At 38.6% G+C, this 116,722-nt stretch overlaps 3 protein-coding genes, 1 non-coding gene and 1 pseudogene across 5 annotated transcripts; 4 read left to right on the forward strand and 1 right to left on the reverse strand.

The window, feature by feature from the left end:
- The first annotated feature begins 355 nt into the window (after positions 1-355).
- Positions 356-79,204, forward strand: ARP9 (actin-related protein 9). The gene is made up of 20 exons (XM_088960235.1): positions 356-505; positions 612-684; positions 1,167-1,285; positions 1,408-1,467; positions 1,560-1,625; positions 11,471-11,573; positions 21,130-21,350; positions 38,141-38,261; positions 55,837-55,901; positions 59,683-59,772; positions 60,093-60,143; positions 67,767-67,898; positions 68,182-68,271; positions 69,842-69,912; positions 70,000-70,199; positions 70,316-70,359; positions 70,436-70,485; positions 75,540-75,585; positions 75,732-75,782; positions 78,605-79,204. Exons 1-20 carry the CDS (start codon positions 503-505, stop codon positions 78,746-78,748), a joined length of 1,800 nt encoding a protein of 599 aa, XP_088816361.1. The 5' UTR covers positions 356-502; the 3' UTR covers positions 78,749-79,204.
- A 6,197-nt stretch (positions 79,205-85,401) lies between these two features.
- Positions 85,402-88,035, forward strand: LOC148878864 (basic helix loop helix DNA-binding superfamily protein). Its single transcript, XM_088960236.1, has one exon. The coding sequence runs from the start codon at positions 86,031-86,033 to the stop codon at positions 87,699-87,701; it is 1,671 nt and encodes a 556-aa protein (XP_088816362.1). The 5' UTR covers positions 85,402-86,030; the 3' UTR covers positions 87,702-88,035.
- LOC148878865 (U11 spliceosomal RNA) lies at positions 85,863-85,989 on the forward strand. The gene has a single exon (XR_016105980.1). It is a non-coding gene; the product is annotated as a U11 spliceosomal RNA (small nuclear RNA).
- A 759-nt stretch (positions 88,036-88,794) lies between the features above and the next one.
- Positions 88,795-90,502, reverse strand: LOC148878866 (peptidyl-prolyl cis-trans isomerase CYP19-3). The gene is made up of 2 exons (XM_088960237.1): positions 90,367-90,502; positions 88,795-89,582 (listed from the first exon to the last, which is right to left on the reverse strand). The coding sequence occupies exon 2, from the start codon at positions 89,556-89,558 to the stop codon at positions 89,034-89,036; it is 525 nt and encodes a 174-aa protein (XP_088816363.1). The 5' UTR covers positions 89,559-89,582; positions 90,367-90,502; the 3' UTR covers positions 88,795-89,033.
- Positions 90,503-96,201: 5,699 nt separating this feature from the next.
- Positions 96,202-103,387, forward strand: LOC148878867 (DNA repair protein RAD5B-like; annotated as a pseudogene). Its single transcript, XR_016108124.1, has 13 exons — positions 96,202-97,576; positions 97,651-97,754; positions 97,991-98,237; positions 98,379-98,518; positions 98,625-98,777; positions 98,896-98,963; positions 101,067-101,189; positions 101,279-101,376; positions 101,583-101,695; positions 101,779-102,355; positions 102,536-102,607; positions 102,741-102,839; positions 103,017-103,387. The product of XR_016108124.1 is annotated as a DNA repair protein RAD5B-like (transcript).
- The last annotated feature ends 13,335 nt before the right edge of the window (positions 103,388-116,722 follow it).

Here is a 116,722-nt window from a genome sequence, read left to right on the forward strand (position 1 = left end):
CTGGTCTATCGAGTTCTTCAACAGATCCTCTTTAAAGGGACGTGCAAATGTAAAATAAATTAAAAAATTGATAGTTTGGGTATTTAAAAACTTTAAGGTTATGTTTGGTTTGAAGGAAAATAAAAGGAAAGACAGGGAAATCTTTATAAAGTTTGTAAGATTTTCTTATCTTTTCCTTCTTTTCCTTACATTTTCTTTCAAACTAAACATAACCTAACGAATATGCAGGGAGGGAGACTTTATCGAACTTTAAGGCTATATCATGGAACGCTTTATCCAACGGCCAAAGTTTAGGGGATATTGTCGCAAAAAATAATAAGCAGGGGTCTTTGTCACTGACCCATAGAAGGGGGGGGGGGGTGTCTGTGTAATTTACTTCTCATATACAATTATCAAAGCGAAGAAAATATCCGGTTCACATCCACGATATAAGAAAGTACACGATAATACGACTGACTTCATTCGAACTTCGAAGTCTCGAATCGCGCGGTTCTCTCCCGCCATGGTATGCTTGAGTGTTTCTCTTTGTTCTCCTGCAATCAGCAAAAGCCAAGCGAAATTTCGCATTAAGTTCTCAAAATTTACGTTGTTTATCTTTCTCCCTTTTGCAGGATTATTTGAAATCTGTGGTCCCTTCTCAACTCATTGCTGAAAGAGGCGCCAATCTAGTCGTGATCAATCCAGGTTTCGAAACCCTAACCTAGTAACCTTAGTTTTTGATTTTGTTCTTTTTTCGTGGAGAGCCATTATTAGGGTTGCCTAGAGTCTCAACAAATTTAATAGAATTACCAGTCTCCGTTGCGGAAGAACTTAATTACGAAATGAAGGTTGTTCTTTGCGTATTTAGAAAATTAGATGAATTGTGCTAAGTTCTCTCTCACCCTTCTTATATATCTTATAATCTGCTGCAGTGTTTTTTCCGCTTACTTTTTAGCCAACTATTTCCACTTTCCACTTTCCACACACGAAATGTATAACTGGTTAAGCAAACATATAAGTGAAAATAACACTGTTTTTCATGTTATCCAATTACCATTATTTGATTATTCTCGTCCAAATCTTCGGATCTTCTATTTGTTTTTTTCCCTTTTTTTGTTATTTTGGACCTTGGGGGGGGGGTTGCGGTGGGCAATTCTGTGACAGTTCGCTTGTTAACTGTCGGTCAGGTTCTGCAAGCATTCGAATTGGTCTGGCTCAACAACAGTTCCCCTATAACATTCCTCATTGTATTGCTCGATATACAAACAGTGCGAACCGAGAGCCGAAGAGAAATGTGCAAGATCAGGTGAAGGAAGTTTCTTGAACTCCTTGAATCCAATTTGAATTTATCTATAGTGTTCTTTCCAATTTTGTTTTTAATTTAATTTGATTTTATGAGTTTCGATTTTTGGTGGTTTGACTTCTCAGATGCTTAATTCTGAAATTTTGCCTGCTCAGCACTTGGAGCGTGAGAAGGCATATGACATGGTGATCACTTGTTGCTCGGTTTTCTCCTTGAAATCCTGTATAATAGAAATTAGTTACCTTCATTTTACTTCATTTTATTAATCTCCCCCCAGATTGCATCTTTGCTGAAGATTCCCTTTTTGGACGAAGAAGTTGCGAATAACTCTTTCCCCCGCAAGGTAAATAAATCCATTAAAATGCTTCTTCTTAATTCTAATTCCTTGTTCTTATGATCTGGTGATATTTTTAGAAGCAGTCATCTCTTGTATGCAAATTGTCGGCATCATCTGGAAGCAAATTCTCTGGTTGTATATGATTACACTCTCAATTGTTGAGTTGCATTCAAGCATGTCCTTCTCCATGGAGTTGGTTGTGACAATTAGTTCACAGAAAATTTGCTACTTCTTCCCAGTTCCCAAATGGTATCATCCTTGGAAACTTATATTGATATTCCTGCAGTGTGATGGATTTAAGAAAAACAGCTTCTTTTTTATTTGAATAGTTTTCACAATTGTTGATAAAATTGGTTAGAACCACTTCAATTTGTTGAATGAATAGGTGACTTGGAATGATCCTGAATAGGATATGGTAAGTGCTGCACTTTACAGTAGATAAAACTTTAAGACAGTGAATAGAAAATAGGAGAGGAAAGGATTTGATATCTATGGTTGAGAATTTGGTGTTGGACTGGATTCTAGAGCATCCAGTATTTCATCAGACTAGTAGATCAGAATTTGGGGAGAACTTCTGGAATATTGTTGAGTTACAGGCTTGTAATTTTGATCAGCTTCTTGCCCCTTAAAATGCCTCATGTATTCCTTTTTCTTTAATGAAATTTTATTTTGACTCTTAAAAAAAAAGGATTTGGTTATTCAATATCCTGATTGTAGTTTGGTTGCACAAAGAAAGTTAAAGAATATAGAAAATAAATTAAAGAATCTTCTCTTTGTTTGCACAGAGAATCACATACAAACAAAGAGGATACAACATGTGAAAGCCTAACCTGCCTTATAAATGGGTCTTAAAATATTCCCAATTTGACATCAATTCCTGACCAAGCATAACCTGTTAAAGCTTAACCTACCTCATAAGGAGTGATAGATATATTCTTTTTTATTTTTTGATTTTAGCAGTAAATTTCATTTATGAGGGGAAACTGATCACCCTAATGGGGCCTCATACATCAAAGAAAAAATTGAAAGCAAACATTCAACCCTTACAGATTACAGCCCAACCCTGGGCAACCCCATTCTAAAACATCTCTGCCAAGACATTAGCACTTGTACTCCTAGGCACTCAATTGAACAAGTCATTCAAGAGGAGCCACCTAGGGCCAATCTCACCAGATGTCTGAACTTCCAAGGACTTTGGTCTTGTGATTTCGTCCAACAAATAATGGTTTGACAATCCTCTTCCACTTTCACATTTGTCAATCCCTGCAGCTTTAACAGCTTTAGGCCTTGAATTAGAGCTAATAAGTAATAACTCAGCCCTTAAGGAATTGCCTTGACTGATCGGTCCTGAGTACCTGAAAATTATGATGCCATTTACATCCCTAACCACACCCCTTACTCCAGAATTCCCTGGATTCCTCAAACAGCACCCGTCAAAATTAAGTTTAACAGCCCCCATACTTCCATAGAAGGAGGAGACCACTCTATCATCCTTTGCTGCCTGGTAAGCTAGTTACAATTTGCCATCCCCTCAACATAGCATTTAGGGAAACTCCCCTGAATTCATCACACATCACAGCCCAATGAACCACCCTATTCTTTGAGATCTCAAGCAAATTTTCCACTTCTTTAAACTTTTCTTCAAATATTCTTGAGTTTCTTTCACTCCACGACCCCCAACGAACAGCCCCCACACATTACCATACAATTTTTTCCTCCGAGTGCCACCACTAAAGAAATCAGGTTTGGATAGGTCTCCCACCTCATTTGGGGCAACCCAATCTCTTCCCAACAACAAGAACAACTTCCATAATTTGGTTGCATAGGAGCAATGTACAAACAAATGGTTAGTGTTTTCCCCGCCCTTCAAGCAAAGGGCATGCACATGAGGGGAGAGAGCCCAATTTTCCCACCTTTTTTGGGGCCTCTCACAAAATAATGTCACAAGTGAATATTAACAATAGCAAGGTGCCAACCAGCGGGTTGGTAAGGTCTCCTGCTGGTTGTAGTGGAGACTTGGGATCAAATCCTGCCTGTACCTGGGTTGGGGGATGGGCTACCCCTCGTTGTGTAGCTCTTCAAAAGAAAAAAAAAGTGAATATTAATAATAAAAAATGGCACAGGTGAATATTAAGTTTTGATTAAAATAAAGTATGCTTCATGCACCGAGGATTTAAAATTATAAAAGGAATATCTAATAGCTCCTTCAACAAATTGTGAATCAATGTAAAAGGCATCATGATCATGAAGATCTATCACCACTTGGCTGAGTTTTGTTCCCAAAAATGCTTAGCTGGTTCCTAGAATCTTAGCCATCTAAACATGCATAGAGACCTGTGTTCTGCACCGCATGAATCCCAATGCATATTTTATATGGTTTACAGGGCAGAGATTGGCAAAAAATGGTGGTCCTCAGAACAGGCTTAGCATCTCTCTCTCTCTCTCTCCCTCTCTCCCTCTCTCCCTCTCTCCCTCTCTCTCTCCCCTGCCAAGACATAGCATTTATCTTTTTTTTTTCTTCCTTGCTGGAGGGGATGGCTAATGCCACATTTATCTCCTTAATTCCGAAGGAGAATGGTGTCATGGAGTTGAGGGATTTCAGGCCAATAAACTTAATCAGCAGCCTGTATAAATTGTTAGCATAGGTTTTATCAAAAATACGTAGAAAAGTGTTGCATGAAGTGGTGGGAGAGTCCCAGATGGCTTTTGTGGAAGCCCAAAGGTAGACTGATTTTGGATGAAGTTTAGTGGCAAGTGAGTGTATTGACTCAAGATTGAGGAGTGGAAGAGCGGGGTTGGTTTTGAAGATTGGTATTGAGAAAGCTTATGACCATGTGGAATGGGGATTTCTAGAAGAGATTCAAAGGTTAATGGGATGTTGAAGTGGAAAGAAGTGGAGAAGCTGGATGTACGTGTGTCTACAGTCTCATTTTCAATCCTTATAAATGGTGTATCCTCAGATTGTTTCCAGGCATCAAGGGGATCCAATTTCTCCTATGCTCTTTGTGTTGGTCATGGAGGTATTGATTAAGTTGTTGGAGAGGAGCGTGCACTTGGGTTTGATTGAAGGTTTCAAGGTGGGAAGAGAGATGGACCATGTATTTCTCATTTGCAGAATGTAAATGATACTTTTTTTCTTGGATACATCGGTGGAACAAGTCTTGAATATGAGAGCAAGTTTGGCAAACTTTGAACTGTTAACAGGTTTGAAAATCAATCTCTCCAAAGTTATGTTGTTAGGAGTTGGGGATGTTAGAAGGAAAGTGCTATTGGAGTGTGCTGAGGCTTTTGAATTTAGAGTTGGGGAGTTCCCTTTCACTTATCTGGGTGTGCTGATTTGGGGAAATTCAGCTTCAGGTGCTTTATGGAAACCAATAGTTGAAAGAATTGAAAGAAGGTTGGAAGAAAAGTATCTTTCCTTGTGGGGGGATAACTTTATTTAAGAGTGTTTTATCAAGCTTACCAACATATTATCGTTCCTTACTGAGGGTGCTATCACAAGTTGCAGAGAGAGTGGAGAAGATTCAGAGGGACTTCTTATGGGAGGGGGAGGAGGGGGAAGAATTTCATTCGGTCAATTGGGAAAAGGTGTGTGGGCCAAAGGACAAGGGAGGGTTGGGTTTTGAAGGATGAAAATTTGCAATAAGGCATTGTTAGGGAAGTGGTGGAGAGAGGAAAATTCATTATTGAAGAAGAGTGGTGGTAGGGAAATATGGGGTGGTGAGATTTGCGTGGGAGTCAAGAGAGATGAGTTCATCCTATGGGGTAAGTGTTTGGAAAGGGATGATGAAGTTTAATTAGGATTTCAAAAGTTTAACCAGATTTTTAGTAGGGGACAGAGCAAAAATAAGGTTCTAGGAAGATGATTGGTGTGGGGTTGGAAAGCTATGTGAGTTGTGTTATGAGAGAAGGGGGGATAAATTGGTCTGGTATCCAAGATTTAGAAGGCCTTTGTTGGATAGATAATTTGAAGATGCATTGCATTCTTGGAGAAGTTGGAAGGGATGAAAGTTTCAGCTCAGTTAAGGGATGAACTATGGTGGAAGGACCGAAGGAGTGCTCGAATGGAAAAATCTCTGTCACCTTCCGGGAATCGAATTCCTAGATTTAGAAAAACTGCAATTTTCAAGGATCTTTCTTGCACCGAAACCGAATCATATTTGAAACCAAAAGGAAGGGAGAAGTATACCTGATATGGAATCCACAGATGTAGCTCTCAAAGTGGTAGTTCACGCCCAAACTAAATTCCAAAACCAGCTCCCACTGAAGATGGCATAGCTTTGAATGAAGCCAATTCAGCAACATAGTTTTTAGCAAAACTGCAATCCAACTGGATGGATCGAGCAAGGGAGGTGAGCACGAAATTTCTCTGATTTTTCTTGCAAAAATCAGAGGTAGAATTGATCAAGATCAGTCCAAGAAATTGGAGGTCGAACTAGGGTTTCTGGGCGGCAAGAGCAGAGAGAGAACTAAGAGCAGAAGTTGTAATCTGGAGCAGTTCGCCCTCTCCCTTTTATAAGCCTTAAATAAGACTTATCCTCTTATGGGTGCTCCATACCAATATCCAAACCCATATTCGCCCAAGTCACATGACCCTTATCCTCTTAAGCAGTCATGTGATAGCTTGATTATTCTTATTAATCATGGGCTGTAGGCCCATTAAGCAAGTGGCTCATGTCCCAAGATAGTTGCTGGCCCATTTAGGTTCAATTTGTATGGCGTGGGACCCCAACAATGACCTTACATAATTCCATATGGGTTCGGCCTAGCATCTGTGAAAAGGCTTGGCCGAATTCACTATCAAGTACAGTGAACCCTTGAGTCCATCCGTATTGTCTCTTAATGGGCCAAACTTTTACAATTAAATGGTCCTTGAGTCTAGCCATCCTATGAAGGCCCAAGGATAATGGACTTAAGTAAGATATAGCCCATCATGTGAACAACCCTAATGGTCTCTTACACTTAACCTCTCAGTCCACAATGATCAAACACTGCCCGATAGGGAATGACCTCTCCCCTGGCTGTAAGGTGCACTGTTGCACTCTCTACTCGGATGGTCCCGAGAATTAAAAACCTTTTTGCAAACATTTTTCTATATATATATATATATATACACACACACACACAGTTAAAATCGACTGCCGACAATTTTGGTTTCCATTAGAGAGAGTGCAGTTCTGATCATTCACTTTGTCTGACAAAGGGGCTGATCCTATCACTATGATCACCTACTAAAGTGAGTTCTCAGACTCCCCCAACATATTTAGGTTTTGACCCCCAAAGGATCTCACTGATTAGCACATCAAAGATAGCCTGATCTGACACTAAGTGCAGTACCATAATCAAGTCTAGGGGTTATGTTTAACTTTCCAGTTTTTCCCATTAGTCTCCAAGGTCCAGGGCATAACTGGAAATTGGTCCAGGTTCAATGCTTCAAACAAGCATACACTACATGTGCTTCATATCTAAACCTAGTAGTCGAGACAGGCTGTCCCAACCTCTTTGGCAGCACATTAGTGTCAGCCATGGCAGGATATACTCCCCAAGTCTATCCAACGGCTGAGAACATTTTAAACTAACACGAGTCTCATAAATGTCCAGTTTAAGGGGTAATTACACAGAAATACACCAATGAAAACATGAAACAATTATGTACTTTTATTCATTTACAATAAATGTATTCGTACATCAATCTGATTGGAGCTAAGGGCATACACTGTCTAACAAATTGGGAAAAGGTGTGTGGGCCGAAGGATAGGGGAGGGTTGGGTTTTGAAGGGTGAAAATTTTCAATAAGGCATTGTTAGGGAAGTGGTTGTGGAGAGAGGAAGATTCATTATTGAAGAAGAGTGGTGGTGGGGAAATATGGGGTGGTGAGATTTGGGTGGGGATCAAGAGAGGTGAGTTCATCCTATGGGGTAAGTGTTTGGAAAGGGATGATGAAATTTAATCAGGAATTCAAAAGTTTAACCAGATTTTTAGTAGGGGACAGAGCAAAAATAAGGTTCTAGGAAGATGATTGGTGTGGGGTTGGAAAGCTATGTGAGTTGTGTTATGAGAGAAGGGGGGATAAATTGGTCTGGTATCCAAGATTTAGAAGGTCTTTGTTGGATAGATAATTTGAAGAGTGCATTGCATTCTTGGAGAAGTTGGAAGGGATGAAAGTTTCAGCTCAGTTAAGGGATGAACTATGGTGGAAGGACTGAAGGAGTGCTCGAATGGAAAAATCTCTGTCGAGTCCTGCTACTTATCTCTTTGTAGGGACTGTTTAAGTTCAAATCAAGCTGAAGGTGTGTGGGGAAATCTGATATCCCCAAGGGTTGAACCCTTTGTATGGCTTGTGGCTCTGGATATCATCTTGACTATGGATCATTTGAAATCTAGGGGTCTCAATATGGCTAATTTGTGCTTCCTATGCAAAGAACAGGAGGAAACTGTTTGCAATCTGTTTATTTCTTGCAAAATATCTGGTTTCATTTGGAACTTATTCTCAGCTTTGTTCAGGGTAAGAGACTTTCAGCCAAGGATCCATGCTGAGATTTTTTCTTCATGGCCAAAGATAAGAGGAAGTAAGAAATCAAGACTGATTTGGAGTTACATTCCATTTGTAATATGCTAGAACATCTGGAAGGAAAGAATCAAAGAATTTTTGAAGACAAAACTTGGAATTTGGATAGGATGGTGGTGGCTGTTAGCAAATGCTGCAAATCTATTGCAGATCGGGCCATGCTTTTACCAGAATTTAGACAAGTCACCACAGAGTGGTGAAGTTCTGGGGTGTCAAAGTTGTAATCTGGAAAGTTTATTTTGATGTGTAATTGGGATGATTTTGTCATGTTAGTTTGCATGCGTTGCCTTAACACCCAGATTATATGTAGAAATGAAGGCTTACTCTTTCAACATGATGACTGACAACCAGGAAGAGTTATATTGATTGTCCCAAGAATCTCTCTTTATGTGCATGGAAAAAGGCATAGGCGTTGGATCCCTATTTTATGCCATAAATATTGTTTTCATGATCTCAACAAGAGAGAGTAAGAGATTTGGTGTAAATTTGCATTGTCCTTTCCTTTTGTTTTACTCCTCTCAGTTTCTGTATTTTTTAGAAAGAGCAAAAAATGGTGTGAAAGAGAAAACTTTGGCTCTTATTTTTTTGACTTTCTTTTCCATCTGAACTCCAGGTAACCAGATCATAATAGGCTTTTTTCCCTTTTTATAATTTCTTTGTCAGGCAAACTAGATTATGGATTTTTTTCATTAATTTTGTAAAGAGAGGGTATTTCACTATCTACAGAAATAACTAGGTTCCTCTTTATGCCAAGAAATCTTAACTTGTAGTCAAGGTTCAAAGTAACATATCTTATCTTTTGGTTGCTGAAATGTCAAATATTAAGAGTTTTAATGCTTTATCTTTTTTTGAGAAAATTTAACCAGAATTCATTAAATAAGAGGAGGTACATGAGAAGATGTACAAAGCAGGGGAAGAACCCCTACAAATTACAAAGGAGGAATCTTGTCACTATACAAATGCTCCAAGTACACACCACATTTGGCTAAACCATCCGCAGTATGATTGTGTTCCCTAGGAATCCAAACTAATTTTACATTTAAACAGTCCAAAGAATCCCTAGCCTCTGCCAAAGAATTCCTAGGGAAAGAGGCTGCAAGGGTAGTTTCCCCCCACCAAAGGTCTTTCCAGAATTTTATTTTAGAGCCATTTCCCACTTTGTATCTTATAAAAGGAAAGAAAGAAGTATGGGTGGAGATGATACCTTTCGAAGGATTTGTGGACTTTATCCTGTTCAAATGGAGATTACTATCCCGCCCATTTGCATTTGATCCGTATTTGCTTGAGATGACAGCTGTTTTATCTTTTTAACATTGAAATGTTTGATTAGACAGGTCTCCTGTCTAATTGTCAGAACAAAATATTAAAAAAAAGTATAAATTTTGATAAGCTAAGCTCTCGATATGCAATTTTTTTTTTTTTTTTTGCATGTTGAAAGTATCAATATTTTGATCCTTGCTTGTAGTTGTACCTTAAGACATCAAACAAAGAGAGGAAAATACAAACTATATAAGGAATCTTTGTTACCTGCCATCCTTATTGTTCTATCTAAAGTCTTAAACTCTGTTACCTGGGTATTTCAAAATAGGTTTCTTATATATTGGATGCTTCAACTATCAGTGTTTATGCTACCAGGACACCTTAAAACTAAAGGATCTGCCTATGCCAACACATGGGCATTGTGCTGATGCTTGATAGAGCACTTACTGTAGAATCTCAATAATGCCATATGATGAAGTCAGCAAAACCTTGACACTTTTCAATTTTCATTTGCAGGCAAGGTATCCCAAGAAAGAGAGATCCAATGAGGTGTCAAGTGACTCTATTTATGGATTCAATATGAGGGCTTGGGTCTCCTTTTTATAGACTCCAACATCAACTAGGGAACTGTCCCAGAACAACTTTTAATTACTTCAAAACTAAGGCAAATATATAGGTAACACACATGAACACTAAAAAACATGGACTCTATATCCTAAAATGACTTCAATAGCACTCTATTAATCCTAAACAAAACAATTCCCAGAGACCAAGAAAATAGGAAGACTTAAATCCCTTCACAGGTTGGCACCTTATCAGTAAAACAGCCGTAACTCTCTCGAAACACATCAAAATTACAAGATATTGATCTCATTGGATAGATAAGTCAATGGCCTATCCAATGATGCCAAAATCATGTAAAATGACTAAGCTTTGACCCCTGAAAACTAGATTAAAAGAAAACCATCTCTTGTACTCCACATGGTGCTGGTAGTGTTCATTGGGGATATGTTGATTCCGGTAAAATTTCGTGTCACTACCCATGGAAATGGAAATATGTTGTGGAAATATTAGGGAAGTTAGGGACATTTTAAACCATGATTTTATGCATTGTCTTCTTTTGAGACACTTTGGCTTGATTGAGGTGTTTCTCAACATTATTTCCTCTTGTAATTCTCTTCCTTTTTTATTAATGGTCTATTTTATTTATCTAAGAGATCATAAACAGAAGATTTTTGGAGGTTGTCTTGTTGGACACTTGTGGATACCTGATTAGTTGGCATCCTTGCCCCTTATCAAGGTGAGTCTAATTGATGCAAAATCTGTATCAACACCATATCCTTTGGATCTTCTTACCACAAGACATTGCTGGCCACTTTCACCCAGCCACACATTGGGAACTTCTCTTGTACTTTATATCACTGATATTCCCAATATGTGGCTGGGTGAATGTGGCCAGCAATGTGTTGTGGTCAGCAATGTGTTGTGCCTGGGACGTAGCTGTAAAGTTGGCCCTGCTTGAATGGGTCCTATTGTTTTATTAATAGTCTTATGGAGACTCCTTGGGAAAGAATGTGATGCTCATTGGGGTTGGTATGCCAACAACATAATAAATGTTATCCCAGCATCATTATTAGGTGTCTTACGCCCTTGCAAAATATCTACTTTATGTATTTCTCAATGATTTGGTGATGATTTTCTCTTCGTTATATTTAAGGAAGACTTGAAAGTTCAGCAAGTTCTGAGTTCTGACTGCCATTACTTCAAACATTTTTCTTTATTTCAAGTAGAATAACTAAACAAGTGGATGACAATCTTTGGATCAGTTAAACAAATGAATGATATTGCTGTGGCTATTACTGGTTTTCATTTTTCATTTTGTCTAGCTCATTATCAAAGTGAATTCATCAATAACTATAAAGATTAAGTTCTGGGAACCATATAAGTGCAGCTAATAAGTTGGTCAAAATGGTAATTATTGATCCACATGCATGCATATAAAATCAAACATCTTTTTATGCAGACAGTACGTGTTGATGGGTATAACCCACAAAGTAGCAGGAAGGACTCGACCTTCAGTTGGACAAATGTGATGGAGAAGATTCCCAGTTCATCAATGGCAGTAGGTAACTGTAGATCATCTTTTTTGGTGTTTGAGCTGTTTGATATAACTATTCTTTCCTTGTTTGACTATATGTGTGCATGCTAGTATGCATTTATTTGTACTTTCTTAGTTGTGAAAGACATGAATTAAATGCTGAGTACCATACTCTTTGTGTTGATGTATGCTAACTTTTAACTCCTCTATATATACTAGTATTTGTGTACGTGTTTTGCACGTTACAAATTTTGTGATGATGATAGCATATAATATATTTCCATTTTTTTTGCAATTTTTATATTTCTAATGTCTATAAAAGTTATTCTTATTTATCACATTTATTATGGTTCATTAATATAGAGATATGTTGAAATAAAAATCTTGCAAAGGTAATGAGAATTAATAAAATTCTTATTATTCTTATTTATTATGGTTCATTAATAAAATTAATAATTTTTATCAGTTATCTTCATCAGAATTTATTTGAATTCTTGTTACCTTTGCAAGGATTAACTTTTATATGATAAATCCAACTTCAGCTCCTTCAACTGTTGAAAACCTTACAATGAATTGCTATAAAAAATATCACTTGCTCTTGAAGATATCTTGACATCCAATAATGTAGGATTTAAGTTAATGGAAATTAAGAATTAACCCACCATATGGTGGGAATAAAGAAGAGAAAACCATCTGCTACTTTAATCATCAAGAACTGAACCAATGAAAATAGGTTAAAAATATTTAAAAAAAACAAGAAATTAGTTTGAAGAATAAATTGCTCATCCATTTGTAAGTAGGGCTGTTCACGAGTCGGGTTGGGTCGGTTTACTGCAGTTTTTCCAACCGACCCGACCTGGTTGGGTTACCTGACATAGAAACCGAAACTGACCCAGTGTTAAGCAAAACTGACCTGGTCGGTTTGAGTCGGGTTGGGTCGGTTTCGGTTCTAAGTTCATCCCTGTGATAAAATCTTGCTAATTTTAAAAACAGTCATAAATTGAACATCATTTCAGCCATCTCCTATGATAAAATTTAAATGAAAAGTTAATCACAAAAGTTGTTCATTAATCACTATTCACTAATCCAAAGTTTCTTGCAACCATTCAAAAACTAGGTGGCTTAATGGGCTTTGGAACTTCATGTTTGAACTAGGAACTAAGTCGATTCAGTTCGGGTCGGTTTCAGTTTTCTTTTGTGAAAACCGAAATTGACTTGAATCATTGGTTTAAGAATTTGCACAACCCGAAACCGACCCGTGCTGATGAAAACCCGGCCGACTCGGGTTGGGTCGGTCCGGGTTGGTTGGTTTGGTCGGGTTGGGCCTTCTTATGAACAGCCCTATTTGCAAGTTGGAAATCTCTTCATGGTGGTTAATGTGGCCCAATATTGGTTATTGGGAACATAAGATGTACTTTTCGTTTTTTTAATTTAAATAAATGAAAGGGTAAATTGCTAAAACCTCCTGTAAAATTTTTGATCATTACTGAAACCTCCCCTAAATTTTGGTAAATGCAATCACCATCCATGAACTTTTTGACATAGTTGCAAGCAGATCCTCTGTTAGAATCTTCTAACAAAAAGCACAAAAATGTCAAAATACCCATGTAGGTACTTTTGACCAAAATGTTTATTTTCCAAATTTTTCTTCATATCAATCACTACCCTAATCCCTTCTCATCTCTTTCGGAATTGATGTATTTTCAAAATTTGCCATTCATATCAGTTGCTTAAAGGTAAATCGCAACTTTAAACTCTCCTTTTTTGTTGCTCATAACATTTATATTGTTTTTTATGTACAAACCATCCTCAGTAATAATTACATGGGTATTTTGGACATTTTCATCCCTCTTGTTAGAGGATTTTACAAAGGGGGTCTACTTGTAACTGTGTCAAGAAGTTTAGGGGGGTGATTGCAATTACCAAACTTCAGGGGAGGTTTGGGCAATGGTCAAAAACTTCAAGGGCGGTTTCAGCAATTACCATGGTTTGTTTTCCAATTATTGAACCAAAAGAGGGTTTTTGTGTATTTTCCCTAATAAGCATTAAATGGGAATGCAAAATAACATTTTTTCCATTGACTTGTTTTACAATTATGAACAAAAAGAATGGAGTTTTGTGTCTTTTTTGTAATAAGCATTAAATGAGAAAGAAGAGTCATTTCCTAATAAGCATTAAATGAGAAAACAAAATTACATTTTTACAATTGCTCCTTCGATTCAAACTTTAGAGATGGGGTATTTTAGTCTAGTGAAAATTCCATAAGCCAACCACTTTTATTTGTACTTTTATACATAGTATAGATTTTATCAACACCAAAACATCGTATTGATCATTAATTAAAGAATGATGTATATAAGTACAACAATGTGTCAAGTACTCTTCATATGGATAGCATTTGCTACCCCTTTCTTTTGATGGTAATTGGAAAGTTTATTAAAAGAAGAAATAGAGTAAGTACACAAGCTGGATGGGGTGACAAGGTAACATCATAATCCCAATTCTTACATGACAAAAGAGAGTAACATAAAAGAATCACAAATTGTCAAATAAAATCCTCTTACGACATCTCCAAAGTACTCCAAAATGATGAACCAAAGCCAGCTCTTTGAACATTTGCAAATTCTGGATTCCATCTATAATCCGATTTCAAGTTTATGAACACATTCTTTCACTCTTCTGTGTTCCTCCAAACATCCTTCTATATCTCTCATTCTGGTTCTGGATGCTCCAACATACTGCAAATGGAACATAGCTCCAGAATATCTTAGTCTTCTTACTTCCTTGAAACTTCAGTCATAAAGAGGAGATCTTATTTGTCTTGGCTGCCATATTTGCCGTCTAATAAGAGAGAAGAAAAAGCCCCAATAAATTTGATGAAACAGCATTAGATAAAGAGATGTCTCACTTCTTCTTCATCATGGAAGAACATATAACAAATGCTAATTAACTGAACTCCTCTTTTTTTCAAGTGATAACATAAACACAATGTCCACAGCCACCACCACCAATCACAGAAAGGCTTATACTTTGGGTGGGAAGTGGGATAGGATCTACTAACCATCCATAAATGCTGTTTGTGGTTTTTTTATTTACAAGCTCTCCCCTTGGGAAATTGTCCCTTCAACAATAAAATTGATTTTTAACCCTTGATCCTTGTCTCTTTTTGATAGTAGCATAAAATTTATAATGGTAAAAAGAAGGAACAAGAACCCTTGACCCTTGTCTTGCCAACATATCATTCATATTGTTGGCTGATCTATGTCTTTTTAAAGGTCATTCCCTGTTCCCCCACCCATCTTTTCATGTCCCTTATTGCATAAATATAACCCCAGAACCTTTTCTATTTTGCTTGAGCCAGCCCACTACTACCCTTGAATTTCCTTCAACCTCTATGTTATTTTAGTTTAGAGTTTTCCCAAGTCTTAAACCATGAAGTCCAACCATGAATTTTTGTTTGATTTGCAGAGAAGAATTTTATTAATTAAGAACAAGATACAGATTTACAGAGAAACAGTATAACATCAAAGGACTGCCAATGCCCTTCAGAATATTACAATAAAGCCCAAAATAATCGCTGCCTGTAAACTCTTTGTTTGGCTAATGAGTAAGCCATCCCATTTGCAGTCCTCCTAATACAAGCAAGAGAAGCATTGAGCTCCCTTGTTAGGCTTTCAATTTCCCATGTGTAATGCCTGTAAATCCAGGGAACATTATCTCTGTTGGTAGCCCAAGAATTCACCAGCTTAGAATCCCCCTTTTTTTGAAGATAAATAAAAAATAATTTTATTAAGGAAAAGATTAAAGAGGATACATCAGGGTGATAAGACATCACCTATCAAACAACAAACCCACACTTACATCTACTCCCCTTAGGCATAAGGTGATCAACCCTTCAAGCAAACATGGCATCCTGGAAAATTCCATTCCAATTACCACTACCAAAATCCAAATCAAATATCGCAAAAATCCCTACCACATAACACAAAATCAAACAAAAACGCAAATCCATTCAACCCTACCTTAATACAATGAAAAGCACCCCGATCCCAAAAACCATTTCCGATGAGAGGCGAATCTCCTGCTTTGTCCATTTTCTGAGTACATCCGTTGTCTAAGACAGTGCTCTCACTTCTTATCTGAGAGACTTTCTTTAACTTCTTCCCCTTATTCTTTAGCTCCATCCCAAATACTCCCAACTTTAATCTGGCAAAAACTTGAAACTTGTACTGTTTGGAGTTTAGAATCCCCTTCAATCTCCAAGGATTTTAAATCTGCCTCCTTAGCAAGTTTTAGCCCTTCTAGTAATGCTAACATGCTCAACCTTTAAGGAGTCACCTACCCCTAATGGTCCTTAATACACTGCCACCACTTTGCTTGAGGAATCTCTAAACACACCACCAATGCTTACCAAACCTGGATTTCCCATAGAGCTCCCATCAAAGTTCAGCTTGATTTTATTATTAACTGGGGGCTTCTGTTCCACTACCTTTATTTCTTTCTTCCTAGAGGAGTGTGCAACTTCATTCCATGCCCTTATCATGTCAATCATTGAGAAGCTTTGGAAGAGTTGAAGTATTTTTGCCCCAATGGAATCTTCATATTCAATAGGTCTGAAGAATAAGGCCAAAATATGATCATTATGATCCTAAAAACACTTCCATAAGAGTTTCCATGATTATCCAAGTCATAGTCAACAAGGTTCAAAGTATTGGGCATATTCTATCATATCTAAGGTCACTGAATCACTAAATTTTGAAATCTGACGGATTTTATTTGTTTTAGATGATATAACATGAAACGACAATTCTACTGACAAGAGATCAGACAAAAAAAAGGAGTTTTGGTTGAACAAAACTCTCAATACACAAATTTTGTCTATCAAGTGTATCAATACTATGAAAGTTGGTAGCCAAGTGAGGTCCCTGCAATAAAGAAAGCAACTTGCCCCTGGTTGCACAACTATAACCTGCCAAATTTAAGTGTATGTACAGTATCTGTCTTCCAAAGCTTCTAGAAGTTCACCCTTACCCTGCAAAAACATACACAAAAAACCCGAATGTCTTGGATTATTGAAGGGGCACTCATCAAGAAGGCAAATAAGTATGAAAAACAGTGGCCTAGGTGCATCGGTGAGATGCATTTCAAGGCCTATGCCTCGCTTAGGCCCAAGCACAAAGGCACATGCCCAGTGCACCTTGTGCCTCAGCTTAGGCGTGCACCTCGCTTTTCTCACTTGTTGATACTCCAAGAACACCCTTTTTGCATATGTTGTTAATTCATCCTTCTTATTTCTTAATACATGCCTTTTTTTTTTAAATGTTAAGGAACATTAAAATATTGATTGGAACCCACTTGAGCTTGTCTCAAGGGGCTTGGTACAAAGGCGGCTTGTAGAATTAGGAATGCAAGATGTTTAACATCGCATTATCTATTCGAAGTAATGCAATTGAAGGCCTGTTCGTTTGCTTTGAAGTTTGACATCTGAAAGTGCAATAATTATATTAAGAGGTATATTGGTAATGGTGGACTTTTCTTTCCTCTGAACTCTGAATGCAAAGAATGTTGTTCTGAATTCTGAATTTTGAAAATTATCAAATATCCATTTTGACCCCATATATGAGAATTTTTGTTTCTTTTTTTGGGGTATCATTAGAAAACAAAAAGTTGTATGATTGCACTTTAAGAGATAAGAGATAAGAGGAAACAAACAACCATTTTTCTCTTAAAGTTAAAAGATTCCTTTTAAGAGATAAGAGTTAAGAGGAAATGAACATGCCCTGAGAAAGAAAAAAAGAGATGAAAGTTTCATATGCTTGAATTGTTGAGTGCTTGAATATGTTTTTCATGTTATGTTTGATTTATTATGGCATTTTCACTTTGAATATATTTTATACGTGCTTATGTATTTTATGTATTTTAATTTGAGCTAATAGGATTTTTAAAACATTTAGTTTAAAATTTAAGTTTGCATTTTTATATATTTTTTGATTTATTTTGAATTTTTTCATTTCTTTTCATTTTTTAAAAAATATAAAAATTTTGTGCCTTGCTTCAAAAAGCACGCACCTTGCCTTGTTTCTTGTGCTTTGGGCTCAAAAGGCCCCTTGCGCTTTTAAAACACTATGAAAAAGAAGTTTGATGTGTGGGATACAGCTCCATAGAGCTTTTTTACATGTCAAGCACTTACATGGGACACATGTAGGCACGATGTTGGACACAAAGAGTAGCATTAGAGTGTGCATAAGGGCACTTTAACTTCTTTGTACTTTGAGTTCAGTTTCACTCCTTCACATTCCTTCTGAGCACTCCATTGTTGAACACTTAATCAAGTTGACTATCAGCTTGACAAAGATTTCAAACCTTAAATACAATGCTGGGTTATGTGTACATTGGTGGGGTATTTACGTCCTTCATGGAAGGTGCAAAGGTAAACTCCTTTATGTTAATACTATACCAGTTACCTCTCAGGAATAAATAATTAAAAACTCATTCAGGAGTCAAGACCATTCTTGGTTTCAATTGCATGTTTTGATTACTAAAATGCATGCATTGACACTTCTAGATTTTTGCTCTTTGGTTTTGCAAAAGCTTTGTTAGCTGACCCTATATAGTTCAGACAAGGCTTAGATGATGATGATGATGATGATGATTTTACAAAATCTTTGCAATTTTGGAGAGGTAATTTTTAATTTGTTTTTTTATTTGCAAAAAATACATGATTATTGACCTATAACTCAAATTGTTACAAAAGATAATTATTTACAATAGGGAAAAGACATAGCAATACTACTCGGTGTTTTAAAAGGCGTGGGAGGCGTACGCTTTGAGGTGCCTCCAGGTGAGGCGCTCCCAAAACGCCCTGAGGCGTATGTTAGAGGCGTTGATACCTCTGAGGCATACGCCTCAAGTGCAAGAGGCATACACCTCTAGCGCTTTTTTCATGAGGCGTTCTAGAGGCGTGCGCCTCTTGCGCCTTGTGCACACCTGATATGAAAATTCAGGAAAAAAAAGAAAAAAAGGAAAGGAAAGGAAAGGAAAAGAAAAGGAAAGGGAAGGGAAGAAAAGATAAGGGGAAAGAAAATGGTTTGCCCCCTGTCCCTTCGGCTGGGGGGCCCTTCGCTTCGACAAAACCCTCCCTTTGAACTACTGTTATGCATCTTTATTCTTCTTAATATACAAGTTTTTTATTAAAAATAAAGAAAAAATGAGATCCCCCCTTCCTCTTCATCCTCCTCCTAACCCCCCTCCTCATAAGAAGGCTTATGCCTCCTTGTGTTCTGAATTATGCCTCATGCCTCTAGGTAGTGGAACGCCTTGCGTCACGCCTCCCCGTTTTAAAACATTGATACTACTTGCCATTTGGTGATGTATGATACTTGACAATCAGAGTATGCTCATAACACTTATAGTGATATATATATATATATATATATATATATATATATATATATATAGGTGAAGGGGTGTAATCCAACAAATTTAGGAGCTCTCCAAGTTGCTGGAGGGCTGCAAATTTCCTGTTTTTGTGATAAGATAAACATTAAGAGTAACAACACAGTGGAAAGGATCACTGGGCTTTTATTTATTTATTTATATAAATACAATCCTGGACCTTTTAACAATCAAAAGAAAAACCAGTCTCAGGACATTTTTGGAGTTATCGATTTTTTGGCTTTATGATTACAAGTTACAGCTAGATTGCTAAAAAGTGATAAAACACCATGTTGCAAGGTTCTAGGTGCTCTAGTCATGGGAGTAAAGTTTTGTTTATGTTCTGGACTGATGTTTCCTTAGGAGTTGGCCCTCCATCCTGAATAATGCCTGATCTGCCATGGGTCAAGTTAGTTTATATACATATATACATATTGCGGACTATAATCTGAGTAGGCAGTCTCAGCTAATTACCATTTGGATTGCCAATTACAAGCTCCTCTTGGGAGACTATCGATCCCACAACATTTGGTCTCTTGTTTCCTCCTGTTGCTAGCTCATCAGATAGGATATTAGCAGATTGACGTTTCCACCTAATACTTGCTCCCAACTCCTTTAATTCTTTTACCTCTCTAAGTGCATTTCTATACTTCCAAGAATCCCCCTAATTGCTTCTGAACCACCCTGTGACCATCCATTAGTCCCCTTTAACTATGAAATTTCTGTACTTGAGTGATTTTGCCTCTCTTAGCCCTAGTAATATAGTGGTCATCTCTGCCCTGGTCGAGTCCCCCACTCCAATGGGTCCTGAGTACATGGCAAGTAGGTTCCTATCACAATTTCAGATCCCACCTCCTGCACCCGAAGTCCCTGGGTTACCTAGGCTGCACCCATCAAACTTTGGTTTGGTGCATGGAGAGTACCTTGATAATGATGTTATTTATGATTTCCTCAATATCCCTTTCTTTGTCCATGAATGACATGGCATTCCTTTCAGCTGAAACACACAAGACTGCAACTTTTATACATCTCCACATGATTTTACCTTTTTTCCTTGTAGGCAAGGAAAAAAAGAGGCTTCAAACAGGTTACCCAAGTTGCTTTAAGGTGACTACCTGCAACCAAACAAAGACAAGAATTACTTCCAAATGACAGGCACAAAAGTAAAGGAGTTTAGTAGGTGGAAAGTATTTTCACCATTTGCTTTGCACAGGAGTCAAATATGGAGTGAGAGATGCCAAAAGGCTCTTAGCCTCACAAGTGTTAATTTTATTGTGAAAGACCTCCTAACTGAAAGCTCTAATCTTGAGTGGTAATGGTCCTTGCCAAATGGCCTTAGCATGGCAAGCTATGGCATGATGGGAGTCAGAGGAAATGCCATAAAAAAGGAAGCACAAGAGAAAGTAATTGAAGAGTCAAGGATCCAAACTCTAGAGTTTGGTTTGGTAGGGCCAATGAAAATGCCCTCCAGAAACCAAGTTGAGAGAGAGCACAAGGATGGGAACTTATCTTTAAGAGGTAAATTCCTCCACCAAAGGTCTAGCCAGAATTTTATATTACTGTTGGAGAGAACATAATGACTTCCATGGAGAAGGCAATGCTTCTCTTACATGCAAACTTGCACCCCAGCCATTTGTATTCTCACCATGAATGCTTTTAATGATCGTGTGCCACAATTTATCTGGTTTTATAGAAATCCTCCAGAGTCATTTGTTTTCTCACCATGGGTCAAGTTAGTTTTTGTTCTTGGGTTAAGTTGACCTTAGTATTCTGATCTCAATTTTATAGAATCCTGTATGTAGGAATGGGTATCTACAACTTGCTCTTCAATGGTCTTGGGGTTTTGCTTTCCACTGGTTCTTTACATAGGATCTTAGTTGTTGTTGTTTGTTTGTTTTTTATTTATTTATTTTTTTCCTGTCTTGAAATGTCTAGAGTAGTTTAATCAGAGAGTTGTTATTCTTGAGGTTACCTGTTCTACTGCATTGATCATGCAACCTGATTTAAGTTTTAGTCTGTAGAGTTTGGAAGTTGTACACAAAAGAATGGTCAGTTAATATGACTTGCAATGATGCTTTCTTATTTTGAGTTGTTTCAATTTTTATTTCATGATTCTGTTGGAAATTTTAATTAACAATTTTCTGCTGAAGGTTCAGAGAATGAGGGTGTCAAAGATCAACCCTTGGACCAGGCTGAAGGTAACCAGCCTGAAAGTGATGATGGTAAAGAACCTAGTTTGAGCCAATATAAGTTTAGAGAGTTTATTTGTGGTGAAGAAGCTCTGAAGATTTCTCCAACTGAGCCATATTGCTTACACCGCCCAATTCGAAGAGGGCACTTCAATGTTTCTCAACATTATCCCATGCAGCAGGTACTCGTTTCTCTTCCTGGCCTTTGCTAGTTATAATGTGCAAAATGAAGTTTAGATTTTACTTGTACTCATGTAACATTATACTTATTACACACCTTACAATTTACGATATGATTCACAATTTGATTTTATTAAAATTTCTCTATGATTTATCATACAATTACAATTTTCAGAACATTGGTGCTTTTCCCTGCATATTTGCTTTTTATGTTTTTCAGGTGGCGAGACCTCTTACCACTTATTAATCTCTTGTTCCTTTTCTAGTAGTGTTTGGGAATGGTTTTTCTCACTTCTTGGTTGTAGGTCAAATCCTCCTGTAGGTTACTGACAAGGTTGCTGCACTTGATTTTCCTTATTTTGGGGAAAAATATTGTGGTGGTACACCGCCGGGGAAATGGTAGTGTGGACCCTATTGGAATAAAGGAAACAAAGGCCAGCCCAGTGCACAGGGCTCCTGCCAGTGGTGGGTCTGGGAGGGACAAATGTACACAGATTTACCTCTGCAGATACATAGAGAGGCTGTCTCCAAGATTTGAACCGTGGTCACCTAGGTTGCAATGGAGCAACCTAACCATTGCACCAAGGCGCACCACCCTCTACCCTTTTAGTATTGGAAGAAAGGAATGCCAAAATATTCCATGGAATGAAATGTAGCAAGGAAGTAATTATTAAAATCATCAATATTAAAGTAGTTCATTGGGTGAAGACGTTGAACATGTTTGCTGATTTCGCTATGAATGATATATCTAGAGCATGGAGTTCGATGGTAGCCTATTCCGCAACAAGGGATGCAATTATAGTTCAATGGATACCTTTAAGCCCCAACCCCAAATGCTTAAAGCTGAATTTTGATGGGTGTAACATTGGAAACCCAAGACCCTTAGGCATAGGTGGAGTGATGAGGAATGTTGAAATAATGTATTTTGTTGCTAGTAGTCAACTACTAGCAGTATACTATTCCTAGTGTCAAATCTAGAAGTTTGACACTGTTTCATGCCAAACTTCTTTACCACTTCACTAAATCTACCAAACCACACACAAGGGAACTGTTTAAGTCTACAAATGGCCTTCTTTAGTCTTCACACCTTACCATCCTCCCCCTGAGCAATAAACCCTAGTGGTTGCTCCATATAAACCTCCTCAAGGAGATCATTATGTAAAAAAGGCATTCTTGATGTCAAGTTGAAATAGAGGCCAATCATACATAGCATCTAGAGATATCAAAACACGAACTGAACCAATTTTAGCAACAGGAGAGAAGGTCTCGGTGTAGTCAATACCATACATTTGGGAATAACCTTTGGCAACCAGTCGAACTTTCAACCGCTCTACACTACCATCAGGTAAATACTTAACAATGTAAACCCACTTACAACCTACAACATGCTTACCAGGAGGGAGAGTGGTGAGCTCCCACGCATGATTATGAGCCAAAGCTGAGAGTTCTTCCATTGCATGGCGCCACCCCGGAGAGGCAAGGGCTTCTTAGACATCCGTAGGAACAAAAATAGAAGACAACATAGAAACAAACTAGCGATGGGAAGCAGAAATGTGAGATACAAAAACATAATTTGAAATGGGATGAAGTGTGCAACTGCGTTTACCTTTCCGCAAGGCAATAGGAAGACTAAGGTTAGAAACAGGGGGTGGGGCTGGTGTGGGAACAACTGTCGGATCTATCAATGGTGAAGAAGCTGGAGGAGGAGTTGGTACGTGTCTATGCATATACACTTGGCGGATGGGTGGCTGTTCAATAGGAAGCTGCATTGGAGGCGAAGACTTAGTTACAATTGGAACAAGAGGAATGGGGTCCTCAACAGGAATTCACATGACCCCCCCCCAAAAAAAAAACGGAACTGACTCAAAGAAAGTAACACCAGGACACACAAATGAAAGTCCAGAATTGGGTTATAACACTTACCCTTTCTGGGTTTGGTAATAGCCAAAAAAGATGCACTTAGTGAATCGTGCATCTAATTTGTCCATTCCAGGTCCAAGATTAGGGACAAAGCACACACACCCAAAAACGCAGGGAGTAAGAGAAAACAGAGACAAGGTAGGAAACAAAATGGTGGAAGGAGAATGACCTTCAAGGATGGGTGTGGGCATCTGGTTGATAAGGAAGCAAGATGTAAGCACATCACTCCAAAAACGTTTGGGTACATATGCTGCAAAAGGGAAGGGATGTTTCCCAATAGATGGCAGTTCTTTCTCTTAGCCACCCCATTTTGCTATGGGGTGTAGGTACATGAGGTCTAATGGATAATGCCATGTTGTTCCAAATACTCCTGAAACGGCGTATTAAAGTATTTTCAACCATTATCAGAATGAAGAATCTTAATGTGCACAACAAATTGATTACGGATTTCAGCATAAAATATTTGGAAAATGGAAAACAATTCACTCGTGTCTTTCATAAGATAAAGCCATGTCATCCTTGAATAATCATCAACAAAAATTACAAAGTATTTGTAACCATTGTATGGCATTATTTTATGTGGACCCCAAATGTCTGAATGAACTAAAGAAAAATGACTTGACATACGATTATCAGCCCTAGGACTAAAGGAAACATGATGATGTTTCCCTAATTGACACGACTCACAACCCAAAATAGAAAGATGACTCAAGGACGAAACACGTAACTTAATTGCTTTCAGCGACGGATAACCAAGTCTATAGTGCCACTGAAGAGGAGAAAGAGATGTTTAAAGAGTCGTTGACGAACCACCACCACCATCAAGATAATACAGTTCACCAGCTTCACGCCTTGCACCAATCTCTATCCCCTTCTTGAGATCCTGAAAAACACACGAAGAAGGGTAGAAGGTGATAGAGCTATTAAGAGACTTGATCAACTTACTAACAACCATGAGATTAAAAGGAAATTTGGGGATGTACAAAATTGAGGACATGGATAAAGAATCTATATCAACATTACCAATGCCACATATAGAAGAGGTGGAACCATTAGCAAGGGTAATAGAGTGTGATGTAGAGCATTGAGAAAGGGAGGGAAAACACAACTAGAGTCTTAGTCATATGATCGGAAGCTCTGGAGTCAATAATCCTATGGGAGGGTTTGGATGCCTGACAAGCCATACTTGAATGCGCAAGGGTAGTTGTATTCTGTTGAAACGTGGCTTGGATAAACTGCTTATACTCATCATGTGGGACACTCATCATCTCCTTCTCGGAGGCATCCGTAGATGTAGAAGGCATCTTATTAGCTTGGTGAATATCCTGTATTTAACTACCATCACTAGCCATTGCACGATTTGCCCAAGTTGAAGGTGGTCCATGTAAATTATGACAAAAATTTAGTCTCCTTCCATTCCACAATGTGTACACCTCTTCGTACCATTACTACGTCTTCTGCCACAAGCTCCCCCTGAATCTCGACCTCCAATATGTCCACCACCACGATTATACATGGGTCCACCACCACCACTACGACCATACATGGGTCCACCACCACCACTATGACCGGGCTGAACTCCTCGAGCTCCACCTCTGACTCTATGACCTCTCCCTCTTGTCACTGCAAAGGCAGACCAATAAGAGATATTAGAGTTCTCCGTAGGTCCAACAGAAATCCTCCATAGATAGGCAAACACATCTTCTAGAGAGGGAAGAGCAGACCCACCTAGTATCTTTGCTCTCACCAGTTCATATTCAGGTTTCAGCCCTACTAAAAATCTGGTTACATTGAGTTGTTCCCTTTGTTGTTGCTGAATCTTAACATCAGAAGTGAGGGGATGGTACACATTCAACTCATTATGAAGATTCCTCATGCTAGCATAGTATTCCTCAAGATTTTGATTACCCTGCTGCAGATTAAAGTACTGATTGTGTTAATACACTCTTGTAGTATTGTCTTGCCCACAGTACAATTTCTTGGCATGGTCCCAAATCTCCTTGGGTGTATCTAAGAACATAAAATTCACACTAATCTTGACCTCTTGGGTTCATACTATTCCATAACCAGGTCATAATTTGTGCATCTTCTTGTTCCCAATCACTATATTCCCGAAAATCAGTGGAAGGTTTTTCTTCTCTTACATGCTTCACTTTCTTCTTAGGCCTTAGAAAAACTTCTATAGATTTTGCCCAAGGCACATAATTTTCACCATTCAATTTGATAGAAGCCATCTGAACATTCAGGTAATCAGGGGGAACCATAACACTAGACTTGTGTTCACTACTGTCTCCCATATCTGAATTTTTTGTTCCTTCTTCACTCACCTGTATGTCACATGCCTAATTCACTTCTCACCACACTACACACTAGTAACAGTTACTGTTATCCTCCACTTTCAACATCACATCCCCCCTCCCCCCGAATCCACACCACACACCTAGTACTAGATCTGCAGTCAATCATCCATTCAAATCACACTATAACACCCATACTGCACACTACAAAACAAACATGTACCCGACTGAAAACCCTAGAAAAATTGGCGCTGAAAAATTCTGGGCAGATCTGAACTTGTTACAGCAGCTCTGATACCATGATAAATTTCAGATCTGCACTAGTATTCAATTAGGAACAGCAGTAGAAAGAGATTAAAGGAGAAAGAAAAGAGAAGAAGAAGAGAAGAGAAAAGAGGAGAAGAAAAGACTGGTTCGAACAAGAGAGAAAAATCTCTCTCTAGTGGCTAGGTTAATATTTAAAGGTTTCTATAATAACACAAAATGACTGTTATGCCCCTACTTAAGTATGTGACACATCTCTCAACTTAAACATTACACCTCGCGCCTAATATAAATAAAAAGACAAAACTGCCCCTATATAGTTGACACTAACAGGCATGATTGACATCTATGTCACAACTTGAGGCGGATTGTTGAAATAATATATTCTGTTGATAGTAGTTGACTACTAGACGAAGATTGTTCCTAGTAGTCGACTACTAGACTGTTCGTGTCGACTAAATAAGGGTAGAATGGTCATTTGAGTCTTATTAGTATGGTGATGTGCCTTTAAGTTAGTGCTGATGTGTCCCAACTTAAATATGGGCACAACAGACTTTTGTTATTATTTAGTAAAGTATATATCAATATTTGAAAGTGCGGAGGCATGATGCGAGGTGTTCCACTACCTAGAGGCGTGAGGTGTAGTTCTGAACACTAGAAGGTGTAAGACTCCTTAAGAGGGGGGGTGAGGAGGAGGATGAAGAGTAAGGAGGTATCTCATTTTTTCTTTATTTTTAATAAAAATATTTTATATTAAGAAGGATAAAGATGCATAAAATTAGTTGACATGAGGGTCTTGTCGAAGCGGAAGGTTGAAGGCTTAGTATGGGCCGAAGGCTTAGTATCAGTCGTATGGAATGCTGAAGTGCTACTCGTGTGTGTGATGTGTTTGTGAGGTGCCAAAGGTAATAATAGTGGGGATTAACATTGCTGACAGTGTATGTTTAAGCAATGGTCAGTCGTATATTGGTGAGTGATTAACTATAGGAGTGAAGTACGATGTTTGTTGGAGTGCAGCGTGGTGATTACTGGATAAGGCAGGTTGAGAGAAAAAAAGGGAAGAGTTTTTTTTTTCCCAGCCATGGGAGATAGTGAACATAAGTCAGTTATGATCCCTCAAGACTACTTGAATGTACAAATGACCTCAATTAAATTGAATGGAGAAAATTATGTGCCTTGGGCCAAATCTGTTGAAGTGCTTCTCAGAACCAAGAAGAAAGTAGAGCATATAAGAGAAGAAAAACCCCCAATTGATTCCCAGGAGTATGGTGATTGGGAGCAAGAAGATGCACAAATTATGACTTGGCTGTGGAACAGTATGGAACCTAAGATTAGTGTAAACTTTGTGTTCTTAGACACAACCAAGGAAATTTGGGATCATGCAAGGAAGCTTTACTTAGGGCAGGATAACACCACTAGAGTATATCAACTCTATCAAGAGTATTTTAGTTTGCAGCAGGGTAACCAGAGTCTTGAAGAGTATTATGCTAGTTTGAGAAATTTGAGGAATGAGTTGAGTGTGTATCAACCCCTTACATCTGATGTTAAAATTCAGCAACAACAGAGAGAGCAGGTTGATGTAACCAGATTTCTGGTGGGATTGAAGTCTGAATATGAACCAGTGAGAGCTCAGATACTAGGTGGGTCTGCCCTCCTCCCTCTCGAGGAGGTGTTTGCCTATCTTCGAAGGATTTCTATTGGCCCTCCAGTGAACCCCACCATATCACATAGGTATGCCCTTGTGGTGGCCAGAGGGGGGTGGCTGTGGTGGTAGAGGAGTAACTCATCTAGTCCAGTCCAGTCCAGCCGTGGTGGTGGTGGTAGTGGACATGTGTATGGTTGTGGTGGTGGAGGTGGATTCATGTATAGTTGTGGTGGTGGACGTACTAGAGGTCGGGATTCAGGGGGGGCTTGTGGTAGAGGACGTAGTAATGGTCCGAGAAGGTGTACACATTGTGGCAAGGATGGACATACTGCTAATTTTTGCTATGATCTATATGGCCCACCTTCAACATGGGCAAATCATGCAATGGCCAGTGGTAGTATGGAACCAGAGAATCATTGGGCTGACCAGACAGATTTCTCCGGGCAAGAGATGCTAAGTGTTCCACGTAATGAATATGAGCAGTTAATCCAGACTACTTCTTAGCTAAGTATAGCTATGCTTGTCCGCTCATGTATGGTTTGTCTGGCATCTAACCCCCTCCCCTTGGATCATTGACTCTGGAGCCTCCGATCATATGATTGGGACTCCCGATGTGTTTTCTCCCCTTACTTCATCCTCTCCACCCCACAATGTTACCCTTGCTAACGGCTCCACTTCTCCCATCTGTGGTATTGGTAATGTTAACAATGGTTCTCTTTCTTTGTCTTTAGTTTTGTATGTTCCCAAGTTTCCCTTGAATCTTATGTCTGTTAGTAAATTGACCAAATCTCTTAATTGCTCAATCATCTTTTTCCCTTCATCTTGTGTCTTTGTGGATCTCGAGACGGGGATGAAGATTGGTGGAGGACATGAAGCTGGTGGACTGTATTATCTTGATGGTGGTGGTGGTTCGTTAACAACTCTTCAATCCTCTCTTTCTCCTCTACAGTGGCACTGTAGACTTGGTCATCCGTCTCTGAAGAATCTCAAGCAAATTGTTCCAGCATTGAGTTGTCTTTCTACTTTGAATTGTGTGTCGTGTCAGTATGGGAAACACCATCGGGTTTCCTTTAGTCCTAGAATCGATAGTCGTGTGTCGAGTTCTTTTTGTTTGGTCCATTTGGACATTTGGGGTCCAGATAAAATTGTGTCACATAATGGTTACACGTATTTTGTTGTTTTTATTGATGATCATTCAAGAATGACTTGGCTTTACCTTATGAAAGAAAGAAGTGAGTTATTTTCTATTGAAACTGAAGAGAGGAGAGTTGAGTGTTCTGCAATGAGGGTTTGAGAAGATGATTTCGAACTGAACCTCTCTCAGCACCCTAACACTATTTTATTAAAATAGGTTTGAATAATTACAAGGAGGCCCTTAGTTGGGCAAGAATTTACAAAGAACTTAATATAGACAGGATGGACCCAGAATAAGGCCCATTACAGAAAAACATAAATAACAACAAAGAATAAACAGCCTATGGGCCATTCGGCCCACCTTCTCTACACTCCCCCTCAAGATGAGCATAGATGTCAATCATGCCAAGCTTGCTGGTATCATGCTGAAGTTTTTCCTTGGGAATGCCTTTGGTAAGAAAATCTGTCAACTGTCATTCAGATGTGATGAAAGGAAGACACACTTCACCCGAAGAGACCCTTTCCCTAATGAAGTGTCGATCAACTTCAATATGCTTGGTTCTATCATGTTGCATTGGGTTGTGAGCAATGTTGATGGTAGCCTGATTATCATAGTACAACATCATTGGCTTGTCATATTCAACTCCAAGTTCTTCCATCAAAGATTTTAGCCATAATAATTCAGAAACCCCATGTGCCATGGCCCTGTATTTTGCTTCAGCAGAAGATCGAGCAACAACCGATTGTTTCTTGCTTCTCCAAGAAACAACATTACCAGCTACCAAGCTGCAATACCCAGAGGTAGATCTTCTGTCATCAATGTTCTCGGCCCAGTTAGCATCGGTGTAAGCTTCAAGTTTCATATGACCATGCTTGGCAAACAGAATACCCTTTCTTGGGGAGCCCTTCAAATAACATAGGATTCTCTCTACAGCTGCCAAATGAGTGTCTCGAGGAGCATGCATGAATTGGCTAATGCAATTGACTGCATATGCAATATCTAGCTGAGTCATGCATAGGTACAAAAGTTTCCCAAGAAGTCTTTGAAAGATCCCTTTGTCTTCTAACAATGTCCCTTCTGAGGCTGAGAGTTTATGACTATATCAATAGGAGTAGCAACTGATCTAGCACCCATCTTTCTAGTTTCAGAGAGCAAATCAAGAACAAACTTCCTTTGGGAGATAAGAATCCCATCCTTGGATCGAACCACTTCTATGCCAAGAAAGTATCTCAATTCCCCCAAATCTTTAATCTCAAACTCTGTATGGAGAAAAGATTTTAGATCATGAATTCCTGAGGCATCATTACCCGTCACTACAATATCATCTACATACACAATGAGGTATACTGCCAGAGGTCCACTCCTCTTCACAAAAAGAGTATGATCGGACTGTGTCTGCACATAACCAAAGTTAACAAGTGCTGTTCTAAATCTCTCAAACCATGCTCTAGGGAACTGTTTTAGTCCATAAAGAGACTTCTTTAGCCTGCATACCCTCACAGATGTCATCTTGGCAACAGGTGCAAAAGTCTCTAAATAATCAATCCCATATGTCTGTGTATAGCCTTTTGCAACCAGCCTGGCCTTGTACCTTTCAATGGTGCCATCAGCTCTGTATTTGATAGTAAAGACCCACTTGCAACTAACAGGATCCTTCCCTTCAGGCAAATCCACCACTTCCCATGTGTCGTTCTTGTGTAGGGCATCGATTTCAGATTTCATAGCATCCCTCCACTCTGGAATCTTAAGAGCTTCTGACACAGACTGGGGAATAGGATGAGAAGCAACAGAAGAGAGATAGGCAAAATATGAAGGTGAAAGCAAACTGTAAGAAAGGTGCTTGGAAATGCAGTGTGCAGTGCACTTCCGTTTTCCTTTTCTAACAGCAATGGGAATATCAAGGTCAGGGAATGATGAATCCAAAGGTGCTGAACCAGTACCTGTTGTCTCTTCTGTGATTGGAAGTGTATGAGGCTCATGTGTTGTAGGAGAAACAACCTGCACATTTCTGGATCTTTGCCTTTGATACACCTTGGGATTGAGGATAGGACGAGGAGGTAGGGTACTGGGACAAGGAGAATGAAACGACTGATCCACCCTTGATTCATTTGAGGGAGATGCAGACACATCAAGGGACTCAACAGGAACAGGAAGAGGAAGAGCAAACACCTGTGTCAAATCCTCCCCCTGTGGACAATGTCCTTCTGGAGAGGAACCATAAAAAGGAGAAAACTCATCAAAGGTGACATCCATTGAGACATACCAATTGCCAGACTTTGGATCAAAACAACAATAACCCTTCTGTTTGGGGGAATAACCAAGGAAGATACACTTTTGGGCTTTGGGTTCAAACTTATGCCTTTGGACACTTGGAACATGTACATAACAGGTGCAGCCAAAGACACGAATAGGAATAGGAAAAAGATCTTTGTCCGGATGAAGAAGAGTGAAGGGAGACTTAAACCCCAAAACCCTGGATGGCATGCGGTTTATAAGATAGGTAGCAGTAAGTACAGCATCACCCCAAAACCTGGTAGGAACATGTGAGGCAAATAAGATACTTCTTGCAACCTCAACAATATGCATGTTTTTCCTCTCAGCAACCCCATTCTGTTATGGGGTCCTAGCACATGAGCTTTGATGAATAACCCCCATGTCAGAAAAATAGCAGGATAGGTTTTTCTCAAGGTATTCTTTTGCATTGTTCGATTTGAAGATTTTAATCCTGGTATCAAATTGGGTTAGAACAAATTCATGGAATTGTTTTACAAGTCTTGGAACTTCATCACGGGATTTCATCAGGAATATCCAAGTGAATCGTGAAAAATCATCAATAAACAGGATAAAATATTTGTAGCCACCCATGGAGGGTAAGTGGTAAGGTCCCCACACATCAGAATGCACAATATTAAAAGGAATAGAAGATCTTTTATTTCTCAAAGGATACTTGCTTCTACAATGCTTTGACAATTCACAAGACTCACAATGAAGACTGGACAGACTAATTCTCTTAAACAGTTCAGGGATTAGATGACTCAAGGCGGAAAAAGACAGATGACCAAAATGACAATGACACAACATAATCCGACTAACAGACTCTGAAGAGACAGATCCAAGAGCAACATTCCCAAGATGATCAGTGCATTGTCCCGGAGTATCAAGCATGTATATTCCGTTCGCCTCATGGCCACTCCCAATCACCTTCTGAGACTTCAGATCCTGAAAAACACAATAGGAAGGAAAAGAGGTTACACAACAATTTAGTGACTTGGTTAAATTACTCACAGACAACAAATTTGTATTTAGTTTAGGTACATGAAGGGAAGAAGGTAGGTACAAGGAATCCGTAGCCTTGATGGTTCCCTTACCAGAGATAGGGGCAAGTGAACCATCAGCTAAAGTGATTTTATCACGTCCAGGAAGTAAGTCATATGAAACAAACAAGGTAGACAGATTGGTCATATGGTCAGAAGCACTTGAGTCAATAATCCAAGGGATCTTGAGATTACCTGAAGAGGTAGCATGATTAGCAGAAGCCCTTATACTTGAATGAGCAAATGCTGAAGTAGTTGAATTTCCTAAAGGGTCGGAAGCAGAGGTCACATCACTCAGCTGACTGATCATCTTCCCAAACTTTTCATATTTTGCTCTCATGGCTGCCAATTGTGCAGAAGCAAACATCTCTTCACTATCTGGCCCGGTAGTTACATTTGCACTTCCCGATCTTTTACTATCATGTTTTTTTTTTTTAAACCGAATGGGAACAAGATTAGGATGTAACTTCTAGCACTTGTCTTTGGTGTGCTTCGGCTTCTTGCAGTATTCACATATAACTTCTTTCTTTCCTGTGCCACTAGAAGTTCCAACATTCCCTTTAGGTTTAATCCCCATATTGGCAAAGTGATCATTAATATCAGCCCCTTGAACCTGGACAACCCTTCTGCTCTCTTCACTAACCAATGCATAAGCTTGTGACAAAGAGACACACTCCTTGGAAAGAATATTCTGTTTTGTGATATCATATTCTGGGTTTAGTCCAGTTAAGAACTCAAAAACCCTGTTCCTTTCAACCAATTTCCTGTAGGTCTCTTCATCATTGGTGGTGTCCCAAGTTACAGCTTTTATTAGGTTAATCTCTTGCCATAGGGATTTCAGGGTTGAGAAATATACAGCAAGAGGTTTCTCTCCTTGCCTTAAATTCTTTACATCACTTCTCAATTTATATGCCCGGGCCACATTGAGTTTTTGAGAATAGGTTTCTGCAACACTGTCCCAAATTTCTTTTGCTAAATTCATCCATAGGTAGTGTTGACTGATTTGTGGCTGCATTGAGTTCACAAGCCACCCAATGACAGTGTAATTTTCTTGCATCCACTTCTCGTAGGATGGATCATCTTCTGGGGGAGCCTTCTTACTCCTGGAAATGAACCCCCACTTTCCTCTACTACATATATGAATCTTTACTGATTGTGACCATGCCAAATAATTAGTTCCATCTAGTTTAACTGTGGTCACAGTCAATAAGGAATCACTAGGAGTCCCCTGAACCAGTTCATATTCAGCACCACTTTTGTTTTCAAACTCTGAGGAGTACATCATGTAAACACTCCAAATATGATTTCAGATGACTTTTACAAGTATACTGAATAAGGACAAGCAATAACTGAGTTCAATCGACCACAAGGAGGCAACACACTGAGTTCAGCCGACCACAAGAAGACAATACACTGAGTTCAGGCTTCAAGAAGAATTCGGAAACTCCTAGGCACTGTGCACTCAGCCGAAGTACCTTTTCAAAGTTGTACACTCAGCCAAGAAGAGAAAGCACCAATCGGTATTGCTGAATAGGCCTTTTCACAAACACAGTGTGGGCAATAGAGACAACCCCACTGTCAAGGAAGAGAAAAGACCCCAAAAAACAGTTCGTACAGTCCCCTAAAACAGCCGAACAAGAGTAACAATACACAGCCTTGTTACAAGGATGTTTCGGCAGGTTTTAACAGTCCAAAAAGAAGAGAAAAACAACCCAGAAATTTCTGGGTTAAACCAGATTTAATGCAGTTGAAGGTAGTACAGAACAACTAGGATTTTCGGACACTTCAACAATCCAAACACAATCGAAGGTAATACAAAACAGAACCAGAAAACTGAGCACAACTTATAGTTCGAGCTTCAACAGTCCAAACACAGTCGAGCTTCAAAAAACAGAACCGAGCTGTTCCCCTTCCCCCTTTTTTTTTCTTCTTCTCTGATTCTTCCTGGTCATCGAACCCCTTCTCCAAAAGATTCTAGTCTTGGGCTCGTCCAATGACCTCCAAGAATCAGGCAATACGTGACTAAGCCTCCAGCCCTAGGATGTTCAAGTTCAGATACGCTCTGATACCATGTTGAAACTGAAGAGAGGAGAGTTGAGTGTTCTGCAATGAGGGTTTGAGAAGAGGATTTCGAGCTGAACCTCTCTCAGCACCCTAACACTATTTTATTAAAATAGGTTTAAATAATTACGAGGCCCTTAGTTGGGCAAGAATTTACAAAGAACTTAATATAGACAGGATGGGCCCAGAATAAGGCCCATTACAGAAAAACTTAAATAACAACAAAGAATAAACAGCCTATGGGCCATTCGGCCCACCTTCTCTACATTTTCCATTTTCCAAATGTTTCATGCTGAAATTCGCACTCAATTTGGTCTACATATTAAGATCCTATGTTCTGATAATGGCCGTGAATATTTTTCTACACCTTTTCAGCAATATTTAGACCATCATGGAATTATTCATCAAACCTCTTGTTTCTACACCCCTCAACAAAATGGGGTGGCTGAGCGGAAGAACCGCCATCTTTTGGACACTGTTCGGTCCTTGTTGCACCATATGAATTTCTCCAAATGCCGCTTTGGATTGATGCTATCTTTTGGACACTGTTCGGTCTAATTATGTTTATGTTTCTCACCATTCCCCTTCCCATCGACAGTTCGTTTCGTTGTTATTTTTTGTTTTTGTCCCTAAAGATGTCCAGGAAGCCCTTATCTCTCCATGGCATCAAGCGATGGAAGAACTCTCTGCTCTAGCTCATAATCATACGTGGGATCTCACCACTCTCCCTCCTGGTAAGCATGTTGTTGGATGTAAGTGGGTTTATACGGTAAAGTGTTTACTTGATGGTAATGTTGAGCGGTTGAAAGCTCGATTGGTTGCCAAGGGTTATTCACAATTATATGGCATTGACTACACAAAGACTTTCTCTCCTGTTGCCAAGATTGGTTCCGTTCGTGTTGTGATCTCTTTAGCTACTATGCATGATTGGCCGTTGTTTCAGCTTGATATTAAGAATGCCTTTCTGCATGGTGATCTTCTTGAGGAGGTGTATATGGAGCAACCACCTGGGTTTGTTGCTCAGGGGGAAGATGGTAAGGTGTGTAGGCTCAAGAAAGCTATTTATGGACTTAAACAGTTCCCTCGTGCTTGGTTTGGCAGATGCAGTGAAGTTGTGAAGAAGTTTGGCATGAAACTGTGTCAGGTCGACCATTCAGTATTCAGCTGTGACTCTGATGCAGGGAAGATTTTGTTAGTGGTTTATGTTGATGATATTGTTATTACTGGTAGTGATAGGTTGAAAACATTTATGCATGATCATTTTCAAACAAAAGACCTTGGCAAATTGAAATACTTCCTAGAGATAGAAGCGGCAAGGTCCAAGGATGGTATTAATTTGTGTCAGAGGAAATATGTTCTTGATCTATTGGAGGATATAGACTTGTGGGGTGCCAAACCAGCGGAAACACCCATGGAATTGAATGCCAAGTTGAGTAGTGATACAAGTGAGGAGTTTGAAGATCCAAGAAGGTACAAAAGGTTGGTGGGCAAGCTAAACTTTCTAACCATAACTCGACCAGATATCTCATTCGCAATTAGTGTGGTGAGTCAATTTATGCAGAATCCTCAGGTTCCACATTGGGACGCGGTCCTAAGGATTGTAAGGTATTTGAAGGGAGCTCATGGCCGTGGCTTGCTATATAAGAGTGGAGGAAATATTGAAATAGAGGGATATACAGATACTGATCGGGCTGTATCTATATTTGACAAGAGGTCTACTATAGGTTATTGTATTTTCCTTGGGGTAACTTGCTGACATGGAAGAGTAAGAAGCAGACTGTGGTGGCAAGAAGTAGTGCAGAAGCTGAATACAGAGCCATGACACATATAGCTTGTGAACTAGTGTGGTTGAGAAATCTCCTACAGGATATGGGGTACTCAATTGCCACTTTGATGAAGCTATATTGTGACAACCAAGCTGCAGCTCACATCTCCTCTAACCCAGTTTTTCATGAGAGAACAAAACACATAGAGGTTGATTGTCACTTTGTGAGAGAAGGTTCTTAGTGGAATGATAAGTATAGCATATGTTAATACAAGGAGCCAATGGGCAGATTTGTTCACCGAAGGGTTGGGTCGGGAAAGAGTGGATTACATATGTAACAAGCTGGGACTATATGATATATACTCTCCAGCTTGAGGGGGGGTGTTAGTGTTGACTAAATAAGGGTAGAATGGTCATTTGAGTCATTAGTATGGTGATGTGTCTCTAAGTTGGTGCTGATGTATCCGAACTTAAATAGGGGCATAACAGACTTTTGTTATTATTTAGTAAACTATATAGATATATATATATATATATATATATATATATATATATATATATAACCCGGCCAAACTAAGAGAGTAAGTTTTCTCTTCTCTCTGGTTCGAACAGTTTTTTTTTCCTTCTACTTCGTCTTCTCTTCTTCTCTCCCCCCTCTCTCTCTCTCTCATTATCTTCTTCTCTTTTACCTTAAGTTCAGATCTGTAACTGACTAATCTGAATTATAACAGACAAAGAGGTTTCCTAGTAGTTGATTACTAGGGCACTGTTGTATTTTTTTTCTCTTTTATTTTGTCGCCTTAATATAAATAGAAATGCTGGCACCGCCTGCCCTGACTCTTTGACTCCAAATCTTCTCTTCTCTCCTTTCTCTCTTCTATTCAGCAACTTTTCTACCAAGAAAACAAGGGACAAACAAGAGCAATCTATTTGGGCCTGATAGGAGTTGGTGACTCAACAAGGGCAGACTCGATAACTGTACTACAAGGTCTTTGGCTGGTTAGATTGCTTAATCTAAGGGCAGTAGTGTTGGTAGAAGGCTAATCCAAGGTGGTTGTGGAATGGCTGTGAACATGAATAAGGAAGATGGAGACATCGACACATGATGAAAGAGATAAGGTAGTTGGCAAGGGACTTATTCAATGATTTGTTAGGTTCCTAGTTCATCTTGGTTGACACATTGATCAAGCAAGGGGTGGATGGGATTCAGCTCTTTTGGGCTCAATTGTAAGGACATGTACTTTAGGGTCAGAGATAATCTGCCTATGGGATGCTTAGCATGATATAAATATCTCATTCTTTTATTTATTCAACCAAATTGAATGTGTCACGTTTCAAAAATTTACAAAACTAGGAAGCTAACCTAGATTAATGTTTTTCTTTGTCAAATTCCATAACCTAGGTAATGCCTAGGCGGGGTGTCTTGTTGGTATGTTTCTAGGGGCTCCACTATTGCTTAAAATCACCTATACAATTCGACAATTATGGTAAAACCTCTTTTTTTTTCAATTTTGGCATTATATTTTTATTTTCCTTGACCAGTAACTACCATATTTCCATGTTTCATTTTGTGAGGGAGCTAAATCACAAATTCTAATAGTTTTCTGACTCCAACAACCACCAGTTGCTGAAAATTCCTGTATAACAATCAATGGTTAGGAATACATTGGCTTAAAGCCTAACCTTGATGACTTGTGGAGAAACTGGGGAACTGTAGCTAGAAGTTCTACTGCAAGGAACAAACCAGTGGTAGCTTAGAAACCTCTTGGCGAAGGATTTATCAAGTTGAATTTTGATGGCAGCAGTTTAGGTAACCCAGGTCCAGCTGGTATATGAGTTTTCAGGAATAATGGACATATTATTGCTGTTTTCTCTGGCCCGATTAGAATAGGGGGCTCAGTTTTTGCAGAGTTCCAAGCAGTCTTGCAGGGAGTACAGATTGCTAGACAGCTAAATTGATACTTTGCTAGTAGGGTGAAGGAACCAGAAACAGTGATTTGGAAGTACAAGGAATCAATGAAAAAGTTCAAATGGCTGGTTAGAGATGTGACAGTTTTTGTTCAATGGGAAAGGCGGACAGCAAATGGGATGGCAGATTATTTTGCGAAGATGGGGGTGCATAAATCTGAACTTTTTTTTTTTTGCTCAGTTGTAATTTGTGTTGTTATAGTTTGCCTTGTAAATCTTGATGTAATCACTTCTCTTTTTTAATAAAACTCTATCATTTATAAAAAAAATCTATGGTACTGCATCATAAAATCTGATTCTACTCACAAGAATTCATTCTATTGGTTTTTAAATTTTAACATTCTCATGAAATGCGTTTCTTGTGAAAACAAATAAGTTGGCTCCAACTTTCATATTTCCCCCTCTTTCTTGGCAATATTACAGGTGTTAGAAGACCTATATGTTATATGGGACTGGATCTTGAATGAGAAACTGCATATTCCTCAGGCTGAAAGAAACATGTATTCTGCTATCATTGTTGTGCCAGAGACATTTGATAATCGAGGTACATTTGTATTAGTAATTGATCTCTTATTCTTCTTAGCATCTTCTTATTGGTGTCTTCATCACTTTCTTTTAACAAGACTCTCATCATCTCTACATATAATGGTAATAATCACAAATGTGGTGGCAATAACAATAATAACATTAATGGTAATGATTGTTGTTGTGGATAAAATCTTTCTTATGATGTCCTTCATTGGATTACAAAACAGTTTATAGTTTTTCTTTTGATGTCTTTTTTATGGTGTTACATTTTAAGCAAATAACTAATGACTGTATTAGTACAAAGTTTTGGATCCCATGGACACATGTCTGTACCAGAATCGGTGGTGGATTTTATACAAAGCTGGAGAATTGAAAAAGGTGGAAGGTGGCATGGAATATTGCTCCTGCAGCAGTTTTTTGGTGTGTTTGGCAGGAGAGAAATGCAAGGATATTCAAAAAACAAAAGCAGCTTGGTAGATGCAGTATACCAGAATTTTTTTTTTCTTGGCTTGCTATGAATGAATTATTTTGGGAGAGAAATTATAATTTCTTTATTGTATACGATAGTCTTTTTGTAAAGCAAGGTGTGGGGATATAGGATTCTATGGGCAATGATTGTTATACCCCCTGTGTACAGCAGCTTGTTGTTTATGTTTTTTTTTTATTGGAAACGGTAACTTTCATTAAGGATATCAAATAAATATCTTACACTAACCACTCAGACAAAGAGTGTTGACCCCAAAACAACATCAAGAGTTACAGTACAGCCCAAAAAAAGTTTTCCCTGAATGTCCCCTGTTTTGCCAAGCTATTTGCCACAGAGTTTGCTGATCTCCTTACCCATTTGAATGTTACTCCAGCTTCCCTTGCCAAGCAGATTATTTCCCTTATTTTCTGTCTAAAATTCCATATTCCCAACTTCTTTGTTTGCAGCCACCCTATTAACAGTGTAGATTCCCCTTCCACCTCCAAGTTCTGAAATCTCCATTGCTTGGCAAATCTCAGGCCTTTAGAAGAGCCAAAATTTCTGCTCTCAAAGAGTTTCCCACTCCTATGGGACCAGAGTATAGTGCCACAATTATGCCCTCCTCATCCCCAAAGACTCCCCCAGCTCCCGAGGGTCCTGGATTATCCATGGAGCTTCCATCAAAATTTAATTTTACCCTTTGTTGTGCTGCAAGTGTCCATGAAGGCTGAAGAACAAACTGTTTGGTTGAAGAGTTTGCCACTGCTGACCAACCCCTTTGTATATCATCCACTGAAAAGTCTTTAAATAAGTCACTTATTTCAGCCAATGTATGACTTTAATGGCTACGCAGTCATTGATTTGTTCTGTTGATCTTTGTGCCCCTTGGAATATTTTGTTATTCCTTTCTTCCCATAAAGACCAAAAAGTGGCTGCTCTTGTTGCCTTCCACATCACTCTTCCCCTTTTCTTTGATAGTAGGAAGAAACTTGGGTTGAAAAGACTTGTCACATCCAGGAGAGGGGTCCACCTACAACCAAATAAGGAAGAAAACCAACTCCACACACAAGAAGCAAAGGGACAAGAAAGGCAATGATTTGGCCTCCTTTTTTGTAAATTATCTTGAGTATTATTTCTAGAGCACCACCTCCCAGCAAAAGGCTCTTATTTTTGGGGGTACAGGATTACACCAGACTTCCTTTGTAGGAAAGGAGCCTCCTGGGTGTGAGTATTGAAGGAGGGTGGAGAAGAAAGAGGCACATGTAAAGGAGCCAGAAGGGGATTCTAACCAGATCCTACTGTCCTAACAAGAGAGGTCCAGGAATGCAGTGTTAAGAAGGGAGATAAGTTCATCTACTAAGCACATTTCAGATTCCCTTAACCCTCTCCTTAATCCTAGATCACAAGAGTTTTCTTTAACAAGCACTGAAGAAATCACTCTCCCTTTGTTGAGGGACAAAGAATAAATAGGTGGAAATTTGTCTTTGAGAGGAATGTCCCCAAACTAGACATCCTCCCAGAAACGTACTTTGTTACCCATACAAACATCATACCTTACCAATGGAAGGAAATAAGGTAGCAAACTATGAATTTCTTTCCAAAGAGAAGCCCTTGTTGCCTTAGGATCAAGACCACCGTCCCATCTGTTGTCTTCCATGCCATGAATGCTTGCAATTAAATTATGCCATAAATTCTCTTGTTCCAAAGGAAACCTCTACAGCCATTTACCCAACAGTGCCATGTTCCTAAGTTTGATGTTTCCTATCCCTAGTTCTCCACTATCCCTACTCCTTGATACCACCTCCCACTTTACCAAATGATCCTTTTTTGTGTCCCTTGGCTCCCACAACAAGTCTCTCATCCTTGTTGTACATGTTTTTCGTTTTTTGTTAATGAAATTTTACTTTACGTTTCCTTAGAAAATACTTCTGCATAAGTTGGAAGTGACATAGGTAGCTGCACAATATTCATTTCTGATTTCCATCCACCAGAAAAGGGAGTGTTAAGCCTTTGTGGGAAAAACCAAAGCAAACTCATTGTGTAAGCTTTATAAAGTGTATAACAAGATAGATAAGATTAAAATTGAAAAAAAATTATGAAAAGAAAATTTGAAACAAAATTATGAAAAGGTTAAAATAAATTAACAAGATAGATAAGAAATTGAAAAAGAATCTTAAAATTTTATTCTATATTGTTGAAGATTAATTAGTTTTATGATGTTTTCCTGAGTAGATGTTTTATGTTAGTTGTTAGATAGGAGGTGAGGACCACAATAGTTATGTGAGTCCAAATTTTATTATATTTTTGTGTGTTATATATGTTGTTTTATGTTTTGCCACCCTATAAGGGCATAGTTGTCTTTGTATTGTTCTATTATTTTAGTATAAATAATAAGTGAAGGGGGCGGCCAAATTATTGCTCTCTTTTCTTTTCGACTTCTCTTCTTCTCCTTCTCTCTTCCTTCTCTCTTCAAGAAACTACTTTCCTTCATATTTTTTAATTCAATAGATTCCTACTTGGTATCAGAGCATCGACTAGGGTTTCTTGAAGCATTCTCATGCAGCCCTAGATCAACTGACTGCATGAAGTAGTAAAGGGCTGGTCGATCTGCTATAGATTGCCTAGTTCTTGGAGTTTTTGGTGGGATCAAGAGGAAGGTGATCTACTGTTCAACATCAAAATCCAGAAGAACTGCATTACGGGGAAGAGTTCCTGAAAAGTTGGACTCTTTGTTTTTTATCTGATCTTGGGCACCCAGGTATTGTTAGTTTTCTTTTGATTTTCTGAAGAGGGCGGTTTGGTTTTTGGAATTTTCTAGGCCTCTCGGAGTGATCGATTCACTTTTCTCTCTATTGGGAGGCCTGAGGATGAGAGAGATTTTCCTCCAGCTAGGGTTTTCTTCTTCTGGAAGGGTTGGTTTTTGTGTGTGTAATTAAATTATTTTTTGAAGGTCTTCAATCTTTTTTTTTTCTTACTGTTGAACTGTTTGAAGTAAAATGGAGAGTTGCAATATCGAGATGAAATCTACCGGTACTGTGGGACTGGGTGTTAGAGGTAGTAGTGATATTTTTGGGTCCGGGATCATTACTACAGTAAAACTTGATGGTATAAATTATTTGGAGTGGGCACAATCAGCTAAGATGGCTATTGGTGCCTATGGAAAATTAGGGTATCTCACTGGGGAGGAGAAACCTGATACAGACTCTTCCCGATGGCTGCAAGAGAATTACATGGTAATGTCTTGGCTGTGTAATTCTATGGTACCTCATATTGCAAAAAATTTCCTATGGGCTAATATTGCTAAGGAGATTTGGGATGGAGTGACTGAAACCTACTCTCATAAGCAAAATGAAGCCAGAGCCTATCAGTTAAGAAATCAGGTGATAAGTATGAAACAAGGAGAAAAAACTCTTGCTGTGTATTTCTCCATGCTAAAAACCCTATGGCAGGAAATAGATCACTTAGAAACTGTGGTATGGGAAAGTGTAAATGATGCAGCAACTTATCACAGACTGGTAGAGAGGATTAGAGTTTTTGAGTTCTTGGCAGGGCTGAACCCTGAATTTGACATTGCTAGGCAACATATTCTTTCTAGGGAGGGTGTGACACTCTCTCAAGCCTATGTATTTGTCTCTGGAGAGGAGAGTAGGAGGAATGTAATGCTGAGACAGTCTGGGATTGACCAGTCGGCTATGGTTGGTACAACAAAACCTAAGCCGAATGGAGACAGGGGGAGTAGTGAGAGTAGAAGGGAAGATAAGAAGGACTTGGTGTGTGATTATTGCAAGAAGCCTAAGCATACCGGGGACACTTGTTGTAAGCTTCATCCAAATCTTATGCCTGCTCGGATAAGAAACAAGAAGGGAAATGCAAATGTAGCCACTATAGGAGACTCTTCATCCCATCTCTCCCATACTGATTGGGAATCCATTGCAGTAGCAGCAATGAGAACAGAATTGGAGAGGTTTGGACATCTTATGAGTAAGAAAGGTTCACCCAGCTCTAGCCTTCCAGATGGACAACAGAATGTAGAAGCCAACTATACTACTTCCTTTGCACATACAGGTAGTTCATAAGCAACCGCAAATCTTGCATCCACTGCAGGTAAGGAGGGACCTCCCTGGATTATAGACTTAGGAGCATCTGAGCATATGACTAATGCCCCTACCATTTTCAATATCAGTTGTGCTCTGGTAGAGACAGAGTCTACAGCAGATGATTCACATATGCCCATTGCTGGGAAGGGGACAGTTAGAGTGACCAATGATATAGCTTTGTCTTCTGTTTTACATGTCCCTAGACTTCATACCAACCTACTGTTTGTTAGTTCTTTGACAAAAAATTTGAATTGTTTTGTGACCTTTCCTCCTGGTAATTGTGTTTTGTAGGATTTGGACTCAAAGAAAATGATTGGGAGTGGTCGTGAGGTGAATGGAGTCTACCTTCTGGATGAGATTCCAAGACATCAGGGCCATCATGTTAGCAGCAGCAGTAGTAGTGGGTCAGAGTCAGTGAACCAGATTATGCTTTGGCACAACTGCTTGGGACACTTTTTTTTTAGTTCTTTGAAATGTCTTTTCCCAAAGTTGTTTGAGTTTGTTCAATTATCTACTTTGGAGTGTGAGAGTTGTCAGTTAGGAAAGCATTGTAGACAGTCTTTTAAACCAAGTAATAAAAGAAGTACTTCTGATTTTAAAATTGTTCACACTAATGTATGGGGGCCATATCAAATCCCTTCCATGGGAGGATTCCATTATTTTCTCTTGTTTGTGGATGATTATACATGATATTCTTGGATATATTTGATGAGATCACGTGATGAGGTTCCTAACTTAGTATGACAATTCGACCAGATGGTTCTCACACAATTTGGAGTGAGAACTAAGGCTTTTAGATCAGATAATGCCAGAGAGTACTTTGAGAAGGACCTGACCACATATCTCTTAGAACAAGGTGTAGTTCATCAGAGTAGTTGTGCATATACACCGCAACAGAATGGAGTTGCTAAGAGGAAAAACAGACACATTGTGGAGGTGGCAAGGAGTCTTATGGTGTGTGCTTCAGTTCTTGTGCAGTTCTGGGGAGATGCAGTTTTTACAGTCATGCATTTGATTAACCGTGTTCCTTCTTGGGCTTTGGGGTTTAAGGTGCCATTTAGCCTTCTTTTTCCAGATGAAGAGATATTTCATATACCTCTAAGGGTTTTTGGTTGTGTTTCTTTTGTTCACATTCTTGGCCCTCATCGCAAGAAATTGGATCCTAAGGCCAAGAAATGTGTTTTTCTTGGGTATGCTCAGAACCAAAAGGGGTATTGATGTTATGACCCAGTGTCGAGGAGCATATTTGTCACTATGGATGTTACATTTTTTGAATCCACATTCTTCTCGAGTGGTTCTCCATAGGGGGAGAGTTTTGGGGAGAACTTACAATCTGTTCCTCTTCCTGTTTTTGTGGAGCCTCCATCAGTTCAACCACCACCTGCACCATTAGTTCAACCAGCATTTACATCAATTCAGCCAACACCTGCACCTCCAGTTTCATTACCTGAGCCACTACGGGCAGCCTCACAGCAATATCAGTGGCGGCAGATGATGGTTGACTCTGCACATCCTCAACCCACACCACTCTCTGTTAGTCCTTCTGAAACTCCAGATTCGGCAGATACAGTTCCAGGTATTCCTCGAGCCTGAGCCTGTTATGTTTTCTGATGATAATGTTTTTGTCCCTAACACCATTGTTGTAGCTGATCCCACTGACCTTGATCTTCCCATTGCACTTTGTAAGGTGAAGAGAAAGTGTACAGTCCACTGCATTTTCACACCATCTTTCCTACAATGCCTTATCACCCTTTTACCGTGCTTTTCTTTCTTCCCTGGATTCTATGTTTATACCCAAGAATGTTATTGAGGCTCTCTCCAAACCTAAGTGGAAAACAGTCATGCAAGATGAGATCGATGCTTTGATCAAAAACCAAACTTGGGAAGTAGTTGATTTCCCCCCAGACAAGGAGACAGTCGGATGCCGATGGGTATTGACATGAAGTATAAGGTTTTTTGGAAAAATTAATAAGGAACTTTCTGTGGGAGCCTAGAGAGGAGAAGAGAGATCATAGGGTGAGTTGGGAGGTGGTCACTAGGTGTAAAAAACTAGGAGGTCTTGGGATTGGTAATTTCAAGAAAAGGAATATGGCTGTACTGCGGAAGTGGTTATGGAGGTTTTCATTGGAAAGGGATAAATTGTGGACTAAGATTGTGGCTAGCATTCATGGGTTGGAAGACAATGGTTGGGATCCTGGAATCTTGGCAAGGGCTTCAGCTGCTTCTCCTTGGAAATCCATTCACAATCTACTTCCAGTTTTCTCCCCTTGGATCAGGAATGGTCTAAACTTTGGTAACCGAATAAAATTCTGGGAACAACTTTGGGTCGGGGATTCTCCTCTGAAGGACCAGTTTCCTTCCTTGTATGCTCTATCAGACTTGAAAAATGAACCCATATCTTCTTTCTTGGTCCTTTCAGCCTCCACTTCTGGCTTTGGATGGAACCTTGGCTTGCGTAGGGCAATTAGGGATACAGACATGGATAGCTTGGTAACTTTGCTAGCCTCCCTTGAGATTGTCTTCCTAAACCCTAAGGAAGACACCAGATTTTGGACCCCTTCTATCTCTGGTACCTTTTCTTGTGCTTCATTCTTTGAAACCTTAACTCAACCTCCTATCCCCTTTGGGTTGTCCTTTCCAGTTAAGGAAATTTGGAGCAGGCCTATTCCTCCTCGGGTTGGTTTTTTTTGTTGGGAAATTTTCCTGGAAAGAATCAACACTTTAGACTTCAGAGAAAGAGACCCAACTTTTGTCTACTTCCTAATAGATGTGCTCTTTGTAAAGCTGATGGGGAATCTGGCTACCACCTCATGGTCTCTTGTAAGGTTGCTAAAACTGTTTGGGAGTGGGTTTTCTCCCATTTTGGGTGTTCTTGGTATCCTTCGGAGACTGTCCAAGGTTTGTTTTCTCCTTTTTTCAATTGGCCTAGGAAGCGAGGGAAGACTATGTGGAGGTGTATTAGGGCAACGGTATGCTGGTCATTGTGGGAAGAAAGAAACTCACACATTTTTTCCGACAAGGAAAGAACATTGGAAGAATTATTAGATTGAATCCTTTTAAGGGTTGTCCACTGGCTAAAATCTTTGGAGTTGTTTTCAGATTTTCCTGTGGATGACTTGCTAAGAAACTGGAAAGAGATTGCTTCCATTGCTAGATGCAAGAGGACTCTTTGTCCGTTTTGGTCCCTTCCCCCCTCGGGCTTTATAAAGCTGAATTTTGATGGCAACAGTGTAAGGAATCCAGGGCCCTCTGGGATTGGAGGAGTCTTCAGGAATGAGGAAGGGATTGTTATTGCTTTATTCTCTGGCCCTATTGGAGAAGGTGACTCTCTTAGGGCTGAGATCCTTGCAGCGCTTGAAGGAATTTTAAGAGCAAAGGAATTAAATATCAGTCGTTTGATCCTGGAAAGTGATTCGAAGGTGGTGGTTAGTTGGTTGAAGACAGGGGACAGTGGTTTGTGGAACTTTAACAATGAAAAAAAAAAACAGTTCTTATTGCTGGGTAGGGACATTGAGATTCAGTACAACTGGGTGAAGAGGAGTGCGAACTCATTTGCAGATGGGTTGGCCAAGCAAGGAGTGAATAGGGAGTCTGTGTTTTGGGCTAGTTTTTAATCTTTTCTCTTTGCATTCCCTTTGTTTTTTGTTTTTGGGGAGCTAAGATATTTTATCTCCCCTTTTGTATCCATATTCCCTCTTTTCTTTTAATTTACTGAAGTTGGTGTTATTGATCAAAAAAAAAAAAAAGGCCGATGGCAAGATAGAGAGGTACAAGGCAAGGTTGGTAGCAAAAGGGTATACTTAGACCTATGGTGTTGATTATCTGGAAACCTTTGCACCAATAGCTAAGATGAGTTCAGTTCGTATCCTTTTATCTTTAGCAGCCACCTATTCATGGCCCTTGTTCCAGTTTGATGTCAAAAATGCTTTCCTCAATGGTGATTCATAGGAGGAGGTATATATGGACATTCCTGCAGGCTTTTATGAAAATGTTGGTAAAGGAAACAGAAGGTCTCTGTATGGACTGAAACAATCACCTAGGGCTTGGTTTGACAGGTTCAGAGGGGCACTCATTCGTTTTGGATACACACAGACACAGTCTGATCACACCCTCTTTGTGAAGAGGAGAGATGCTCTGGTGTCAATTTTGATTGTGTATGTGGATTATATAGTGGTGACAGGAAATGATCTGGAGGAGATTGATGATCTCAAATAATCATTGCAGCAAGAATTTGAGATCAAAGATCTTGGTGAGCTCAAATACTTCTTAGGGATTGAAGTTGCAAGATCCAAGCATGGGATCTTCATTTCACAGAGAAAGTATGTACTTGACCTACTGCGAGAGATTGAGAAGCTGGGGACCAAACCAGCAGACACTCCTATTGATCAAAATCACAGAATTAATGGTGTGGATGGTGAATTAGTAAAGGATGTGGGGAGATATCAAAGAATGGTGGGCCGACTACTGTATTTGTTTGACACGACTAGATATTTCTTATGCTGTCAGTGTTGTGAGTTAGTACATGCATGCACCTCAGGTTCAGTACTGGGAAGCTATTGAGAGAATACTTGCATATCTGAAAAAGCACCCTGGCAGAGGCATTCTTTTCTCAAATCATGAGAATCTGAAGCTAGAATCTTATACAGATGCAGACTAGGCAGGATGCTTAAATGACATGAGGTCTACATCAGGAGTGTGTACCTTTGTAGGTGGAAACTTGATCTCCTGGAAGAGTAAGAAGCAAGCGGTTGTGGCAAGGTCAAGTGCAGAGGCTGAGTATAGGTCCATGGCTCATGGTGTCTCAGAACTTCTTTGGGTTAGATCTCTTTTGAGTGAGATTGGGGTGAAAGCAGAGGAACCTATGATGTTATACTGTGACAATCAGGCTGCAATCAATATTGCCCACAATCCAATTCAGCATGATAGGACAAAACACATTGAAGTTGATAGACGCTTTATAAGAGAATGGGTAACAACTGTAGAAATTTGTTTGCCTTATGTCTCTTCAGAGTTGCAACTGGCTGATGTTCTCACTAAAGGGGTGGCAAAGGACAAGCTTGAACATGATCTACGCAAGTTGGGAATGTGTGACATTTACTCCCATCTTGGGGAGTATTGAAGATTAATTAGTTTTATGATATTTTTTTGAGTAGATGTTTTATGTTAGTTGTTAGATAGGAGGTGGGGATCACAGTAGTTATGTGAGTCCAAATTTTATTATGTTTTTGAGTGTTATATATGTTTTTTTTTTGTTTTGCCGCCCTATAAGGGCATAGTTGTCTTTGTACTGTTCTATTATTTTAGTATAAATATTAAGTGAAGGGGGCGGCCAGATTATTGCTCTTTTCTTTTTAACTTCTCTTCTTCTCTTCTTCTCCTTCTCTCTTCAAGAAACTACTTTCTTTCATATTTTTTAATTCAGCAAATTCCTACTTATATGAACTTTGACATATACAACTATTTATATATGAAATATATAAAGATCGTTAGAGATTTCCTAGAAGGTGAAAGGTTGTGGCACAAGGTCATCGGAAGCATCCATGGGTGTAGCATACAATGGTTGGAACACAAAACTAGCACCTCAAGCACAGCTTCAAACTCCCATTTTTTTTATCAATGAATAAATGTTTTGTTAATCTAGAGAATAAGAGTTACAGGCGACCCAAGGAAAGGCACGAGATGCAACCTTTCCTTTAAGATTGATTACAACATTACAAAATCAGATGAACATGATTACAAGGTAGCCCAAAATAAAGAGTCCTGAGAAACCCCCTGTTTAGCAAGTGAGTCAACCATCGAGTTTACTGACCTGCCTGCCTATTGGACTCTAACTGCCATATTTCTTATTAGGCATTTGACTTTTTTTAAGGAGAACTCTATAGCCCCAAATCACAGAGTCCGGATTCAGCAACCATCCCATCATCTCCTGAGAGTCCCTTCAATAAGCAAGTGCTCTATCCTTAACTGGTTTGCGAGTTGAATACCTTGTGCAACAACGAGCAATTCAGCCCTTATAGAGTCTCTGAGACCCACAAACCCTTTATATAAGGATATGATAATACTGTCTTTATTTCTTAGAACTCCTATACCCGAAGGTCCTGGGTTACCTCTGCTACTCCCATCAAAATTCAGCTTAACAAACTCCTCCCCAAGTGGCACCCATTGTACCAAAAGTTTGTTTTTTCTAGTAGAAGTATTAGCCACTACTAACCAGTTCCTCCATAGGTCATCAAAGGAATAACTATCAAACAGGTTTAATGTTTTCAACCACTGAATTGCCCTTGTCAAAACACAACCCTTAACTTTCGATACGCTTCTTTCCTTTTTAGAAAAGATTCTGATGTTTTTTTCTTCCCAAACAGTCCACAAGGTTGTTGCTCTAATACCCTTCCACATGATTCTCCCTCTCTTTGTGTGCCACTCAAAACTAGATGGACTGAACAACAAACGAATATCAGATGGCAGGTTCACCTACTCTCAAACAGCCAAAAATCCAATCCCATATAACTGCAACAAAGGAACAAGAGATCGGTAAGTGGTAACAATCCTCACTTTAAGCTTTATGAAGGACACGCCAATTCAGGGATAAGCACCAATTTGGTCTCTTCCTCTGCAGGTTTTCAAAGGTATTAATCTTACCATAGTAGACTTCCCAACAGAAAACAACAATCTTTGGGGGAATGGGTCTAATCTAGACTTCTTTAACCTGGAAAGCCAGGAGTGCTGAAGAAGAGCAAAGGGATTTGAAAAAGGAGGAGCAAGTAAAACAGCCTCTCGGGTTAGGGGTCCAAATTCTTAAATCAGAATTGGGGGGATCCAAACAAGTGGATTCGAGTAATGACAATAGTTCTGAAACACAAGCATATTCATCATCACTTAACCCTCTTCGAAAACCAAAATCCCAACTCAGTGCCAAAGGAGAAACCGAGGGAGAGGTAAATTTGGAAATTCGCCCTTTCTTGTAAGGGGACAGAGAGTAAAGAGATGGAAAAAGGTCTTTAAGTACTTCCTTTTTTCCCTGATTTTATCCATTGTGATGTGGGGTGTTGAAACAAAGTCCTTCTTTGGGAAGACCTCTGGCTGGGGGATTCACCCCTAAAACAATAATTCCTTGTACTCTATTCGTTAGACTATAAGGTTGAGCCTGTTGCCTGGTTTGGCTCACTCCCAGAGCTTGGTTTAAACTGGGACTTTGGTTTTAGAAGGGGGGTTTGAGGGACAATGAGTGTGAATCCCTAATTCTTCTACTTTCAAAGTGGGAAAAGGTCTTCTTGGATCAAAATTCCATGGACAATAGAGTTTGGTCTCCCTCTCCTGATGGTTTGTTCTCCTATGCTTCCTCACCCTTTCAAAACCTACAGGAGAGAACTTCCCGGTGAAAGAAATTTGGTGTAATCCAATCCCTCCCAAAGTGCAAACTCTTTGTTGGGAAGTGTTCCTTGGAAAGGTTAACACCTACGACTTGCTATAGAAAAGAAGGCCAGCTAGGTGCCTCTCTCCTCATGTTTGCATCCTCTTTTTGGCTAGTGGTGAGACCCTTCCTCATTTACTAATTTCCTGCTCTTTTGTGTCTTGCATTTGGGATTACTTTTCCTCACTCTTTGGCTGCAGATGGGATCCCCCACAAGATGTGGTCAGCCTATTTAGTTCCAATGTCCTGTAGCAAGTGGCAACAGAAAAATAGGGCAAAATGCTTATGGAGGGTAACAAGAGGAATTGTAGTTTGGACCATTTGGGAAGAAAGAAATCAAAGGATTTTCACTGAGAAGAGTAGATCGAAGGAGGAAGTAATCGAAACAATAAAAATCAGATCTTCAAAGATGTCTCAACAAACAACATAATAAGAAAATCGAAGGAAGTTGTACAAATGCAAGGTGCATAAAAAAATTACCAACTCTGCTTTCGGCTGGATAAGGACTGCAAACGGATTGGCAGATATTTTAGCAAAGCATGGAGTTGATAGACCTAGTTTGTTTTGGGCAAAGCTGTAAAGTGATGTACTTGGGTTGCTGGGAACTTGTAAGCTTATAAGTTATCTTCGACTAATAAAAAAACAAATAAAGAAATTATCAAGTGAAAGGGATGGTAGAATCCATTGTATGGACGCCAAAAAAGGTTGTGGATTGGGTGGGCGAATTTCAAAAAATTTTCTACCTACCTTTTAATTCCCTGTTTTAGAGTCAAGATTCAAGGATCCTACTTGAACCATAACCGAACCAGATCTGAACCAAAAGAGAAGGGAGTGATTATACCTGATCCAGAGAAATAATATCTCCCAAAGTTGGTGTTCACGCCCAAAGAAGACACCAAGATCTGCTCCTGCTAAAGATGACACAACAACTGTGGAACAAAACTAGCAGAGTGCGTCCTTCGGATGACAATGAGCACCAAATTGAATCAGCCTTTCAATAAAGACTGATATCAAGAACTCTTTCTTGATCTTTCTCTGATAGAGAAATCAAACTGTAGTAGATGGTGGCAGCTGTAGCAGGAGGAAACTAAAGAAGATGGCGAACTGCTTTTCTTCTCTAGGGTTTCTAAGATCCTATCTCAAAACTGTAAGGTGTGTTGTGTGTTCCCTAGGGTTCGAATTCTTGTAATTCGAATAGGGTTTCCTCCAATTGCTTAATGATTAAGAAAAGATCTCCTGATCATATCAGGAGTTGCTCTTATCCAAGTCTGTATTTGGATTAGGACTCTTCTTAATCCTATCTGCAGATTAGATAAGCTTTTGGGCTCATCCTAATCTCAGATCCGCCCCTTGTTAATGACTGATCAAATCAGCCCAGTTCGAAATGAGCTTTAGGCCCAATAAGAATCAAGTGCTCAAAAGTCTTCCAAACTGCTGCCCAGTTGGGCTTCTTTGTATGGCGTGGGACCCAAGCATTGATCTATACACCAGCCACATGGGTTCGGCCCAGCCTTTGTTATAAGGCCTGGCCGAATTAACTTGAGAGCCCAGTGAACCCCTTGAGCCCATCACATGGACCCTATGGGCCCAACACTTACAATAAGTGGTCATTGGGCCAAGCCATCTTATAAAAACCTAGGGACTATGGGCAGGTGCAAAATTAGCCCATCAGGTATTATCCCAAATGGCCTTACACTTAACCTCTCAGCCCATAATGATATAGCACTACCCGACAAGAGAAGACTTCTCCCTCGACTGCAAGGAACAGTGTTGCACTCTCTACTTACATGGATCCCGGGAATTAAAACCATTTGCAAATATTTTGAAACCATACTTGGGTATATATCATATATATAAGTTTTGCAAAAACAAAATTCCAACGATTGAAATCAACTGCTGGCAATTTGGTTTCCATCAAAGAGAGTGCATCCCCGATCATTACCTTTGCCCGACAAAGGGGCTGATCTCGTCACTATGATCACCCACTCAGATGAATTCTCAGACTGTCCCAACATACCCAGGTTTTGACCCCTGCTAAGGATCTCACTGATTGGCATATCAAAGACAGCCCAATCCGACACCTAGTGTAGTACCATAATCGTGTCTAAGGGTCAGGTGTAACTTTCCTGTTTTACCCATCAATCTCCAAGGTCCAGGGTAATACTGGAAATCTGGTTCGGTTCAAGGGTTCAAGTAATCCTACACTGCATGTGCCTTGGGTCTCACCCTTAGCACCTTGGAAGTATAGATTTGCAATTAGGGAGATTGACTTACTGGCTAAGAGCTTTAACTCTACATTTGGGTGGACTAAAAGGACATCAAATGGATTGGCAGACACTCTAGCAAAACAGGGAGTTGATAGGCCTTCTCTATTTTGGGAAAAGTTGTAGCTGGCCGTGTTAATATAGAGGGTTGATGAGCCTTGTATTTTGGGACCTTTCTATATTGTTATACTCTAGACTGAAGAGTAGCTAAAGTACTTGTAATCTGTTATTAAATTAATAAAATTCCTCCTTTGTTGATAAAAAATTGTTTATATATGAAATAATAAAATGAATCTGAAAAATATTACAATAAAATTGGAATTAAATAGTATATTAAAATTTAAAATAAAATTTTATATACATATACATATTATTAAAAATATAAATAAATATATTATTAAATATATACATATTATCAAATGTGTGTGTGTGGGACGTGTCGGGCTGCTATTGGATGGTGGGTCATGCCAGCACAACCCACTTTATCGTGGCGTGCTGTTTTGGTCCGTGGGCCTCAAAACCGAACCCTGGCATGCTTGTAGGCGGCACAACCCACTTTACATCTCTATTGCCTATATTGTTGGTTGATAGCCTTTATTGTACATTTTTGTACTTTGCTTTAATAATATACATTTAGATTATTTATCCAATCTAGGAAGAAAAGCATGGTTGAAATGGTTTATTTATTTATTTTTTTCTTTTGCTCAAAGAAATGATCTAGTTATTTTTATCTTACAAAAAATTTATATAGAATTAATCCACCAACGACTAAGAAAAATAGTGAAGAGACCTTTTTCTTGCTGAAGAAGTATTACATCTCTAATATTCTCTTTGTCTTTGCATCTATATTAATTTTGCCATAAAATTTCATACTTTGTGTCGTGATTTCCTTTTTATGGTGATCTTTCTTACTCATTTTTCTTTTCAGACTTAAAACTGGTGAAAAAAAAAAACTTACAAGCTTAGCCGAATTCAGCTAGCAAATACTATAGTCTGTATGGTTGTTTGCCTTGTCAAAAAAAAAAAAAAAATCCGCTAGCGAGTTCAGTGCATATGCATGAAAGAACCAAGCTACAAACACTCTGTATGATTGTATACCTTCCAAATCAGGACCCCAATATAAAATTTTTCAATTGGTTCCTTAGCAAGAGAATAAGCAGAACAGCTGGAACTCCTAGGAATTCATTTAAACAAGTGTTTAATCTGGATATAATTGGAGTTAATTTCCCTCATGTAATGATAATGGACCCAAGAATCAGTCTCCTCACCCTTTAACCACCCAATTATAAGAGATGAGTCCCCTTCCACCTCAAGTTCTAAATAGCCTGAGGACAAAGCCAACCTTAATCTTTGTAAAACTGAATGTAATTCAGCTTGAAGTGAATTACATATCCCAAGTGGGCCTGTGTAACTTGTAAGAATTTCACCTCTTGAATTTCTGAAAAGTCCTCCAGTAGTCCAGTGCCTGGATTTTCAGTGTTACTGAGGCTGCATCCATGAGAATTGAGTTTGGTTTTATGAAGTGAATGCAGTTACCAAGCTTGTTGGATGATAGATCTCAAAGTAAATAAAGAAAAATTGTTCTGCCATCCTGTCATAATGATGTCAGCTTTATAAGGCTTGAATTCTTCCCTTGTTTGCACCCAACCTTACACTCTTAGTGTGATCAAATCTGTCATTTTATTTATAGACTGGTGCCTTAATGGTTCTGGCAATGTTGATCTAAGCATATTTTTGAAAGTGTACCTTCAAGTTTAGGCTTCACAAACTGTATTGATGATAGATGCCTTGACCAGTAACTGGGATCTTTTGTTTTATCATTTTCATTAGACCAAACAGATAAGACCTTTTCATAGAAATTATTGTTTTGATCATGGACCATAGTTTTTTGAGGCATGATGCTTAAGCCTTGAGGTGTGTCTGTGGGTGAAGCATCTTCAAAATGCCCTGATGCCTGTTAATCAAGTTAAACTCCTTGATGTACATTAACTAGAAGACTCATTACTCTGATTGGTGTCTAGGATCTTGCATTTTTTTTTTATGGAGAGGTTGATGCTAATGGTAAATTTGTATGGTAATAATTGGAACTGGACAACTTTTTGGGTATATAATAGATACCCCATCAATGTGTTTGTTCTCAGCTTATGCTTATTTTCTATAGTTTCTTTACATCATGATCTTCTTTATGGAAAGAAAATGGGAAATTACTGCTTGTTATTTGGTTAAGAACATGGTATGACTTGAAAATGTGATTGCTGCTGAGTGTTACTCAAGGATTAAGGTATCGATACGATACTTCCGATATGGGGTGTATTGTATCTGTATCCATTGATTATGGATACAGGATATGCTACAACTGGATACATATCCCTATGAGTTGTGCGTATCGGTATGATACGCCTCTGTATCAGGCTGCATCGCACCATACGGTCTGATACACACCGATATGGAGGTGTATCCGTGTCTAGTTTGACAAAATTATACATTGGGTACTTTTGGATTGTTTTTCATCTTTAATACAAGTTAAAAAATAGTATTACGAAAACTAAAATAATTTAAGATTTAATTTTCCCAAAAAATTTAATAAAAACTAAAAATTATAAAAATCATATATCTCATCTACCTTAGATGATTTATATATTTCATTTTACACATAATTATATGTTAAAAATGAAAACATAGTTATTATTTGAAAAAATAAAGTTATTATAAAAATACTAAATAAATAAATTTTCCAACAAAATTAATGGAAAATAGAAAATTATAATTATAAAAACTGAAATTAATAATTTAAGATTTAATTTTCCCAAAAAACTTAATAAAAACTGAAAATTAAATATAATTTATTTTATCTACCTTAAATGATTTATTAGTTTTATTTACAATAAAAACATTATATGTTAAAAATGAAAACATATTTATTATTTAAAAAATGGTTGTTATTTAAAATACTAAATTAATAAATATTGCCAAAAATTAATAAAAATTGAAAATTATAATTATAAAATTGAAAGAGTGATAATTATTGTACAACGTTTGATTGTTCTAGAGTCCTGGTATTATTTATTGTAATATTTCTCTTCATATAACCTATTGAAGTATGCATTTCTCATCTGTTTGAATCTTATTCATAGATAATTCAGCCTTTGGTTTAGTATGATTAATGTATTTATGTGATTTGTATGCATTTCACTAGCGTATCCAAGTGTTTCTATATCTTTCATTCATATCCATGCATTTCCAATGCGTATCCGTATCTAGGTTATCTGATACGATACCCGATATAGATACTTTGATCCTTGGTGTTACTTCACTTCCTTTTTGTAATTCAATATATTTATTTTCATCAATAGAAATAAAGGAGATGCTATCAATTGTATTGCGGGACTTGCGGTTTAGCTCTGCAGTGGTTCACCAGGTATCATCTATTCAACTTTAAGCATTGAGGGAAAGAGTTCAATGGTGTTGCTAGTGAAATAAAAAGCACAAAAATATTTTCTTATATGCTCTTCTTTATTTCTCCTTTGTAATCTTTGTGTCTCTTTTTCCCTTATGTACATCTTCTCATGTACCCTTCTTTATTTCAATGAAATCTTTGTTACCTTTTCTCAAAAAATAATTTTTATTGAATTGTTGGAGTATTCTCTTCTAGCCTCTTTTATTCTACTACCAAGACTAGAGGCAAATATGGGCCAATTTAAGAGGTCCACTGGCCTCAAGCAAGGGCCCCAAAGGTGAAGTCCAGGTCTAAACTAGGTGGTTGGGCTTGGGAAATTGAACTGAGCCTGCACAGCTCTAGTTCACTCTAAAGTTAGAGACCGTTTACTTTTTTCACCTGTGTATTCACTATTTAGTTTTATATTTCTATATTGCTCCATTCTCTAAAGTGCAATGCTCATTGTCTTCGGAAACAAATATTGTTAGTTAGGCTGCATTTGGTTTTGATGCAACACAAATGTGTACTCTCCTTTTTTCCACCTACCCTGGTTCAGTGAATGCAATTTGGGTTCATTTTCCATGCCCACTTTGCACTCTTTCCATTTGGAAATGATCACTGCAAATGACATCATATTTCCTGCTGACAGTGAAGAGCAGTACCCCTATTTGACAATGAACAATCATTGAAAAACAACAGTGAAGTAGCAAATCTCCACTGTCTTACAGCGCCAATGGGTGGAGAGCAAGGTTTTGAAAATCGTAATTGTATCATAAATCGTAGAGAAAGTTGAATCGAATCAAATCGTGAATCGTATTGTAAATCGTAAGATTATTTCTATTTTTTATAAACTTGTCAAAAAAATTAAATATAGATATATTAAAAGGCTAAATATATATAGGAAAGTGACTTTACCCTACTTTGAATCTATATATACCATATATATACCTAAAATAATAGAATTTATCACTTATACAATAGAAGCCTGAGATGAAATAATCAAGTTTGACTTGAAAGTCAGACAAATCCACATATAATGGCTTTTTAACCCACATATGATGGAAAATAAACTCAATTTCTAGTCTTAAATAATGTAAATAAAGCATTTTCTAGTAAGGGCTTAAAAAAATCTCCCTTGACAAAACAAAATATAAACAAAAACATAACAAAGTAGAGAACTGATTCTTAATTTAATTTATTTGAATCGTAACGAATTGTATAAATTGTAAGATTTATGAATCAAATCATAGGATCCAAAAAAAAATCGTATGACTTTTGTAGAAAAGGATTCGGACATAAGATTCGAATCGAAACCCTTGGGATTCATGATTCAAATCGTGAACTGTACCGTAAATCGTAAGATTTTGACAACATTGGTGGAGAGGCAAATTCTTGGGGGTTTTCCTCTGTTAACCATTCTGAAGTTTGAGCAACTACTGACAGAGATTTCAGATCTAAATCAGTTAACAGAGGAAACCCACAAAAATCTCTGTTGCAGAGAACTATGAACAGCGATGTAAACCCAGGGTGATCTCCCATCATTGATTCAAACCAGATGTGAGTCTCCTAGAATATCTTCCATTGTTGGTTTTCCTTCACGATGATCTACCATCGAGAAGTTCAACTGAGTGATGGGAGTCTTTGTGAATATCATCATGATGGTTATGCTTCAGATCAAATGCAGATGATCTTCATGCCATTGAAAGAAGATTGGCATTCTTTAGGGATCAACGGAGATATCCCATTGCTGTGACCAGATCTGGAAGAAGGGACTCTTCTCTCAGAAAATCGAAGTGCTACGAATGGAAGAGATCTCGGTCAATGCCACAAGATCTTTGATTCCTTTGTCAAGAAATCTTTTCCAGCTGTTGCCAACGGTGGAGTTCCGTGGAAGATGCCTGAGGATAAAAGCAAAATTAATGCCTATTTCGCTCAATAAAAGAAGAGAGGAAACATTTACTTCGATTTTATTGAAGTAAAAGTTACACCCAAAATCGAGGTAATCCCTGAGAAGTTTACATTTTTACCTTGATTTTTGGTGCATTTTCATGCTCTTACCAAAACCGAACTGGAGTGCATTAGTGCACTGATCTAGTGTTTACATCACAATGAAACACAGCCCTATGGATTTTTTTTTTTTTTTTGAGAATAGATAATTTGTATTTGAAAAGGAGGTATATGAGAGATGTACAACAAAGGGCCTAAAGAGACCAAAAAGAAGGCTCAAACAATTAAGTAAGCATTGTGTCAGCATTATATAAAAAAATCCTTTCTCAAACCTAACTTAGCTAACCCATCTGCTGTATGATTAAACTCACAGGGAATCCATCTGAAGTTGCAGTTCAGCAAAGAAGATAGTTCATGTATTTCAAAGAAAAGGTGAGCAACCCTCCAAGGCCCTTTATCCTGTGCTTTGGCCCAATTGGTGGTGTTTCTGGTATCACCTTCAACAGCTAAGGAATTAATGTGGAGTCAGTTGGCAGTCCTTGGAGCCTCAAGAAGGGAGTGGGTCCCTGCTTTAGAAGCATCTGTAGCTGTGACAGGGCCACTATAAACCCACACAGTATCACCATTTAAGTTCTGGGTGATGCCTCCGATACCTGCTGCTGAATGGGAGTCAAGAGATCTAAAACTGCCATCAAACTGCAGTATGAAAGCACTGTCCTGCCTAGGGAGGAGGATAACTTCAGTAGGGGGTTGCTAGGGAGTCAATAACAGCTTTCCAAAAGAGCCTTCCTGTTTTTACTGGCAGTTGATGAGAAGGTGACCAATCAGTCCCCATCCGTATAGCATAAGACATATGCAGGGTGAGATGCACCTCTGTCCCCGGAGCTTCTTCTGCAAGATATCAGAAGTGTTCAATGTGCCACAAGTTACTTCCCAAACAAAAGAAAGAAATTTGGAGATGAGGTGCGAAATCCTTTTGTTCAGGAAGGGGGAGGGGTGAGTTCTAAGTTTATGCAAGTAAGAGTTGGTGGAGAACTGGCCAGTTGGGGTGAGGGACCAAACTAGCTTATCTTGGGTGGAGAGGGAGATGAAGACATCAGAAATTGAGGTTATAAGTAAAGAGACATTCAAAATTTTGGCATCTCTCAAGGTTCTATGGAAGTTTAAATTGTAGCCTTGAGGATGGTTGAGGATACGAGGGCTTGTTTATCACGGGCAAGCAAGAGTAAAGAAGAGAAAGATTCTGATAGGGGTTTATTGCCCCACTAGAGGTCAGTCTGGAATCTAATTTGATTACCCTTGCATAGTTTAAATCTAGTGAAGGGAGTGGAGGTGTTCAGAGTTTGGAGGATACCTTTCCAAGGGTTTGCAAGAGAGTAGCTCGGTAAAGGCTACCTGCTACCTCTTTCAAGGACTATCATTTTATGTAGTTTTTTTTTTCGTGAAAACCATTTTATGTAGCAATTGTCATTTATTCTCATATTTTCCATCTTTTGTTTGTTAACATAAGGACTATAATGCATTTTTATAGAAGTGGCATTGCAACCTGCATTTCAGTTATTCATGCTTTTAATTTTTCTCCTTCTAGTGGTTCCCTCTGCAACAAATTTGCTAGAATTTTAATATACTTAACATAAGGACTATCATGCAATTTTATAGATGTGGTATTGCAACCTGCATTTCAGTTATTCATGCTTTTAATTTTTCTCCTTCTAGTGGTTCCCTCTGCAACAAATTTGCTAGAATTTTAATATACTTAACCTTCTGTTATGTTTATGATTCTGAATATTTAATAATCTTAGCACCATCGGACCAGGAAGGTCTTGCTGCAGCCTTTGGTAATGGCTTATCAACTGTATGTGTTGTGAACATTGGTGCTCAGGTTACATCAATCATCTGCATTGAGGTAAGAGAAAGATACTATTTCTTATAACTTTTTTATTTTTTATTTTTTTTAACCCTACTTATAAACAAGGGCCAGCGCATTATATTTGGTGGACATGCCTCTTTAGTTATTAAACAACTTGGCATTTTAAAAGTTGGAATATACCTGTTTGTCAACTGCTAAGTAGGTGAATCTTATCATAGTCGAAATCACAGACTGAAGTACAATGCTGTGTTCACCTTCCAATTCCCTAGTCACTAACTTGTTTTCCCACTTAAAATGAATTTCCTATTGGCCAAATTAGAAAAATAGAATCTTGAAACTATCTATCTGATTTTCAGGATGGAGTGGCTCTGCCTACTACTGGAGTGACTTTGCCTTTCGGTGGAGAGGTATGGATAATGTTTTTATGTGTACCATCTCTTGTTGTCATGAAGCTCATTCTGTTCATGTATAGCTGAATAGTTCTAAATCTTAAATTATCAGCAATCAACTTATGGGCCTTTATTAGCTTTTTCTCTTGTAGAATCCATGAAGAAAGCCCGACTTAGTTGCATGTATTGTAGAGTATGTTTCACACGCTTTTTGTTGCTTCTTGGCTATGTACTAACAATCTTGAAACTGTTAAAAGTGCTAGCATTAATACTGATACAGATATATGTTAGGTTTATAAACTCTATGGACTGGAGAAAAAAGTGGGATATGACCCCCTGCTCAGCATGCTTAGTTCAAGATTTAACTATTGAAATTATTAGGGGTGTCCATGAAAAAACTGAAAAACTGAACCGGAAAATGCGGTTAACCGAACCGACCGGTATATATTTATATGTGTATTTTATAAATATATACATATATGACCTGTACCTATGAAAAAAAAACAAATGAATCCAAACCACTGAATGTCGGTAGACTTTTGTGAGGGTTATATTTTTTATTTGTTGGATCGTGTGATCTTGTACCTATGAAAAGGTGACTTTAGGTCATAGATGACCTGTTTTCTCTGCTCGTTAGTCTGATTTCATGTGTGTTAGGATCTCTCTTATTGATTAATGTTGTGGTGGAACTTACTGGAAAACCAGTAGGCTGGGACTGTTCTTCATGCAGATCTGAAAATCAGTCTTGTCATAGTTCTTCTTTGGAAATTGGTGATGTTTTTTGTGCTCAGATTAAGTCCAGAATTGAATTGTTGTGTGTGGAGCTTTTGTCGATATAAGGAGGGATCCTAAGTTGAGAGTTTAGATAAAAAACCCTTGTGTTAATCATGTCTGAGAATTCTGCTACTTCAGAGATTTCAGGGAGCCACAATGGAGTGAGCAGGGGAATGGATATGAATTTCCCCATGGTTGTTATTCCCTTTGATGGTCTGAACTACCTTGAGTGGTCTAGGGGAATAAAACTCTACATCACTATTAGGGGGAAAATAGGATACATCAATGGGAGAGTGAAGGAACCGAAGAACAGAAGTGCTGAATATGATAGGTGGAACCAAGAGAATAGTATGGTGATGTCATGGCTCTTGGTTTCCATGCTGCCACAGGTAAGGAAGACTTATGTGGGCTGAAACTGCTTGTGAGATATGGGAACAAGCAAAGTCCACCTATTTGGAGCAGAGACACTATGTTAAGATATACCAACTGCAAGCTGAATCCTCTACTTGCAAGCAGGGGGAGAGGAGTCTCTTGATGTACTATTCTGATTTGACATCGATATGGAAAGAGCTTGATCACTACCAGAATGTGAATTGGAAGTGTGATGAAGATGCAAAGACGTATAAGTCACTTGTATCTCAGCAACGGGTCTTTGCCTTCCTCCTAGGGCTGAATCCTTCATATGAGTCCATCAGGGTGCAGATCTTGGGTAGTAAAGACTTGCCATCAGTTCAGGAGGTGTATGTCTTAGTGCAGTCAGAAGAGAGTAGAAGAAGTGTGATGAATTGTGTAGAGGGGGAGTTAGTTGCCCTAGTTGTCCGAGGAAATTCAGATACAAATGTCGGAGGTGCTTTTAAGAAAGGTGACTATCAGAAGAGAACGGATGATAAGAGTAAACTTTGGTGCACTCACTACCAGAAGACAAGACACACTAGAGATACATGTTGGAATCTCCATGGAAAACCTAAATGGACACAGGATTTGGGTAAGAAGTCAACACCTGATCAGGGCAAGAAACCAAGTCAGCAGAATCAAAAAAAGTATAACTCAGCTAATATGGCATTGCCAGAGACTAGTCCATTGGTAACTCAGGGGAGGCATCCCAGTTCTGACCCTAAGGAAGAAATTATCAACTCCTTTCGTGACCATTTGGAATTGTATGATAGGACTCTCCGCTAGATGGATTTTGGTCCTACTCCCTCTACCTCTTTCGCGTCTACATCAGGTAACGCTATCACTGCCTTCCATGTGTCATCTCATACCACTGATTCTCCTTGGGTTATTGACTCTGGAGCCTCAAATCACATAACCGGTAAGTCAAATTTATTTTAGACATATAACCTTCTCTCTAGGAGAGATAAGGTGAGACTAGCTGATGGTTTTTTCTCTACCATAGCTAGCCAAGGTACCATACCTCTCCCACTCGGCCTTACCCTTTCTAATGTACTGCATGTTCCGAAATTACCTATGAATTTGTTGTCCATTAGTAGTATAACTCACTCCTTGATCTGTTCAGTCACTTTTTTTTCCATCTTCATGTGTGTTTCAGGATTTGGCCTCGGAGAAAACGATTGGTAGAGGAAGCATGGTGGATGGTCTCTACGTGTTGGAGAATAAAGCTGGTCTTGTGGCTATAGAGTCCATGAGTTTGTCCAGTGAGAGTCAAGCCTATTTATGGCATAGTCGTCTTGGTCATCTTTTTTTCGAGTCATTAAAAGTTATGTTCCCAAAGTTGTTTGAGTCCTTGTCAGTGAGTCAGTTACAGTGTCAGACATGTCAATTGATTTAACATTGTAGAAGTTCTTTACCTTTGAGAAATAAAATGTTTGAATTTCCATTTCATATTGTTTACTCTGATGTTTGGAGCCCTGTTACTCTACCCACTGAGGTTGGATATAAGTACTTCATTACCTTGATTAATGATTACTCTAGATACACTTGGATTTACGCTATGCAATCTAGAGATGAAGTGCCAAAAATTGTGAAGACTTTCAACGCATGGTGTTCACTCAGTTCCAAACTGAAATCCATATCTTCCAGTCGGACAATGCCAAGGAATACTTCCATAGTGATCTCACGGAGTTTTTTTTTTGCTTCAAGTGGGTCACTTCAGCGAATCTCTTGTACCAGGACACCCCAACAAAATGGTGTTGCTGAACAAAAGAACCGCCACCTTCTCGAAGTATCTCGTGGCTTATTAATTCATATGAATGTGCCAAAACGTTTTTGGATGGATGTAGTTTTGTGTGTTGCATACATCATCAACTGTATGCCATTTCGGTTACTAGAGTATAAGGCCCCACATCAGCTTTTGTTCCCTATAGCTCCGTTGTCCACCATTCCGATGCGTGTTTTTGGGTGTCATTGCTTTGTCCATAACTTGTCCCCTACTCGAGGTAAGCTTGATCATCGGGCTATTCCTTGTGTTTTCCTTGGTTACCCTTTATCTCAAAAGGGGTATCGTTGCTATGATCCTACCTCTTGCAAGTACTATGTCTCCATTGATGTATCATTCTTTGAGAATCAACCTTTCTTCTCGGTCTCTCCTCAGGGGGAGAGGAGAAACAGGCGGCTCAAACTCAACTACCTCCTTTACACAATCCTCCTCCATTTCAGGTCTTTCATTATCGCCATAAAAGCTAGCAGAGTTCAAGAGTCGTGGAACCTGACACTATGCAACCAAGATCATCGGATTCGCCAGAGGCAGATCCGTCTCATCCACTAGGTACACTTGCTCCTATTGATATGCTTGTTCCTCTCAATGTTGATTCCCTTGTCATCAATGATCTCGATGTTCCTATTGCTAAGAGAAAGGGTGTTAGATCTTGTACCACTAATCATCATATCTCTAATTTTGTGTCCTATGATCACATTTCACCTTCATTTTGTGCATTTCTCTCTTCTGTGGACAGTGTCCCCGTTCCTAAGAATGTGGCAGAAGCTTTATCTAAACCTGAATTGACAGATGCAATGCGGGAAGAAATTGATGCATTACACAAAAATGGCACTTGGGAGTTGGTGGATCTTCCTAAAGGGAAGGAACCAGTGGGTTGCAAGTGGGTGTTCACAGTGAAACACAAGGCTGATGGAACTGTTGAAAGGTACAAGGCTAGACTGGTAGCAAGAGGTTTTACACAGGTATATGGAGTGGACTATATAGAGACTTTTGCTCCAGTAACCAAGATGAACTCTATCTGGATTCTTCTTTCATTAGCAGCAAATCTTGACTGGGAACTTCACCAATTGGACATCAAAAATGCTTTCTTGAATGGTGACTTGGAAGAGGAAGTGTACATGACCCAACCTCCAGGTTTTTGTGCCAAAGGTAGTGAACAAAAGGTGTGCAGGTTAAAAAAATCTTTATATGGGTTGAAACAATCACCTTGGGCTTGGTTTAGTAAGTTCCACTTAGCAGTTCAACAGATGGGGTTCAAACAATGCCAGTCAGATCACACTCTATTTGTGAAAAGAGGTGAAGGGAAAATTGTAGCTCTAATTGTGTATGTGGATGACATAGTGATCACAGGAGTTTTGGAGGCTGAAATACGGAGACTAAAAAAATTCTTAGCCAGTCAATTTGAGGTGAAAGATCTAGGCCCCTTACATTATTTCCTTGGAATTGAAGTTGCCTGCTCTCACAAGGGCATATTTATTTCCCAACGGAAATATGTACTAGATCTACTAGAAGATACAGGCAAGTTGGGGGTAAAACCAATTGACTCACCAATTGAATCTAATCATCTGCTGGGAGACAGTCAGGGAGAGTTTTTGAAAGATGTGAAGAAGTTCCAGAGACTCGTAGGGATACTCTTGTATTTGTCTATGACCAGGCTTGATATTGCTTATGTAGTGGGTGTCCTTAGTCAGTTCATGCACAATCCTAGACAACTCACTTTGAAGCTGTAGAGAGGATCCTTAGATACCTCAAGAAGTTTCCTGGAGCTGGTTTGTTCCAGAAACATGGTCACTTAAAGGTGGAAGTATATACTACTGCTGATTAGGCAGGAGCAGTTGATGACCGAAGGTTTACTAATGGGTATTGTGCCTTTGTAGGAGGAAACCTGGACACATGGAGAAGTTAAAAACAAAGTGTGGTGGCTAGATCTAGTGCTGAAGCAGAATATAGAGCGATGTCTCATGGGGTTGCTGAAATCATGTGGATAAGAAATCTATTAGGTGAACTGGGTTTTGTAGTGAGCAATCCTATGTCACTCTACTGTGACAATAAAGCTGCCATCAATATTGCTGCTAATCTAGTCCTTTATGATAGGACGAAACACATTGAAGTGGGCAAGCATTTTATTAGAGAAAAACTTGTAAATGGAGAAGTGTGTACTCCATATGTCAACTCAGAATAACAACTTGCATATATCTTCACCAAAGGTCTTCATCATGTGCGGCCCAATGATTTGTGTGACAAGTTGGGCATGATTGACATCTATGCTCCAACTTGAGGGGAAGTGTTGAAATAATTTAGTTATTTGTGTTAGGGTCTGTTTGGCTAGTTAAAACATTTTTTTTTATTTTCTGTTACTTCTGTTATTGTACTCACTTACAGCAGGGGCACAAGGGTCTTTTCCCTTCTTATTTCTGCCGCCCTATATAATATAACAGAAGCTGGCGCTGCCAGCACTGTTCTATTGCTCCAAACTTTTTCTTCTTCCTTCCTTTCTTCTTTTCTCTCTTCTTTCCTTCTCTTCTCTACTTCCTCATATTTCAATCGGATTTATTGCCAAGAGTGCTGAAGGAACCTTGTCCCGTTATTGTTTTGCCAAAAAACACCTTTTGGGGCCTCAAATCTCTTTTTTTAGCTTTTTTATTTGTAAATAATTAAAAACTGAAATAGAAATATAAATTAGACCTAAAATGAACCATATATACATATATACAGACATACATACGTGTGTACATATGTATGTATGCGTGCATGTATGCGCATGTATATCTATATACACATGATGGTGTGTCACTGTCTGACCGTCCAACCTGGATGGTTGAACTGCTGACCTGTGACCTGGAGGGAAACACAGTTCAGCTTCTGGGTCGGTTTTTAAAACATTGGTTAAGACATCCTTCATTAATGATCAAAAGCAGTGAAAATTTGTTACAAGCATAATATAGAGAAGCCAGAAACCTTGGCCCCATGTTAGGGTCTGAGGGAATCACCTCATAGGGAAAAATTAATAAAAGACTATCCAAAATATCATCCTTCAATACTAAGTATCCCTTGTTACCCCTCTCCTGGCAATACTCTCTGCCAATGATTTGGCAGATCTTGGATCTATACTCAACTCAACCAAGCCTTATCCCAACTATATGGTGTTCGCTACATGAATTTGCCATTCTGCTTTGTCAAGGACCAGATTGGAACAAGGTTTTCATTCTACAAGCCAAGGGTTATCATGTGTTCTACATTCCTTCCTAGCCATCCCCCCTCTGTCCCATTACTACTTGGGGATCACCCTCTTATTGTGCATGCTTAAATCCTAGAAATAAACATCAGAGCCTTTGTGGCAACGCCATCAATTATGCTCTGATGGAGTCCCCATATCAAACCGGCTAGAGTACACACTACACAGTAAGGACCTGATACCTAGCTCATGTTAACAAGCCACCAACACATAGAGGTCCTGGATTTTCAAGCAAGCATCTATAACAGTTGAACTTGATATTTGATAGCTCCCTCTAATTTCTTTTAATTTATTTTTATTAGTAACCAGGAAATTCATTAAAACAATTGAAACTTAAAGGATTACAAATTTACAATTCAGAGCTGGGAATTATCCAGCAACCCTTATATTTTGTTTTGCATTCTTTTTACAACTCTGCCCATAAAAGTTGTTCCTTATGGACCTGTTGTTTGGCCAAAGAATCTGCCATCCCATTTACAAGAGACCAGGTCTGCTCCTCACACAGGGCGCCTCACACCGACCTCACAGGCACATCCCACCATGGACTGGGAACATCTCCTGTACTTATACATTATTATTCACAGGAGATGTTCCTAATGCATGGTGGGATGTGCATGTGAGGTCGGTGTAAGGCGCCCTGTGTGAGGATCAGATCCCAATTCCATTTCCAGTTCTCTTGACCCATCTAAAGTGGCTCCCACTTCCACTGCTAGCTTCTCAATGTCCCTTAGGAGTTAGCTTGTAAATCCATGCTCCTGAATTGTTGCTGCTCATCCAAGAAATAACCAAGTTTGAACCCTCTACCTCTACATTTTGTGGCCCAAGTTGCTAAGCTAACCTCAGGCTTTGTAGTATCACTATTACTTCTGCCTTTAAGGAATCCCTGAAGCCAATCAGACGTCGAGTACAGTACCACCACCTCACCCTTTGCATCCCTAAAGACACCTCCAATCCCTGAAGGGCCTGGGTTACCAATTCAACTCTCATCAAAATTCAACTTCATTCTATATTTAATGAAGGGTTCCAATCCATTAAGACTTTGCCTTACATTGAAAAGGACTTTGTCACTCATCCCCATGCTCTTATAATATATCATCCATAATCCATAGAGAACACCATTTTTCTGCCGGGGGGGGGGGGTGCTCCTGCATATCATGCTGTCTCCTAATCAAAGAGCTCACTATGACATGCCATCCGTTGAGCATTTAGCCAACTCTATAATCCCAGGACTTGTCCTGCATATCAAATAATTGATGCTTGACTTGGGTGTCTCTATGCTCTTGGAGAAGAATCGAATTCCTTTGCTCCCAGACACACAAGGGAATTGATAAAAATCTTTTTATTAGCATGTGCCTTTCCTTGTTTACTTTCTCTTTCAATTGTTTATGTGTTCTTTTCTTCATTTGCCAAGCAGTTTTGTCTTTAAGCAAGCAATTAAATGACTGTAATTTTGCAGGATATTTCTAGATGCCTTCTATGGATTCAGCAGCATCATCAGACATGGCCATCAATTTCCACAGACCCTTTAGTGAAGACTATAGACTTGTTGATGCTGAACAAATTGAAAGAGTCCTATTGTCAAATTAAAGTGTGTTTTCTTTTTTCTCTGTCTTATATCTTTTAGTGGGTGATGATTACTTTCAATTGGTCATCTGTTCTCTTGAAAAACAAATAGGCTTTTTCTTGTTATCAATATGCTGTTCTGAGTTCTTTTAGTAGTTACCATCAGAGAGTTGATGCTTTGCATATGCATAGTAAAGTGAGGTCATTTGTCGTCTTGTTTTTCACATGGAAGTTTATAGACAAGAAGGCATATTACTGTAAGAGAATTTATGAAGCTATCTCCTAATTTTATTTTTTGTTCTCTACAGGAGGGAGAACTTGATGCTGTCGCAGTAGTTCATTCTTATGAGGGTGGTATGCCACCTGGAGCCCATAAGACCAGACTAAATGCACTTAATGTATGACTCTCCATTGGAATCCTTTTCTTTACCTCTATTGATAAAATAACTTTTGTTGTTATTTTGGTTTTATTAACTGGGTGAGAGCAAATCAATGTTTTAAATCATGGAGGTGTGATGCGAGGTGTTCCACTTCCTGGAGGCATGAGGTGTAGTTCAGAACGCAAGAGGCATAAGCCTCCAGCCAGGGTCCAGGGGCTCTGTCCCCAACCCAGACTTCCTTTTCCTTTCCTTTCATTTCCTTTTCTTTTCTTTCGTTTTGTGTGAGGTGTGCATGAGGCATGCACCTGAGGCACACAACTCAGAAGTATAAGCACTTCCAGCATGTGCCTCAGGGCGTTTTGGGGGTACCTTGCCTGGAGGTACATGAATCAATTTTGGGACCTAACTATTTCTTTAGAGTTTAGTCTGGACCACTTGCATCAATCATTTCTTCTTACCGGTGCATTAGGTGGTCTTTTGTGTGTGTTCCCAAAACCATCTTAGGTTACTTTCCTCTATTTTATGACTCTGAGCTACCTCTAATTCTCTAAATTCCTATGAGTAAGTTCATTTCTAATGCCATCCATTCTAGTTTTACCACTCATCCATCTTAGCTTTTTCGTTTTATTTACACATATTTTCGGAAATAGTGTTGCTTGATTGCTCAGTACATCCTTGTTGATGTCTTATATTTTTTTTTCCTTTTTAATCTCATTAGTATTCTCAATGACACAAGAATCTGGATGCGCCTCTTAATTTCTTATACATGCACTCCAATTTTGTGGTGATATGCTCTTCCATCTCTACCTCATTATGTGTTATTAGGTCATGTAACAGAAGTGTTCATTTGAGGTATCTCTTGGTCTGCAGTTGAATTTGTGTGTTTATTCTTGCTCTTGTGACTGCTAAATTGCATTGCATATATTCTATTTAAGTCATACGTAAATTTTTTTGTAAGCATCTTTCTATGGTTTCGCTTGTCTGTCAATACCATTGTTAGCAAGCAACAGTTACAACACACAACATGGAACTTCCTGGACATGTTTGGTCAGTTCATTCACAAGTAGTCTGGACAAATTAAGCTGGGTGTGGGCCCTTGATGAAAACCCCTGTAATTGAAAACTCTGACATCTCTTACCTAGGTGTTCTAGCACTAGTCATTGAACAATCATGCATATCCTCAATTAGGTCAGTAAACTTATTTTGAACTCTTTCCAAAAGTTACCATATTATCTCTTGGGAATTGTCATATACTTTCTTAGATTAATGAATACCATGTGAAGAACTGATAAAAATATGAATACCATGTTTTTTTATTTCTGATAAATAAAAAATGAATACCATGTTGATTTCTCTTCTCTTGAAAATTTTCTATTAATCACTTGTTGGTTGTAGCTTTGTTTTTCTGCTTGCTGGTATGTCCTGATACTTGATGCTTACAAAAAATTGGCATGATTATTTGACCTCTTACTATCAGAAGGATGATAATGGCAAACTTCAACCCAATTCTTCCCTTTGTGATATGACTTGTATAGAATGGAATGGATTGCATTAGGTTTCAGTTGATTCCTAGTGGTTTTAAAAACAGGTTCCTCCTATGGGTCTATTCTACCCTCTGCTTTTGGTTCAAGATGAGTACCCACCACCACCTCGTTCTTGGTGAGTTATGTTTATAATCTTTCCACCATTAAGCAGAATTTCTGCCTTATATTAGTTTTTGAGGTAACTATTTTACTTTACCACCAGGTTTCATGACTACGAGGATATGCTGGAAGATACATGGCATATTGATTTCGCTAGAAGATCGGACATGTCAGAGGGTTTATATCTTGGTGTTAATGGTGGAATGCCCATGTGGGATAACTACCCGGTTTTCCCAACTAGACTGAAGAAGGAAGACAATCTTGGTCTTGCAGAGGCAATAACTAGTAGCATTCTTTCAACAGGTAGGTTCTGTGTGTGTGTGTGTGTGTGTGTGTGTGTGTGTGTATGTGTGTATTCTTCTGGGAGATGGTGCACCTTGACATAGCATCATTGACACCGTTTCATTCTAAACTGGCAGGGCGTATAGATCTTCAGAGGAAACTCTTTTGTAGCATACAATTGGTGAGTATTGGAGATGTAGGATAAACAATGCAATAATGTGCTACCAAATTGTTTAAGTACCACATTTTTGCTTCAGATTGGCGGGGTGGCTTTGACAAGTGGCCTGGTTCCAGCAGTGGAAGAAAGGTAAAGGAATGTAATAATCTGATGATACTTAGTAAATATGATCTTCAAATGGCAATTCTCTCTGTTTTGATGATTAGGGGTGTTAGATTATGTACTGGTTGTTTTGATCTCAACAAGTGGAAGCATATTGCATGGCCAGTCATCCCTCTGTTTGTTTGCTTAAATAATTCTTCATTTCAGCCTTGTTCGCAGATGTTGCAGATGCATTCTTCCATTCATGAATATATTGATTTTCTATGTTTTAATGAAGTTTATACATTTTTCATGAAGATTATTTTTTGAGAGAAGGTGAAGTTGGTATATTTATGAAAAACAAACATGTACAACAAGTTGATATACACAAGGACTAATCAAAAACTGCCCTGGAATGTTTTTTCCCCCAAACTTTCTGGAAAACAGAATCTGAAGAGCTAATCTTATTTTTGAAGATTCTTGCATTTCTTTCCTGCCATTAGCACCAAAACACCACCGCTGGGATTATGTTCCAGATCAGCTTTCCTCTTTTGCTCAGACCTTCCAGCCTTCATCCTTTCAAAAACTCCGATACTGATCCTAGCCAACAGCTTTTCAGCTCAAAAAGTTGAGCTACTCTAGACCATATCTCAGCAGAAAAAAGGCAATGTAACAGCAGATGGTTCACAGATTCTGAGCGGCCTTCGCAAAGAACACAATCTGATTAGTCCAAAAGCATTCCCTTCTGCAGAAGATAATAGACAATTAATAGTGAAAGATGGTTGCTACTTTCTATGGAACATAGGGAATTATCCAAACATTCATGGTTTTTATTCAAAAAATTCCTGTTGCCTAGGCAACAATGAACCCCCCATCATCTAGCCTCACCTCAGCATCTTGAAAACTATGCCTTCAATTCAAAATGTGCAAAATGTATTAGGTCATTAGTTTACGAAAAAGGTAAAAGAAAAAAGGGGAAATAAACACAGGGAAAGGGAAGGTGGACATCGGGAAACTGGTGGAGAGACAGGTAGAGATAGGAAAAGCTCTTGGTTTATTTTTTCTGGGAGGGGAAGGGACAGTGAGGAAAGCCATTGAGCAATTTGAGAAGAATAGAAGGGAAGAACAAAATAAAAGAAAGATTATTAGTGAAGGGGGAGAGGCATGGGATGAAGGAGAAGGAAGGGAAGATGACATAGTTGATGAGGAATAAAACTTCCAGTGCTAGAGTTGGGGCCTGGGATCAGTTTTAAAAATGAAACTGGTTTCCTGGATCGTGCAGGGATTGAAAGAAAGAAGAAAAACCATTGTCAGGAACATTCTGAGAAAGTTTGATCCAGAGGTTTGTTGCAAGAAACAAGGTTGGAAGTTTTTTACTTGGGCATAAAGAATGAAGTTTGGGGAGCTAATAGTTGGGAATGCACAGAGGTAAAGTCGAGTGGTTTATCAGGAGGTTCAGGAGTAATCTGGGATCGTAGATATCTAAGGAAAATTGGAGAAATGAGGGGAGTACATTCAATATCAATTTGCTTTCAAATGGTGGAAGGGGGGTGGCAACGGGATATCGCAAACATATATGGCCCTAATGATGAAAGGGCAAAGGTGGAGATGTGGGAGGAACTGGAGAGGGTAAGACAGGAATGGGGGGGGGTGTCCTTGGTTGGTGCATAGGAAGAGATTTCAATTCAGTTAGAAGGGTGGGGAAAATGAAGGGGGGAAGGGATGAAAGAGAGAGTGGGGATGAGAAGATTTGGTGAGTTCATCAGAAGGAATGGTTTAAATGATCCACCTCTAAATGGATGTAGATATACTTGGTCAAATGACCAAAGCTCACCCATCCTGAGGAGACTGGATAGGTTCATGTATTCTGGAGATTGGGAGATGCACGTGGGTGAATTGATTCAGGAAGCTTTGCCTTTGTTCTTGTCTGACCACAAGCCTGTTGTGCTTAGACATTTTGCAATGATCAGTGGTCCAAAGCCGTTCAATTTTGAAACTTGTGGCTTGACCACCCAAAATTTCTAGAGTGGGTAGAGAAGTGGGGGGATATTCAAGTAGAAGGAACTGCAGGTTTTAGATTGGCCAGGAGGCTACAATTACCGAAAGAAGAGATCAAGGGTTAGAGTTCAACAGTATTTGGGGATACAGTAAGAAGAAAGAAGGAAATACTAAAAAAATGGCCCTTTTGGACAGGTTGGATGAGGAAGGAAATGCTTCTAGAGAGGATGAGGTTGAGAGGGAAAGACTGGACTGTGAATTAAAAAGATTAATTTTTAGAGAAGAGGAGAAATGGAGACAGAAATCAAGACTGACGTGGTTGAAAGCAGGTGATAAAAATTCTGCTTTCTCCACGCCTACGCTAATGCGAGGAATTTTATCTGTAGGATCCAGGTGGGGGAGGAGATGGTGGAGGATTGGATTGAAATTCAAAACAAAGTAATGATTTTTATAAAAATCTATATACTTCAAGAATTCAGAACTGGATGTCTCTTGGGGACTTGGTTCCAAGAAAATTGGATGTCGTTTCAGTAACATGGCTTGAGAGGGATTTTGATTTGGGGGAAATTAAGGAGGCTCTGAAAGGAATGAATGGGGATAAGGCCCCAGGCCCAGATGGTTTTTACTTCACATTCATAAAGGCATGCTGGAATCTACTAGAAAAGGGGTTTAATCAGATGTTCAAAGAGTTCCACAAAGAAAGTATCTGGAGAAAATGACTAATGCTACTTTTATATCTTTAATCCCAAAGAAGAATGGAACGATAATTTGAAGGATTTTAGGCCAATCAGTCTGATCAGCAGCACTTACAAATCATTAGCCAAGATTCTGTAAAAAATGTTGAGAAAAGTGCTACATGAAGTGGTGGGGGAAGTTCAGATGGCTTTTGTGGAAGGTAGGCAGATCTTAGATGGAGTTTTAGTAGCAAGTGAATGTATAGATTCCAGATTAAGGAGTGGAAGAGCTGGTTTTGTGTGCAGGATCGACATTGAGAAAGCCTATGACCACGTGGAGTGAGGATTTTCTAGAAGAGATTCAAAGATTGATCATTGATGGGATTTGGAGATAAGTGGAGAAGATGGATGTTTGCTTGCATCTCTACAGTGTCATATTCTGTTCTCATTAATGGAGTTTCTACGGAATTTTTCCAAGCGTCGAGGGGCTGAAGGCAAGGAAACCCTCTCTCTCCTATGCTCTTTGTTTTGGTTACAGAAGTTCTAAACTGCTACTGGAAAGAAGTGGATAGCTGGGTCTAATAGAAGGCTTCAAAGTGGGTAGAGATGGCACATGTATCTCTCATTTGCAATATGCAGAGCAGACGATACTTTGATATTTCTGGACACTTCTCTTGAGCAGGTTTTAAATCTAAGAGCAGTATTGAACAACTTTGAGCTGTTGACAGGGCTGAAGGTGAACCTATCAAAAAGTGTTCTGATTGGAGTTGGGAGGGTGGATAGGGAGGTTCTAATGGAATGCGCTGAAACTTTTGAATGTAAAATTGGAGAACTCCCCTTTACATCCTTAGGGATACCGATTGGAGGCTCTTCAAAATAAGGTACACTATGGAGACCAATAGTGAAAAGAGTGGAGAAAAGGTTGGATGGATGGAAGGCAAAATACTCATCTTTGGGGGGAAGAATAATCTTGATATGAGTGTTCTTGCAAGCTTACCAACTTATAATCTATCCTTAGGATTCCATCACAAATAGCTAAGAGAATTGAAAAAATTCAAGGGGATTTTCTTTGGGAAGGATTATGTGGGGAGGGCAGGGGGAAGAAGTTCCATTTGGTGAGTGGGGGGAAAGTTTGTAGGCCAAAGGAGAATGGTGGTTTGTGTTTTAGGAGGATCAAGCTCTTTAACAAAGGCTTTGATTGGGAAATGGCTGTGGAGATTTGGCTCAGGAAGGGAGGACAATTCTTTGTGGAGAAGAGTGGTAGTGGGCAAGTATGGAATGGTGAGTTTTGGGTGGGAATCCAGGGAGGTAAGGTCTTCATATGGGGTGAGTGTATAGAAGGGAATCATGAAATTCAACCAAGATTTCAGGGGCCTAACAAGTTTTTCATGGACCAAGCATCAGATTTTGGGAGGATGATTGGTGTGGAGCAGGTAAGCTATGTGAGCTTTGTCCAAGTTTGTATAGATTATCTGAAGCTGAAATAACCATAAGTCAGTGTTATGAGAGAAGGGGAGGACAGTGGTTTGGTGTCCAATTTCCAGAAGACCTTTATTGGATAGTGAATTGGAGGAATGCGTTTCTCTTTTGGAGAGGTTAGAGAAAGTAAAAATCTCAGATCAATCAAGGGATGAATTCTGGTGGAAAGAATGTTCAAATGGGAGGTTCACTGTTAAATCTTGTTATATGGCTCTTATCAGAAATATTTCAGATTCTGATCAGGTAGCTGCTGTTTGGGGAAACCCGGTTCCACCAAGGATTGATGCATTTGCCTGGCTGGTGACAATGGAATACTATTCTGACTGTGGATCATCTGAAATCCAGGGGCTTCAGTTTGGCTAATAGGTGTGTACTCTGCAAAGAATAGGAAGAATCGGTCAGTCATCTTTTTTCCTCTTGCAAGATTGCTGAGTTCTTGTGGATGATTTTCACTACTATGTTTGGAGTCTAAAACTTCCAACCAGCATCTACTGCAGGCATCTTCTCTTCATGGTCAAAACTACAAGTAAAAAAGCAAAAATGATTTGGAGCTGTTTACCGTTTGCAAGTTGTTGGAACATTTGGAGAGAAAGAAATAGAAGAATCTTCAAAGAAAAATATTGGAATTTGAACAAGATTGTGGCAACTGCCAGCACCTCGGTAGCAGATTGGGTTCTTGCAACTCCAGAATTTAATCGTGTCTCTAGGGAGCATTTGGGGTATAGTTTGGGAAATACTTTGGAATTCCAACTGTGTAATCTGTTATAGTTTTTGTATTTTTGTATCTCTGCTCCCTAGCAGATCTCATTTCTGATTTTGATACCCTTGAAGTGCAGGTAATGCCCTATCACCTGCTGGTTGTAATCCTTTTTCATTTTAATGAATTTTATTTTATCTTCAAAAAAATTTGACATTAGCCTTTGACTTGGATTAAATTCTTTTGTGTTGCAGAGTTTTGCACGCTATTCCTTCAAATGAAGCAATTGATACTGTTGAGGTTAGTAATTGAAATAGTCCTTTGATCTCTTCTGTATTTATACTTACAAGAGTATATCAAATTTGGATGTGAAGAAGACCTCGTCTACAGTAAAAAAAAAAAATCAGTGAATGCATCTCCATCAACTAAAGTCCTTTTGTAAACAGGTGTTGCAACCAAGAACAGATCCAACATTTGTATCATGGAAAGGTGGAGCAGTAAGTCAACCACTATAGTCATTTCCCATTTCTATTTTTTGAGGCTGGAAATTGGCTTAATATATGCTCTTTTAAATTGGAAATGACTGATTGAGGAGGAATTCTCCAACATGAATTACTTTCTTTGTTGTGAACTAGGCCCTGTAAAAATTATTTTTTTTGAAACAAAAACACACGAAATACATTCTTGTTATTATTTTACATATTCAAAAACTGTTACCAGAAATGTGTTTTTGAATTTCTTGTTTCATAATATGATTTCCTCTGGTGGCCTGATATATTATGTTATATAAAGCAATATTTGGATAGAGATTATGATAGAATGTATATTAGTTCACCTTTATTTTTATTGTTTTTTTTTTTTTTTGGTTTTTTATTTGTACTTTGGCCTAAAGTCCATTTAACTAAATGTAGGTTGGTATGATTTGTAGGAGCTTTAGAGAAGCACTTTTTTTGCTTCATTTCAGAAAAACACTTGTAAGAGGGTCCATAGTGGATTTTGGTGTACGTGGGACTTACTGAATAGTAGTTCACATCTGCCTTTTGGAAATGAAAACATGTTTTTGTTATCGAAAACGTCTTCTTGTTGGTTTTAGAATAGGGACGTCTTTTCTGAATGAAACTAAAATATTTTCACTTTGCTTTGAGAAAACAGACAATGAATATTATTCGTTGTTGATGTGGTGTTTTCTAGAAACAAGAAAAATAAAGCCATTTAAATGTAGGTTGGTATGATTTCTAGGAGCTTTAGAGAAGCACCTTTCCTTTTGCTTCATTTTAGAAAAGCACGTGTACGAGGATCCATAGGAGATTTTGGTGCATGTGGAACATACTGAATAGCAGTTCTCATCAGCCTTCTGGAAATGAAAACATGCTTTTGTTATTGAAAACATCTTTTTGTTGGTTTTAGATAAGAGTGCTTTTTTTCTGAATGAAACTAAAATATCTTAACTTTGTTTTGAGAAAACAGACAATGAAGAATATGTTTTATTTTTTTGTTGATGTGATGTTTTCTAGAAACAAGAAAAACAAAGGCATTAATGTTGGAGGACATTCACAAAAGCATGTCTATAAAATTTTGTCACAGTTGTCTTGGCACTAATACTCATTCCCATATATATCTTGATTCTCAAGTTAAATTAAACTTATCCTTTTCTCTTTCATAATCAATATGCAACTTTGTATAAAAGCTGGTTTTTAATTATTTTAAGTTATATATTTTGGTTATAGAAGTGGTTGTTGGCAACTTGGCATGCATAATATCTTTACTGTATACAGGGGCTACATTGGGAAGCATCAGCTATAGGCTTATAGCATACTTTATCCCTCTAAATTCTGAAACAAAAAATGTATATCATGCCAAGAAATGGAGATACCATATCGAAGATATGCCTTTAACCAAGTAGGTTCCCCAAAATGGCCTTTTTATACTAATATTTAACCTAATGAAAAAGCTGCCTTAAAAGCAAACTTGAGTTGCATTTTTATCTGATGTTTTCCCACATACAAAATGCTATTCTGGTCATTGTTGACAGACTTGAACTCGACCAGACACTCAGACCACCAGAACTGGGAATGTGCAGCCAAAACAGTATTTTGGTTATCCAGTTCTTAGAAATATTGACTTTGTCAAACTAAGCCTATTTTTATCATTTTGTGTTTAGTGTTAACATGTTTTATGACCTCTATTTATTTTAAAGTTGTTTTGATGTAAAATGGCTTTAAAAATTATCTAGAACTATTTTCAAAATATTTTAATTTTTAAACTTTCAAAATTTTTATTTGAGAAAATCAAGTGGCTGAACCATTTGACCCACACCCAGTCACCAAATATCTCTCACTGACCCACGTCTAACAACATTGATTCTGATTTCTAAGTTATTTCCAGTTTAGTTAATTGATTTCATGAGACCCCTTGCTGATAGAGTTGATCCTCATGAGTTGATCATGGTTGAGTTGAGCAACTCTCTCCTAAGCAAGATTCCTACATTTATGACTTCTATGCAGTGTTTAGAAAACCAGTCCGGATCAGTTGAAGTGTGACCCAGAGCCCTGACACATTTGTCACACCCCAATAACCGTATTGGCTAAAAACCTGGTTAAAATCGGCTGGCTGGCTGGTTTAACCGGAAAACCAGTGAACCAGTGCCAGTTTCATGAAACCGCCTAGGCCATTAAATACTTGAATTTTAAAATATGTTTGACAAGATTTGAACCCATGACCTCTTGTTTTCATATACTGCTTAATTACCACTAATCCACCTCTTTACTTGTGCTATTTAATGGCTCTTTATTGTATATATATTTTAAAGAAAATGTAAATTAAGAGACTTGAGTTCTGGTCATTTGCTTTAAAAATTAAGGAATTTGCCATCCATCCACCATATTAAAGTATGTTAAAAGTTGTAAAATATATTATATATAGTATTTATATAACCTGTAGTATATACATATATGCCACATCATCACGGTTCGACCCCAGTTAACCTCTGACCCGTGAACCTTCCCTTCTCCGGTTCTATGCCCGGTCCGGTTCTCTTAACATTGCTTGTATGAGTATGAATTGTCTGAACAATTGGAGCCAAAAGACACATTGATTTTCTTGCAGATAGATATTGAATATAACAGAATTAATATCATTGGTGGCTCATAGATATTGAACATAACAGAATTAATATAATAATATCTGTTTTGCGAATCTGGAATAATACAACAATGAACTTTTTTGGAAACTGTACCTGTTTGAGGACCATGCTACCTTTGCTATGTTTTGGATGTACATGTCATGCTTCTGTATCCATTCATGTCTGTGGTCATAACAGATTCTTGGCATTCTTGATTTTGGTCGGGATGCTTGGATCCATCGGGAGGACTGGATTTGCAGTGGAGTTCACATAGGGAGTGGCAGAAAATACAAGGATTCCTTTTTTCTTCAGGCACAAGCAATGTGTTACATAAATTCCTGAAACACAACAATGGCTGGCATTTGGCATTCCTGAAGATATACCAATTATTTCCTCAGCTGTCAGAGTAAACATCATCAACTGACAATTTATCATCTTCAGAGTTGGGATCGTCTAGGTGGAATAATCAGTGTTAACATTCCAACTGAGGGTGGGCCTTGGTGCAATGCTTGGGTTGCTCCATTGCAACCTGGGTAACCAGTGTTCAAATCTTGGAAACAGCCTCTCTGTGTGTGCAGGGTAAGGTTGTGTACATCTGTCCCTCTCCAGACCCCACATTGGTGGGAGCCTCATGCACTGGGCTGCCCTTTTTATCCAACTGCCAGTTGTAGTTGCAAGAGATCATTGTTTTGGGCATTTGCCATATTTTTATTAGATTTGTATCTTTGAGCAACTATATCATAATACTCTTAGAGTTTCTTGGAAAATAAAAAATCTTTGAACTTCCTTGTTTGGTCATTAGCGTATAAAAACTTTGAACAGACTTTTTTATTTAATGGCATGTTTGTTGGGAAAGGATCAGCCTTAAGACAGTCAAAACTCATGTTTGGGCTCTCAAGCTCTAGGTTGACATGACCCTCCACATTATAATGTAACATTCACTATGATGGACACATTCCCCTGTTTTTCCATCGTGTGGACCGTGTCCATCATAGTGAATGTTACATTATAATGATAATTCTTAATAAGACAACCCCAATTAACAATTTCCAGTGAATGAAATCAACTTGATAAATCTAACATAGATAACACTGGGTTATTGTAATACTTCAGAGAGCTTTAAAGAAACCAGCAGCCCATTTTAATTCAACTTTATATCTCCGTTGTAGGATTTGTAGGATAGCTTAGGAACTTGGGGTGTTTTTGTGGGAGTTGGAGCCTGGATGAAGAGCCTACAACGTCATGCAGATGGAGAAAACGGTTGATTTTTAAGACTGAGCTTTAATATCTTGGCTTCTTCTTCCACAGTTTATAGCAAGGTCTTAACCGGAGTTTGGATGGTAGAGTAAGGTCTCAATGGAACCAACTGTCGGCAGTTAATCCCTCTTCTTGGCAAGTGAATGAGTTTGTAAGCTTTCAAAGTTCCCATCTTGAGTTCAACCATGGGGTAATCATTTGTGGTGTCTGGTTGTGGATCGATCAAATTTCTCATTTATTTATCTTCATGGGACCTTTCTTGTACATGATTTGAAATCGCTGAAGTGGAGGATAGTTGTTGGGACCTGGGAGAGAAGTTTCACCAAAAAATGCCGTGTAAACGTGGGAGGGGAGCACCAACAGTCTACCGGAAAAGAAATAGGATTTCAAAATGTTAGAGAAAAAAAAAAAAGTAGGTTGCTTAATTAAGGGGCAATCTCGCCTTTTAAAATATAATGAGAGCAAACTTGGAAGAAATCCTTTACCTAAAACACTGATTGTTGAAAGAACAAGGAGTTGATAAAGTTCCTTATCCTAGATTTTCAACTTTTTTTTGTCTCAAAAGGGCCAAAGGAGAAAAAGGACGTATAACCTAATTACAATTTACGAACACAACCTCAATATACTTGCTTATGCTTACATAACTTTTTAAAACTTGCTAATGTACAATAAATTGATTTGTAAAATAATTACTGTTTTGTTATTTTTATTTTTGTAAATTACAAAATTTAAAAATATTTTTTTGACATAAGTTGTTGAATGGAGCAGATTTGATAAATCATTCATGGAACCATCTTATAGTTCTTTCCTAAAAAGCATCACAGATCTAAACATCTCAAACACGGAATATGTAGATCTACTGAATATTGAAGGATTAAATGAAAAAATGTGCATTTTTCTTGATTCCAATGACTTTGCTTCCTTTCTAGTGCAAAATATCAAGTGTTTTTAGTAAATAGGAGCCCTCCCAAAGGCGTTTCAGATGGAGAGGAAAATCTGGAAATGAAATTTTGTTGGAAAAGAGAAATTTGACGAACATAAATCGTTTTGCTAGTGTGTGATCCATATCCACTTCTATCTAGCAGTGTCAATTGGACCGGATTTGGTCCAATATGAATTCATTACAAATGGATCAGGTTTAACCCAATCTGATGAATATTCTGGACCATTTTGGACCAGTCCGATTCAATGTCTGGACCATTCAATCTGTTCAAATTGGCTTTAACTTAGACTTGTTCCAACCCAAACCTGGTCAATCGACACGACGACCTGTATTTCTATCTTTTATCAATGGACCAATATATACTTTAGACCATTAAGCCTGGACTGGTTCAATTTAATATGTCTTCTTGGTCTGTCCAATCCTTCCAAATTGATTTTGATTTAGATGGGGTCAACCCAAAGCTAGTCTATCGATACCCATACTTGTATCGGTTTGTATCAATCAATAAAAGTTGTATACAATGTGATACAGAAGATTGGCACATGTTGAATGAATTGGCACCAATCCCATTCCGCAATGCACCCTATATTAGGTGTGTAATTGTTTTGATATTTTATACAATATTTCAAATGCTAGCGACAAAAGCAGAAAGGGTTAGGGCTAGGGGTGGATTTGAGCCCAGCCGAGCCAAATATTTGGCTAATCAAGCTTGGCTCACCAAAAAAATGTTAGGCTCGATTTTCAAGCTAGAGATTTGAGTTTGAATTTGAATCGGTTCAAAAGCTCATATGTTTGAGTTCGATTATGAACCAAGCTTCATTTAAAAATAAAAATTATATATATAAAAAATGTTTTTTATTTTACATACAAAAAATTAAGATTTACCAAAAAAATATTTATTAACATACATATAAAACATAAAAAAATATTTTATATATAATCTTTATTATTATACATAAAAATTAAATATCATATATATGTGTGTGTGTTAGGCTCAATTAGGCTTGTGAGTCTCATAACTTAAGTCTCTTAGGCTTGAGTTTGGCTTGATTAACAAATGAGCAGATATATTAAATTTGAGCTCAGCTCGAAGCCTAATTTAAACCCAGCCAAATCGAGCTTTTCACGAGACGAACTCAAATGGCTCATGAAAAACTCGATTTGTTTCCACTCTTACGTGCTTGTGCAAAGAAAAATGGAGAAGGTGAGGAGTGAGCCAAGGTTTGGGTATATTGTCAAAAAATAAAATAAATATGTTTGATGATCATTCGCGAGAGACAATAATTTTGGAACAGATGGATGAGTCTTGTTGGATTTCCCACAAAGTTACAACTTAGAGTTTATTAGACTCTTTTTGACAGAATGGTCCACACCCCTAGTCCCCTATTATTACTCATCGTCAAAATGTGTGTTTCATAAGACAGCAGTACTGTTATGTATTTTTTTTTTCTAAAAGCTTCAATAAAAAACTAGCAGCTTTTTTGGTAGCCTAATAAAAAACAGCTTAGGATAATTAGTTTCTTCCTAATTTCTTAATTACTATTTAGCCAATCTTGTTTGGTAGTGTCAAAATATACCTACTTTTATTGATAAGTTTTATAGGGAAAAATGTTTACTTAAATGACTAATGACTAATATCATGCTATTGATCAATGGCAAAATTGACCATACAAGGTGTGGGTGGGGGGGGGGGTTGAAATTGAACATGTGGCAAATCAAATGAGTTTTCAGTATTTGATGGACAATGTGGATCAGCCAAAAGAACCCTCAACATAGTGGAAACAACTCAGTGCATTTAGGGAAACTCCCTACTTGACTTGACTACTAAGCCTGTTTGGGTTAATTACACCTGTGATTTTGTTTGGGATTCTGGTAAATCTAATTTGGCGTTTCTTAGAAATTAAATAAGTTTAATTTGTAAAGGATGGTTTATTTCATCTAAAAATAATGGGACCGTTGAAAGTTTTTATAGTGAGTTTTTTATTTAAATTATGAAATTAAATTAGAAGTAAATACTTTTTTAATAGTTAGTCATATGTTTGAAATGAGTATTTCTTTTGAGAGTGGAGCTAATCAATTTCACTTTTTTTAAGAGTAAAAAAAAAACACTCTTTAGATATTCTTTTTCTAATAGATAAATTAAATCAAGTCACAAAAAAAAAACACTTTTTTTAATAGATAAACATTTATTATATATATTAGACTTGCAAAATAAATAAATAAATAAATAAATAAATAAATATATATATATATATATATATATATAAGTTATTTATACCTCTTCTTCCATTTTGGTCAAATCAATACTGCAAGACTTTAGACTCGACTTAAAATTAAAACGCTCAATGAGTCACAATTTTACTAGTTAAACGGCTGATTAGCCCATTCAGCTCATGAAAGACCCTCATTGGGACACAAAAAGCTACCATTCCCAGTTTATACAATCCGACTGTTCCTCCGATCCAAGTCTTGCAACATTGGATCAAATTAGGTTCACCGTTATAATAAATTAGGGTCCGCTTGGTTCATAGTTGGAATTGGAATTGGAATGGTTTATTTTCATAGTCTTTTTAGTTTAAACAGAAATTGGAATGAGAAATGAAATAAGCAAGAATGAGATTTCATTCCCAAGGAAGGGGCAGGGAATGGCCATTCCTTTAAATAGGGGAATGTCATTCCAACAGGAATGGGAATGGGGTTCCGGTTTTGCTCAATCAAACAGTTGAAATCGGAATAGTCCATTCCAATTCCAAACCCCTATTCCTACGAGCCAAATGGGGTCTTAAAGTTACAGCTTTACTTTTGAGTTATTGATATGAAGGGCAAACTTGGAAAATATCAATTTCAGAAAAAGGGATGAAAGGGTTTGGGCAGGCATTCATATGAGGAAAAAAAATGGAAAATAAACATTTTGGTCAAAAGTAACCAATGTTTTAAAACCATCGTTGACCTGGATGATCAAATCATTCAGACCATAAACTATCCAGGTGACCGGTTCCGTTTTACCCCAAACCTGGTCCCTGGTCAAAAATCATTGAATTTGTCATCAAACCGTTGATTCGAATGGTTTGATCGTTGAACCATTCGACATGGAGAATGGGTTGTGGTTTATTGCTTATGACAAGTTACGACAAGAATGAAAAGAGAGAAAATCTCTTAGATCTAAGATCTACTAGAGTGAGAGATCAATTGAGAGTTGTGTGAGAGAGGTCTAAGAGATCTTAGGTTTAGAGATTTGGGAGAGCAGTCTAGAGCCTCTAGACACGAGAGAGAGAGAGAGAGAGAGAGAGAGAGAGAGAGAGAGTGAGTGAGATCTGATAGAAATCTCATATCTACTTTCATCGCCAGTTCGCCACCATCGTCGTCGTTGTTGTCGTTGTAGTTTGTCAAACCCATCGCTATCATCGTCGCACTACAGCCTGCAAGTGATACTCATATGCATCTTACCCTAATATTCCAATCTAATGGATAAGATAACATATCACTTGTTTAAAGTATTTAAACCATTCAAACCGTTTGACCCAAACAGTCACACCACTAACCCGAAACCGGTGGCCAAAACGGTTTCGTTTCCAAGTCGGTTTTAAAAACCCTGCTTGCAACTATGTTAAAAAAGTTTATGGGATGTGATTGCGATTACCAAACTTCAAGGAGGTTTTAGCAATTTACCCAGTAGGTATTTTGCAAATGCCTTAACATAAATTATGATGAAAGTATGACTATTAATGGGTCGGGTCTAGGCTAGCTCTAGGTAGAACTGGATCCGACTCAATAAGAAATACCAAGGACCTGAAACAAAATTGATCGATTCTTGGGACAATTGAGTCTTGGTTTTAGCAATTTACCCTAAAAATTTTATATCTAATATTAATTTATTTAATATACATTTAATATATATATATATATATATATATATATGTATAATTAAATGTGTGTGTGTATATATATATATATATAGGTGAGGTCTGAATCAATTTGGTACTTGTGAACTCAATTCCAAACCAATAACGATCAAGACAATATATCATAAACTAGAACCAACCCAATCGGTTCGGGTCCATCGAGTCCACTCCAACCCGTTGATAGCCCTAGATGAAAGGTTAATTAGTCAAAACACCATTCATGGTTTGAATAAATGTTTTCAACCCACCATTGACTTGGTCTGGCGAACAGTTCAAACCATTACCCGGCCGGGATTTTGAGTCTGGTTCAGTTAAGACCCATCAAACATTCAAAACTGTTTGACTTGGCTGGTTCAACTGTTGACCCGTTCGACCTGTTGATCGGGTTGCTTGTTGCACACTGAATACATACAAACTTTCGGAGGCCATAACTTTGCACTCTGATATCTGATTAGGATGATTTTTTTATTTTGGATAACTTTTCGAGATCTATGCGTCCCAAGGTTTATACGCACCTTGCCCCACTATTTTTACAGAAAAAAAAATATTTTTTTGCCTCAAATTATAATTTTTAGTATTTTTTATAAATAAAAAATTAAAAACTGAATTAAAAATATATTAAATATAAAATAATACATATAACATATCTAAAACATATTTATACATTATTCGTTGCTAAAATATATACATACACACACTTAATATATTAAAAACTGGCCGATAGAGCCGATGACCTGCGATCGGAAGGCAAAAACGGTTCAACGTCGGGTTGGTTTTTAAAGCATTGATTTGAATAATTGCAAAATGACAGAAAAGGACATGGTTAATGCGTAAACTATACCGACCCATTGACATTCCTGCTCATGGGGTAATCTGCCTCCGGCCTCCATTTCATTCTTATTTGCGTTGCATTCTCTGTACAGTCTACATTTTATTTGGCTAAACAGAGCAACGCCATCTTCATCGTCGGTGGCCCACGAACCAGCGATTGATGTGCCTTCGGTTAAGCGTTGTGTGCCACTTGGTGGCTTTCATTATTAGCGAGCAGCTTTCACCTCAGTGAAACCAAATGGAATCTATCACTCTTGCAATTATTACTTTCGAAGAAGCAGATAACCAGTAAAAATGGCGAACCAGTCCATGAAGCGCTTCCTCCATGAGCCGATGAGTCTTGAGCATTCCCAGAATTATGTTAAGTTGTCAATTTTTCATTACATTGTTCTAGACTTCTAGTAGGCATAAATGAAAACTTTGGAGTTGGTCAGAAATGAATTAGATCCCACATCGGAAACATGAGAAAGGGTGAAGGAGAAGAGCCAACTATAAGTAAAAGGTAGTGGCCTAATTTCCGAATTAAAAGGGTCGGTTGGCTAAATATGCCACTCTCGTCTCCGATTGGTGAGTGCTGTATGGCTATCAAGACATATGGCCGACATAATTTGTGAAACCTCAAAGGGTTGGCTCGCTCGGCCGACCCTCCAACGTTCCTCTTAACTTTTTTGTCTTGAAATCTCCACATGATATGAGCCCTATAACGACGCTAATTAGCCGTTTGAGAAAATGCTCCACAGTCAGGGAATTGGAGTCGATATATGCCTCCATGATCAAGAATAAGGTCCATCAAGACTGTTTCTCTGTAAATCAATTTGTTTCTGCCTGTTCGAACTTAGATCGAATGGATTACGCTTTGTTAGCTTTTGCCCATGTGGAAACTCCTAATGTTTTCGTTTACAATGCCGTGATTAGAGGCTCTGTTCAGTGTTCGTCTTCATTTCAAGCTCTCCAATTTTACTTGGAAATGCTTAAAGATGATGGAGTATTCCCTACAAGTTTTACGTTTTCATCTATAGTTAAGGCTTGTACTCAAGTATCTGAGGTGGGGTTTGGTGAAATTGTTCATGGTCAGATTTGGAAGAATGGTTTTGAATCCCATTTATTTGTTCAGACTGCTTTGATTGATTTTTACTCAAATTTGGGGAGAATTCTTGAAGCTCGGAGGGTGTTTGAGGATATGCCTGAAAGAGATATCTTTTCATGGACTACGATGATTTCAGCTCATGCCCGGATGGGAGACTTGAGCTCTGCGCAGAGATTGTTTGAAGAGATGCCGGAAAGGAACACGGCATCTTGGAATACTATGATTGCGGGTTATGCAAGGATAGGGAATGTAAAATCTGCCACAAAATTATTCAATCAGATGCCCAAAAGGGATTTAATCACATGGACGACCATGATCTCTTGTTATTCTCAAAACAAGCAATATGGGGAAGCAGTAGGAGTCTTCCAAGAGATGAAGACTGCAGGGGTCCGACCTGATGAGGTGACAATGTCCGCTGTGATTTCAGCTTGTGCCCATCTAGGAGCTCTTGAATTGGGAAAAGAGATATACCTTTATGTGATGCAAAATGGGTTTGATCTGGATGTTTATATTGGATCTTCATTGATTGATATGTTTGCAAAGTCTGGGAGCTTAGATAGATCGCTTGTGGTGTTTTTCAAAATGCAAGAGAAGAATCTATTCTGCTGGAATTCGGTGATTGAGGGGCTCGCTGTACATGGTTACGCAGAGGAAGCACTGCTCATGTTTGATAGGATGGAGAGAGAGAAGATTATGCCAAACAGGGTGACTTTTATTAGTGTACTCAGTGCTTGTACTCATGGTGGACTAGTTGACGAAGGTCGTAGGAAGTTTCTGAGCATGTCTCAGAATTACTCCATTTGTCCTGAAATTGAACACTACGGATGCATGGTTGATCTCCTAGGTCGAGCTGGCCTGCTTGAAGAAGCGCTTGAATTGATACAAGGCATGAGTGTTGAACCAAACTCTGTCATTTGGGGGGCCATTTTAAGTGGGTGCAAGCTTCATAGGAACTTGGAAATAGCTAGAGTTGCTGTGAATAGATTGATGGTGTTAGAGCCAGAAAATAGTGGATACTACCTACTTCTGATTAACATGTATGCTGAAACCAATCAGTGGAGCGAGGTTGCAAAGATTAGGACAATCATGAATGAACGAAGAGTACAAAAGAAGAGTCCTGGATCCAGTTGGATTGAAATAGAAGGAAAGGTTCATGAATTTGTAGCTTCCGACAGCTCTCACCCTGCATCTAGTGACATTTACAGGCTGTTGATTGAGCTATATGGGCAGCTAAGACTTGCAGGCTATGTACCTGAATTTGGATTTGCGCCTTAGTTGTGGATTTATCGATTTGAATTTGTTGGCCCGCCAGAAAAGATTAATTTACCAAAAGCAGGTTAATTTATTCAGTTTGATTATGGTCTACCACACATTTTTTCAGCATTTAAGATACAATGAGTTGAATCAAGTGGCATATTTTACAGTAGCTCTTCCCTTTAAAACAGGGAAATAGAATGGCTAAGGAGATGTAAATGAGTTGAAAACAAATGGCCAAACTTTGGGGAATTTTAAGAAAATGTTCTACTTCCCAAGGAGGTTATGAGAATGAACAAGGAGATAACAATGTGCTGAAATTAAATGCCCAATATTCGAACATTTTGCACTAAAACATCGCCCTTTTGTAATCGGTAAAGAAAATTAGTTGAGCATTTTGTACACTTTGCTGAATACGAACTGTGACATGCTCCATTGTTCCTAGAACTTATTTGAATCCTTTCACCATCATGGATCAAATAACTTTAAGCGGAAGTCCTCAAAATGCTCTCTTTATCTGGGAACAACAGATTGAATCAATCATAAATTGAAGCTGGGTACTTAAGCACAGGAGGAATTGATTGCTGGAAGCCATCCACAGCAAGATGGATTGAGCTTAGCACTGGAGTTAACCATTGCATCTATCATTATTACTGAGCGTGATTATCAAAACATCACACAGCTTGTGTGATCCATGAAGGATTCCATGGATCCCCCCTTGGCGATCAATACAAAGTTGCTGATTGCAGAAGAGTAACAAAAATTTTCTTCCACCTCGGCAGTCCATGTTCACACGCAGAGCTACAACACGGCCGCTGATAAATTTGCAAAAGAACTCAGTGCCTACTGATTGTCTTGGCTCCTACCTTGTGGAAGCTCACTGGGACTTGAGAGTATCCGAAATCCAAACCAAAAGAATCTGGAACTCGGGTACACTTCAATTTGAAACTAATATATGTCTACAGAATCAAACACAAAATAAGAATATATGCTCCAAATAGCATACCATTCAAAAGTAAATTCTAAGAGAAGGTATTATTTCGCGACCCTGTAGTGGTGGTTTTTAGCCTTTTAATGGTGGTTGATTCTCTAGCAAATCTATGAAAGCATATGATTTGGTTTCTTTCCAATTTTGATTACACTTCTGGTAAGGCTCTGTTATTTAGTTACCAAACGTACATGAAAGTTTAATTCATTTGTTAATTTATACCGGCAGCAACTGCCTCTATGCAAGCAAATCTGCGCTAAAGCATACAATCAAAACAATCTACACCACTCTTCAATGTGAGATTGAAAGCTGAAACCGAGTTCTTATCACATCAGTAATTGTCAAACCCTGTTACAGACACCCCTTTAGTTCTCCTTTATCTGACCACAATCTTCTATCACAACTCTTTCTGAAGTCGTCCCACTCTCCGAACCCACATTCTCCATTGCCTTAACCACGCTGTAACCCTCCAAGACCTTCCCAAAGACCACATGCCTTCCATCAAGCCATGGTGTCTTCTCAGTGCAAATAAAGAACTGAGAACCATTCGTGTTGGGTCCAGCATTCGCCATCGACAGGACGCCCGGCCCTGTGTGCTTCATCTTGAAGTTCTCATCTGCAAACTTCAGTCCATAGATCGATTCTCCACCGGTCCCATTACCCCTTGTGAAATCCCCACCTTGGCACATGAAGTTCGGGATAATGCGGTGGAAGGCTGAGCCTTTGTAATGAAGTGGTTTTCCTGATATTCCAATCCCCTTCTCACCCGTGCAGAGGCATCGGAAATTCTCTGCAGTTTTAGGGGTCACATCTGCAAATAGTTCCATCACAACCCGCCCAGCTTTCATCTTTCCGATAAGAATGTCAAAGAAAACTTTTGGGTTCGACATGGGCTTTGCTTCAACCAATTATATCTGTAAAAATATGGCAATGTTACTATCAGGGAGGTAGATTTTCAATCATTGTTATCAGTAGTATAGAAACCATAAAATTCCATTTGCTATTCTGTTAAACATTCTAAGACGCAGATCACGGTTGAAGATTTTGCCCATATAGAAACCGAGTGAAAAGCCAGAAGTTGGTCAATGGGGAGGGATTAGGGAAGAAATGTCCGTCTTCTTTGGATAAAATCCTCCAGCGAAAAACTAGAAAACATTGCATCCAGAGGATATCGACAGAGAAAGACGATTTAAGGTCTAGCACAATTTTTGAGCTCAACAGGCTTTGATAGAATCACCTGCAAGCCTTCGATATGTGCTCTCTGCTTCTTTTTCAGTAAGAAATAAGATTTTTATACATGAATACAAACCGACAAACTCTTCACCATAGAAAAAGAGAAAAAACAATTCAAAACAATCAGAGAAAATTAGGTTTTTTGAAGATGTACTCAACCCACAAACAGAGAATAAGAAAAAAACTTCAAAAAGAAAACAGATTTTACGAAGCAAGACAAGATTTTAATCAATAGCCCATAAACCAATGAATTCGGCTCCATTGAAGAAAGCGAGAAAGTGATTTTTGGAAGAATGCACCGAGACCCACAAGTGCAGATGAAGAAAAGCATTCAAAGTTGGTTCCTCTCGATCTTAAAAATTTTATAGAACCAGTAGCATTTCTGAATGCACAGGAACATTATATCTATAAATTCAAGAAATATAGAAGAATGACACAACTTAGAATTTGGACGAGAAAGCTTACCTTCGTCAAGAGATTTGAGATGCTTGGAGACGGATAAAGTCGGGTGATGTACTTATAAGCTCGCTCGGTAGAATATAAGCTTAGGGTTTTAAGGTATTAGGGTTTTGGTCAAGAACCATTTATATCGTCGTTCTTTAATTTACAAAATTATCCCTCGCTTTGGAAATAAACCACTGAAGCGACCAAGGAATAGTGATCTTCGATCAAGTTTATATTTCATACCGTGAAGAATTATTCTATATATAATCTAAAAGAAAAAGGCTATACGGCCAGTGAATTTACCAAAATATAATTTTTTTATATAAGAAAATCTTATAATCTTTTTCTTTTCATGTTTTTAACCATTATCATTATAAATTTAATTAATTATAATGATATCATTGAATACAACAAAAAAACAATCATATTTTTTTATATTTTCTTGTTTTATATTTGATACTTAATATGTAATTATTTACAATAGTTCTACTATTAACTATTTATAATGATGCCACTAAATTTCTACCTTTTCTATATTTATTAAAAATTGTCTTTATCTCTCACTTTCTTTATAATCGGGCCATGTTGAGTCATATTGTGTGGACCGTGCTTCCCTCCTTCGAGATATTTTAGGGGGTTTGCCTGGTATAGCCCTTGGCCCAAGCGGTCGAGCCTGTACAGGCCTGTATCGTGTCACGAGCTAGGCTGGTCTGCGGGCCAAGTTGGGCCACAAACTGTGCTAATCCATGTTTTTTTTTAAGTTGAGAGAGCATGTGTGAGTCCGTTCCGTGCCACGGGCCAAGTCTTAGGCCAGGCCAGGCTACGAACCAGGCTAAGCCATGTTTTTTTTTTAATTTTTGAAAAAAAATAATGATAAAAATTAACATAAATTAAAAAATATATTAAAATTTTATTTTAGCTCAAGCCCACATGAGCCCATGTCGTGCTATAGACTGGGCTGGTCTACGAGCCAAGTCGGGTCGGGCCACGAACCGGGCTAAACTTGTTCATGGGCTCAGTAGCTCAATAGTTTAGCCTGACCCATTAGCAACGCCAAAGTATCTCAAATCTCTTGGAGACGGATAAAGTATTGAGCTGACATAAATATTTATTTATTATTTACTTATTTTACTGACAAATTATTATTGCTAGTAAAGTAAGACATAGAATCATGTATATATTTACTCTCTCACTTGATTATCTATTTATCTCGTTTATTTTGCTAAATTTATTTATTTATTAAATTCAATTAACTATTATTTAACTATCTACAATTATTCCACTATATAAAACGAAAATACAATGACAAAACTCATCTCTCCCTCTTTCACTTTATTGCCTAAGGCTATGATTATTTATTGTTTTATTTTTATTAGACTAAATATATTATTATCCATAAATTTTTAGGGGTTTTATCGTTTACTATACCTCATAAATCTTAGACTCACTGTACAAGTGGGATGAATCCTGAATGTGGATCGATGTCAAATCCACAAAGAGTATGTAGTTTATACAGGGGGGGCTACTAGTAGACTATGAGGGGGCTGTAATTTCAGATTTATGAGGCGGAGTGCAATTTATTTATCCCAATTTTTTATTTATTTTAAATAGATATTTCAGATTTTTGAGGTCGAGATCGGTTCCAAGGCCAATAACAATTATATGGTTTACCCATAGAACATATTCCCATACAGATATTAATATATTGCTTGCTATATTTTATTTTTACCATCCAAAGCCTTGACCTTGGATGACAATATATTGTAAACATTTTACATTTCAAATCCATATAGTCATTTAATTGCAACAAATAAAACACAACCCACAAACAACCTAGATAACATCACATAGTCATTAGTAATCTACTGTGCTTTAAATAATTATATTGACAATACTATGATGGAGTTTATAACTTTGTTATCATTAAATGTCAAGTTATGCTTATAGTAAATGTATGGTATACAAATATACTACTTATTTTAATATGGCAATACATATTAATTATTAAATTATGCTAATGTGCAATGGAGAATTACTAATATAACATAGTTACATTTAGAATTATCAAGTTTGCTCAATAATAATAATTAAAATATGTATGTTAATTGAGTAATTTTAATGTGTAGATTATTACAATATATAGTTCAAAATTTATCATTATAATTTAATTTTTGTAAATATTACATATATTCATTTACATTATTTATTATATACATATGAATATTAATTACTGCTATTAAAAGTGTGAATGAGAGTGTGGAATTTTTGTTTGACTAAAATACCCAAATTTTTAAAATTTGGTCCATCATTCATTGTAATGACATAAATGTAATTTGAACAACTAATTTTCTCCTTATTCAAATCCTTCTAATTAAGTCACCTGTTTAAGGTATTAACTCCCATTAACATTCATGGAATCATATTATTGATTAGAATACCCTTATTTTTGAATTTGGTCTCTCCAATTGTGAAAGTGTAAAATGTAATTTGAACTATATTTCTCCTCATGCAATTCCCTCTCATTAAGTCTTGTATTTAGAGCATTAATTCCCATTTCCATTGACTCTTGTATTATTTGGTCATATTAAAAAAATAAGTGTCACAATGAATAATTGTTTTTATTGATGTATAAATAAAATACAAATTTAAAACTAACTAAAAATTAATTATTTTCTATTTGATAACAAGTCAATAATTCAACCTTTTAGGTTAAATGTGTAAATAATAATAATAACAATAATAATAGATGAAAACAAACAAAGTATACAAAATACAAGAAAATTATAAAAAAACACTTGATTATAAGGTTGGGTAAATTTGGTTTCACCAAGGCCCTAGTTAAACTAATGTCAATTAAGTAGGTTATACCAAAGCCAATCAAACATGGATCTCTGTCTTGGTTCAGGTAGGGTAAACTCTCAAACATTGGAAATGGCTTGGATGGGAGATGGTTCCATGGAATTGGGACCTACTTGATAATCTAAGGGAAGAGCTGACCCACTTACTCACTCTTGATCTCTAATATCATATGTTCCTCATACTAAATAAAAGGGTTCCACTATGAAGTTGGCAATCGGGTGGGTTTTAAATTCATGGAGGGTTGTGATTGGTCAAAGCCTATTTGGTATCATGTCTTCAAAGCATCATAATCTTTTTTCCATGAATAATAATAGAGAAATCTTAAAATAGAAATAATTATATACATATAAAAAGATAAAATAATGTAAATTATTATAATTATTATTATTATCATCATCATTAAAATTGCTACATACAAAAATAAGAACATGTAAACAATAGTTTTTAGCAATTAAGAAATTGAAAAGGAAAAATAGAATATTCAAGCTTGATGATCCGACTGAAAACTGATGTGAATACTACGAGATGCAACAAGATAACTCTCTCATTGGCTCCTCCCACACACAACACCAATTGGTTTTGACACCACCCATTTTAAACATTTATTTATTAATTAAAGGGAAAATTCCTCTTTAGTACCCCCAAACTTTGAGGGTAGTGCCAAGTTAGTACCCAAACTTTCAAATGCGTCACTGCAATACCTAAATTTTCAAAAAGTGTTAAATTAGTCATTGTCATTAACCATCCGTCAGGTATATGTCGAAAATGTCAAGACTATCCTTCAAAAGAAGACACCACTCATTGTCTTTTACATTGAAATTGAATCGGTTGAGGTGTTTGAGATTCTAGACTAATAAAGAGGGTGTTTGGAATCGTGGGCATTTATTAAATAAATGCTGCCATATAGGTGCCACTTCAACATTTTCCCTATTATGTGAATCCGTACGCATGGGAACTTGCAAAAGTAGGCTTTGGTTTATGTGCATGCCTATCGCTGGGGAAAACTTCATTTTAGCGCTTCCCCCAATGGGTAGGCGTTTATTATTGTTTTTTTTAAGTTTTTCAAACAAATCAAGTACAAAATGTTTAATCAATAAACATACATGGTTCTAAATACATACGAAGTCATTGTCTCCTAGCTTTAGATCTGAAACACATTATTATCTAGTTATTTATTTGCTTTCATTTACCATCTCCCTCTATCATATTTCATGTTTTTTCTCGCTTTTTCTTTGAATATAATCAGTTGAGGTAGAAGAAAATGAATAGAGTTTTATCCATGGTGATAGAGTTCATGATGTGATAACCACAGGTGGTTTTCTGATTTCTACAACTGCTTTTTTTTCTGCTTGCTTTTACTACATGTGTCATTACCTGAAAAGTACTCTTATATGTGTCATTCCAAACTAGTGGTGTGAAAATCAGATTATATATTAGCATTGGATTGAAAATCTGAACCCTATCAGATTTCTCCAGATTTCGAAACCACATTACGTTGAAAACTGCCCGGAACTGTTGAGAAGGACCAAACCAATAAGACCACATTAACCACCTGATTTGGTGATGATATTTTCTGTTTGATATTTTGTTGTATCTTTACCATGTTTTTAAAGAAAATATAATTTGAAGTGTGATGAATTTTGTCAGAACCAGACCATTCATAGAGCTGCAAATGGGAGCTTGGATATCTTGAAAGCAAAAGTTCTGAGAACACAGAATTGAATCCAGCTGCACATCAAAGACCTCCTGTACTATATGAAGGGGAAGAAGAAAATGAAGAAAAAAAAAAGGAATGAATGAAAGAGGAAGAAAAGGAATAGAGGGGGAGAAGAAGCCAGACGAGGGGGGTATGTCCGAATTAGCCGCTTCAACGAGTTGTGGCGGCTATGGCCAGAGTAACGGAAAGTAGAGGAAAGTGGAAGGAGAGAAAGAGAGATCAGGGGGAGAGGGAAATGTAAAGGAATATGAGGTAGAGGGGATTATCACCACTATTGTTCGTGTATCGTGAGATAGAGAAAGATGAACAATGTTTTTTTCTCAATTGTCCAAATAATTATTACAAAAATAGTATAGGGATTAAAAAAATATTCCAATGGTGGACTTCAACAAAAGTGATGGGATTCAATCACTGTAAGGCCCGTTCGAACAACCATTATAGCCTTGCATTGGGAATATTTCCCCAAACATAAAAGTACGGAAATGTTCCCAATGCAAGGCTGAAAAGGTTATTCGATCAGGCCTTACAATAACTAAAGCCAATCTCCAACAGAAAGTTAACAAAAGGGGGTTTTGTCTCACGATCATAGTATAAGGAGGTTTTTGTCCCAAAACAAAGTATAGGAGGCTCTTTGTCAGAGACCCCGGGGGTTAATTTACCCCTTGGGCGGTTGGGCCCGTTGGCCGTTATTTCTGTTAACTCACGGATGTTTTATTATTATTATTATTTTTTACAGTTTGTACTTTGTATTAAAATCGGATATGTCGAATCTTTTTCGGTTCGGATTCCGAGGCACCCTTCCGAATTCGATCCGATCCTTATGCAGCCCTGTCTCAAAAGCCTCGGCTATCAACCACTTATGTGGTTGTCCAAGAACCAAGAAGAGATGGTCAAATTTGTACCGTAAATCACTAAATTTGGTGTTTATTAAGCTGGCAAATGAATCAAACGGTCTGCACTCTGACACGTAAGCAAAAACAGTACAAGGCAACACTGAAACCAAATATGGAAAAAAATTTTCCGCAGGCAGCCTGGGACAATTACCGCCAAAAAAAAACTCAACAGAGGAAACGGTTAAAAGCGCGGGAAAAAGCTTACTCATTTTGCACGGTTAAACATTTAAAAAGGCCATCCTGGCCAATGACCTTCGTGGTAAGAGATTCACGAGAAAATCAACAACAAATCCGACGGCTCGGATTTATAGTTCTATAACATTTACGATCTTAATTTACTGAGCTTTCGCGCCAGAAAAAGTGGAAAAACAGAAGAAAACCGGGAAATTGAACAAAGCCCCCTCTTCTCTTCGCGCCAAAATTCGCTTTGCTGTTAAATACAAAGCCAGACAACCTCGATTATCAATCATTCCCTCGGTTTGTTTCTCCAAAGCTTGATTTTTCTCTTTTTTCATCTTCTTCGTCTCTCTGTTTCAATCGCCTCTCTGTTTATATTTTGTAGGAGGCATCTCGTAGTTCAGCTAATACTAGTTAGGGAGATTGGTTTTCTTGTGGCCGCTAACTTCGAAGGTTCCATCTTTCCTAGTACTAGTTAGGGAGATGGCGATGGTAGTCGCCGGGGAAAAGGAGTACATTGCAACAGTTAGATCAATCGTCGGAGATAATGTGCTGGAATCTGATATTCTCCGTGCTCTTTCAGTCTGCGGCAACAGCGTAAATGCAGCCATTAAGGTCATTCTCAATACGCCGGGGTTTATCGCCCCTTCTATTACTGTAAAGCGGACTCTCACTATCACTGGAGCTCGGATTTCTACCCAGATAAAGCAAGAGGGATCCGAAGATTCCAGCCAAGATGATCCTGTTAAAGGGTTGGATCCCAAGATTAGAGTGAAGGAGGAGAATCTCGATATGGTTCTTGCAAGTGAATCGTCAACAGAAATTGTCCCTTCTAAGGGGTTGGAGTTGGCGACAAGAGTAAAGGAGGAGAAACCTGATATGGGTTTCGAGAATGAAGTGCATATGAAAGCTGACCCTGTTAAGGAGTTGGGGGTGATGATCAGAGTAAAGGAGGAACCTGATATGGGTTCCCAAAATGAGGCACCGATGGAAGTCGATCCTGTCAAGGTGTCGGAAACGATACTAATAGTAAAAGAAGAGAAACCTGATACAAGTTTCGAAAATAAGGTATCAGTAAAGGAAGAAGCAGCGACGTCGGACATGGCTCTGGCGTTGGTACTGAAAGGGGATGTTATCATAATTAAAGATGAGGAACTCGATATGGGTCTTCAGGATAAAGCCTCCATGAAGAAAGAGCCAGTGCGTGCCCATCGAGTTGAGCCAGTGCGAACGGATCGAGTTGAACCAGTGATACCCAGGAAAGAAACATCAGCAAATACCCGCCTTCCTGCTCATCCTCGTCCATTCCAGGGTAGTAAAGTGAAGAAAGAAATGATAGTTTCAGTTCCAGTGGAGGATGGGGAGTTTCCCGAAGAGCCAGATTGGTTTTTGGTGGGAAGGACTACTGTGGTGGGTCTCTCAACGTGCAAAGGGAGGAAACTGCAGTTCAATGAGATAGTCCATTTTGCATTTCCTTCTGACAGAAGGAATTACGAGAGGCAATGGGTTAGCAACAGGGCGGCTGCTGCGGTCTCTGAAATTGTTCGCTTCTTGACCAAGCGAAATGGAGAGGTGTGTTTTACTCGTATTTTACTTTCTGAGCATATTTGTCTTCATTTAGTGATGATTATGTAGTTGTCTTAAAGCGTTTAATTTAAGCAAACCTTCTTTTGAGAAGGAGAGTGTTTGCAATCTATGTTAACAATTTCTCAGGGGAAGCTACTACACAATTTCCCAGTGCAACCAAAATGGCTAGAGGAGGGGTTAGCTTCCGCATGACCATCTTATCTAATTTTTGTGTGCATTATTTGTTCTTTCTTTAAGGCTATGATTGATTGGATAGAAAACAAGATAGGAACAGAAAGTTGGAGAGCTCTTAGCAATTTTTTTGATATTCCTTCCTCTAACTATTTCTCCTTTATTTTCTATCAAACCACAGACAGCCTAATGGAATGTTCTATTGTGTAGTTATTAACTTGCCAGATGGCAATTTTTACAGATTTTAGCAGATGCTATGGGACTTGGAAAAACGGTGATGACAATTGCATTAATACTTGCAAATCGAGGCAGAGGAAAACCTGATGATAAAGAAGATTTCATGGTCATGGATACTGCGGCTAATTATGAAAAAACAAATAGAAGTAACAAAGTGTTTAAAACAAAAGCCCCAACAACAGTGAAGGCTGGCACCCTTATCGTTTGTCCTATGGCTTTGTCAGGCCAATGGAAGGTGAGGTTTTCCACCAGTTCAATGATTTTCCATTTTAATCTATATTCGATGTTTTTTTTCCCGAGTATTTGATGCTATTATAAGTCACACAAATAATGGTTACCTTGATAGAGCATTAGATAAACCTTACTTTCTTGCAAACTTGTTTGATGGCAAGTTTTCAAATCACATTCAAAGCCATAATCTCTTTCAATTTTTGTGCACTGTGGTGGGGATAGGACCAATGACCCAAAAGTGCTTTCAGGGTATGATGTGGTCTTAACGACATATGGAGTCTTAACTGCTGCTTACAAAAATGTAAGAAATCTATCTTAAGCTATTATTCATTTATTTTCATTTTTTGACTTAATTTCAAGTTTTTCCATTGCTTGGTTTTAACATAATCACATATCATCTAATTTAGGATTCAAATGAAAGCATTTTTCACAAAGTACAGTGGTTTAGGGTAGTGCTTGATGAGGCACATACTATTAAATCCTCAAGGACACTAGGTGCTTTGGTAGCCTTTGAACTAAATGCACATTGCAGGTGGTGCCTTACGGGTACTCCTTTGCTGGTTTGTGTACTTCCTTTATTGGTATTTTATTTTTGTTGGTTGAAGGTATGATCCATGGGGCTTCTGTGCATTCTAGTTCTTATTACTCGGGGAAATTTCTTGTTTCCAATGGTTGTAGAATAACTTGGAGGACCTCTACAGCTTTTTACGCTTCCTGCATGTTGAGCCATGGTGCAACTGGGCATGGTATGTGCTTTAAAAAATCCAATGTTACATGAAATATTCACCTATGTATTGTAAAAGCAAGAAAAAATTGTTACATATTTAACCATTAGAATAACAAACTTGCAAGATCAATTAATTATTTCCTCTTCTGTTACTGTTGAAGGGATAGAAAATCCATCACATGGACGCCCAAGATTGCGGAATAAAGGGGGTGAATTTCAAAAATTTTTCTCTCCCTTCAATTGGGAATTGAATTCCTTATTTAGAAAATCATATTTTAAAGGATCATTCTTAAACCATAAACTGAACTAGATCTGAACCAAAAGGAGGAGAGAGAGAGATAATACCTGATACAGAAAAATAATCTCTCAATGGAGGTGTTCACGCCCAAGGTAGAAACCAAAATCTGCTCCCACTGAATATGGTGTAGTGCAAGGTAGAGTAGAATCAGTAGTGTTCTTCTTAAGAATTTGATTCTTTCCAAGAATTACCTGGATGGCTTGTGAATATAATTCCTACTAATCTTTTCTTCAAAAGATTGGAATCAAGATCCAATATTGATTTCTTCCAAACAATGGAGATTGAACTGTTATAGGCGGCGACTATAGGAAGGAGGCGGTTAGAAAGAATTTGTGGGGTGTAGAATTCTCTTCTCTGTGATTTCAGCTCTGAAGACAAGACTTGAGTCTGTTTGATAATGTTTTTAAAGGTTGTCGCCCCGTCTTTCTTTTATAGACTTAAAGGGATTAGCTCTTAATCCCATTAGGAGTTGCTAATCCAAATCATATCTGGATTAGTTCTTTTAAGATAAGGGATAATCCTTATCTTATCTATAGATTAGATCAGTTAGCTTCTAATCTAATTAGTAAGTTTTTAAATCTAAATTTCATTTAGATCTTGGACTCTCTGAGTGGATAAGGTGTGGGTCCAATCCTATCAGCTGATCTTATCTCAGAATTCACCCTTTAAAGACTAATCAAATTAGCCTAATTCGAAATAGGCTTAAGGGTTATGTATTCATTAAGCCTTTCAAACTGTTGCCCAATTAGACTTCATTGTATGGCGTGGGACCCAAACATTGATCTACACATCAGCCACATGGGTTCAGTTCAGCCTTTGTTACAAGGCTTGGTCGAATACACTGTTATGGACAGTGCATCTTCTGAAATCCATCAGATGGGTTTTATGGGCCAAATAGTTACCTTAAGTGGTCTCTGGGCCAAGCCACCTTGTAATACCTAAGGATTGTGGGCAGATGCAAGATTAGCTCATCAGGTGTTATCTTCAATGGCCTTATACGTAACCTCTCAGTTCATAATGATCATACACTACCCGACAAGAGATGACTTCTCCCTCGGCTGCAAGGAATAGTGTTGCACTCTCATATATGAATCCCGAGAATTAAAACCTATTTGCAAACATTTTGAAATCACAATATATATACTTTTATATTTCATATAAAATATATTTTGCAAAACAAATTTCAACAATTGAAATTGGTTATTGGCAGTCTTGGTTTTCATTAGTGAGAGTGTATCCCCGATCATTACCTTTGTCCGACAAAGGGGTTGATCCTGTCACTATGATCACCGACTCAGATGAATTCTCAGACTGTCTCAATATACCTAGGTTTTGACCTCCACTAAGGATCTTATTGATTGGCACATCAAAGATAGCCCAATCCGACACCTAGTGCAGTATCATAATCGAGTCTAGGGGTTGGGTGTAACTTTCTAGTTTTGCCCATCAATTTCCGAGGTCTAGGACAATACTGGAATTTTGGTCCAGTTCAAATATTCAATTAATCACACACTGTGTGTGCCTAGGGTCTCACCCTGGTAGCTGAGACAAGCCACCCCAACCGACTTGGTGGCATCACAGTGTCAGCTTTGTCAGGATAGGTCTCCGCAGATCGATCCACTAGCTGTGAACATTTTAAACCAACATGAATCTCATTAAGTGTCCAGTTTAAGGGTATTACACAGAAACATACCAAGGGAACATGAATCAAATATGCACTTTTATTCATTTACAATAAACTCATAAAATAGATCATTTTGATTGAAGCTAAGGGCATATAAAACTGTCTAACAACTGTCCTTATTTTTGTTTACCTAATTTTAGGTGGCACAAGTTAATTCAAAGGTCTTATGAATCTAGAGATGAAAGAGGGCTGAAATTGATTAAGGCTATCCTAAGGCCATTGATGTTGAGGAGGACTAAGGAAACAAAAGACTAAGAAGGAAGGTAGGCCTAATAGTTTCTTTATATTTCTCTTGGTCAAAAGAGAATACATCCTTCGATACCTTTTGATGGTTTAAATGCGTGTGGTTCAGGCCCATACTTGTTCTCCCTCCAGTTGACATTAAAACCATTGGGTGAACAGTCTAAAGCTGAACGAGATTTCTATGAAGCATTCTTCAAGAGGTCCAAGGTTAGTGGCATGCAAAATTCATTTTAATGAATTCCATCTTTCTATTTTTATTTTAGAGTTCAAACATGCAATTTGTTACAACAGTCACAGAAGAGCTTACAAACTAATTGTTTCATCGGTTACTCTCAATAGGTTTGGTTTTGCACTTGCCACTTGGGTCCTAAGCTTGTGTCTTCACTGCTAATGAAAGCTTACCATTGAAACAGGTCCAATTTGACCAGTTCGTGGCACAAGGAAAGGTTCTCCATAACTATGCGTCTATTCTGTAGCTGCTACTTCGGTTGAGGCAGTGCTGCAATCACCCATTTCTCGTTATGAGGTTATTTGGATTTACAGTTTTTGGCAAAATGTAGATTATGATCTCACATTTTCTAGTTCTTAATGCTTTTTGTAAATCTGCAGCCGGGGTGATTCTCAACAGTATGCAGACTTGAATAAGCTCGCGACGCGGTTTCTTGAGATCAATTCTGATTCTGCCAACCCAAACCAGATGCTCCCCACTCGAGCTTATGTGGAAGAGGTTGTTGAGGGCATCAGGCGAGGAGAAAACACTGAGTGTCCCATCTGCCTGGAGTATGCAGATGATCCTGTGCTGACTCCATGTGCACACCGGATGTGCAGAGAGTGCCTCCTTTCGAGCTGGCGGACCCCATCAAATGGGCTCTGTCCAATTTGTAGGATGCCGTTGAAGAAGAATGAACTCATTACGTGTCCATCAGAAAATCGTTTCCGGGTTGATATTGAGAAAAACTGGAAGGAGTCATGCAAGGTTTCAAAGCTCCTTGATTGCTTGGAGCATATACGTCGTAAGGGTCCTGGTGAAAAGAGCATCATTTTTAGTCAGTGGACTTCATTTTTTGATCTACTGGAGATCCCTTTAAGGAAGAAAGGAATTGGATTTTTGAGGTTCGACGGAAAATTGAGCCAGAAGCAGAGGGAAAGGGTATTGAGGGAGTTCAGTGAGACCAATGAAAGAAGGGTATGCTGTTATTATTCTTTACCTCTTTGCTTCTATGTTTCTCCAACAGGGTTCATACTCAGCATGCTTAGCTTTTGTCTCTTTCCCCAATCCGAGGATTTCTTTGCCTTGGAAAATAAGACTATTGCTTCATTATTTCAAGTTTTTGTCAATACTGATCCTTAGTCTCTTACATTTCAGGTGCTACTAATGTCGTTAAAAGCAGGAGGTGTAGGCCTAAATCTGACTGCAGCATCTAATGTCTTTCTAATGGTAAATGCAACCTTCTCTTTATCTTCATGAGGCGAATGGACGATTTTAATATGATATTACCTGATGTACTACATTTTTGGGTTTTCTTTATTTTAATTTTGGTTTCAATTATTTCTGTTTCTTCAATAAATAGGATCCATGGTGGAACCCAGCAGTTGAGGAGCAGGCAATAATGCGAATTCATCGAATTGGGCAAAAGCGCAGGGTTTGTGTAAGAAGATTCATTGTCAAGGTAAGGTTCTTGTCTCTTAATTCTCTGCAATATCCATCAAAATAGACTGGCAATACGTTTCAGAAAGGCAAGCCAGACTATTGTTTGGAAAAACTACAAGTGATATTCCGTTGTCATGTTTTTATCTTTATGTATTGTATTGTGTTCATGAATTAATGGATATGATGCAATGGGCAGGACACTGTGGAGGAGCGCCTGCAACAGGTTCAAGCAAGGAAACAGCGCATGATTGCAGGGGCCCTCACTGATCAGGAAGTTAGAACAGTCAGGATTGAAGAGCTCAAGGTGCTATTTAGATAATTAGTTCTACGGATAACGGTAAGAAAGTAAATATGAAAGTAAAAGGAAGAAAAAATATATGGCCCTTGTACATAGAACCAAATTTTGTGTAAATTTGTTTGGTTTCAATCCCTCTTCCTATTTATTTTTGGTTAGCAGAGCCCTAAAATGGCTTGTAAATTTTGTTTGGTTTTTCATAGCTCTTTCTGGATTTGGTCACTGTTACCAATTTTCTCCCCTGTTACAAATACTAACAGTTTCTTAGTCAAGATTCAAGACTCCATGAGCGATCCTTCTCCAGTTGTGCAATGATCAATGACTTCTAGAAAAGGGGAGATATACACCAAAATTTATTTGAGATATGTAGTTTCTTGACTCACTGATTCTACTTCAACATCTACGATTCTGACTAGGTCATGCAACTCTTGGGTCGAGCATTATTTGAATCCAAGGATTCTAGAACAACTGAAACTGATACAAGAATTCTAGAACAGCAGTAAAATTGATTGTCATTGTGTTTGTGGTGGACCAAGTGATTTTCCCTTCTATTTCCCATGAACAGACAAATTGAGAACCGTGGTGATTATTAATCAAAGAAGCATGACAGTTGACAGTCGAAGCAAATTGAGATCAGAATTAAGTCATTAACTGTTCTTACATCTGGGAACAAAATATCAATTCCATTTTCATCAAATGTAGACTGTAGACCATTGACTGTAGATGGAGAAAAATGATATTACAAGTGGCAATATTTTGATGGGTAAGGTTCAAATTATCTACAAATAAAGACTTGGGGAAAAATTTCATCCATTCATTAATATTTCTAGCCGCTCTCTTAGGTCGTCTCTGGTTCAAAATTTTTGTTCATATAACTTTGTCGAATTTTATGTCCTAGGGTAAAGAAGAATAAACAATCTTTTTGCTGAATGAGATCAAATTAGAGTCTAGTTAATTATTTTAATTTTCTAGACTTGAAGGCTGATTTCTTTCTAGAAGAGAGTGGAGAGAGAGAGAGAGAGAGAGAAGACTAGAGAGGGAAAGACAGTTTGGGAGTCAAAAGTATTGCCGGCGGCACCCAACTTCTCATTTATAATAACATAACACAAAATAAAAGAAGTAAGATTATACTTATACCCTTAGTGGCACACCCTAATAATAACTTAATTGAAAGAAGAAAAAAAACAAGCTACCAACAAAGATAAAAGAGTAACACTAACAACACTCCCCTTCAAGTTGGGCTGAATATGTCTATCATGCTCAATTTGTCACAATTCATTGTGACGTGAATATGGAAGCCCTTTTGTGAGAACATCAACTAGTTATTGGAGTTGATATAAGGAACCCAAATATCACATTTTTCTAATTTTTCCCTTATAAAGTGTTTGATCCTCTTGTACAAGACTGAATTACTGGTAATGTTTATGACTGCCTTATTGTCACAGTAAAGAGACATGATTGTGAATAGTAATTCCAAATTCCCTTAGAAGGTTTTTTAGCAAAAATACTTCAGCCACCTCGTGAGCCATAACCAAATACTCTGCTTCAACACTTGACCTTGCTACCACATTTTTTTTTTTTTAATTTCTCCATGTTATTAGATTTCCTCTCATAAATGTGCAGTACTCACTTGTGGACTTTCTATCATCTACAACACCTGCCCAATCAGCATCTGTATAGACATCCACCTTCAAGTGATTATGTTTACTAAATAGTAGACTTGTTCTTTGATACTGTTCAAATACCTAAGAATCCTCTTTATTGTCTTTGTGTGTGGTCTCTTAGGGGAATGCATGACTTGGCTCAGGAGTCAGGACCCTATCTGGACGGGTCATGGACAAATAAAGCAACATTCCCACTAACCTTTGAAATTGTTTCACATCTTTCAGAGGTTTGTCTTCACAGTCACCCAATTTATGGTCAATATCCATGGAAGTATCTACTGGCTTTGCACCTAACTTGCCTATGTCTTGTAAAAGATTAATGGTGTATTTCCTCTGAGAAATGAATATGCCATTTTTTGAGCGGGCAACTTCAATTCTAAGAAAATATTTTAGTAGACCCAGATCTCACTTCAAATTGAGATGATAGGAACTGCTTCAACATTTATATTTTTGAGCTCTAATTTCCTGTAATAATGATATCATGCACATACACTATCAACACAACAACCTATTCTTGACATCACTTTTTTTTTTTTTGAAGCCATAGGGCAAGAGCTTTATTTAACTTTCAACTTGGAGGTTACATCTCATCCAAAATAATAGATCGGATACAATATAGAATAGAGGACCAAGTAAATGATCGGTTTTGTCTTAGAGCAAATTGGGCAAGCCCATGGGCTGCTCTATTACAAGACCGAGGGGTGTGATACTAAGCACAGGATGAGAAGGATTTTGGGATGGTTTTACAATCCAAGGCAACTAGCAGCGAACTCCAAGGGGGTTCTAGATCCAAAGAGAGAACTTGAATAACAACTTTAGCATCACTTTCTATGACAATCGGGTCCAAGATGAAATATTTTGCTAGTCAATGACCCTCTAGAATTTTTTTAAATTTAGATTCAATGGGAGAAGAACTCTTCACCAACAAGGCTTTGGCAACTAGGAGTGATCCAAATTCATCTCCATCAGTATTGATTTTAATGTGCAAATGAGGAGGTTTGATCCAAACTAATGAGGTTCTTTGAAGAGAAGAAGGAGAAGCAAATCCTAAGTTTTTTGGCTGGGTCAACAAGGGCCTTTCATGCATTTTCACCAAGTCTCCAAGGTGGGCATTATAGGGAATGAGAACTAATGAATGCGTGAATGGCTTCCCATTAAAATAGGTTTGACATCTAGCCTTCCAAATATATCACGTAAGAACATTGCCTCTAGTAAATAGGGAGAGATTGGGCTCCTCTTTAATAATGTTATTCATTTTCCTCCATTCCTCTAACAAAAAAAGAAAACCTTGACCATTGCAAATGTTGACTCACAAACCCATGGATGAGGCAAACCAAATTGGTTGAACCGTTGGGCAGTGGAAAAATAAGTGGTCCAAAGTTTTTGGATCTTCATGGCAAAGTTTGCAGGTGGTATCAATGTAATTCGATCTCTTGGCAAGGTTAGTAGACACAGGAAGGGATCCTTTGGAATAGCGCCAAACAAAGGTTTTTATTTTTGGTAGGATGAATTTTATCTTCCAAAAAAATTTCCAACTCACTCCTGGACAAACCCACATAGAGTGTGAAGATTCTGGAGAATTGGAAATAAGTTTGTATCCCGAATTACAGGTGTAGTTACCATGGGGAATTAAAGTCCAAACCAGGGTATCCCCATGGGAATGAGAAGTAGAAGGGATACCAGTTCTCAAAATCATATTAACAGCCTCATTGAAACCCTGTGTGCACACAACATTACTCCAATTATGAGAGTGTTGATCTATAATAGTAGCCACCATGTTTATGGGCTGGTTCCAAGTTGCAGGTTTGTCAATAAGACCGTTTGGAACCAAGGATCATAAAAAATGTTAACATTTCACCTGCTACAAATAACCCACTTACACCCTTTAAAAGATATTTTGCATGGAGAACTTGGGCCCACAAAGAGTTATTTTCCTTTAAGAAATGCCAAGCAATCTTCATTATGAGTGCTTTGGTGACCAAGCCAAAATGTCTGAAGCCTAGACCACCTTTCTTGACATCACTTCACAAAGAGAGTGTGATCAAATTGACATTGTTTGAATCCTACATGTTGGACCAAGGTTCAAAGCATCGACATGCATTGGCTCATATCGGCCGATATGTATCATTTTGAGACCCCTTCGATACGCCCCTACAATGGGTGTATCGGGGGTCTGACCGGTTCAGGAGGTGGAGGAGCCCTAAACTAGTTGTGAAAAAAAAAGCAATAAAAAGCAGTATCGATTCGCTCGATACACCCCTACCGCCATATCGAGCATATCGATACTTTGAACCTTGTGTTGGACTAGACACACACACACACACTAAAACACAATAGTGAAGAAATTTTCTATTTTTTTATTCCATGTCATTTTTAAAGAACAAATGAGATGCTCTCCTTCCCCATAAAAATTACCTAAAATCTCTCTCTCTCTCTCTCTCTCTCTCTCTCTCTCTCTCTTTCTCTCCTAAATTATCTCTAATCCTATTTATCCTCTCCCCCACTTTTTATCTATATCTATATAAAGAAAGTTTAAATTAAAAAATTAAAAAAATTATTTAATATTCTTGCAGAATTATATAATAACTTTTAAACAGTTTATTGAAAAAAACAAAAATAGTTAGGGATATTTACAAATAAAATGACCATGTTTGATGTATTGACAAGTTCCGTTATGTTCAGAAATTAATAGCATAAACAGTGAATAGGAAGAGAAAAAGTTTTTCTAGGATAACAATGCCCCTGTATTAGAAAAGAATAGAAGTGAGAACACTGATTGTCTTCCTCAAACTTCTCTTCTCACTATGCAATATAACCAAGTTTGAGGGAGCATCATCTTTGCAAAAACAAAAGTGAGAACAAGTTTGAAGTTAACTTGTTATTGTGTCCTTTCATTTTGTAGCCTTCATTCTTAAAATTGGTATCATTATCATTTGTCGGCCAAAAATGGAGTGAAGCATTACTAGTACAGATTCAAGGTCAATAAAATAGACCAGCCCAACAAAATAGACCTACTCCATACCAGAGAATCATGCACTCTTCTCATCTCTCTTTGTTTGTTTCTCTGTTGACCAATCAAGAAAAACGAAGTACCTCGTAGACTCATATTCTCTTCTTCCCATCTCTCTCTCTTGATATATTCTTCCTAGCTCTCTCGAGATCAATTAAAAAAAATTAAATGAAGCATCTTGCAGATCTCATTTGGCTGTTCGATATTTAAAGTCATGATATCCTCTTGATTCATCACTCAATCTAGTTTGCTCAAAGTTTAAAGATTTTATCGATTGGATTTGGAGAAAGGGTATGGTCGGAGTTTTACTGTGTCATTTTACAGCAGATTTTAAAATTAGATATAATGAATTTATGGATAAGGGCAGTTTGGTCTGAAAAAGGAAAAATTTCTCTCCCGTTCACCCAATTCAGCTTTATTTTCAAAACATCACCCAATTTGTTATTTGTTAAAACTAAGTTATTTATTTTGTAAATATCCCAAATAGTTATTCTCTCTCTCTCTCTCTCTCTCTCTCTCTCCCTCTCTCTCTCTCTCTCCCACACGTCTATATAATATCCTCTCCTAAACTACTTCCCCCACTATCCATCGCTTTCTCCTAAACTATCTCTAATCCTATTATCCCCTCCCCCACTTTTTATCTATATCTATCTAAAGAAAATTTGAATTAAAAAAAAATTAAAAATTGTTTAATATTCTCACCAAATTATATAATAACTTTAAAATATTTATTAAAAACACAAAAAATAGTTATAATAGCTTTGATATTATTCATATTATTAACAATTTTATATTTTTACAAAATTATTGTTTTCTAGATTTAATTTAAATGTTATTCAAATAAATTATGTAATAAAAATATAAATTATTGATTTCCAGATTATTCAATTTAAATGTTATTCAAATAAATAAATATTTAACATTAAAAAAATAAAATATTATTTAAATATTCAATAACTAAATATCTAAAATAACAAAATATTAAAATTGGTAAATACTTATGATGTAGCGCAATCCAGCTGCTCCCAGTTGGAGGTGATCTGACTTCCAGTAAACAATGGATTCAGTTGATCTGCAAAAAGTGAATTAGAGAACCTGGAGTTGCTTACCCGGCGAGGTTGCTCCGATGCTTAAGTGAGTACTTAGTTGCGAGCCAATAATAGCTTAGAATGCAAGAGAGCTAGAGAGTAGAGATTACGTGTACCTTTCACCCTGGGAGGTGCAGCCTTTATATAGGGGAGCCTTCGCGGGTTTCGTGGAGCGGTTCCGGGATCCTCATTACGATGAGGTCCATTTCCACATTAAAATGATGTAGCGCTACTAACTAATAAGATTCATCACTTCCGCTCAAATCAGACGGGGAGATAATGCTAGTTGTTACCAGGCGTGATCCCGTAAGGCGTGGAATCTGGTGGCGAGATCTTCGGGGTTGCCAAGCAGTGCTCAGTCAATATTACTCAAGCTAGTGCCCTTTGGATTTGACCTGGTATGAATGCCGAAGTGCCTTGGGACCGAGGTGGTCCTGATGCGATCGTGCCCCGAGGTGAACTTGTCCTGAGGTGGACTTGTTATTTGAGCTCAATTCATTGCAAACTTGGTGTGTCAGACTGAGCTGTCATCCTGGTAGTTAAGTCATGTTCACGTGTCCCCTATTACTAGGTTGGGCCAAATCACCCTACATCAATTGCCCCCCACTCCCCGAGCCAAGGGTCCTGACCCGGTGTGGGAAGTTAATGACGAGCCAAGTGGAATTGGTCCGAGGTCCGGGCAACTAGTCAGATGAATCATGGGTCGGACTTGTTCGGCCACCCGGCTCAACCAGGAAAACCCAGGTCGCATCTGGCCTACGCGCGGATGTCACACGATCTATAAATTCCGCAGACGTCAAAAAATGCGCTAAACCGATTTTATCCTCGGAGGTTGCGGAGCCGGTTTTCCTAGGAGCCGTTGGATTGCTTCGATCTCGACTGTTAGTCTTCAGACATAGCGGCTATAAATAGGGGGCCCGTGACTCATTTTTCTCGCCACAAATTCTATGATTGAGCTCTCCCGAGGTCGCGTCGGAGTCTTTCAGCTTGCTTTCTCTTTGTGTTCCGAGGTCATCCTTATTTTTGGTGAGTTTGTGCTTCCCTTCGTTTGCTTCTCCTTTGTTTTTTAATCATGTCTAGCTCTAGCGTAGACAGGCTTTTAGGTAGCTCTAGTGAGGTTGAGGGTGCCGTGGTGCAATCTGCAGCCCCCGGAAACGTTCATTTCAGCGTTCTGTCCAGCGTTACTGGAGGATGCCATGGATGCTTTTTGAGGAAAAAGTCTTCTTGTATTGTTTCCCAAAGACGATGCCAAATGATGTAGTGCAATCCGGCTGCTCTCAACTAGAGTTGATCTGGCTTCTAGTAAACAACAGACTCAGTTGATACGCAAAAATCGAATTAGAGAACCTGGGGTTGCTTACCCGACGAGGTCGCTCTGATGCTTAAGTCAGTACTTGGTTGCAAGCTGATAATAGCTTAGAATGCAAGAGAGCTAGAAAGCAGAGATTACGCGTACCTTTCACCCCAGGGGGTGGAGCCTTTATATAGTGGAACCTTCGCGGGTTTCGCGGAGCGGTTCCGGGATCCTCGTTACGATGAGGTTCGTTTCTGCGTTAATTGAGGATAACACTGCTAACTGATAAGATTCATCACTTCTGCCCGAATCGGAAGGGGGAGATAATGCTATCTGCTACGAGGCGTGATCCCGTAAGGCGTGGAATCTGGTGGCGAGATCTTTGGGGTTGCCAAGCAGTGGTTGATCAATATTACCCGAGCTAGTGCTCTTTGGATCCGACCTGATATGAATGCCGAAGTGCCTTGGGACCAAGGTGGTCCTGATGCGATCGTGCCCCGAGGTGAACTTGTCCCGAGGTGGATTTGTTATCTGAGCTCGATTCGTTGCAGACTTGGTGTGTCGGACTGAGCTGTCATCCTGTAGTTCGATCATGTCCACGTGTCCCCCTATTACTAGGTCGGGCCAAATCACCCTACATCAACTTATATAACAAAATATTAATATAATGTAATAACTTTAAAATAAATAAAATCCAAATAATTAAAATTTTTAAAAATATAATATTATGTAGATATTTTAACTAAAGAAATATTTAACATAACTAGATTTTAAGTAGTTAAAATAATGAAATTATGTAATAATTTTAAAAAACTTCTTAAAATTAGAAAAATAATTATAACATAATATTAAAATCAATAATAGTTTAACATTTTACAAAATTAATAACGAAATTATGTAATAATAGTATAAATTATAATTTTGTGGATTATTAAATTCAATAAATAGTTAATATTTTAAAATTTAAATAATGATATTATTTAATCAACTAAATAATATTGTAAATAACTAATTTCGCCTATATCAATTGATAATTCTAGACAATAACTTTCAAATAATTAAAGTTTATTAATAATTATTTTAAAATCTTAATCTATATTTATATATAATAAAATCAATATTTGTTGTATTTCAAGTAATTATTTATTGTTTTTTGTGATAAATATATTTTCAATAATTATGTATAAATCTATTTTTGCTTTCAAAGTGAAACTGATCTAACATGGTCAGGTTGGGAAATTGTTGAACCAAAGCCAGTTAGAAATAATAGAAAATTGTCCAACTCGATTTGAGTTGGTTGGTTTCATCAATATGATGAACAACGCTAGCTGAAATTAATTATTATTATTATTTTTGTGTTGTAAAAAATTACTAATATTAGTATAAAAGAGAAAATCTATGATGCATGAAAGATATGGTACCAAAAGAGTTTTGACCAATGGAAATCCACCCATGAATTTTGATAAACAACATCTATATATTGGCTACCACGTTTATGATACCAGTTGATTGGTCAAAAAATTTTCAGATATAATATCTTTTTTATACCATTGTCGAACTCAAAATATAAATAATTATTAATTATTTAAAAATTAAAAAATATAAAACAATTGTATACTCTTATGTGTTTCTATTATTTAGCTTTTGCTTAATGATGGTGCGCGATCTGGTCACTCCTAGTTGGATGATAGCTTGAACGTCGGTTGCCTAGCTGGTGGGTCGAACTGCAAGAAGAGGGAAGCTCAAAGAACCCAGGATGGCTAACCTAGCATGGTCACTCCAATGCTTAAGTCAGTAACTAGCTGTATGCGAGCTGAAAGCTTGTAAATGTGAGAACTAGTAAGCAAATAATCACGCGTACCTGGGTCTCAGGGGTTGATGCCCTTATATAGATGAGTTGCCGACCTGTTGTGGGTCTCGCAAAACACATCCGAGATCCTCGGCCCACACCATTAGGAGTCTGTTCTGCCCCTGGAGGTGGATAACGTGCTAACTGATAAGGCCTATCGTGTTCGCCCGATCTAGGTGGGATGAGAATAAGACCTACAATTGTGTGGCGTGATCCTGAAGAGCTCAGAGATGACTGACATGCTTCTAGAAGTCTGAATGTGTCGCCAAGGTAGGTTGGGCAATCCCGAGCTGCTTGGACCTCGGTCATTGCCGAGGTGCTCGAGACACCCCAGGTGGCTTGGCCCTTTGAGGTAACAGGTGGTGTTGAGATGGTAGCAAGCACATAATCATAATCTAGCCAGCAGGTCGTGTCCACGTGTCCTCTATTTATTGGGTCAGGCCAAATCACCCCTCACCAATTGCCCCCTGCTCCCTGTGCCAGAGGTCTTGACTCAGTGCGGGGAGGTTATGACGAGCTCAGGTGAGTTTTGCTCGGTCTCTTTTCCGATCGATGTTCAATCCGGCAATTAGATCATGTTGACCTGGTCGGCTCGACCATAAAACCAGATCGCATATCGAGAACGTGCGACCCGCGGACATCAAAACACGCGCTCAACTGATTTCGGCCTTGGGAGCCGTCCGGCTAGTTTTGACGAGAGCCATTAAATCGAACAAATCTCAGTTGTTCAAGATTGACTATCCTATCTATAAATAGGGGCCTTTGGGTGCCATTCGCCTTGTTTGTTTCGAGTTTGCGATTTGAAGCTCACACGCTAATCCAGGTCAGTGGTTTTCGTCTTGTTCCGAGGTTGTTCCTTCCTTCCTTTTAGGTAAGTCACCTTCGTTCCTTGTCCATTTCTTTTCCTTCAGTTCATGATGTCTAGTGTTAGCACTAGTAGTTTGTTTGACACAAGTAGTGAGTCCACTAGGGCTGAGGTGTCCACCTCGACCCAAAACGTAGAGTTGGGTCTTGCCAAGGTAGCCATGTCAGCACATAGTTTTGAGTCCAGCTTGGTCAAGGAGGTCACTTCGGTTAAGGAGCAACGAGCTTCTAGAAAAAAAGGCTTTGAGTTCCCACCACCCTTGTCCTTCTCGAGGTCCGGACCAGTTCAGTCCTTCCATCATGACGGTAGAGAGGCTTTAGGCGCTAGCTGCCCATTACAAATTCCCCGATGACCATGATTGGAGTATCCCCTTAGAAGGGTATCCTTGGGACCATGATCACGATGAGATCGTGGTCTTCGAAGAGCAGCTTGTCATCGGGATGCGCTTCCCGCTTTACCCTTTCATCATCGAGGTCATTAAATTCTTTGATATCACCATAGATCAACTCCACCCCAATTCATTTCACACCATCATCGGGACCATTTCCCTCTTCCATGACTATAATAGGCCTTTGAACTTAGACATCTTTAGTTCGATCTACTCAATCAAGAAGAACCCCGCCGGCCTTCCAGGGTTAGAAAAATGTAGTTACTATATCTCTCATCGATCTGGGTACAAGGTCTTGCATGAGTACCCCAACAAAGTCCCAGCTTGGAAGAGACGATACTTCTTTGTTACTGTTGCTTGGGGGTGGCTATTCCTGACGCACTGGAGGACGACCATTAGCAACCATGGGGATAAGCTTTATAGGAAGACGAAGAAAGAGATCTGCTCTTGGGTGTGGCTCAGTTTAAAGTTAGAGGATTTTATGACCAAGGAAAAACTTGTCAAGGCCGGGCTGAGTCCTCCGGGTAGGTCGCCACCTCGACATGCACACACCCAACTTTCTTTACCTTGTCACTTCGGCTAACTGGATACTTGTTTCCCGCAGGTATTATGTCGGATATTCCTACTACCAACCTCTTCTCTGGGATGAAGAAGAGGAAGGAGAGAAAGAAGTTCTGAGGGTGGTTCGTCCCACGAGCCCACTGCTGAAACATTTTTCGAGCCTGCCGTCGAGCCCGCCGCTCCCACAACGCCCGAGGACCCCCCAGTAATCAACTTGGTCGAGGAGGACCAAGGCAGGGAGACTTCACTACACCAGCCTGAGCCAGTCCGAGCTCTCACACCTCAGGTCACCACTCTTGGGGCAGGCTCCTCTAGTGAAGGTCTCGAGGTGGTTTTGAATGTCATGAATGCTTGGACTAGTCTTCTCAAGAGCAGGGATGCAACCTTCCCCGAGGAGGTCTCCAAGTACGCCGGGTTGCTAGTTGGCCATCTCGTAGCAAAAGCGGTTGGTGGCTGTATGGTGGTATGTCTTCCTTCTGAAGCCTTCTCGTCGGATTATTTCTCTTCTCAATACTTAGAGAAAATTTGTGCTTTTCTTTTCTCACAGGTGAATTCCATGATCCACTCACTTGACCAACAGTCCAAGCAGCATCTGAAGAGAGCATTGGCTACCGAGGTGAAGATTAGTCATGTTAAGACTCAAGTTATGGATTGCCAAATGTGTATGATGCAAGATGTTGACCAGGCACAAAAGCAAGAGGGCGAGGTGCATGCTACGAAGGAGCTGAACCAGCAACTGTCAAAGGAGGCTGCAAAGCTGAAGAGGGAGGTCGAGGAGCTGAAGATCACTCATGCTGAACGCGAGTCCATTCTCTTGGATGATATCAAGGATGTTGAGGCTGCTGCGGCTGCTACATATAAGAGTTCGCCAGAGTATCGTCAGATGAGGGAAGAGGTCGGCTTGAATGCCTATCGCAGGGGCTTCAAATTATGTAGGTGGTTAATGAAATGCAAATTCCTTGAGCTCAACCTTGGAGCCATCACCACAATTGAAGTCACCTCAAAAATGGTCTTAGAAGTTGACCAAAATTTGGACTCTGAGGAGAGCAATGACGAACTTGACGAGGGATAGCGGAGAAAAGTTCGGACGCCACAGTTAGCGAGGTCATTGGGACCGATGAGGCTGCTGTAGCTACTGATGTGATGGAGGCGGAGCCGGCCCTAGATCCCATGGACTCAAAAGTAGGTGGGGGTGAGGAGCCTTATGAAGGCTGATGTTTTGCCTCTTTTCTTGGATCCCCCTATAACTATGGTGCACATCGAGCCTCGAAGCTCGGCTTTAGTTTCCTTCTCTCTCCCTCTCTCTCTCTTTTTTGATGATTGTATAAGAACTCTTTTTTGCTGCTAAGTAATGAAATGCCTTCCCTTCTATTACCTCACGTACCATGATCTACTTTGTAGTGCAAAATTTTTTTCTAAGTATATGTTACTCCGAGGTGTTGAGCTGTCGAACTAGGCATAGTTAAGAATAACCCAAAGTCAATGTAAGCCGAGGTGAGCAGACACTATAGGGTATGGGCCTGACCTGCTTGCACACCGATGAGGCGTGAGTAGGATTTGTCTGTTGCCCATGCTTAGAAGCGATTGTGTCTTATATTGGCATCGAGGTCACTTATTAGCTCGGCATGGTAGCCCTTGGGCATTGGGAGCGACTCGTAGTTCACTCTCCATTATGACTTTTAGTTGGCATGCGGCTTGACTAGCTCACTGATATTCTGGACTTATAGAAATCTTGCGGATGTCTTACTCTCGAGCTCACAAGTAGTATCTCCTCAAGTTGTTGATGTTCTAACCATGGGGTACTTGCCTCCCTTCCAACGTCTCAAGCTTGTAGGTGCCTTCGCCGAAAACCTGTCTCACTCTGTACGGACCTTCCCAGTTCGGTCCGAGCTTACCCACGCCGGGCTCAAGTACCATTACCTTTCGAAGTGCAAGGTCGCCAACTGGGAATTGGCGTCTTTTGACTTGGGCGTTGTAATACCGAGCTACCCGTTGTTGGCAGGCCATAGTCTAGATGCAGGCCAGGTTGCGTACCTCTTTGATCAGGTTGAGGTTTGTCCGGAGCTCGTAGTCGTTGGCCTCCTCGTCATACGCCTCTAGTCACAAGGTTGGTACTTTGATCTCGACTGGGATGACGACTTCCATCCCGTAATCAAGTTGAATGGTGTCTTGCCTGTTGCAATCTTGATGGTCATCTTGTAGGCCCAAAGGACACTAGGCAGCTCGTCCACCCACAAACCCTTAGCTTGTGGTAAGCGAGCTTTTAGTTCACAGAGGATGGCCTTGTTCGTCACCTCGGCCTTGGCGGCCACTTGACATAGCTGGAATCCTTAACCGCCATCAAAATTTCACCCCTCTTCGCATTTAGGGGGTATTGCTGGACCTTTGAATTGGAGAGGTCCTAGATTGCTGACCTAACCTAGAACCCCGAGGTGATGGCTTTCTCGGTGATTTACTTCGCCTATGTGGGGATTTACTTTGCTTTGGAGACTTGCTCTTATGTCGTCGGTGCTTGCTGCTACTGGTACCTTTGTCTTCTCACCCTGTTGTATCTCTAACTGGGACTTGAGGGCTTCCTCTGCCTGAATGAACTTGTTGGTGTCATCGAGGAACTTCTCCATTGTCTTCGGAGGGTGCAACTCAAGGTACCAACGAAACTTGACGTATTGGACTCCCTTCTGGGCCGCAGTAAGCTGCACGACTCTGTTGAGGCTGGGAATTTGTAAACATTCTGCATTAAACCTCTTGATGTAGCTACGGATTAACTCGTTCTCCCGCTGAACCACATTCAAAAGGCTCTCTGTGGACTTCTGGCACTTCTTACTTGTGATGAAGTGGGCAATGAATAGGTCTACGAATTGTGTCCAACTCTTGATCGAGCCTGATTG

The sequence above is a fragment of the Nelumbo lutea genome, chromosome 1 (genome assembly GCF_056320005.1).
Source record: "Nelumbo lutea isolate HS-2025 chromosome 1, American lotus-T2T, whole genome shotgun sequence".
Taxonomy (NCBI): domain Eukaryota; kingdom Viridiplantae; phylum Streptophyta; class Magnoliopsida; order Proteales; family Nelumbonaceae; genus Nelumbo; species Nelumbo lutea.

Coding starts and splice junctions, on each gene's coding strand:
- ARP9 (XM_088960235.1), top strand. Junction 1,468..1,559: donor GTGAGAAGGCATATGACATG/GTGATCACTTGT, acceptor ATCTCCCCCCAG/ATTGCATCTTTGCTGAAGAT. Junction 70,200..70,315: donor TAGTAGCATTCTTTCAACAG/GTAGGTTCTGTG, acceptor CTAAACTGGCAG/GGCGTATAGATCTTCAGAGG.
- LOC148878864 (XM_088960236.1), top strand. CDS start 86,031: ATGAGCCCTATAACGACGCTAATTAGCCGTTTGAGAAAATGCTCCACA.
- LOC148878866 (XM_088960237.1), bottom strand. CDS start 89,558: ATGTCGAACCCAAAAGTTTTCTTTGACATTCTTATCGGAAAGATGAAA.